Source organism: Glycine soja, chromosome 9, assembly GCF_004193775.1.
Source record: "Glycine soja cultivar W05 chromosome 9, ASM419377v2, whole genome shotgun sequence".
NCBI lineage: Eukaryota > Viridiplantae > Streptophyta > Magnoliopsida > Fabales > Fabaceae > Glycine > Glycine soja.
This window is the reverse complement of record NC_041010.1, coordinates 47,105,102-47,249,280: the sequence shown is the minus strand read 5'-3', so window position 1 is coordinate 47,249,280 and position 144,179 is coordinate 47,105,102. Positions and strand designations below refer to the sequence as shown.

Below are 144,179 nucleotides of genomic sequence, written 5' to 3'. Positions count from 1 at the left end.
TTCCTTTTCTTTTTGGTCTTTCTTGGCATGCAACGTCTTTCTATCTTCTTCAATTCATACTTATTTTGGGTATTCCCTTAATTTTATTTTGGCCTCTACACTGTTTAACAATTAGTATTTTTCTTTTCTCTTTTTGTTCTCTTAGTCAAAAGTTCCAAAACAAAGAGAAGAGAACACTCGGTTAACAAAGGAAAATGGAATGAAGTAGGGATGCCTCATACCTATGCATATCAAATTTTCTGCATGTATGAAAGACATGGCTTTTTGGGTTAAGTAAGTTTTTGCATTCCGTTGGTTCTCTTTTTAGGTTTAAAAGCTAACCACAATTCATTCTTTCTCTTATCACAATTTTCCTGTTTGTTGCAGAGAGAATAACCTACCATTCAGTCATGCTCAATTCAAGAAGAAAATTAAAATACTCTCATATTTTAGATTTTCTATTAGAAAACCTTTTTCTTTTCTTGCCTTTTATAATTTTAATTTTTTCATTGCTTCGTCTATTTTTTAAAATCAAATTTTAAAAATTAAAATCTTCTTCTCATTCTCTCCCCATTGGAAAAATTAGTGAGGGATGTGCAAATAGCATCAAAGGAATTTTACAAAGCCAAGTAAGAAAAGGTAAGCTTTATGTTGTTATGATTATATTTGAAATTCCTATGGCATATATCAAGGGTTTGGTCTGTAGGGATTGGCAGACCAAACTAATCTTCTTCAAGATATTTGTGAAAGTGGGACTGAAATTGAAAAACTAGATGATGATGATGCACTTTTGTAATTTATTTAAAATATATTTATATCAATGAGTCATGAATAAGGAATTTAACCTCACATTTATATTTGATGTAAAAAAAATTTTCACTTATATGATATTTAACTTTTTCATTGTTATTTGATATGAGACTTTACCTCATATTTATATTTTAATAGTGTGTGTTTTGCAATTAACAATCCACTTACAATGTACAATTTGAGGTCACATTCTTCACTTGAAAAAAAAAAATATTTTTGAAGGATTACTAATACGTAAAGGATCGAATACTTTGTTAATTGTTTAAAGGTGCTTGAACTAGATGTATGGTATTTGTGTTTGTAGTGTAGTGTAGTATAGTGTGATGGTACAATACAATAAGGTATGAGACATATGGTATACCATAGCTGGATTATTCTAAAATAAAAATACAATAGTTGAATTCAGGCATTTTTTATTTTTCGTCTGCCACTTTGTGACCGAGATAAATAATTGAAATGTTTTTAAACAAAATATATTGAGTTTTTTTGTGTTGAAACTTTTACTTTTATAGTTTATAGTTTTAAACTAAATTTTGTCAGGAATACTTTATTATTTTGAAAATATGGTTGATTAAATATATTTAATAAACTTCATACCCCATTGTCCAGAGGCTCTTCGCTATAATTTTCACTAAATAATATCTTTATCAAATAAAATTTTATAATTACACTATAAGGAGTAACAGGTTTTACTAAATGATAAATACAAATCAAATGTTTACAAAATACTTTATCCTGTAATATGAAACCTAAAATTTGATTACAAAATACAAATTCAAGGTTTAGTAGGTGATCAAAGGGTAGTTGAAGGGTGAAATGCTAAAAAAATGCACGTACTAAAAGACTTTATTTTGCCTTTATATATTGTTTTAAATTTTATAACTTAAAAAAATAAAGAAGAAAATTAAAGAGAGTATCAGTAGAAGCTTAAGAAGTAAAATAATTTGTAATTCAGAAAGCATGTTAAACTAAAACTAACATAAACATTAATGCACAATAAGAAAAATTGTCACAATATATTATTTTAGCGCATTAGAATTAACATGTTAGCGAAATAAAAATGTGTATATGGATATATATATATTGTTCTATCACATTTTTAATACATTAAATTTTATATATTTTATATATTGTAACTATTCTCTTATTAAAATTTACTTTTATAATAATTTTGAGTTTAATAATTTATTTTTTCAAATACATGTCATTTATATGCTTTTTTTATTTTTTTACTTTTTTGATAATATGATAAATTGTACAAATAAATTAATTTTAATAACATAAAACGTGATAGCGAAATAAAAAAGTGTTTCCACTAATTATTATTAATATTAATAATATTAAATGTATTCAATGTAGTAATAAACTTTTCCCTTTAGGCACGGGAATAAAATTAAATTCAAATCGAAATTCTGTTTTGTTTGGGATATATTGCAATATTTTTATTGCATAATAATAATGACTAATGTCGCTTAGGGATAATTTTTTTTAAAATGAAAAAATAGTAATAATTGTCAGTTTTATTGCGAATCAATCAGATATTATTATTATTATTAGATGATAATATACCACTCTTTCAACTATCATATAATTATAACTTGTTTATATTTTTACTTTCACTTTTTAAATTTCAAAAAAATAAGGAAGCATGCAAAGAAGAGATATTTTCTCATTAATAACATTCAAATTTCAAAGCGAGACCATGTTAAACATCTAATGGTTATTCAAGTAAGATATGCTTTATATGTGTGATTAACACGTTGTCACTTAAGTCAATTGAGTTGTACATGACGTTTGACACACATTTAGGCTTAGCACACTAGGTCATAGTATAACATTTTTTTAAGAGTTTTAAAAGGACATTGTTCCATTGGACAAAGAGAGACCATCTATGGCATTTGTTTGGAGCTTGAAATCACTTTGGGAGCTCTTCTTTTTCAATGTTCTCCATTTTCTTTGTTTCTTATTCTTGTTTTGTGTCTCTTATGATCATGAGAGGCTAATTTACCCATCATTAAGGGCTTGGATACCACAAACTTTGTGATGTAATGATCTCTACTATCCATTTAATGTTAAATCAATATTATCACTTCCTTTCTATGTTTATTGCTTTGTTTATGGTTTGATCACCTATATACATGTATGTTATAGTGTTTTAATCATTGAGAAATATTTTTAACTAAGAACTTGAAGGAACTTCTAAGTAACCCATATCTATGGATGTAATGTGTTTGTTAGTCTTATTTATGCATCTTTATTCTTAAAGCAATTACTTGGTTTGGCTTTCTAAGGAATTAAGAGTGAAAGTTAATGATAATAGTTAGAATAACTTTAAATGGTGAAAAATCTTTAACATCACATCAAGAGTACATTTGGTAAGCCAAACACTCAACACTTCTCCAAAATCTCCACAAGTTGTCATTTTTGCACCCGAAGTGTTTGTTCACCTCGTGTCTTTGAACCTTGCTCTGTTTTTTCATCTCTTTTATTACTCTTGAACTTTACACTTTTGCACTTTTATCTTAAAATATATTAGTTTCCCTTCATTCCATTGCTTAAAATTTGGTCTATACAAATTATGAGCCTAAACAAAGTTCATGTGGACATTCGATCTTACTGTTTATTACTACTTGTATGAATGAGTACGTTTGTGAAAGAGTTAGCACATAGTCAAATATTACACAAGTCCTTGTGGATACGCTACTTGAACTTTCATTTTATACTATTTGTGCGACTTGATATACTTGCCAAGAAATCAACATTAAGCGTACAACCAACTATTTAACTTTTCTTTCACATCACAACTATCCACTCTTTTTTTTTTTTGGAAAGTCAATCTTTAACGTTGGACTCAAGGAATAGATTGTTTTACTTGGATGATTTAGATGTATGATATTTCTCAAAAAAAGCAATTTAATTATTGGGATTTGGTTGATTTTCTTGCTGGTGAGAAAAAAAAGGGAAGAGTTGCTTTTAGTCTCAATCTAAGTTATTGTTTGAAATTACCATCATGAAATGCAATTACGAGTGGAGAACGTTACACTTCAACGCTCTTGTGAAACACACAAATAATCATGAAAAACATATCATCAATGCTATTTGAAATGACCTCACCAAGTTATAGCTTGAAATTATCGAATACAAGATCTCTTTTTTGCATCATCATCTTCCTTTGTCATTTCCTTGACAATTATTATTACTCATTTAATTTGCTTATTTGTTTATTTTATTTTTATACGTTTGATATGTGTTTTTTTACCTCAGTAATAATAATATTCTGAAAATTAATATTCCCATGTAGCTTTTGTGATTGAGATTGGTAAATTATGAATATAAAGATTTTATGTGGTTCATTTATTGTGAGGTCTAATTTTATAGGAAAAAAATAGAGTAAGTTATCCTATATTTTCCAATGCATTCTTAATGCGAATTCCAAAAAAAAACAACTTTTTATTTTAAATTTCTTAACTAGTGTTCTAAGAACACTAGTTAGCGAGAGCCTTAAAATAATTAGTGCAATTCAATAATTCTTACTTTTGTAAAGGGTGCATTTCTTTACACAAGTCATGTTAAATTTATTTATTGGAGGCAAGGTTGCTGAATTCTAAGCATTTGACTTATTGATGTTCCACACACACTAAGACTTTTATTCATTGAATATTAACTTGTTAGAAATGGGGTCACTTTTTTCATTCAAGTGAATTTATTAAGACAAATGTACATCCAAATATGATAGGTCAACCATGAAAAATTATACTTATTTCAGTATCTTATGTGACTATTTTGAAAATATTGCTAAAATATTTTGTTTATCATAATGTTGATAATCTACAAAACTCTTAAATTAATATACCTAGATACATATCGCTACACTTAAAAGATTAATGATGTTTTCTATAATATATCACTTCATCAAACTAAGATGATGCCTGTGTAAAATTAGGATTCAAGTTTAGGAAGACACTGTCTCAATGTTTTCTTTCGTAGGTGGTGGTGGTGGTAGAGTGTTAGATGATCCGGTACCTTCGGAATTTGTAGTTTGTGGAGCAATATATTTCCTATGCACTCTATCTTTATTTTTGCTCCACCACTCTTTTGCTTGATGTTCACGGAATCTTCGCTTACTACATAAAGAATATATAGAAACATCAAAAGAAGAATAAAACATTAAGATAGAATGAGAAAAAAAAAGAGTAAAATATGTACTTGGTCCTATATTTTTAGTCAAACTTGATTTTAGTTCTTATAGTTTCAAATTGATCAATTTCGTCCTTATACTTTAAAAAATAACAATACCTTATGACAATTTTTTTTTAATAATTAAATAAGGATTTATGAACAAAATATAGAGAATTTGTTTATGCAAATTTCTGCCACACTTAATTTATAAAATGGAAATCACAGAGTTAATGGTTTACTTGCAAATCTAAGACCAAGTTTATTGTTCATGCAATGCATTTATTATATATATATATTGGGTACAAGTGTAGTTACTATTTCAGTTTAGTCACAAATACACACATATAGTTGGATATACATATCCTCACATTGGGATACGAGTACTGCTAAATTAATAAACTATAGTAGTATAACAACCATTTCAAACATAATCATAATGCATGTTGACACATAGAAATTGAAAATGAAGAGTTTGTTGGATCAACAAATAACTGTAGCACCTGAATTTAACTTGTTTGAAAAATCTGACACCACCAGGCTTTACTATTAGTGTCACATGTACCCCAGGTTCAAATTCAATGACTTCTGTTTCTCCTTCTTTGCCTGGTCTTGAAGAGTCTTGGGATTTTGAATCATTTTGTGAAGGCATTGATGCCTCGTTGTTTGATAAAGATGAGTTATTGCTTTCTTGAATAACATTTCCTTCATCTACAGTTTCATTATTTTCTTCTATTCTATGTTCTTGCAATTTAGAAGAGCTAGTATTTAAGTTAGGTGTATTAAGTGCATGTTGTTGTTGAGACTTCGCACTTGATGGTGTTTCAAATTCTGAATTTTCTTTTAGAAAATTCTCAGCTCGAGTAAGCACGACTTTCCAATTTCCACTATCTAAAACGTCTGGAGGCAACTTCTCAATCATTTCCTTCATCTGGATAAAATAAAAAAAAAAGTCAACTAAGTTAAGATTATGTACTTGAAATCTTAATTAATTGGCTTATTGATCTTTTAAATTAAAAAATATTTCCTTCATCCGATACTTCTTATTAGGTGTCTAACATAACGACATTTTAAACAAGGTGTATGAACTTAAAAGATAGTTAGAACAATGAAAATATATTTTAACATTTTTACAAGTTCAAATATAACCTTGAAATATATAAAACAAAAATACCTGATCCACAGTAGACTCACAAATTTCTTTCATGGCTTTATGCTTAGAAGATTCCTCTGCAGCAAAGGAGGTAGCTTCCATGACATTTTTTTGGAGCTTCTGAATTTCCATGTCATTTTTTAGCCTTACACTTCGAATCTATATGAAAAGAACATCCATAAACTTATAAACGAATGACATATATAATATGATGTTTATTCAATAACATACAATTAATGAAACTATAGTAAATTTACTTGGTTTTGCATTTTTGAAACTTCTTGATTCAAAAGTTCATTTGTCTTCCTCAAACTATCAATAAGACTTCTAGAAAATCCCGGAGTTCTAGAACGTGGAGGGCTTGCCCTTCTTGAATAAGGAGATGTTGGTCTTGAATTGAGAGGTGGAGTTGGTGGTGGACTAAGAGCTATAGCAGACCTCAAAACATTTTGAGTTGAACTTATTGAGTTACCAAATGCAATATCATTCAATTGTAAAAGTGATGGAACTTGGGATGCTGGAGACATGGAAGAATAATCATGTTTGCTTCCCATCTTATTAGCCATCATTATCTGATGAAATTTCATTGGTTCTGTGATAGGAGGCAAAATTAGTCTTGAAGACTTTACATCTCCTTGACCAAATCTTTCCCTGGTATCTAAGGAATTACGAGGTGTTGTGGTCATTTTCCTATGAAGATTAGAACTAGCACATGCCTCAACAGCTTTAAGCTTGTTATAACAAGAGTCACACACGCGATGAGGTTTTCCTGGTGTTGGAGCCAATGATGCTTTCAATACCTTTCTTGAACTACAACCATGGCAATGCACTAATCCACAATTGTAGCAATTGTGCCTCTTTCTAGTGAATCCAAATGGTTGTCTACAACCCGTGCAAACAGATTGGTCAACTCCAGAGACCCATTTATGAATGCATATGCAAGATGTAAAGTTTGAGCCACAAGAAATATTCTTTACATGCCTATCTTTTAAGGATTCTACTATTGTTGGTGATTTTCTATCCTCTATGTCTCCATGTCCCAATCTTCCATTGGCACCTTTCCCCCAAGTATACAATTCACTTCTTGATGACAAGGCAGCAACATGATGAGATCCACATGATATTACCTCAACAAATTCACCCACCAACTTGTCTTGTACTAGGATAGGTACTTTTCCATCAGCCAAAGGGTTTCCTAGTTGACCATTTTCATTGCTTCCCATAGTAAAAATGTGACCAGATGTAGTGAGAGCAACAGTCATGGTGTGTCCACATGCTATCTGGTGGAAATTATACTCGATAAGTGCAGAGACACAAGTTGGTTGAAGGTACGTTTCCTTGTTTCCATGTCCCAACCGATATTTGTCGCCGTCTCCCCAAGTGAAAAGCTTCCTAGAAGAAACATATGAACCGGATTGAAAAGTAACCTCTACAATAGCTGCAGTGTGCCACACTCCACATGAAACCTGAATGGTTTTCAGTCCACTTAACAATTGCACCTCCTTTGGATATGGAATACTTTCTCTGTTTCCATGGCCTAAAACTCCAAATGTCCCATCACCAAAGGTGAAAAGTTTTCCATTAGAAGTTGTTAGTGCTGAATGCCATGTGCCACATGCAACGGATATAACTTGAAGCCCTTCTAAAGGGCCAGTACTAATTCTTTTTGGTATCCAATGGCTAACATCAGTTCCATGACCAAGAAGTCCAACATTGTATGTACCATCACCCCATGAGAAAAGATCATCAGATGTAGAAACAGCACATGTATGATTCTCTCCACATGCAACAAAATCAATGTTAGTAACTGCCAAAAATTCAACAAGTTGAGGGCGACCGAAATCTCTATCAATTCCATGACCAAGTCTTCCACCACATTCTTCTCCCCAAGTGAAAACCTCCCCTTGCCTTGTTACCAAAGCAATGTGCCTCACACCAGATGCAATCTGTTGAACATCAAGAACAACACTTGACTCCAATGGCTTAGGAATCAACACATCTGTTGTGGAAGGGGCCTGAGTGGAAAATCCATCAAGTGAAACACCATCTGCCCAAACCTCTCCCCATATATAAACATCTCCTAGTGATTCTATGTCATCTGGTCCCGATCCTGTGCTCGAAACACTTGGTGTACTCGACACGCTGACACGAAAACCATCTCCAATACTTGTTCTTGGTTGCATGTTATTAGCACTCTCTAACCCCACATCTGTGCTGGTTACCAAATTCAATGAAGGCTCATGAGAAGCAAAATCAAAAGCGACCTTGTTATTACGAGTGATGCATATGCCAAACTCTAGTGCTGCACCAAAAGGACGACCTTTTGGAGTAAAATCAACACCATCCTGCAATTTGAAAAAAATAACTAAGTAATTAACGTGCTCATGAAATGCAGGCTTGAATGGAATGGTTACTGCATGAACCAACAAATATCATGTGATTCATGTATTTTGAGAATTAGAAAAAAAAAAAATAATCTCTAGTTGCAAAAAGGTAAATGTTAATCCTTTGGAATTTTGAAAAAACAAGCATAAACTATATGTCTTCACATACACAGTAAGTAATTAAGGATAAAATTAATGATCATTCGATTGATTCATGCTAAAAAACTCACATCAAATAATTCACTTCCAATGCGCCTAAGCTTTCCAGTAGAAATTAATGTCTTAAGGCCTGTAAACCATACCTCTACCTCATCTTTGTCCTTGCATATCTATAAATAAGAACAATAGAATAACTTTTTTCAAAATTTGTATCAAATTGAGAAATTGGAATGAAATGCTTATTAATTAGTATATTTTCTAACCAAATCAAGTGTTCGCTCCTCGTTATTATAAACAAGTGAAAACGATAGGTAATCTTTTTCTGGCTGTAAATATCTTCTAAAGACTACCTACAAAGAAAATGTCATATAAAATATAAATTAGCTTTAAAAGATTGTTAATATATATGGACATAAATATCATCTATGGAATAAAATATAAGTAATCAACTAACAGTTCTTTGTCCAGGGATAATACGTGAAACTGAAGATAAATTCAATTTCCTTTCCTTCTTGTGAGAAATCCAAATTAGTGTTGTTTCATCCTGTTAATTCCACTAAATATGAACTTATTTAGAGATATCAAAATCATCATACACATGTCTACTCTACAAATTAGAATAAGCATGGTTAGTACTGGAACTACATTTAATTTAACAGTAAAATCTCACCAGAGAAAGTCTGAATGGGCAAACTTTTGGCTTGGTTTTTCGACTGTACTTTATTAATTGAGTCCCTTTTTTTATGGCAATGAGTGCCTTTAGAAAAAGTTGAAACATACATTAAATCCTAGTTAGATGCATTTAAGCAACATAATCCTTAATGAAATATAACAACAACAAATCATGTGGCTTATCTAAACATATTTTCAATAATGATATTTTTTCTTGCCACTTTTACAAATTAAGCATTTTGATTATTATTAAATAAAAAACAATCAAGAAATGTGCAATACAACTGCCATTTTGCTAAAGATAAACTTATTCTTCTTAAAACATTTACTAGTTATTGATATCATGTCAAATAATAATACTAAAAAATGTAGAAACAATAAATGATATTACTCAAATTCCATATCATGTTTACCTTGTCACTTTTTGTTCTCCATTCTTAATTACAACTAATAATTTTTTTACTTGTTATGACTGTCACTTTGTTCAATACATGTAATGGTTTAAAACATGACAATTCTATCTTTAGCCAAACTACCTTTAGGCAAGGAAAAACATATTTTTTACTACAGAAAACTACCAATAACATTTTTTAAATTCTAGCTTCAGTGGTTGCCACAACTGCAAAAGACCATGGTTACAGGTTACACTACTTGTAATTGGCCAATATCATCTCATAATAGCCATGAAGCATTAGCTATTGCAGCTATAACCGTAAATGCCAAGTATGTGATAACATCTCAATTGAGATCAACGTACTATATAATATAATAATCCTAAAATTTTAGTTTGTCTTTGTTATGGATTTGCCTTATTTTTACACAAACACAAAAGTGAATGAATAAAAGAAACATGTCTTAATTTAATTAAATGATCATCACCATTCACAAGAGGGGAAAGAACACATCTTAAGCAAAACAATTTTAGAAAACAACTTAAAGGAAAATAAAAAAGGAAACTTAGGGCGAAATTAGCTCACTTGCTCAACATCACGCTCAAGACTCCCATAACTAGCAGGATCTGTCATTCCATATGAGAAAATTTGTAAGGAAATTGACAAAGCTCAAGCGATAATATCTGCATTCAAATCTCCATGGATAGTTATGCTTTTTACTTCGACCTCTCATCCAAATTTCTAATAATGTCGGTGAAAATTTGAAAATGAAAAGAGAACAAAAAAAAAAGGATAATTTATTCCAAAGCTTGAAAGCTCAAATAAGAATTTCCATTAGCCTTGCATGTCCATCTATTGGATCCAAAGATGAGGATGACCAATGTAACAAAATTTCATACCATTACAAAAAAATGGGAATAAAAAGGTAAAAAGGGGTTGTGGAATTGGCATCAAGTATCTCAATTTCGGGGAAATTAGACTTAACCAAAGAAGCCATAACAAGAATTGCAGATCAATGAAAGAATAAAGAGAGAGGAGGCGAAATGCGTGGGAAGTAAATGGTCAAATTTTTAGGAAACCTTAAACTTAAGAAAGCGGGGTATTTACATTGTTTCCATGCCCACTAACAAACTAAACGCCTTTTGCCACTTGGCTTCATAACTACCCATATATATAATGCCACTCTCAACTTATTAGTTTTTCTTTGTTATGATTAAAATTATTTTTATGATTTTTTTATCTGCATCATTTAATTTTAGAATTATTTAGGAAGATATAACATTTCTTTATTCTGTTATTATATATATATATATATATATATATTAATTAGAAAAGTATTCTAGCATCCGGGTTCTTTTGATTTTTTTCCCATTTGGTACAGTAAAGCTAATTGGTTATATTAGTTTGTTTTGATATACGACAAATTAATATTATGCATATGCATGCAAGATTTTAGTTTTCTCTCAAAAGATACTTTACTTTCTTAATATTGAAAAAATGTATTTGTTTTTGGGAGATTAAAACGTGCTATATTTTAATATAACTAATTGAAGGTGAATAAGTCTTAGTACGTAGTATTTTCTCCCTTTGCAACTCACTGTGTTATGGATAATTAGTTTTCAAACCTTTAATATTGACTTTATAATAAACTAAATATTTTTTAGATAAAGTCTCAGCTAAAAATAAGGATGTTCAAAATTTTATATAATATTCTAAAGTCTCAAAATGCCCTTGAAAGTCGCACGTACGTATTTTTTTTTTTATTGTGACATGTATTGTTACTTATCACTGCAATAAAGATTGTTTATATATATTAAAATAGATTAACGCACACACCACATATTTTTACTTATCAAGAAATTTAAATGTAATTTAGTAAATATATCTCAAAAGAGATAAGTGCAATTTTTCCTTAATATATAACAATATTATCCATGCATATTATATATATATATATATATATATATATATATATATACATTTAAAAATAGAGAAAACAAAATGTGAAAGTCTAAAGAAGATATGAATGGGGAGCTATAAAAATATTGTTTGAATAACAATTTTATTTTTCATATTAAAAACGTTAATTGCTGCTACATACATTAAATATTATTATCCTGCTCAAGACTAGCGGGATCTGGCATTTGATATGGTAAATATTAAAGTAAATTACACTGATACTTTATGCGATTTTGTGGGATTTTACAAATATCTCGTGCTTTTTTAACGTTTCCAACAATTTCTTTTTTAGGGAGACACAGTATAATATTTTAAAAACAATTAAAAAAGGTTGATGTAATATATTAACGGTGTGCATGTGTTACAAAAAAAGAGAAGTGTTAGTTTAATATTTTTTAAACAATTTAAAAATTTAGTGTAAGAATAGAAAAAAATAGGAAGGATATTACTTTCAAGGTCATGCTTAAAAATTGTTTCAGTTATCGATTTTCAGGTACTAAAAGAAAGGAAAGCTCCTAGTTCTTTGTATAATATCAATACATGTTCTACCTAAAATTGGCGTGGCCATTAATAGTTAAGCGAAAATATGAACATGTGAAAAAAAAAATGATGTAATGATAAAATGTTAAGGTCAAAAGACAAATAGTTGAAAGTGAAAGGAAGATAAAAAGAAACCTATAACGTGCAAAAAATAACGGCTGAAAGTAAGAACTGAAAACATAAAGAGAGAAGAAAGAAATGAAGATTAATTGGGTTAACTGATGTAATGAAAATAAGCGCACCAATTACTATTTCCACATCTTTAAAATGTAATTAATAAAATATTATTATGACATATTAATTTGATAGTGCTAAGTGGCTAACATTCAAAGTTCTGATTATTTCAGCTTCGACTAATTTTACTCAATATTCAGAGTATCCCTAACCGAGTTACTAATTACTCCTATTTTTATTGAAATGACTATTACTTCGTTTTCTTCCAGCTTATATATTCATGATCTTTTTCTTCATCTTTGGGTCACCTTGGCTTTATAATAAAATGTTAGAAGTTGACTCAAGCAATGACCATATTTTAGGAAGGTATTCCCAACATCCATGATGGATTTATCATAATTGGCTTCTTTTTTTTCTTTTGTCAAATCATAAATAGCTTAGAGGGTGGGATTGGAGATGATGAGGAAAGTAGTTTTTGTTAAACATAGGAAGAATATTGGTAGCTTTTTCCCCCTCCTCAGAAATAGCCACTTGAACTAAACAAGTAGCAACCAAACAGTTTTAAGAGTCAGCTAACTAGCACCTCTGAATATAGGTTTTAGCTGAATACGTTTGAATATAGACTTTACTCAGATACATGTATTTTACGTGAGAAAAATTCTGTATCAAACACGATTATATTATGGGTGGAAAACCAATAACTGTTTCACGTCAGAGCTTGATTTAATAAATAAAACCGGTTCTGATTGACCAACAAAATCCAACATAGTTGAATCTTGAGCATAAAGAAAAATTAAATGAAAGTTTAATTTAATTTTGAGCATGATCAAAATTTTTAAGCATGACAGAGCGTGATGATATATTATTACTCTTGGTGAAGAAAAATTTTGGGCATAAAGAAAAACAATGAAAGTTTCATCCCCGTTGAATTTCAAAATCTCAGACATTATTTTAATAGGATTAAGACTAAGGTTTTAAATTACTGTTACCGTTTTCTAAAACCTTAGTCAAGAATTTTGAGGCACACGAAGCAGTCTTAAAATGGAAGGAGCGACTTAGTAAAAACGGTTTTTAAAGAAAAGTGCTTAACTAATGGCTAAAATTAAACTTCCAATGGCGGAAAATGATATTTGATAGGCTACAACATTCTACAGTGTACAACCAACAAATGTACTAGGATCAGTCTAGTGGTTGGGATTGAATAGAATTTATGCGGATTAAGTTGGATTCTCGGAGGGGAATTTGAGTAGTATACACGACCACTTAAGTTTGATTCTCATTGCAGTTATTGTATATACCCCAAAAACAAAAATAAAGGTTAGAGCCGACAGTAAGGTAAAACCAGATATGATATGATCAAAAGAAAAAAGAAAAAAAAAATCAAGAAAGGCATATAGGCCTAAAAGAAAATTAGCAGCCAACAAAATTAGGACGAGATAAGATAAACCATGACAGTGAGCTATTATGAGAGTAAGCTTCCATGTAAAAGTTAGAAATTTGGCTTGCTAGAGTCTCTACATAGATGTTCTACTGGTGTGTTTGGTTCCTGCGGTGTAGTGAAAGGGAAGCAATTATTTTTTCACATTCAAATATCTCACCTACAACTCTTTGTAGCCTCCAGATATCCACATAAAAAATGTGATTTTTGTGGCGCCAGCACAGAACCAAACATTAACCAAACACAGTTTACTTAACATGATAATATAAAATAGAGATTTATTTACACTTGGAAAATGTGTAGTCCATCGCATCCACAAGGAAGTCTGCACCCACAAAAAAAAGGAAGAAACACACAGAGGCTATAAGTATAGAGACTAGTATTATTAATCGAATGCCAACAAAAGAGAGGGTTTGAGACTAAAGAGCAACCTGCATCTTCTTTGGTGTAATTCTGAATACATTTCCATAATAGCCACCCTTTCCAATCAACACTCCTAATTCTGTGTTAACAGCAGAAGAGTTTATTGGTCAGTAACTTATAAAATATGGCTGGAACCAGAAGAGGGATATGAATGAGATTTTACCTTTCATTTGGTCCATCACATGCAGTGTTTCATTTTGTGCTGGTGTTTTAAGTTCGCGATCACTGACAAGTTCAACTCCAAGCATCATGCCTATTCCTCTCACATCCCCAATTACTGCAGAAGAAAATCAACAAGTTTGTTTAGAAGCATGAAGCAGAAGAATACTAGTAATATATTCTCTATCACACTTTTTTGACATAATCTCTATTATTGGTAGAAATTTATCAAAAACTACAAAATTATAAGGGGAGCTAGTTAAATGAAAAGTGGGGCCACAAATTTTCATGATTTCTAGTAAATTTCAGCCAATAATAAAGAATGTGTTGCTGGTGTTTCTCACATGGTAGAAGGAAAAATGGAAAAAATCCTGATTCTTTTGTGACACTAATGCTTTTAAATTAAGGTCCTTCGTTCTCCATCATGTAACTCAACCGAGAATCAATTCATGCATGCTTGTGCACTAATCTAGAATAGATAAGGAATTAGAAATGAAGTGACGAAGGATTACATTCATATTTGTCCTACAAAAGCATTTTCTTGAAGCTTCTCAAAACAGCCAATCCTGCAGCAGTGCAAACAGGATTTCCGCCGAAGTCAAGGCCTTGGCAATCTCAGGAGTTGTCACAACAGCACCAATTCCAATGCTCTGCCACAAGCCAACAATGAAGAGCATTGTTAAAATCTAAATTATTTAAGTGCAGCACCCCAAAAAATAATTAATAGCTAGGTGCCCATAAAATAGAATACCTAACGTTGGCTTTTCATAAACTTCTACTGTTTCCCCTTTTGACCAGGTAATACATTTTAGGATTAAACCTTTTGATCCCTATAAATACTTTGAGGTTCATTTTTAGTCCTTTTTTTTTAAAATGTCCATTTTAGTCCTAAATTGTGAAATCTATACCATTTTACATTAATATTTTTATAAGAACAAATAAACTAGAAATTCACAAATTCAATAAATTCAATACCTAAAAATAAAACCATCTTCAATAATAAATAATTGGATCCTAAATTATATAATTGATTCTTTGGCACCATAAATATGAAATTAGAGCATTGATTTAATTAGGTTTGAGGTTTACTTGTTGAAGATATGATTCCAAACCTTAAGCAAATGTTACACTTGATCTTATATCTTGCAAAGCTTAAACAACTATAAGTTCTATTACAACTCCCATTTCCTGTTCACATCTCTCAATGCGACAAGTTGTGAAGTGATCAAATATAACTAACATGAATGTAAAGAATATTTAGCAAAAACATACTTAATCATCGGTGTCTTCCTATCATGGGCTTATGACCAGGGCCCATATATATAATTATTACCTAGAATACTCAATGGACTATTGTATTCTGCACCCTCATTATTATATTCTGCATCTTTCATTATATTTCGAAAAATCCTGAAATGTAAATTTTCCTTGTAGATGTAATATGCAAAAAAAAAGTAATAGATGTAATATGTAAGATTATCAAACTCGAGAGTTTACGCAGACTCATGAGAATTTCATAGACTCGACTCGTAGATTTGTAAAAGTTTACTTCATATAAAAATAATAACAAAATATCTATAAATAACATATTAATTAAAAATTTCAACAATATAATAAAGCAAAACAGTAAATCGAAAAGTTCAAAATATTTAAATAATCAAGTCTAGTAATAATACATCAATAGTAGATAATAACTTGAAAATGTTATAATAGTGATACATCAGTCTTGCTGAATTTTTTTTTTTCTGTAGTTATGTTTCCTGATGCCGGTTTTTTTAAGTGATTCTGTAATGGGCTTCAGAACATAGTGCTTTTGATGTACTATTTGGGTTTTGGTTTAATCATGCCTTATGTTAGCCATTTCCTCTTTTTCTAATATTAGTAATATATATTTTGCCTTGTTCAAAAAGAAAAAAAAAGTTTTATTATGATCAATTTACAGGATATATAATATCATTATTTAAATTAAGTAATTGAAATTTAACATAATTTAATTTTGATATTTATATTAATTTGTCGTTTTAGTATATTACATAAATATTGGCGTCTTTTTAATTATTATTAATTCAATTATAATTTGATCATAATTAAACAAATAAACTAAAAAAATAACATTTTTACCGATTCAATACTATGATAATTTTTTGACGACATTCATCCCAGAAAAATCTCAGCCAGAGGCAATGAAAAGAATCAGTAAATTAGTTATAAAGAAAATTATATAATTTCAATATATAAGGGCACCTTTGCTTCAACTTATTTTTAAAATTAATAATCTATTTCCTTTTAACTCCCTGAAAAATAAACAAATATTTTTTTATTTAAAGAAAAAATAGGTTATCCAGTTATATTATAAAATATTTTTATATTATTATCTAATCACAAAATATAATGTATAATAATTATTTTAAAAATCATACCAATCATAATTTTAATAAATTAGTATTTAAAAATTATTAAAATCATATAACGATTAAACTCATATATAACATATTTAAATATCCTTTAAAATCATGATAACTATATCAAAACAACCGTATTATCATAATTTTTACAAAGCAATTATATATTACCTCTTCGCAATTTCATAATTAAATTTGGTTTACCATACTGTCATTCCAAACATATTATATATAGTGCGTTTGCATGAGTTTTACATATTGCATATTCCATTGCACAAACAGAAAAGCTATATAAACATATAAGGAATTAAGTTTAATGTGAATTCAGATAAAAAGAACTGTAATCCAAACACATCCTAGAACTGAGACAACCATTCCATAAATGTAGTAGAAACATTTTTCTGAGTAATTGTAGTACCAACTACCAAGTTCTTCCATCCAACAGAGGAACAGAAAAATAGGACACAGAACCTTCGATTCCAATCCGATGGTGGTTTGGATTTTGGAAGTTGGAAAACCCAACATGTCATCCAACCGTAAGAGCTGTGTCAGCAGCAGAAGTGGTACACGTGGCTTGAAGCATTCATATTTACGTGTCAATTATGCAAGACAAGACCAATTTCTCAAGACCAATCAAAACCTCACAGGACACACTTGCACGCCCACTTTAAGAATAACACTCAATCTAACCAACAGAATTAGATGGGTAGGGCCCCACATCGGTCACGCATGCTCAAAGTCAATTCAACCTTCAAACGTAACCCACTCACAATCACAGCACTTCAGTTACAAAACCCCTTATTTGATGCAAAAACTCAACCCCATATGAATGCCAACTAATCTTATTTGCATACCATATTTAATGAGCTTAAATTTATAAAGCATCTTCAAAAGAAAAAAAAAATGAAAAACTTCATAAAGATTTTCAACCCTCATTTATGATAGTATTAAACTTCTAAATGTTTTTTTTTTCACAAGTAAACCCTAATATTTACTACAGTATTTATTATTTTAATTAATTTATTAATTAGGTTTGACTAACTACTGACTAGTATAGACTCATAAATGCCCAATTCTTTTTATGTTAAGAAATACACATCTTTCAACGTAAAAAACTAGAAAATGTTTAAATGGGACACATCTTTTACTTACAATCCAACCAATATATGTGTACTATCAGATTTAATTTCTTTAACTGAAGTTTTAGATGCAATGAAAAAAAACTTAATTAAAAAAAGTCTACTAAAGATAATCAATCTTTTTTTTTTATAAATATTAATTATTAACAAAATTAATAAATATTATTATACATTAATAACATGTTTATTGAAAATTTACTCGCAACTCAACACACTTTAAAAACTCTCACATGGGAGAGTATGTGTCCAGCCATCTAAGTGGTGCGTTACTTTGTATTTTTTTTTAAACTCCATAAAGGTGGAAAACAATTTGTGGAAGAGAATAGAATAGAAAACCAACAATTTTTTGTAATCAGCAACCCACACCACATGGTGGATTCATTTGTACTAATTCTTTAAGGCAAGGAGCAGTATGAAAGCTCAAATCCTTTTTGGGAGTGGGAGGTGTGAGGTGGGTCTTGCAGAGTTTCTGTGATCATGCTTACCTTATTTTCCTTCACTTGTTCTCATCAATTCTGGCCTCAACACACCACTACACTCCGAACCCACCTCCCAAAACAATCAAAAACTATTTTCAAAAGTGAAAAACCAAAACTTGATGTTGTTGTTGTTGCTGCCACTCATGAGGCTTTTCCCTTTCCTTTTCCTCCTCCTTGTTCTCTTGTTCAATTATGGCTTTTCTGAGTCTGGTGTTGGTGCTGGCTACCAACTCATGGTGGCAGTTCCTGTGGAGTATGAAGTGAATTTTAAAGGGAGGGCTTTTCTTGTGGAGACCAATCAGACTGCACCAAATTTCAGAGTGGCATTGAGCATTGAGGCCATCAATGGGAAATACTCATGCTCATTGGAAGTTTTCCTTGGGGATGTGAAGGTGTGGGATTCTGGCCATTACTCCAGGTTTTACATAACTGAGAAATGCTTGCTAGAACTTACCATGGATGGAGATTTAAGGCTGAAAGGTCCAAAAGAAAGAGTGGGATGGAAGACTGGGACTTCTGGACAAGGTGTGAAGGTAAAAACTGACACTTTACATACCAATAGTGTTAGTTGAGTGTTACCTTTGCTATGCATAGATGTAGTAATTGGAAAATGGTATTTGCATAATTATCAATTCACATAATTCTGACAAATAAATAAATAAATAAACGAGTGACTTAATATTCTCTGAGTTCAATTTCTATGTATTACCGATCAGGAATGTCGTTAATATAAAAGTCAACAAATTTATTATACATGGTGTTTTGTGATTGAATAATAATGTAAAAATCTTTTCTACTGTCAATGCATATACTATTTACTTTTTTTAAAACTCTGGAAAATGATCAGTGAAAAATTTCCATCGATTGGTTTGAAATTTTTGGGACTTAATGTAAACAAAGAAAAAACTGTATCCCTATTGTTCATAGTCAACTAAGCTGAATTGCTTAGATTCTAATAGATGATTTGCTTTGCTGCATTGAATCAATTTGAATCAGAGATTGGAGATACAGAGGACAGGCAATCTGGTGCTTGTAGATGCACTGAACAATATAAAGTGGCAGAGTTTCAATTTCGCGACGAATGTGATGCTTAGGGGTCAGCAACTTGATGTGGCAACTCGCTTGACATCTTCCCAAAGCAACTCAAGTTTGTTCTACTTCTCTTTTGAAATCGAGGACAAGAAGGTTGCATTGTACTTGAACTATGGTAAGTTGAGGTATTCTTACTGGGGGTTTCAGCCTACCATGAACAGAAGTATTACATATATTAAGCTGAGTTCAAGAGGGTTGTTGTTGTTTGATGTCAAATACAAGAAAATAGCACAAATTCCATCGGAGGGGATTCATCCACTAAGATTTCTAGCACTGAATAATGAAACAGGAAACCTTGGCCTTTATCACTATTCACCCGAGAAAGGAAAGTTTGAGGCCTCTTTTCAAGCTCTTAACAGCACATGTGATCTTCCAATTTCTTGTAGGCCTTATGGGATATGCACATTCTCCAATTCTTGTTCATGTATTCAGCTTTTGGCAAATGAAAACAAAGGTGGTGCTGATTGCAGTGGAGGAATCACAGGAGGGTTTTGCAATGGTAAAGAGGCGGAAATGCTAGAAATAGATAATATAAGTAGTGTGCTTAAAAATGTTACTAGGGTGGTAAATATTAGCAAAAAAACATGTGAGAGTTTGTGCTTACAGGACTGTAAATGTGCTGCTGCTTTGTATTTTGGGAATGCAAGCACAGATGAGGCAGAATGTTATATTTACAGACTAGTGCTGGGTCTCAAACAGGTAAAAAAAGGCACAGGATTTAGTTACATGGTTAAGGTCCCAAAGGGAACTATTAAAAACCATGAGAGGCATAATGTTAAAAGATGGGTGTTGATTGTGGCTGGAGGGGTTGATGGACTCATTATTCTACTTCTTGTTGGAGGGTTTGGATATTGGTTGGTTAAAAGGAGAAGTCATAGCTTACATTCTCGAGCCGGCAATACATGAGCAGTTTAGGAAAAAGCCTGGACCAGGTTTAACTTCTGAGTTCATATGTGAAAAAAAATAATAATATAGAAATCATTCATTGAAACATGTAAACACAATTTTTGTTGATTTCAGGAGAATCATCATAGATCATTCAAGTAGATTGATTTTTTTTATGAGGAGGACAAAATGCTGCATATTTGCAGCATATAGAAAATTTGTTTTTCAATGATGCTAATAAAAATGTGAACTTTTGAAACCTCAATTTCCAAAGTCCAACGTATACATGTTTGGTTTCTTCTTGAATCATGACAGTGGATTTTCTGACTGCGCATCATTTAATTATCTTGTGGTTATTAAACTTAGTAATTAATTTCATCTACAAAAGATAATAATAGTACTACGCAATCAAAGATCATAGAGAATAGTATTAAGCGCAGGCATCTGCTAGGTTGAGAATTGAGATATGAGAAAATCTCCCTTGTTTGTTTTTCATCTCAAATTGGAAGTTGATGATTTGGACCCATTCTGTTCTTTCATATGTTGCAAAGGACAGAAAGCTGATTTTTTATTTTTTATTTACTGAAAAGGTAATTCTCTCAGTGTTGCTTCATAGGAAAGCAAAACATGTATTATTATAGCCACTAATCTTTTAAACAGGAATGTACTCGTCTTGCTCATTAATGTCTCATTGATATGGTACTAACAATTGTAGTAAACGTTTGATATTTTTGGATTTCAATTAATTACCTGTCCCATGGGATTTATTAAATAGTTACTTCTAAAGGTGCCCCATGCAAGGTTTTTCTAAATTTCCATAGGGGTATCTCATAAAAGTCATGAGGTTGTTCAAATGTCTTGCAAGAACTGGTGTTGTTAGTCATAATTCAAAGAGAACATAATCATATGAGATTAAGCTTTTCAGGGAACTGCTATGGTCATTGGATCAAGGAAATTTAATACTTCCACCATTGCATAACCCATGATGGTTACAATTAGAATTACCATTTCAGAAATTTAAGAATCAGGCTACATTGAAGGACTGAAGCTACAATGAAAAGCACATAAATCCTCACCTAACATAATTTCAATGATTTTTACTCACCTATTTATAACGTTGAAGAGATAATGTGAGTAGTATGGTTCAAATAAAAATGTCGGACACAATTCATGCATGAAGTTGTACAGTGGCATATGTTTTGTAGAATCACTTAGCATGTGACACATTTTATTATTATTAGCTTCGCAAAATCTGCCTGTTATGGTAAAAAACTGATTGGTTGATGCATAATAAGAGCAGGTCTTATATTAATATCTCTTACTAATGGTTTAAGTCTTATGTTATGTGATAATTAAACGCTAGTTCATTTAGTTTACTCATTTTTGCATACCTCTAAGGTGTGTATTGACAGTATAGTAAACTCTATCTACTAAGATCACTTCAGTGCTTACTCTATGGTTCTGTACATTCAACTAGACAAGGGGCCATTAGAGATGTCTAGAATGGAAGAATCATACGTGTCAGAAGAATCATAACTAAAACGGGACAAGAAGGCTAAGTGTTCTGTTTTTCTGTATATTGTACTTAATGTATTAGACACCCGACATTAATTTTTCTTATATTTGTTATTAGAAAACCAACTGTCACGTTGAGATATTGTAATTGTATCTTGATAGATCATGTATAAGAAAATTGAATCAAATTGAAGAATGGGAAGCCTTTCTTTGTATATTATTAACTCGTTGTACTTTATTTTTACTTTATAGTCCAAAGACAGATGGATTCAATAATGGATTAATGGTAATATATGATAAAGTTAAAAATTTATGAACATATCCTCAAAACACTGGCAATCCAATACTTAATCTTTAAAAGTATTCCTGACTGGGCTTAAGACCGAATCTGTATGGGCCTCCTTGACCCAAATGCGGTGTCAACTAGGGTTAACACCAAGGACTAAGACTTCTAAGATAAGTTCACGAATAGAGGATCACACTTCAGCTCAAATCATTGTTGCTACACCAAAATAGGGGAATCTTATGCTTTAGAAGCCTTGGCCCCTTATAAAGGAAACCAACCTATTTTAGGCTCGTATATAAATACAACTTACATCATTTTATGAGGTTGTCATTTATTACATATTATTACTTTGGTTGAATATTTATTAGTTTCAATGTTGAAGTATCTTTTATATGTATCCATCCATTCTCCACAGAGTTTTAGCCCTGCTAGGGAGTTCACCGTCACCAAAATAAATACAAGAGGTCCAATATATTTAGGAACCTAATTTAAAAATTATCAAATAGTTCAGGAATCTTACACATTAATTTAACCTTATTGATTTAAAAGAGAGTATACATATGAGTGTACCCGTGCCAATTTCTAAATGCAAATAAGCATAAAACAGAACCACGCGCTACGAGTTGATTAAACAAGGAAAATGCGAATCAAATCCTTCTGATCAATGATTTACATTTTCTAAATTTCATATAAATGTCTCCCTCAGCTTCTTTGGAATTGTAAAAGGGAAATGACATCCTCGTTAGGCTTGAGTTCATAACTTCAATAAATACGATTACTAGAATAACACAAGCTTGGGATGTTCTCCATAACCCGTTATAATAATGTGCAGCAGATGATGTGGCAAATGCCTAGAAGGTAGCTTTCAAAATCATCTTCACAAATAAAGGCCAACAGTAATTTCTGTGACAGTATAATTAATATAGACATTAATTCATAAACAACTGCAAATTAGTCTAAATCCTCCTACAGAATCTTCCTGCAAATCCCCCAAAAAATTGAATACAATTTATTTGATGAAGATATTAAATTCATTCACGTTTTCAATTAATACTGTAGAGTACTAAGACCATTAGAAGTAGGAAGATATACCATTACTCTCAACAATTACTCATCCATTGACTCTAGTCTCCTACAAAATCATATAATTTCAAATGATTAGTTCCTAAATCTATTGAACAAGATTTTAAAAAATGGCATTTGACCGTTATTTTGGCTTCAACGTGTTTTTGAACTTTAAATGACTGCAATTGCAGTTGCATTGGCCATATTTATCTGCAATTTTCCTCAATATCAACGATTGCTACAAAATCGTGACAGTGACCACAACAATAATTTAAAACCTTGCTACTGAACAAGACAACAATGTTCATATAACAAACAAGTTGCATTGCTGTTATCTCATTGCCTAACGAAACAAGCTTATAAACCACAAAAACACTATAAAGACATAAAATCATAATTATATTGTAAATTTGTAAGGAAAGATGTTTGCTGAATATAAGGTAAGGGTTCTTAGTAACCAAGTGTCCCAAGGTGGCCTTAAGAAGGGAAAGCATAATAAATTTGAAGATAGTTGAAAGCAATAGAACCACATGAATAGCAGCTAGCTGGAGTGCTGCAGTGGCTATTCAAAGTTTTATATATTAGGTGAGTCAAGGGCAAAGAAAAGCTCTCAGTTCTACTCTGCTTTGGTAGACTATATTACTATACGAAGTAGTTAAGAAAATCTTAAGAATCAAGTCATCAACCAAAGCGAGAAATAATGAACATTTATTTACGTTTTCCAGCTAACACAAAAACTACTTCACCAATCTTATTTATGCCCTCAAGTAAATGATTATAGCTTCCCCATAATGATGATTCAATCATAAGCTATCCGGTTGGTGGTGCAAAGTTAAAGGTGCAGTTGCAACCTAAAGGTACTAGTGTAGTGTCCTAGTCCTGATGCTAAATGAGTATTAGGTGCGCAAAATAATCTATTAGTGAGACCAATTTACATAACATATGTCTCACTACACCGAATTTGACTACAGGGAAGCCAAATTCAATGTGATGATGTACATATAACTAACTACCAGTGTGGTATACTCTTTAAACGTGTGATCAGAGATTTAATTTTCAGGTCTATGCATAAAATGTTGGTCTGTGTACGTTGAGAGATTTTTACTCTCGACCAAGAAAAATCTTAGACACAGAAATAACAAGGTATATATATAAAGTAACTGCGTGGTCAATAGATCGTTTGTTGCACCAAATACTGCGTACTCTAATAGGATAGGATCCGAACCCTGTCTACAATGAGAAGAGTGAATACATCAAAATTGTTGGCACAAGTGATTTGACATAACTAAAATATCACTTTGGTTCAAAATGAAGCGATCCCATGGAAGGAGTAAGGATCAAATAATTAACAAGTCCATGTACCTCCCAGTTACGGCAAAAAAGTGAGGAGAGTGATATAAACAAACTCAAATACTTATATTCATGAGACTAAGAGAGTTTGATACAGTTACATAAACAGTAATGTATATCAATTATGATCATACTCATTCTCACACAGTACCTAAAACAGAAGGGAAGAAAATAGAAAGAGAAAAATAAAATAAAATAAATGAAATAGAACAAAACAAATTAAAGAAGCACTCACAGTGGAGTTAGATGAAGATTTCCTATAGCAGGCACATCTGGTGCTCCAGTTTCCACACGGGTCTAGTACAGTACAAATTAGCAATGTTAGCAACGTCACTGCACAATGACAACACTGCCATGATGGAGGTCGAGTATTGTGGGCCATATTTTTGGATCATCAATCCTAGATGATAATTTTTATTTATTTTTTACTGGAAGATGATAATTTTGTTGTCAATCATAATTACTAGAATTTAATTTAAATTAGTATTTCATTTGTGAGATAAAGATGTATTTTATATAATTAATATTACAATAAAAAATATTTTTAAATATATAAATTAATCATAATTAAAACTTATAATAATTAAATATTTAAACATATAAATTATATTTTAGATTTATAATAAGTAGTTTAAATTATGATATAAAGTTATTTTTAATTGAAATAGATAAAGGATTAAGAAAATTGAAAACACAAATAAAAATACAAAATATAATAGTTTAAGTTAAAAAAGATATTTTTTATTAATTACAGGATTAGTGTGTCAAATGTATATTTGAATTAAAGAAAAGAGAAATTATGTTTGAAAAACCTAACTGAAAAACGCATGAAAATAAGACCTTTTACACTCCAAGTCAACTTTGATATATCATATATATGTACACTTTAATATTATATTGTGAACACTTATTTGACATTTTTTTTTATCTATTTCTCCATTTTATCATATTATATCAAATATCACATTTTGTTTTTTTTACTATTTCTATATCTCTCTATGAAATATCTTATATGAATAATTTATCTCATATTATACAATATACGCACCTTGACTTAATTTTTAAATGCCCAAACATACTTTTTTTTTTCTTTCTTGCATCGCTTCTAACATCGATCATCTAAATATAAATTGTGAATGCTTACGGTGAACAAAGACACTACCTCCGTTCCAAAATATAATATTATTTTAATTAATTCATATCATTTAATAAAATTTATTAATTTAGTTAATAATATTAAATTTGTTAGTTATTTATATTATTGTTTAAAAAATTATCTTTAAAATTATTGAGACTCAGCTCATTATCTTTTTATTTCCACCGAATTACTTTTATTTAATTAATTAATTAGTGTGTTAGTCTTTTTTTCTGATACTTATAAGCGAGAATGCATGTCAAAGGAGTTTAAGTCAATTAATTAAACAATGTGTATAAGTATTATAAACCTTGTTATATCATATTCAATTCTTATGAATACAAAAATTATAAAAAATGTATTTATCTTTTTAATTCATAATATTTAATATTGTAAATTAATTAAAAATATTTTAGTAAAAAATATTTTAGAAAGTGTCTTATAAAAAAAATAATTTATTTTAGGAAAAAAAAATTCAAAAAAATCTTATATATAAAGACAGAAGTAGTAATCAACTATCCTGTGTAAGAGTGATGCATGTGATGTAAGAAAATTGGTGTTAGCGGATTGGCTTGATTACCAAGTAAAAGCTAAATAATACAGTAGCTTAAATCCATCCTACAACATATGATACCTACTAAACAGTAAAACATTAGATCCTAATGAAACTTGTTTGTATGATTTGTACCCAAATTAAATAAACATGATTCCAATTGAATGTCAATGCCAATCTCAAACACATGTTCCAGAGTAAACGGTGCAGTAATATAGCATGATACGAATAACTGATTGTTCACTTGAAATGCTATCCACGTCATTGAGCAATAAATTCCAACAAAAACATGCTTTTTCTTCTATTTTATTTGACATACTCTCTCCTTTAAAAAAATTAATTAATATAATTAGTAACATTAAATTTTAAAAAAATGTTCTTATTTTTTTTCTTGTATTAAAATTTTAAGATAATATTAATCATTAATTATTTTAATTATATTTATATATTTAATCAATTATTCTTAATTGTTTTTTACACTTATCGTAAAAATAAATAAAAATATTTAAAATATATTGGTAAAATGCCTTGTATAAACGATTTTTTTTATGAATTCTCAAGCATCTACCATTATACAGGCTTTGAATGTTTCAGTGCACCGATAATAATTATATAAGTAACATAAGTGAAACGAAATATCAAAATAATTTTTTTAATTAAAAAAATTCATATAAATAAAAATGTTAATTATATTTCTTCAGAATAATTAATCCTTACGATCATAATTCTCCCATCCCCTTAATTCTTTCTTGTAATAGCATTTTGCCAAACCTGGCCTTTTATAATTAATTAACTAAAGTTAGTAGCTCATAGATCACTGAGTTAAACTACGGTTAAAGAATCGTTGATCTCCAACTTTCATGGGGAAATGCACTTAGATAGGGGTTCATTTTTCAAAGACATCATAATCTGCTTACTCATCCTTCTTGTTTGTATCATGAGAACGAAATTTTTTGCAAAAGGGTTTTCAAGATATAAGAGACTAGAAATTCCGCCAATTTTTTAGGAGGTTGCACTAATTTGTCTATAGTAGAAGCATAGAGCATTGAAGGGTTGCTTTCTCCTAGCTTTTTAATTTGCATATAAGAGGAATGCTAGCATTTCTCTTCTTTGATTCCAAAAATAAAAAGATAGATTCAACTTTCAAGGCTCCTATTATGGGGGGTGTTTACCACTCATATTATAGCTGTAGCTGTCCTGTGCAATCCAATCCAAAACATAAAAATACTTGATGTCTTTGTACAAATGATCCTATTGTCTTCCTTTTGATGCACTTTGGTTGTTTCTATGTGTAGGTGTTGCTGGCTGGATTTAGCATGTGAGGAAAAGAGACAAAGTAGCTTTTGTAGGATGTGGTCATGGAATTTTCCGCGAAGGATTTTGATTGCAATTCCACCCCAAATGAGTTTAGAAAGAACTTGTTCTGTTACGTAATTAGAACTTAGCCCGTGAACCTCAACGTCACTTACAACTCTCACATCAAGCAAGATGCAACACATTTTGATCAAGGGCTCTGCCATTTCCTTTTTTTGGACTCTTGCTAGCCACTTCAATGTCAACGCCCATCGGCTCAAAAGGACCCCACGCTATACACTAATTCTTATGCACATTCAATTCATTTTAAATATTACTACCTAATTGGATACTTAATCCATCAAAACCAATAAAAATACTCCTATATTTTAAGACTATCCATAAATATTTGAGATACAATTATTTTTCAATCAATTAGTGTGTCTTATTTTGTTAATAGCTTCAATAAATACACATACTTTCATAGGACAAAGAGAGTAATCATTAGGGATAAAAAAGAAATTTAATAATAAAATAATCCTATGTTTCTTATCTATGTTTCTTATAAATAAGATAAAAAATATTGTATTTATAGATTAATTGACATGGGATTGTTCTTATTTAATGAATAATATCAAATTTAAATATTAAATATTATACATGTTAAGAAAAATTTTATTGTCCACTATAATTTTATCTTACTCAAAAAATATTTGTCTCTAACAATAAAAAAAAATATATGTAATCTATAAAAAAAACTCCATCAAATCTAGCTGATAGAGTTTTATCAAGCACTCAAGAGTTTTTCACATAGTGGCAACAGGAAGCCATTTTTTTTTACATATACATTTTCAATGCAAAATAATCATCATAATAATAATGATTTTATTAACATCAAACATGTACACCAACTTGATCGACCTTGAACCATGAGTTTGATTTACTTTGGACACACTAGATTGTCCATATTTCAAAAAATAATTAAATAAATTTAAGAATAATGTAAAATAAATAGTGTGTAAATATATTATTAATCATGAAGGTTAACATAATTCAGAGCACACTTTTGTAGGGTTGACTTTAATTTTACAGAGAAAGAAAGGGGAAGTTTAGATGCTAGTTAGATATATAGTATGCTGAGACTGCATATATAGTGTTCTAATTTTCTTTAAGAGAAACGCTTGATCACACGATTATCTCTCTCTCTCTCTCTCTCTCTCTCTCTCTCTCTCTCTCTATATATATATATATATATATATATATATATATATGAGCAAATGAAGGACATAGCTAGTCGAAATATAAATATGAAAAAATTAAGATAGAAACAATTTTAATAAAATAATGAAAACTATATAGACACCAAGGTATGCATAAAATATGTATAGGTAGTTGTATTCATTTTTTATTGCTTTCTTTTCTCCTGAATTTGCTGGTACTATCGTTTGCAAAAACATATATATAAACAATGAAAATACATCCAAGAGAATTTGTGGTGTAAAAGTTATATTTTATTTCACTTCTGGTCCAAGGGTTGGTCTTACGTGCACAGGAGGCCCACCATTTGTGGAGTCATACGCAGGAGACCATTCTCTATGCAAGGAAAACGACATATATATATATAATAAAAGATGATGAACTATGCATTATGATGTAACTATAGTTTTCCAAATATTATTGCTATGTACATATATATGTATTGTAGACCCTGTGATTGCCAATTAAACACTTAAGACTTGTTTGTATCTGAGCTAGATGTTTCGCAAAGTCTCTTTCATCGGCATGTACACATGCACAATGATATTGTCTCTTCAGGCTTCTCAATCTTCTCTCCGCTGGCTCTTCATACACTATGATACTTGTGTCACAATTGTCATAACGAAAAAAAATAATACTGATACACTTTATAAATCATTTTATGATTAACACCTTTTTTAAATCGACAACTTACAGATCGTTGTCGGGTATTTTTCAGTCACCAAAATGATTGTGTATTTGTATCCAAAAAAAGAAAAAAATGGATAGTGTTTAAAAGATTTAAAGAAATTTAAGTAGTTAATTCAACCATAAAATAGTTCTAGTTACCAATGAATATTAAAACTTTTCTATTTAATGTAATAATTAAATAAACAAATTAATGAAAGGAATAGTATTTATGTACTCTTATTCCTTGTGGCTAGATTTTACTCGTCTTTGTATTAGGTCTTAGATATGATACAATTATCTTAATATTTTTTTGGCTATAAAAAGAAAAAAAAAAAGAATAAAAGGAATAGAAGGGAGAAAAGGGTAGTCACGAGATAAAGTTCCAAATTGTACACTATTTAATTATTTATATGTTAAATACTAATGCATTTTGTCTGGTTTCAGATTTATTTTATCATTCTGTTCTACTGTAAATAAAAATTTATGATAAATTAACATGTGCATGGTGGTAGCTAAATTATCATTACTAATAACAGATAAAACTTTCAAAATTAAGAAAAAATATAATAAAAAAAAATGTGTATTGAGTCATAAGACTAAACATAACTTTTAATAATTTTGATTAAATGTAAATAATTATTAAGTCTTAAGGTTGCATATCTTATATGCCATCAAATGATAATATTGTGTATGCCTTTGATAAAACAAATGACAACATTAAGATATTAAATAAGTTTCTAAGAAGCATTTAAAACAAAGTTAATGCTGATGTGCTGTGATCTTTATTGCAGAGTATGATCGAATATTTTTTCTAGGATCTATCTAAGCGAAGAAAGTTAGAACAATCAAGATTAATCTCTTTTGTCTCATTATCTCATTAAATTGAATTGTAGAAAAGTTTGAAAATTTCACTTTGTGAGCATGATGTGTGTTTGTGAGCACGATGCAATCATGGAAAGGGATTTAGCAACTTGTGGTTGACAGAGGGAATTAGCAATTTGTGACGGTTTTAACTTTTAAACCATTAGAAATTGTTAGGTTTTTTTATTATGACTTACCCAAATAACTTATTATAGCGGTTTTTAAGCTGTTATAAAATGAATCATAATTAAATAATAATAAAATTCTTGTTATGTCATTTAATGAGAGACTAAAGATAAAATGGAATAAAAGATTAAGACCAATTTTTTTTTTTCAAAAACTAAAAATGAAAACTAAAGAAATTCAATAACTAAAAACATATTTGACTCAAAATTTATTAACTCATGATATATCAATCGAAACTGACCCAAATTAACAACCCTATTCACCAATCATCTACCTCATTTCTTTTAATCCCATCTACTTTATTGACCATATACCTCTATACAGCACAAGGATATCTTTTCTCTCATGCTCTCTTCTTTGAGTTATTTTACTTTTCTATTGGATTCATAACTCATTTGAACATCAGAGTATTTATAGGTGTTTACTTCTTTGCGTACTTAATAACAAAGAGTCCATCGCCACTAATCGACACCTGTAAACTCTTTTGCCTCCACATTAAGATTCAATAAATTATATATACATCAGTTTTCTCAACCATCGTCGCATTGATGTTGGAGTTTTATAGTGATAGTATAACGATCCTTTTTTATATATAAAATTAAAATTTAAAATCGTATTACGATCGATCTTCTGATCAATTCATAATCATTGTATCAGATAAAAAGTATTCACCAAAAATATATCAGATAAAAAGGTGAAGGAGACGACGACGAGCATGCACGTGCCACCGATATATATGCTCCAAATAATAGCCCTTAATTCATTTTACGCCTCACGAAACCGAATATAATTTGTGTTTCTAGTGGGGGCCTCTTCATCGTTATCTTACAAATTATTTTGAAAAAGAAAGAAAAATTCCTCTTATCATCTTCATCAAGGGAATTATTGTGGGGTATTGCGACAAGGACATAATATTATGATCTCAATTAAATTATGTGGAGCTAATGAACAAGCGAATGTTATGGAATATTCTCATAAAACTAGTGAATATTTTATTGAAGCTAAAGGGAAAAAGCCTTACTATCGGGTTAACTCAATTGAAAGACTCTAGAAATAGAGATGTATGTATTATGTGTGTTCATGGAGAACCCTAAGCGTAATGCATGAATTCTTAGTGAGTGCACATAAGAAATTAGGGTATTTGTCTTGACAGTTAGGGCATATTTTGCTAAGGAATTAGAACGAGCTGGTCCTAAGGAGTCAAAAAGTTTTTTCTCTCGACAAAAACAAGATATATTATACGGTACCAGTTGTACCACAGTTTTACAACCAAATATCAAAGTAACAGACAAGCAAAGGAATTAGAACGAGGTCCTAAAAAGTCAAACATAGTTTGATTGCGTGTGTGCTAGGTTTAGAGAGGGAACTATATATGATTAGTTGATCACGAGTTACTTGTGTTCGTGCTGAGTCCTTGTATCTTGAGTCTTTTGCTATTTTGTCAACTAGCTCACACTATAGGTGGATTTCAAAGTTCAATTAATTAGGTCCATACTAACTCACCCTAACCCCCAATAACCCTGACAACCAAACTTTATTTTTTCTTAACTAATGTCAAACATTAGTGCATTATGTTTGTTCTAGTCTCTAGGGAGAATAATATCATACTTATTCTTGTAAAATAAGATTGTAATATTGTATGAATTTGTAAACACCTCATCAGGGACAGACCCAGGATTCAATGATAGGGTCAAAATCAATAAAATATATAAGCATTAAAATTCATACAAAATATTTATATATTTTCTAAAATGATTTAAAAACATATATGATATAACAAAGAATATATTTACATAGAATATATTAAACATATTTTTAAAGACCCTAAATTAAAAATGACGATAAACAATTTTATATTTCACCAAAAAAATCAATGAATTAAATTTATAATAAAAATTGATATTTTTGTTAATTATATATTTCTTAAGAAAATTCTTATTAATCATATTCTAAAAATTTACTCAATTTGAATAAATTATATATCTCACTAAAATATCTTTTAGAACAAAAGTAGTCAACAACCATTAGAGAATAATTTACTTTCAAAAAGTTGAAAAATTGAAGAAAAAAATATTTGTTATAACAAAGGCTACAACTTTAAAAATAAATTATGACAAACATTTAGTGTAACTTGATATCTAATTTGTTTTCATAAGTTTTACATAGCACGTAGATCTGTATTTTTCCATTAGAATGAAAAATATAGTGTAATCTCATAATGGTAGAAATTATGGATAAAGACGAAACAAGAAAAATAACAAAGTTATAAGAAATTGTAGATAGAAAGATAGAATATTTCTTGATATGTTACAAATTTTAAGTTGTGAATCTTATATATAGTATTTGTAAAATTTGACTCATCGAATGTTAATAAAATTATTTGATTATAAACTATACTTATTCATAACTTTTAAAGTAGTAGTAATAATAATAATAACATATTATAAAAAGAAAACTATTTAAAAGAAAAATAATTAATAATAAAATATTTTATCTAGAAAAAACAAAAATATAATTATCTCTATTCTTTACAATAAATATTACAAAAGAATAGAATATTTTATTAAAATATAAAATGATAAATAATACTTAAATATTATTATTTACATACTTTAATTTCAAAAATTAAAATAATACTTAATATTATCTGTTTTTAGAATTAACTAATATAAAAAAATTAATTTAAAAAAATCGGAGGGCCAAGGCCCCACCTCATTCAGACGTAGGTCCGCCCCTACCTCATCGTCCATTACAACCCTCTCCATAATGTTTGTATGTATGTATTATGAGTGAAGAATATGTTTTTACACTCTAATTTTTTTATAATTTTTTAAAATATAAATAAATTATTAAAAAAATAATTTTAATAATAATTAAATAATACAATTAAAATTTCACAATTTATTAAAATATGGTTTAATTCTTACATTTTTTATTTTATGATTCATATTTTTTTTTGTTAATTTTTATGTATTATATGAATTAAAATATAATTAATAATTTAAAATATGTTTTATTTAAAATTAAACATAAACACTAATAAATTTTATTGTTCATCCAAGTTGGTCTACAACGGGTTGATAATAAAGTGAGTCAGTCTAACACAGTTCACTTTTCTGCAAGCCAAAAAATGGTCAATCCGGTTGAGCCCACCAATTTGAATATACGAGTTGTCTCACCTAAAATTGATATTATATATATGTAAAAAGAATTAAAAAATATACAAAAGTAAAATTGAGATCATACAAATTTTGAGATATTATTAAATGAAAATTAGAGCATTAATATTTTTATTACACTGTGTCCCTTGGAAAGTTATAGTCACATTCCAATTCTATGTATATATGAAAGGATATGAGCTAGTGTACTAATCCTTTTCCATAATTAGAATAAAATTAAATAATTGAATTACATGCAGTTTTAATTATTTAGTGAATTAACGTAGTGCAATTTAAAAAAAAAAAAAACAATTTCATGAGTTAACCTGGCTCATGGTTTAATCAGGTGAGTCACGAACTAAATAAGTTGGGTTAAATTTTGATAAATTCAACCTGACTCGAACTCATGGGGAGCTGATTTAATTCAAGGTCATGCCTCATAATGCAGAGATCTATCATATATATCCTTAACACAGGTGCAAATAAGAATAGCTAAATATTTGTCTCTGATCCATCATATTCTCATCCCTAGACATGCTGGAGAACCCTTTTAAGAGAAGTACAAATTTCATGAGATGAGAGACAGAAAAGTAGAGAAAGAGACTGAGAAGGGTCATGAGAGGAAGGAGGCACACATGTACATGTACACGTGCGACGTGGTGCAAGAAGAGAATGAATGTTTTTGTTGTGGCCATGGGCTTAACGCGTGATAAGATTAGAGACACGCATGTGGTGGGAGTGGGTGTGATTGATGAATATCCTTTGTTGAAAGCTGAAGGCTGATTCCATTCCAATCTATGTATATATGTTAGCATCCAAAACTCCAAGGATGTGTAGTCAATCTAGTTTAGCTGTCAATTCTTTCAAACACTTGGATCGCTTCACGGGGCTCCATTATTCCTCTCTCCATCTCTCAACATGTATGCTTCCATATATTTGTCATGTTTTCACTCAAATACCCTTTCACATCTTCCCCTTACATGTCTACTCAAAGCGATATTTGTACTGGGGCTAATTATTACACCCAATATATTTGATGATCCAACACTCAATATATGTTATCAAACATTTAGAACGAATAAAAAAATAGGTATAAATGTGATTGGAATATAGAAACAAATAAATGAGAAACATTAATATAATTCATGTATTACTGCTCTTATATATTACACGTACGTTTAACAATTAACTACTGTCAATACACTTAAAAAATTACAAAATCATACTAGTAACTAAAACTCATTAATTAGAGTTATGGTATCTGACATTTTAATAAAACAAACACCTTGTTCAGACTTCATTTCTTTCTATTTTTTATTACATCATATATATATCATCAATCATTATTAATTAATTAATTATTTCTTCTCTCTTTTAATTTTTTTCTCTAAATATACACACCTCTTCAGTATCTAAGTATCTTTCTCCAACACTCATTAAGAAGTAATATGTCATGAGAACTTCTAAATTCTAAAAATATATTGAAAAGAATACTTAATAATATTTTTGTAATCACTGTCAAGTAAAAAAAGTGAACTATTATTTTTATTTGTCACATGACATAATTATTTTTATTTTTCAGAGTATTTTCTCATTTTAAAAGTAATCCTTGAAGTATATTCATATGTTAAACTCTAAAAAGAATATTCATATGTTAAAGTGATATCATTTTAATAATATTTTTCTACTTAAATCACATTTAAGGTATTCTTTCTACTCAAACTAACACATTAGTTTTTATGTGACATTTAAATGATTTTTAATGTTAATTATTATTTACTTATATAATTAATGTTTACTTATCTCCTTGATTGGATGTATGTTCACGATTGATGTTTTATCTATCATTAGTTTATGTGCATCTGCAAAGTTATAACACACTTTAAGCATGCCTTGGCGAAGTTAAATGAACGTAGAAAGGGATACTATATACAGTAAAATTAAGTACATGAAGATGTTTTCACACGTGAGTGCTAGCTTTGTAAGGAAGATAGAAAAATATAAAGAATCTGAAAAGTAATATCATTTCGCATTTGCTAGATTGGAAGGGTGAGTGAAATATAACAATCATTCACATTTTTCTTGGGATCAGACACATTATATTTTATCATAGATCACTATATCCAAGATCTAGAATTGTAACAATTAAAGAAAATAGAAATAATGAGAAGTTTAGTCGTGAAAAAAAAATGATAATATTATAACATGTCACTAGGAAAAAATTATATATATAAGTGAAAGCGATTATTAAGAGAAATAATAATTATAAATCTAAACTAATTATACAATTATATAAGATAATCAAAATTAAAAGTTAAATAATGATATACTTAAAATAATTATTTGTATTTATCTTATAATCTTGATTATTTATATATAAATATATATGGTTGTATATATGATTAAGATTTATAATTGTTATTTCTTATCATATATATTCATTGCTTCTCCAGAAATTTTGTTTGCAGATATCTGAAAATGATGAGGTCAATTTCGTAAAAGCATAATTTGTGTGGGGAATATTTAGGTAGTCGTCATGCAAACAAACATATCACATATATTTTTTATTTGCTCAGCCAATTCTATAAAAAGGGTAAACCGCCACTCTAAGCGACAGATGGAAAAGGAAGGGCACAGAGAGAAAATCAAAATCAAATCAAGTAGACAAAAGTGATAAGAACCAGAAGAAGCATTCATGGCTGCTTCTAGGGAGAAAAGAAGAGCATCTCTGGAAGAAACGTTGCAACAACTTCGCGATGTCACAAACTCCACTGCTGTAATTGGTTTTATATTATTATATATGTATCTATCTTTCTATATATTGATGTTTATTATTACAGATATGAAGCTTGTGCTTCTGGTTCATCTTGAATCAAAGCTTTTAAATATATATGTGACTTAGTTAATAATTTTTTTTTTTAATTTGGGTTTGGCAGTTGAACAAAGCCTCAATTATTGTAGACGCCTCAAAATACATAGAGGAGTTGAAACAAAAAGTGGAGGGACTGAACTCAGAGCTGGAAATCGCGGAATCATCAACAACCACTCAAATTGATGAACTACCTATGGTGCTTTATTATTAATCTTGTTGCTGTATTTTGTTCCAAGATTGTTAAATTTTTTTGGTTCTAAGATCATATAGAAAAACATTTAATTATTCCACTTAATTAAGTTGGATAAAATCATCATTATCATGTGTGATAAAACTTTCACTCTGAGTTAGCACAATTCATCACTGATATATCTTATGGAAAATTTTCTGCAGGTAATTGTGAAAACCCTAAAAAAGGGTTTCCTGATTAATGTGCTTTTAGAAAAGAATTGCCCTGGAATGCTCGTCTCTATACTCGAAGCCTTCGAAGAACTTGGCCTTGATGTGCTTGATGCTAGGGTTTCTTGTGAAGACAGTTTCCAGCTAGAAGCTGTGGGAAGAGAAGTAAGACAATATATATAAATTATTTCTATCATTAATTACTCTTTATATCGTCAAACTTTTTCCCTTTAATTATTGTTCTTCGATTTTCCTTTTAAAATAATTTTAAACGTCTAAATTAACCAGTTCACAACTCTTTCCTTATAGTTGGTTAACATGAGTTCCGAAACTTATATAAGAGTTTCTCACTTTATATCCTTTCATATCAACCATTCCAAATATATACATACATAGAAACTAGAACAACGAGTAACTTTAACATTTTGGTGAGAAATTCTTTTATTGATCTCGGGTTCCAATTAGTAACACAAGTTGGATATTCGAGTGTATGCACACCTTTTGAAGAAAAAAAATGTATCTAATGGAGTGCTACATGCTCCTACTCCTAGAGGCTAGGAAGAATTTTCAGAAGGAAGGAGCATACAAGAAATTTTCACAAAATTAAACCATTCTTCCCAACAGCAACAATAATTTCAGTTTTGTTCTAAAAAAAGAGAGGTTAAAACATCACTTTATTTGGGTTCCTTTAACTATTTTTAGTTGCATGGGCTATATAATGTGGCAACAAAACTATGGGGATAATATTCCTAGTAATTAATAAAATATGATACAACCAACAGCACTCTCAAATTATTATAACTTTCATTCTAAACTTTAATTTGACAAAAGCCTTATTTTGCAGAGTCACAAGAACGACAGTGTTGACGCGCAAGTGGTAAAGCAAGCAGTGTTGCAAGCAATCAAGAACGCGGACTAATCAAAGGAAGCACACGGATTAGAAAAAAGATTGGAAAAAAAAAAAAACAAGTACCGTTTTTTGTCTTGTTTAAGCTTAAAATTTGCACATGAACTGAAAGAAATTTGTGATTGCATGTTCTGCCAAAACCTCATGAGTTACCTCTTCAATGACCCTTACATATTGATATGGCTTATCATCATCTTCTTGGACAGTGCGAAATGAATGAATGGACATGCATCGTCCAACTTGATATGTATATATAGTGCCATTTTGGCATTCAGTGGGTGGGGAAGACAATAGACAAAACATACCCTATTGGCAGAAGAAATGCATGTTTATTATCCCTTTAATTATTAGCAGCAAGCATAAGTTGACATTTTTAGTGGACTTTTATACATAGTGTAGTGAAAATTAAACATCCATGGAGTAGAAACCTAGTATATTTCCTCCCATGTAATTAATTTATAACGGTTTTCTCTTAATTTATAAATATAATTCTTGATAAATTAAATAATGAAAAACATACTTTAGTAAGAATTTAATTAGAATACAATGTAAAAGTATTTTGCCTTATCATTTAATTATATCATCATTTAGGATAAGTTTGTTAACCTTTGTTTTATATATTTTGAATAACGTACTAAAGATATTTTTCTAATATTGATTCACAATGTAAAAATATTTACAATAATTATGTATAAAATTAAACTCAATTAGTAAAACAAAATAATTACTGTGTATAAAATTAAGTAACATACTACTTTGGTCTTATATATAAAATAAATAAATACTTAATTTGTCAAAATTTAAAAAAAAGAGTTAAATTGTTTAATTTTAACTAATATTATCATAAATTTAATTTTTTTTAAATACCCATAGAATTAGTTGGTACTTTGGTCTTATATATAAAAAAGTAAATACTTAATTCGTCAAAATTTTAAAAAAAATTTAAATTGTTTAATTTTAACTAATATTATCATAAATTTAAATTTTATTTTCAAAAATACCCATAGAATTAGTTGGTTTAAGTGATGGTTAGATATAATAACACTACTAATTATAATTCAAAAATTACTAAATGTGTTCTATATATAGCTAATAGTTCAATAAATGTATCAAGTTTCATGGACAATGGGCTATGAGCAGTTTCATGGACAATGGGCTATGAGCAATTTCATTTCAAAAAATATGTTTCAAAAACAAAAATCTTTAGATATAATGTAATACTTTCAGTAGAGTATAAAAAATCTTTTGTATGCACTTCTTGCAATAACTATTTTTAAAAATTAATAAAGAGTAATATAATATTTTCAATTTTTCCTCCTCTAAAGTTTCAATTTTTAGAAATTAAATTATAAAACATGGTTTCATATTTTAAAAATTATTCAAATTGGCTTTAAATTAAAGTTCTAAATTAATCTAATATACATACAAAATGGGTGATATTAATAGAACCTGTAGTTAAAAGCATGATCTTATCATCATTGGCACCAAAATAGCTGTTGTATATATTAATAATTATTCATACATTAAATTTAAAGTCTATACTTATTCCAATAGCATTTTTTTAGGGAGGTGAAAGGTAGGGTTCAAAATAGATGTAATTATTTTAATATATAATAAAATTACACTTAAACAATTTAGAGTAACACTTATATCTATATGTTGATATTATGTAGTCTTATTAATAAAAATAATAGTAAATAATATAGTATATCATAACATAATTTATCACCTAATGGTTGAAATTAATAATAAAGAATTTATTAAAATATTAATTACAAAATTGAGGCCCTAAATAATTGGAACCTAAGGTCAATGCCTCAAAGTGGTTTAGATTTTAGAAAGCCCTAAGGGCTAATCCCTCATAAAGAAGTGAATAAATTAAGGTTTGAATAACTGTTAGCAAAGGTGTACTATATATCATTAGTATATTCCAAATTTGAACAAAATTACCTCTAAAAAAGGATACCAATGTGTAGGGTATAAGTGACTTGAGCTAAATCAAATACTTAAATTTGTGGTTTGTGAATAAAATTGTTTGCCTATATTTAGCTCTTTTATTTAAACGAGTTTAACTAAAAGCTTAAAGTTTTACATGTTTAACTCATTTATAATCTAACTTTACTTACATATATTGATATTAAAAATGCATGGATTTTATATACTTTTTTATATCTAAATGTGAAAAAGACTTACTTTCTTTTAATATTATCTCCCCTCTTTAAATTTTAATTCTAAAAGAAATCTATAAATATTAAACAAATATTTTTTTAATAAAATTTTGTGATTAGAAAGATTGTACAAAAGCATTTTCATACCACGGTTCAATTCCCATTTCTCAAAGAAATTTGTTCCATGGGATTGTAATTCGGTGAAAAATTCATTAGCCAAGTTTGTATAATCAAGTGGCCATTCTATTCGGTTACACAATCCACTTATGACACGTTTGATTTGCTAAAAAAATAGGATAAATAAAATAGCACTTGACAAACAATTGAGTCGCAGGATAAGTTTTTGTATTATACGCTATTTGGTGATCAATGCACAATACAAATAATTTTGTGTTGAATCTTATTTGATGTGTTTATGTATCGGACAAAATAATGTACATTTTACTATAAAATTCTAGGTGCATTATCAACACCTTGACGACATAACAAAGAAGAGGCATCTCCACGAAGGAGGCGCGACCCTCGACACCACTGGGCATAGGGCCTAGCAGCACAAGGTCATGACGATGGCGACAGTAGCATGGCGGCACGACACGGCCTTGCCAGAGTTGGCCAAAAGAAAAAAAAAACATAGAAAGATGATGATGGAAACATTTGAATAAATTAACAATAAAGAGAAATAAAATAATGAGCAAAAAGGAAATAACAATAGTTCATATGACTCTCGTCGGCGGCTAAGGCCCCCTCGCCAGTAGAAAGGTACAATGTTTGGAGAGAGAAGTTTAGAGAAAGAAGCACATATGGAAAAACACAAAAGGTGTAGGATAATGAAGAGTCAACAAATAAGGATAATATTATATTTTTACTTTTATTACACACTGGACAAAAAGTTTTACGAATTTAGTGAGTTACAAGTTTTTGGATCTTTGTATAGTCCATCATTATTTATTTTGTATTATCCCTCAGTCATTTTTTAAATCAAACATTGAACAAATATTTTTGTGTTATCTAATCCTTTGTTTTTTAGCGAATCAAACACACCCTTAACTAATTATTTATTTTTGGTCTAACAAACAAACCACTTTGAATTGTACTATTGTCTTCATTATTCTCCTATTCTATACAAATTTATTTTCGCTATTAAAAACAGGTAATTGGTAATGTCATATGTATCAGTACAGGCCCAATTAATAATATGGGCTCCCTCAGCCAGCCCAAAAAATTGTAACGTATCCACTGACGACCATTTCATTGCATATATACACACACACACTTTTTCATGTGAACGAATTTAACCAATTTTGAGGGCAGAAGAACCCAAGAGCGAAAGTGAAAAACTGAAAGTAGAATTGATTTTTTTTTTCTTATAAGCTAAATATATTGGAAAATAAAATAACACGATTTGAGAACAAGGTATGCAACAATCAAAGTAGCTTGGAATTATTATATCAAATACGTGATTAATTGTTGCGAGCAACAATCAACTAAGATACATTTAATCACACCGAAACAACAAAGACTAGAGAGTATCTGAAACAGAAACTAATACAATAACAGGCTCACATGAGTGGAACCCGAGTCACACTCGCTTTCTTTTATTTTAATGATAACGATAACAAGTGTTACAGCATACGTTGCCTCATTATCCCGCGGAAGAAATTGGCAAAGCTACCCGCTCCTTTAGAACTTGATGCTGCAACATTACAAAAAACAAGCACGTGAAGTTCAACATATAATCACCATTTTCGATCTGTCACTATTGTTTTTCTCTCTTAACACAGCTAATAAACGTTTATATACAGATAATAATTCTATCACAAGAGCGAAAAATATAAATAATTTGAATTATACGAAGATTATATATGGTTATTTTAGCCTCTTCTCTTTGTGTACTTATACCCGATTGCTTAGATTGTGTTTGGATAGGCACTGAAAATACATTAAAATGTAATATTACAAATTTCAATCTGACAAACCGAAAACTCATGAGAATGGTAAATTGATTTTAACGTGGATTAAGTTAGATGTAATTGTAATCCAAAGACATCTCAATTAAAAGTTAAAATCATTCATACGTAACACTTTTGGTAAAAGGTAGTTATAGGTACCAATATAGCTTTGCTGGTTACTACATGCATTATGAAGTGAAAAATTCAAGAATGTTGATTTGGTGAGAAAAAAATTGTTTTTCTTTCACTAATTCTGGTGTCACTGAATTTTAGTGATATGTTTTTTAAAATTACATATAAATTATTTCGTCAGTAATTTTAATGTTTTATAAGAAAAAAATAACGTACGAGTCGCAGTTGGTGGATCGGCTGATCTTGTAAGGGACGCTGACATTGCAGCGGGCGGGGAGTGCCTGAGCGTATTCGTCGTTGATGCCATAGTTATTAGCAGCTTGCTGAAGACATTTGCACACGGTTTGTTTGTCAAAGGTGGTGCTGGCAGAACCCAGAATGTTCCTCACTCCGCTACAGCACGATTCTGGAACATCTCCACCCTGCATCAGGTAAGATAGGCACGGTGCTAGGTTCACAGAAACATCATTGCATGACACGGCTTGCACCATCATTGGTGCACTCATCACAGCCATGCACATCAAAACCACACATGCAACCTTTAAGCTTGCCATAACTCAAAAGAACAAATTCCGAGACAAAAGTGATACTACAATGTATGTGTTTGTGTTTTGGAATGTGGTGAGAACAAGTGATGTAGTGTGGTGTTTATATAGATGAGTGGATAGATTGGAAATGAGTGGCGACGTTAGATGAATTTATGAAAATTGATGGGGGTTTATTATATTGGTGGGTGAGCTATAGGCCGGTGTTACTTACATTACATGCAACCACTTGCGACTTCGTTACCTCTTCTTCTGCTTTCTTGTTGTAGTGTAGGCCACTTTATTGCACGGATTTCTTTAATTTGTATATCAAAATGGTTTCAATTTTGGATATTTTGTAATTGCCAATTCTTGGTTAGCACGGCTAGAGTTGTCAAATTGAGTTGCTTTATCTAGTCCATTTGGGCTAGATTGAATTAGACTGAATTTTATTTCGAGAGTAGTGATCTTTTAAACATCTCACTTATACATTATATTTGTCATTATCTCTCTTGTCACATTGAGTACTTATTATATTTTAAAAAATATTTCTTAAACAATCTTGAGTTTTATATAACTTAAAGAGAAAAAAAATAATTAATTTGATTGATGATCTCATGTGCTTAAAAGAGGAAAATAAAAAAAAATGTTAATTGACTGTTTAAAATTCCTTGTTGACAAAATATAATCACTCTTGTATTTATTTAGTTTTTATTATTTTTTCTCTCTAAGTATATATTAACATAAGGGATGTCCAACAAACATTTTTCTTTCTTCAATTGGATTTGATAGTCTAACTTAGTCTTGTGTCAAACAAAGTTAGCGGGCCAAAGTTATTGAAAATATATATATATATATATATATATATATATATATATATATATATATATATATAATAAATTAAGTTAAGCATTATGAATATCAAACCACCAACATAGTGTTAGTCCGTGTGAAATTGTATTTAGTCCCTTTAAGCAAAAGAGTCTTCTAAATGAAAAAAATAATATAATTGAATTTTAATATTGTTTAGGTAAAAATTTAAGAGGAATTTGATATTTTTAAATGAATTTAAAATGCCAAATGATTTGTTTGGATGTTGAATAATCCAAATTTTTTAAAATGATGGAAATTTTATAGATGTTTTTAAGTAAACTGAAGAATTTTCAAACAATATCTAATATGTTTTTAAGTTACTTTTTTATGATTTTCATAGTACTTGTTGTGGTTTCCATATTGTATGTTATTATAAGAAATTCATACATAATTTTACTCTAATAATAAAATCCTAAAAAACTTTAAAAAATTGACACTTTTATATTTTTTGTTTTCACTTAATTATGATGCTATTAGGTGACAAATAAATATTATTTTTTATTACTAAAAAACAGTTTGTTATAGAAGATACAAATTTTATCTTTAATAAACTTTTTTTTACCATATAGATTTATTCCAATAAAAAGTGGTAACTTAAGAAGCCTTTTAAGAATTTTCATTGGAAATGTTGTATCTAAATTCTGAAATTATGTTATAACATACTATTTCCGAAATTCAAATTCTCAAAACATACATATTTCCAAAAAATTAAAATGTATTTTGCATAGTTTAGAATATAAACTTTGGAAGTCAATTATTTTTACACAGTTCAAAAATTGAAATACTGGAAGTCAATTTTTTTTATAGTTCTAGTATTATGAAATAAATATTTTAAAAAAAAGAAGGTGTGCATAGAAAAAAAAAGAGAGGAGTAAATCATTGGTTAGACTTTAGAGAGGAGTAATACTACTATTTTACTAGCACTAGTACACACCTATTTTTCCATTGAAAAAAAGTACATTCCTATTTAAAGAAATGAGCACGTCGGTATCCAGATCACATTTAATTGCTTTTTTTTTTTTTTAAGTTTAATTGGTAGTTTCCTAAAGTTGAGGCGCATAAAAGATTTAATGAACAACTTTTATATTTTTTTTGCTGAACTGGACAACTTTTATATACACGCATCAGTATAAACCAATATTTTATGATGGATACCTAATTCAAATTTAACTCCCACCCTACTCCATGGGTATATCATTTTTTCTTCAAAAAAAAAGTTTGTTGTTTCTGTATATTTTATCTTTCATGTTAATTATATTATATATCTTTCATGCATCTATATTTAATTTTTTTCACTTTATAATATAATAAGAAAAAAATATTAACTACTTTATTGATATTGTAAAATATCAATTAAAAGGAAAAATATTTTTTCTAAAAAAATTAAATAAAATGAGAAAATGAGAGTATAGTTTAATGACAATCAGATTGGTTTAAAAAGTTGTAGCTTGTGATAATAACTTATCATTATTATCAATTTTAATTAAACAAACATATTATTTCTCTGGTTTTGTATTTATTACAATAATGCAACCTCTCTATCCAATTAAATTAGTCTACTGGTACCCTCTGTCATCATAAAGAGCGAAAAGTGGACTTTGTTAGAATAGTTTACAACCATTGTATCAAAGCTATCAACATTATACGTACCATTTTATTTGCTATATGTCATTTTTATTTATTAGGACATATTGTAATATATATTTCTAAGGATGCCATACTTTATACAAAGTTAGAATATTAAGGGCGCCTTTAATATACATTCAGATATAACACATAACAAGAATATAATTGGACAAATGCACAAGTTATATAGTTCAGTCTAATACAATTTGTATGGTAAACAATGGATAGCACAAGACAAATAATGTGAAATTTGTATGATAAACAATGGATAGTACAAGATAAATAATGTGAAATTTGTTGTAATGTCCTTTTTAGTATTATCTCAATATATTTTATCTTAATTATTTTAAGATGACAAAAATAGGGCATGATATCCATTGTGGTGATTGAATGACAACAATGATAATTATAATAATGATATTGAGAATTATAACCTTATATTATGTTAACTTACAAAGCTTTTTTTCTTTTAAAAAAAATAGAAAGGTTTTCTATTATTTCCTAATTTTGGACTAATACTAACATCCCAGTTCAATTCAAGTCATATCATCTTATTTAACAATTTAATAAACTCACATAATTTAATTCTATAAAATAAAATTCATTAAATCTGATTTTGGGCCAAAAATAACATTATAATTTTCTGAGGAGAAATTTTTTTACAATGACAATTCAAATTTTGCGATTTTACAAGAAGAAAAACATACTTTAGCAATGTTGCATTTGATTTTTGAATCACTGTATGTATATGTAGCTTTCTTGGAAATTTTTCATGGAGATTAATACTAGAGTTTAGGATGCTGTGATCCTAAACATCATTTTTAGGAAATTAAAACGACACTTCTTAAAGAAAAGCGTTGAATGGTGTTTCGGAAATATTTTGCTCTTTCTGTGGATCACAGCAAGAGATTGCTGTAGCTAGTCACCTCTTTTTTTCTTGTCATTCACAGGTTTGGTAAAGTATGTACCCTTGGACAGGTTTTGAAGTGGTCCTTCCTATTTCAAATAACTGACTCCACTTTTTCTTTGATGGAGGTTTACTTAGAGGGGAAAAAAAAAGAGAAAAAAAAGCTAAGGTTTGGTATATCCTTTGGCATGCAGTTGTACGTGTAGCCTTCATGGATGCTGCGCAACAAAATCATTTTCCAACATGGTTCCTATGACTTGATTTATCCTCTATAGACTACATAAAGGTGCAGTCCCTGGTCTTGGTTTCAAGCACAATTAGTTAAACAGTATCTGATTTTTTCAAAGTGGTGCTCTAACCCAATATCACGCTCTCGCATATATCTGGCTACGTCCTCATAATCCATGTTGAAGTTTTCACCTCTCTTGCATAAGGGTAAGGTGATTAACTTTGGCTGCTAGAGACTTTTGGGGCTTAGCTTATTTTATTGTTCATGATGGGGTCACTCATCGGCAAGTGCAAATGACATGATATGGCTTTGCTTCTTGGCTTACGATGGTACATTTGTACACATGGTCATGTTTCCTTGCGCAGGTTGAAGTTAATGCTATCTTCGAGGTTTTCTCTAATGGCTTATCATCTGAAGGTGTTGGTTCTGCATAACTTATAGGGGTTAAATTTTAATTGCAAATTGTACTGTTGGTCTTTCTTTCTATAGGCAAAAACAAATTATACTGTGTTGGTTCTAGCATTTTTGGGCTTTTAAAGGTGGCTCATTTTTGCTATGTTCTTTTTTATAGGTGTTACTGTTCTTTTTAATAAAACATGGTATGCAACAATCAGAGTAGCATGGAACTATTATATCAAATACGTGATTGATACATGCAACAATCAACTAATCACACCCAACAACAAAGACTATAAAGTGTCTGAAACAGAAACTAATACAGTACTAAATAAAAGGCTAGCATAAGTGGCCCTACAGTCACACTCGATTTCTCTTATTCTGATAAGAATTGTTTCGCTCATGCGCCTCAGTATCCTGCGGCTCCAGAAATTAGCAAAGCTATCCTCTCGTTCAGAACCTGATGCTGCAACATTACAAAAATAAACACATGAAGTTAAATATATTATCTACCATTTTCAAATCATGAGAACAATTAATAGCGTTTTTAAATTTGGATTAGGTTGAGTTTGAGTGAAATCCAACATATGCACGGACAGCACTGCAAATCCAAATCAGATTTAACATTAATTCAATCCGTTATGGCCTTTTGAATTAATCCCATCAGACTTTGTAACTCTATAAAGTTTGGTTGATCGGGTTAGTTGGATCAATTTGTTCCGTGCTTAACCCTATATATATTCTTCTTAACTATTTCGCCAATCATTTTCCTCATTAACCCAACTAATAAATCTGTGTGTGTACATCTAGATATAATAATTCTATTTACATATATATGAGAGAGAACGGTATATATAATTTGAATTGGGAAATTGGTACCAAAATTATATATTTTCTTTCAAATAACTCATATATAATATTATTTTGTAATTATCTTTCTATGACATCATTTATTAGATAATATTTCTTATTTTTTTTTCTTTCTCTCTCATACTAAATTACTAACAGCTAGATTTTGTTATATAATATGTGGTATAAATAACACATTAGTATTTAATTTCTCCTTGTAGAGTAACTTTTTTTCCTCTTCTCTTTAATACTTATTTTTGTTTCCGCAGAGGGCAGGGAATGGCTGAGCGTACTGGTTCATCGTCACATGGTTGCATGACACTCAAAACAGCCATGCACATCACAACCACACACCCATAATAGCAGTTCCAAATGTTTCTCTTCGGAGACAAGTGACAAGTGGTGTGGCCTGGATGGACAACGGGTGGTGTAGTGTAGTAGTATCTATCACACTTTTTCTAAAACTATATGTTTGAGAAAATTAGCTATGCATTAACTGTGTACATAATTATATCAGCAAAAAAAAAAAAATTGTGTGCATAATTTTATTTGTTGGTTTAATTTTAAATTATCTTAAAAGTTATATCAATATTTAATTTATAATTGAATTAAATTTATATTATTTTTTTATACGGTATAAGATTCTTTCAATTAATTCATAATTATTAAAAAATTAATTAATTTAGTTAAATAATTTATATTATTTTTTAAAATTGCTCTTAAAAACATTTATTGAAACTCATTATTTCATATTTTTCACTTAATTATTTTTAACTAATTAATGTGTAATAATCACTTTTTTTCAATTTTCAATCGTCACGATTGAGAGAAAATGAATTTATCTTACTATTCGATCTCTTTGTCCTAAAATAAATTATTGATGTTTAATATTTTTTATACAAATTGAAAAATAAGTATTCGAAGATAAATAGTATTTATTAGAAGATAATTTTACTAAAATATTCTTATTCTCTTGTTAATTTCAATAAATATATTATTAAATTTTTTAAATACAATAATATTTATTAGAGGGTAAATTTGGAATAAATATTTAAGTATCTTATTAAAAATATTGAGAATACCAAATAATTTAGAATTTTTTTTACAAAGATTAAAATTGTAATTATTTTGAAACGAAGGAAGTAATTCATAGCATTTACTGGAAATTAATTAAAATTATTTTGATAAAAAATAATTAATGTAGTAGATAAATTGAGGAGAGTTTATAAAAAAGAGACAAACAACTTTTTTTAAAAATCTTATATTTATCGTTGAAAATTGTATATTTTATTTTTTGATTAAATTTTTTTAGAAAACTATAAAATCAATGATAAAAAAATGTAGTATTTCAAAGAGTATTTGTTTTTTTAGAGAATTTGAAAGAGTAAGTTAAACAGCGTGATGTTGACATTTTTGGTGGATGGTTTGGTATTTGGTAATAAGTGGGAACGTTTGATGAATTTAAGAGGATTGATGGGGGTGTTATTTTGGTGGGTGAGCTCGTTTCAATGATCATGTGTCGGTGGACACGTGGCTAGATGTTTGACGTTTGATTTCCACTGTGTGGTTTCTTGATCGTTAATTAATGTGAAGACCCACTTGATGGGTAAGGCATAGCGACGCCGCTTCCATGTCAAGATCTCTTCCTTCTTCCATCCCCTACAGTTTCAAAGTTGAACTTTATGATTTATATTCAAAATCTCTTATAATACATGTAATATAAGACATTTTTATTAATGAAAAGGAATTGGTGAGGTTTTTTGTTAGTTATATAATCAGGATTATTTATACGCTGCTCTACATTATTGGATTGGGAGGAGTTTAATGGTGGTTTATGTTTGAAAGTTTTCCAAATATATTTAGACAGTGTGGTCTTCTTTCTGTGGAAAAAAACAATTATGTAGGCTTCGACTTAGGATGATTTGGTTTGCCTAATTTGTAGGAATGGGATGGATTAATGCGGAGCAACGATTGCAGCAAGGGAAGAGCTGACTCATGCTCTGTATCAGGTAAGAGCAACAAAGTTATTCATGTTAAAATATGTTGTCTTTTTATAGTTTCCTAATATGTGTAAGTGCTTGCATGCAAATAAACTTCTGTGGTATAATTATTTCTTTGGTGTTTCTAATTGTAAATTTGAATGTTTGCACTTGTTTGTACATATTTTTCTTCAATTATGCTGCCTTTTTTAATATTTTTAATTTATGATGTACTTCTCAGTAATTTAATTTAAATTTGGAAAAAAAATTGTGACAACTAACAAGTTTAATATGTTGATCACTGTACTATATGAAAATATGTATAATTTTTTTTAAAAAAAAAAAAGACTTTCTTCTTCAGTTCTCATCAAGTTGTTTTAGCACGATTTTTATCGTAGAAAGTGAATCTTTTACATTGGTTTCCGGAAAATTTGACGTTGCAAGTTTAGCAGATAAACACATTTGACGCACTTTCTGCATCGCCATATAAAATATTTGATGCAGCATCGATGATTTTAGAGCTTTTTATCTTGTACTTTTTATTCTCTTTTTCATTCATTTTTTATTTTCTTATGATTTTTCTAATTTTTCGAACTGCCTTAGTTGGACATTTTTTCTATGTAATTTTTTATATTAAATTTTAGATAAAAAAATTTAAGATATATTCAAAGTGATAACTGTAGAAAAGTAATTAGTCATTAAAGAATAAGAAATATTTTAACCTTAAATTAATATAAAATTAAATATTTAAATAAAAAGGACAATAGATGAAGACAAAAACTTGAAAAAATATATTACTTATAATAATTCAATAATTCGAACTAAAACAAGTCAATCGATTATTTGAAAAAAAATAAAAATCCGAGCTAACCAAATTTATTTAAATTTGACTGTTTCATATTTAATTTTATCCTAAACTTAAACCAATCCAACTTGTGAATACAAGTATACCGGGGGGAGGGGGAGCACATCCTGTTTTTGTATACATGATACTAATTAATAATAATTAAAAAGAAATTTATTAAAATATTTTGTATATTTATTTTCCACTCGTGTATAGTCAGAAATCAAAAGAAAACGCTGTTTACAAGCGATACTGAATTTTAGGAACTTAAAAAAACATATCTTTTACTACGTCCAAATGCTTAATTTCAATGGAAGAAATTTCTTTATTATATTCTGAGATGTTGCCAAACTCAACACCATATAAAGTAAGTTAATTAACGAATGAGCTCCACATTTTTTTTCTATTCTAAAGCAGATTGGCAAGTAAAGTAATTCCATGCATGGATAAAGCCTGAAGGCAGACGAATTAAACAAACAGCTTTACATCCCAAATCTACACTCGGATTGGCGAAGACAATTTTTAAAAAAAGATACCGTTTACTTCAAGTCATGTTAAATAGGATGTGAAATACAGATAAGCAAAATAATAAAATAAGAGATGGGATATATAATGAAAAAAAATTAATAGAAAAATGTAAACATATGAAAATCCTTTCACAGAATAGTACAATTTCTTTTTCAAAGAATATTTTAGTTTTAAGCTAGTTTGACCAAATTGTTAGTAACTCAAATTCTTTTTCTTTTACGATGATTGCTTGATGTGATAACATTTTTAAAATTTTCAACGAAGCTGATTGGTATAGTGTCTAAAGTATCCGCTCCATTTTTCTACACAAATTATGGGCCTAAACTTTCTAGATTAGTCAAAATTTGCAGCTGGAAGAAAATTAGTTTTATTTTGTACGAATAAGAATCTATTTTTTAAGAAAATGTCCAGTCGCATGGAAGTTGGAACCGCTACTAAAATAGTTCATGGAGAAAAACAAAACACCACTTGCACATGACAAATCATGCCTTGACGTCCTTCTCATTCTTTTAATGCAATGCATCAACGATAACGCATGATTTTCAAATTACGAGTATTTTCAACTTGGTAAGAAAAGTTTTATGCTTTTAATATCCGACTTTGATTGTGATCGAAGCTACTTTAATTTTGAAAATTGTAACCTTCTATCCAGATCCCTATCAGCCCCCTTCTATTTAAATTTATTGTATATTTGGTATATCTATTATTTTTAAAATAAATATTTTTTTGTTTTCAAAGTTCCTTAGAAAATTATCAATAAAATTTTCTGGAGCTGGATTCTAGTTAAAAAAATTGGCATCTTGTGTCACTCAGTGTGATTTTGTGCAGAACAGATTTTACTGAAGTAGCTAGCAGCAACTAGCAAGGGTCAAACACCCGTATAAATGGAGAACCATAAAGATTTAATTATTATTAGACAGGTTTATTTATTTAGTTACTTATTAATAATTACTTAAGACTCAAATTGAAATTATTAATTAAATTAAAATAATCTTAGATCAATTGATCTGCAAGTTGTTTGCAATTTATTAGACAGATTTAATTTGTAATACAGCATGTCCCCGATTAGCAACTCATGGCCAGCAGGATTACACTTTATTACCACATCATTTGAAAGAAGATGGAATCTTTGACTTGTGTTACAGTATAATATACACGATCTTTGAGATCTTTGTACCTGCTATGACTATGATTTTTTAATTTTATTCATGATTGATGCCATAATGAATGGAATATATGTTCTATATAATCAACCGCGTGGAATTGTGTGGAGATGTTTATATGAAGAAATTAGAATTTTGCTATGCAGTGCACAAATGATTTATTTTCTTTTGTTTACCATAGTTGCTTTTATTTACATTTCCTTAGATTTCTTGTCTCATTAGATGTTATAACCATTATTCAAACGTACTGTTAAGTCAAAAAGAACGACAGAAACATTAAAAAAAAAAGAAATCAAAATCGAGTTTGACAATTAAATTATCAAATTAATTTTGAACCGACTGTGCATGGTATCTTAATCATTGTGTAACATTTTTTGCTTAACATTTTGCTATCAGTACCTATCAGGATTCCAAAATTATCAAACCAAATTTGGAAAATGCATATATATTGACAGCAAGTTGTCATATGTATGTGATTGTGACTTAAATTGATTTGGAGTATTTCTTTCTGACAAAATTTTAGCTTATTGTCGCGTAAGAAAATAGACAAATATATTAACAGTAAATATTTTTAATTATAATGTTATTTAATTATAAATTATTATATAATTATTTTCTTAAAAATCATACTATTAATAATTTATCATTGATATATATATATATATATATATATATATATATATATATATATTAAATTATTTACTTAGTCCTTGTTGATAGTTGTCAAGTAACTCTATTAACTTTAGCTTCTCTAACAATGCCAAAAAATCTAAACTGAAGGTATAAAATCATAAAAAAAAAATTAATTGTTGCTAAATTGCCAAAAAAACAATTGAAAACAAAAATGATTGCAAGGAATGAGATGGAATAACAATTTTGTTTCAGATCATCATATTATACACCCAAATACTGGACACGTTATTTCACTATATGTTCTATTACACTCCATTCCATTTCATTTTTTTTATCAAATCAATAAAGCAAAATAAGATTTGCTTAAAGTACCTATGTGTGTTTTAAACATACATTTCTTCAATTCTAGAATTTTATATATAAAAAAAATTCTTACATATCAATATTATCATTTGTGTTAGACTTTTCTCTATCCAATCTCATGACACCTTTGGGTGTCTTTACTTTTTTTATAACTTTTATAATGATTATTTTAAAAGACATGTCAATGATCATACTAAAAAATTATTTTATATGATTAATAAATGATCATTAAACTTTATAAAAAAAAAACAAAAACACTATACACATAATGTAAAATAGCAAGGCATAGGAAAAGAAAGAAAAAGATCACAGAAACACAACTAGCATAGCCTATAACAAACTATCATTTGCATCAGCATGCAATAATCTAGTCTATAAAGAGTTTAATCATCATTTATTGTTGATGTAAAAAGTTTTATATTATTAATAAATCATAAATCATTCTTAAATTATTTTTAAGATAATTATCATAAAAATCAATAAACTTTAACATGCATAGACATTTTTAATTTTTAATTAAATGAGAGAATAAAAACTCTTCGGTGTTAATGCCTTCAACTAAATTCCTATATAAAAACACACTTTTCATAAATAAATAAAAAAAACCTTTCTTTATGAGAAAAGAATGTTGAATTGAAAGAAAAAAAATATTTTGCAATTTTTGTTTGAGTTTTAGTTTATTTTTTATGTCTATTTTCTCTTCATGTTCTCTTTAGTCAAATTAAAAAATTTAGAGAAAAATATATTTTTAATCATTATACTTTTTCTTTGAGTTTACATGTTTTTAAAAGTTTGTGGACTAAACTTATCGGTATAAAAATATAAGAACCTTGGCCATACTTGATCATAAGTATTTGGAGTAAAAATGCATTTTTTTCCTAATAATTAAAAAAAATGTCATTTTCTTTCTTTCCATTCAAATTTAGAGATAAAGAATATGTAATTGTGGGAAACAGCTGGCTGCAACTGCACTAGCACTAGCGTGTAGCATGCATATACAGTATATAGTATATACGCTACTTTATTGACTTAGGTTCCAAGTAATTAAAGGATTACCTATGTCATAATTCAAAAGTAAAAAGATGCGTTCAAATTAAAAAAAAAAAAAGAAGAAGAGTAAAGACATGATTTTTATTTTTAATTTAAATTAAAATATTTCATAAATTCAACTCGTTTCAAATCAAGTGTTTATTAATAAATATCATTTTATTTTCTAACTTTAAATGATTGGTTATTTTAGAGGACTTCTTCCTATGCATGGTCATGAAAAATATTATTTGCATGCTCAGGGAGGGTAGCTTTAATTAATGATTCTCAACATTAACGCGTCAATCTTCGTCAAGAAAGACGGGCAAGCAGGTGACATGTTTGATTAACGCAAAAAGGCCAGAGAACATGTTGGCTTGATCATTGACCTGCATTACTACATTCTAACAAAGCATAAACACTTTCGACGTTGTTAATTATATGTCACACGAGTCTAGCTAACTAGATAGCTTAATTTCATTACTTTGGAATGTTTTTAGTTGACAATTTTTTTATTCTTAGAGAGATAAACTAATGATTTTCTAAAGAAAGACAAGGAAAATTTTGATTTCTCCCACATACCATAAATTACGTTCACACAAACAGTCTTCAAACAGTTTAATTTCGTCAATGGATCAATTATTGGTACATCATATTTAGCTTTATTATATTTACTAAAAGAAAAATGCTTATCAATGTGTATAAGTGAAACACTTAAATGTGGACTCCACTTGACTACTTAACCTACTTGCGAGATTAAAACCGGCACCACATACATGAGACTGCAGGAGGGACGAAATGAGTTTGGGTCAATACTATAGGTTCCACTTTATAACATTTCACACTAAAATATACTATATGTAATTAAGTTGATTATAAACACCACTACAAGAAAAACGACTGACAAAATTTATCACTAAAAGTCAATAATTCGTAAATAAAAATATAGTTAATATTGACCTACACACTTTGTATCTCAATTTTAAAAAATGATAATTATTAGTTTGTTGGCATAAGTTTTACCTACAAATATACATTTACCTACAATTGTATATTTTTGTATGTCTCTATAAGTAATACCTACAATTTATTTATTTTGGGTGTCCCCATACATTACTTTGTTGTCAAATAAAATACACAAGCCAATCAATACTGTAAAATCAGTACTAGTAATAGCTCAGCAGATAGAAAAAAGAAAAATTCTGAACACAATGATATATGATTGTAAACCTCAATTCTAAATAACAAATCAGATGTGATTTTAACATGAAATAAAGCCAGCTTAATACTTATTGCCCACGCTGTCACATATTTGCAACATAGCTTCAGTTCCTGGAGATAACTGTAGGAAAATTAGAATGAATTTGGCAAGAATAAGGCTTAATTATATTAATTGTATTAAATATTTTATTAAACTCCCTTGGCCAAGGTAAAAACAGAAAGAACCCACAGCTCAGGAGATTGCAGAAACTACGGGTTGCACCAAATTAATATCCAAGTGACCCGCTACAACTCCATCCCCATTAAAATAGATGTGTTTGTCTGTGTTTTACAAAAAAGATAAGAAAAAATTAAATACGGTGGAAATAAGATGAAAAAGAAAGTGAATGTATATTTATAATTTTCTATTTTTCTTTATTTCTAAACCAGTAAGATTCGTTATATTTACATAAAGAAACACTTAAGATATTATATTGAAATTTTGTATAAACTAGTGAATTTCGTTACTCGATCATTATCAATGATGAAACTGGTAAATTTTGATAACAATATTAACTCGATTTGGATATTGAAACGAAAGAGAACGAATTCATTATAAGGATGCATTACTTCTAAAATATGTCTTGGCCACGGAAAAAAACATGCTCCTCATATGTTTTTCTTAATAAATTAAAAATTGTTTAAAAAAAATCATGTATAGTGGGTCGGTCTCAAAAGCCAAGAAAGAAAAAAAAAATACACACTTTTCAAATTTTTCGCTCAAAAGGGACACTCACTGTAGATTTTAGTAGAACAGTCGCCAAAGGCTTTTAACAAGTCAATATATTTTAGAAAATACAGCTAGCTTTTCAGCCTAAAATTAATATACAATGAAAATCAACGATTAACGCAGATAATACCTACCATTCCACTTTCTATAAACAAGTTAAAATTTAATTTCGTAATTAATCCATGACCATAGCTGCATATATTGAAAAGGAGAAAAATAAAAAGTAAACTGGGACAAATCTCATATAAATACGTGACAATTCCTTGGTATTCACCACATGCAAACACTAATCATAAGCCACGCACTTAACCCTATCTTCTTAGTTACATATTTCAATTTTAAAACTCCAATTACAATGATCCTTCCAAACATCAAAGTTCGTTTTTTCTTACTCTTTTGCCTTATTGGGATAGTGTCAGCTCAGTTATCCTCTACCTTTTATGCCAAAACGTGTCCTAATGCACTTTCAACCATTAAATCAGAAGTAGTGTCTGCTGTGAACAACGAGCGTCGCATGGGAGCCTCCTTGCTCCGTCTTCATTTCCATGATTGCTTTGTTCAAGCAAGTCAACTTTCACTATGCCCCTTTTGTTATTATTATTTATTTACTCTTTCGGCACCATAAGTTTATGCTTGAAGGCTTAACCTAATATATATGTATATGGGTTGCATTTACTATGCATGCACGTGTTCACACACACACACAAAATTAATCATTAGTTACGGAAAAATTATATATTTTATCGTAATTACTAAAGTCATCATATATTGAAGAAGAAAAAAAATCACACATGTTAACAACTTAAGAGATAATAATGTGATTAATTGACCATCTCTTGAATTTTGTTCCTTCTTCAGTTCATTTGTGCTTTAGTGCGATAAACTATTTATTTGTCTATGCAAGTCAATAATTACGATTTGGATTTGGTTTCATAAAGTATAATTTTAATGTTAGATTTTAGCATGGTAAGATATATAATTATTTAGTTATATGAGTCAATATGTTTATTATTCTAAATACTATTCGGTTTTACTAAAAAGAGACTTTAGTCGTTCGAATAGGGCAGGAGCCTTAAAGAAATCTACTCTTGAAGTCCCACGAGCTGGGGGAATTGGGGAAAGTAATTAGAAACGTAAGGAAAATAATGATATGAGATTTTAATTTTCTTTTTTCAGAAACAAAAACTTAGATATAATATAGCGAGTATTATTAGTTTGTTTTTTTTAATAAAAAAAATGAAATTTTTATTTTCTAGTCGTTAATTTTATCTCAATAATCAATCGATATATTATATTAAGAATTAAGAAATTTGTGAAATTATAAAAAGGTTGGATTTTCAAAATAAGAAAATCCACTTGCATAATAATATACAAATTTAATTTCACATCAAATTAAAAATAATGGCTAAAAGTGGACTTTTCTGGCAACAAGCATTTGTTTTCAAATTATCATATGCAACAAAGTGATGTTTAGGCCAAGTCCACATCAACAGAAAAACAAAACTTGACAATATATAGTTCATTCATAATATTTTTTGGCAAAATAAAAATGACAACTAATTAAATTGAATTCGAAATTAATAATTCTCATTTTGTTCGTACCTAATTAATGCTTTTGTTTTTATTTTCCTTGCCAGGGTTGTGATGCATCAGTACTATTGGATGATACATCGAGTTTCACAGGTGAGAAGACGGCAGGTCCCAACGCTGGTTCGATTAGAGGCTTTGATGTAATAGACACCATAAAATCTAAAGTGGAAAGCTTATGCCCTGGTGTTGTTTCTTGTGCTGATATCCTTGCTGTAGCAGCAAGAGACTCGGTCGTTGCTGTAAGTATATGTATTATTTCAAGCCAAATATATTATTAATAGAGCAATATAAAACATATATATATATATACCACCAAATATGTGAATCAATTAAGGTAAAATTATTTCAGCTTAATCTAATAATCATGCATGCGTTTAAGTCATAAATATATAATTATGTTAAATAGTGTCTGTCTGAATTTTCAGCTTGGTGGAACTACTTGGACTGTACAATTGGGTAGAAGAGACTCAACCACTGCAAGTTTAAGTTCTGCTAACTCAGACTTGCCTGGTCCCACTTCAAGTTTAAGTGCCCTTATCAGTTCTTTCTCCAACAAAGGTTTTTCATCTAAGGAACTGGTTGCTCTTTCAGGTAAGCTAGCTAGATATGCATAACTGCAGCATAGTTAGGAATGCTATTTTAAAACATTTTTTTTATTACTTGAAATTTATGCAAGACCTATTAAATTAAGAATGGAACTTGCCCCTATGAGTTTTACATCATTAACAATAAAAAAATATCTTGAAACAAGTTTATAGCTAGCTGGCAAATATTATTTTTTCTTTCGAACATTGTATATTTTCTTTGAAGAATATATACTAGCTAATCAAATACTAATATTTTCTTTCAATATAATTTTTTTATTAGTTAAAATTCATGTATGAGAGTCATATTATATGAAATCATTCAAACGAGGAATAAATCTCATGTATTAGTAAGACTCTTGTGAAATTCACACAGTAAGAAAATGTGTTCCAAAGAATTTGTGTGTTGGTAACATTTCTTACTTCTCCTTTTAAATAAGGATGGTCAATATAAATATACGATCACATACATGTCTCTGATCAAATGTTATATTTAGCTTTACCATGTACTTTGAACTTTTTTCTAAAACCTATTTCCTTCAGGATCGCACACAATTGGACAAGCTCAATGTTCATCTTTCAGAACAAGGATTTACAACGACACCAACATAGATTCCTCTTTTGCAAAATCATTGCAAGGAAATTGCCCTAGCACAGGTGGGGACAGCAATTTGGCCCCTCTTGACACCACAAGCCCAAACACCTTTGACAATGCTTACTTCAAGAACTTGCAGAGCAAAAAGGGTCTCTTGCACTCAGATCAAGAGCTCTTCAATGGAGGATCCACGGACTCTCAAGTAAATTCCTACAGCAGTAATCCTGCAAGTTTCCAAACTGACTTTGCCAATGCAATGATTAAAATGGGGAACCTTAGTCCTCTCACTGGGTCTAGTGGCCAGATTAGGACCAATTGTAGGAAGACCAACTAAGATTTTTGGCCTTCTTGTACTAAGTATGAAACAAAATCAAGGTTATGGGATATTTTAGATACTCAATGTTGTATCAGTCGCAGTTAATTAGGAGCAAAGTAAATGCTTCCTTAATTGTAGTAATAATATAATATAAGAATATCAATGTCAAAATGTTTGGACTTTGGTTAATTCTGGACCGGCAAGAGTTGCTAAATTTCCGATTGAATTCATTTGACTATTGATGTTATTAAGAAAGAGAATGGTCCGAACCCTGCTATCCTACCTCTTCATGAACTATATTTTCTATATTCACTCTTAAATAATATATCTCAATCCTCACTCTTAAGTCTTAAATAAAAGTTTTAGAAAATTTTCTCTATTTTATTAGGACAATATTTTTATTAGGATAACTTCAATGGGAGTTTCTCTCCTAATTTCAACAACAGATAGCAATTCAAATAAAAAAAATTATATGATGAGAGAACATGTAAGACCCACTTCTTTATTAGATTGTTATCTGAATGAACAGGTTCTCGCCAAAAAGTATGTGGAGCTAGGCATCTTTTATTCAATAATACTCAATATAACAATGCTACTTTTAATTGACCTTTCTATATGACCGTTGCTTTCCCCTCGCACACGGTACTATTGGAAATAATGATATCAAATGTATTTTATATAACATACTCTTTTTATTCTAAAACAAGTATCATATTTTTTACAAAAAAAAACTCAAAATAAATATTTTATTTTATTTTTTGATGTAATATTAATTTCTTATTTTTATTAATAACCTTAATAAATATTATTTTGATTTTATAATAATACCAAGATTAGTTTTTATAAAATAATTTACAACCCCACTCATTTTGAGACGAGATAACAACTATGTAAGATCCTCTTATATATTATATTGCTATTTTTATTACATTATTTATTAGATTGTTATTGTTATGTGAAGCAACGGGTTCTCATCCAAAAATATGTGACGCTAGTCATCTTTTATTTAAAAATACTCAATATTTTTTTATCAGTTCAATAATACTCAATATAATGCTACTTTTAATTGACCTTTCTATATTCCCGTTGCTTTTTCCACGTACACCGCAATACCATGTTGTCAAATGTACGTTTCCATCTCTCTCATTTAATCATGAGTTGCCATTTCCAATAAAGCAAAAATTTTATGCATTTTTGCATTATTTTTCATGTATTTTAAATTTGATAGCCAAATTTTATTTAATTAAAACATAATACTACCTACTTCCTATATTTTTTATGTTTAAAATTATTGCACGTAGATTAATAAATATTCAATGAAACTAAAAATTAACATATATTTATTTTATTTAAAAATTAGCATATAAATGTATTAAATTAAAATTAAGCTGAATAATTAAATATAAAAAATGAGATCTGTTGTAGAGTCTATTAAAAAAATTAATTAAATTTATTAAAGTAAAAAATGATAAAAATATGAAATATTATAAAATATATAATATAGCCACTCAAGTAAAGTAATTTATTGAAAATTCCCTTAAGTCGATCATATATATATATATATATTCTATTGAAAGTAATCTTATACTCGAACCAGGTAAGACAAGCAAAACTTTCCCTCCGTATGCTAAATAAATACTTGCTTGCATTTTAAAGACTATAGAATGATGATAAATTGATAATTCTAATGGCTAAAATTTAATTCTTCCACAACTATTTTATTAATGTTTATAAATACTTCGATTCCATTAACATTTTTTTCACACAATAATCCTACTAGCCGTCTCTCTTTTATTAAGTTAAAATTGAATTTTTCAATTTATGTAAATTTCAATTTAAATTCATTTTTAAAATTTTGACACATCATATCAAATTAATAGATATAAAATAAGGCGTTTTTATTATAATATATATATATATATATATATATATATATTTCTACATATACATATTTTATAATTTATTTGTTACTAATGGAAAAAAAAATATTCATTATTAATAATAAAGAAATTTCTTTAAAATATTCATGCAATGCAGGAACAACTTGCTAATTTTACATATATTCAATTATCCCTGCATTCATACAGAATAATATTGAGAGTGCTTGCTACTTAGCTTTTAATATTGTATGTAATGTTTCATTCTCGCCTTTCTTTTGTTGAAATTTTGTTTACAATTCTCAATCAATCTAATTAGATAATGAAAAGAAAAAGAAAAAGCACGTATAAAGAACTTAAAAACTACACCAATTTAATATAATATTTTTTAAGTTAATCCAGTGAAATATTATGTAATTATAAAATTGACAGGAATTAATCTAATAACATAAATATTTGTGAACTCATAATTACACGTCAATTTCTTATGCCAAAAAGTCTTAATTACATATATTGTCTTTTTGCCAATCATTCATAACATATGCACTTCTTCTATACGGAACTTCAAAAATCACAATTAACAAGGACCTCAGTAGTAGTGCTTGCTCTAACAAATTAACCTTTTACCACTGAAGAAATGGCTACTCAGACGCACTTTTCAAAGTACAAGAGAATTGACAAGTCAATTTGGAGGCTGAAAATAGTTTAGATGTAACATATATAGAAAACAAAGATGAGGAAAACGATGGATATATGTATCGTGGGCTACAAGCTACATAGAAAATTTAGCACTTATTAGTTGGCTGCGATTGACTTTGCCTCCAAATAAACGATAAACTGCGCCATTCATCATGCATGGTACGATACTCATCATGAACTGCATGATTTACGGCATCGACGCGTTTTTTTGTTAAACTGAAGACATGGAACGAACATGCATGTTTGATTAAGGCAGAAATGCCCAAAAAGCACCTCGGCATCTTTGACTCTCTTGCTATGTACAGATCTCACATTAAGAAAAGAAACTAAGGTTGTTTTAATCACTGTATTAGAGAGAGTGACAGCAGCATGTATATTGTAGAGTGATTTCTGACTAATAAAATCTAAAAAATTAATATTTATTGATGAAAAAAATAACATTTATAATGAGCAAGTAGGATTCTTTTAGATGAGAGAAATACATATAGACCATTATTTATATTTTTGATTGGATATAGATTATTAATTTATAGAAAGATGAAAAAATAGGATTTTAATTCAAATTTAATTGTAAGTATACAAGAGATATATAAAATATAAACAAATAACAAACTTTAAATTATCTATTAAATTATTTATAACTTAAATTTTATATATATATATATATATATATATATATATATATATATATATATATATATATATATATTGTTGGGATCCTTCCTTAATTGGAGAGGTTCTAGAAAATTCTAGAACTTTCTAGAAAAGTGTAGAATTTTTTAGAATGTCCTGGAGAATTCTAAAGTAGTACAAAATTCTCTAGAAGCTTGTAAAAGAATGTGAAAATCTCTGGAATATTTTGAAGATGTTTGGAACCTTGTGGAAGAATATGGAAGGGAGTAGAAAAGTGTAGAGACTCCTAGAATGTGTGGAGCATTCTAGGGAATTAATCTCCACCGTAGGATACAAGTAATCTCCACCATTCATTGTGGATATGAAGTAGTATAAATAAGGGTAGGAGTTTTCATTCATAACCATCCAAGACAAGAGTGAATCCACTTCTTAGAGTGACAAAGCTAAAAAGTTAAAGAGTCTCTTTGAGATAGTCATCGTAGAGTGAGTCAATTTTATAAACACATCTTTATAAACCTACTATTCATTTGTATAGTAGAAGAATTTTTATATTGGAAAATTATAATCGTGTGTTCTCATTACTGCCTTTAATTACTAAGTGTTTATCTTAACTTCATAAAGCGAGAAAGTCTAAATTTTTCATATATATATATATATAACTGAATTTAAATTATAGTAACTTGTAAGTAACTCTTCTATCATATCAATAATCTAACAAAAGTTTAATTATTTAGAAGATGTCATAACACAGGAATTAATAAAACGGAAAAAAAACATGTTTAACCAAGGTAAAAAAAAAAAATTTAACCACCTTAAAGATAAATGATAAGGATAAAAAATAGGGGGGAGATCTTATTTTTCATGAATTAAAAGTGATAAGATTTTTTTTTCTACGAACTATAATTGAAAAAGTATATATTGTGTACATTTAGAAGTTATTTAAGCCAAAATATTAATTGATAAAAAAATTCTCACTCGTTACATTGGTTTGATGAAATCAAGCTCAAATTCTATTAAAAAAAAGTATCACATCCAAGTCTTTAATAATGAGAAAAGTATGATTGAAATGAAAAACTCTATTAAAAATAAACAGTTGTGTCATTGAATCGATAAATAATCCTCAGTTCTCACCCCTAATATGATAAAAAAAATTAATAATATGTCGGTAAGTTGATTTAGATATTGCTTGAACACAATCAGGGGAGGAGGGAAGGGTGACCTCGCCGGCGCCATGGTCACTCTCTTTTTTTTTAAAAAAAAAAAAGTATTTGAATAGTTATATAAAACTTTGTTGTTGCCTCCTAAAATTTAAAATAAAATTACTTTATTCATGTAATATATTTCTTTCTCATGTGTTATTTTTTTACTCCATATAATTATGTATTTTGTTATAATAAAAATAGTTATATATTGAATTTATTATATATGTTATGCATATAAAATTATATTTTTTTATTAAATCATGTTATGTAACCTTTAAAATGATAACGAAATATAGTTACTCTCTTCATATGGTTTCAAAAGTTTCAGAGAAACAAAATAAAGAAAAGTTTTCAAATATTTCGCTCAAATTGCTCGATTTTGGAAAATTAGTCGAAGAATTGGTAGCAAAACTACTGCTTAGAATAGTAGTAGCGAAAAATGGAAGGATTTGAGAAGTCCACGTACTTTATTTGGAAAAAGACCACTTCCTTCCACTCTAACACTAACACACAAGAAAATTTAATGATTGATAGATTCATTATATGTATCTGCGATCGGTTCAATTGATTTGCTTCGTCATATCCTACTTAGGAAGGTTCCGTCTATTTATATTTCTTTCTTTTTTTTTAACAGCTTCCTTCTATTTGTATATACTTTTAAATTTAAGAATATATAATTTAAAAATTGAAGAGAAAATTATTCAAAAACTGTTCAAAAAATGAAAGAATATGCATGATTAATTAACTCAAATAAAATTTGAAATGGCATACATTTAAATATTATATTTAAGACTATGAAGAAAATATATAATTAATCATTTAAAATTAAAAAAAATTGAAAATCATATATATCTCAATTTAAAAATGAGTGTATTAAAACTAAATGACTTTTAGAGAATGCTTTTTACTTTACTATACAAGAGGTAGATAGTTCTAAATCTTCATAACCAATCCTTTTAACGACTCTCTAGACTTCTAATCGTAGATAATATTAAATGTTCTTTTTACATTTTTAATAAATTATAAATATTTAGTTTTTATTGAATATAAATAAAATTATTACAAAAATAGAGAAAAATCTTTAATATGTTTAAATTTTAATAGATAACCTATTTCTGATTGGCTGCATGCGCATGCATATATTGACTAATAGAGAAAAGTACAAAGTAGACCCCTATATAATGTTATATAATTGACTAATAAAGAAAAGTTCAAATTAGACCTCCTATATATATATAAGTGAGGCATGTAAAGATATAACCACAAGCACTAATCATAAGCCTCTCCATCTATACCATCATATATGGCTAGTAGTTGTTTCTCCATGACAACACCAATCTTCAAAATTCGCTTCTTCTTATTCTTATGCTTTATTGGGATAAGTTCATCTCAATTGTCCTCTGACTTTTACTCCACAACTTGTCCTAATGCGCTTTCAACCATTAAGAGTGCAGTGGATTCTGCTGTGAGCAATGAGGCTCGCATGGGGGCTTCCCTCCTACGTCTTCATTTCCATGATTGTTTTGTTCAAGCAAGTCAACTTACCCAGCTTCATCAATCTTCTTTCATTACTTCAAATTTCATGTTCATCGTGCATCTGCACACACACATGCATACATGTTTATCACGAATAATACACAAGAAAATTTTCTTCAATTACGTGGCAGTGCTATATAGTTTACTTTTTTATTTGACAAATACTATATCAATTCAAACAAATTAAACTCAATTCCTAACTGTTAATACATGACATTTTTTAGTGACAATATGAACATCTAATTTTCCGTTAGCATTTGTTTAATTCCCTAGTGGCCAGCAAAAGAGACCAAGTCAATATCCTTTTTTAAATCATTATTCAGAAAAAGAAAACTTGACATTGACAATCATATTCACGTGTGTTGCTAATAACTAACTAATGTTAAATGAGGCTAGTTAAACGACTCATTCTATTAATCACCAAATAATTTGTACGTGTTTAATTTAATTTCAGGGATGTGATGCATCAGTGCTATTGAATGATACATCAAGTTTCACAGGTGAACAGACGGCAGCTGGCAACGTTAATTCCATAAGGGGTTTTGGTGTAATAGACAACATCAAGTCTCAAGTTGAGAGCTTATGTCCTGGTGTTGTTTCTTGTGCTGATATTCTCACTGTAGCTGCAAGGGACTCTGTTGTTGCTGTAAGTATTATATATATATATATATATATATATCAAAACGCTACACAATAATTAACATAAAACCCATATATAATGAGTTACTCCTAGCTAGGTACTAATAATTTATTGAAATATGATCTATCTCTTAGCTTGGTGGACCTAGTTGGACAGTGCAATTGGGCAGAAGAGACTCAACCACTGCAAGTTTAAGTTCTGCAAACTCAGACTTGCCCCGTTTTGATTTAAGTCTGCAACAACTCAGCGATAATTTCCAAAACAAAGGTCTCACCACCGCAGAAATGGTTGCTCTCTCAGGTAATTAATAATTGACTACCCGCTAAATGCATGTTGAATTATTAAGGATTTACTACCCTCTGGACCTAAATATAAACAACAACTGAATATATTTTTTAAACTCAAATATAAGAAAATTTTAACTATTTTAACCCCATGTAATAATATCATTGCAAGAATATCCTTCCATTGTGATTATAATTTCAATTACTCCTTTTTATTCTTAATATCAAGTTCTAATAAATGACACTTTAGAAAATAATTTTTTTAAATCATTAAAAGAATTAAATAAAATTAACCAACTTTATTAATCCATGGATAAGTTACTTAAAACATAACATTTATTTCATGTTAATTCGATTAACTACCTAATGCATGAATCAACTGGTAAGTTTGTGTGTGTGATTGTCTTAGACCATGGTGGTCCTAATCAATATCTGTGTGATTCAAATTTATTTTTCTCACCCTAATATTTATCTATGTAACACAATCAAGTCTTATTAACTCTTTTTTATAAACTAAAAAATTTAATTATGTATCATATGAAGATTGATTAAGACAATAACACGTGGTGATATTGATTTTTCCATTAATAAGAGGAGATAGGAGAGATATGATGCCATTAGACCAGGTCACCCAAATGATGAAATGAAAAATTGTATATTTATAATTACTTTTACAATGTACTATATGTTCTTCTAATATTTGTAATATATATTTCAGGAGGGCACACAATTGGGCAAGCTAAATGTTCAACTTTCAGAACAAGGATTTACAACGAGACCAACATAGATTCCTCTTTTGCAACATCATTGCAGGCAAATTGTCCAAGCGTGGGTGGTGACAGCAATTTGGCCCCTCTTGACAGCAGCCAAAACACCTTTGACAATGCTTACTTCAAGGATTTGCAGAGCCAAAAGGGTCTCTTGCACACAGATCAAGTGCTTTTCAATGGAGGATCCACAGACTCTCAAGTAAATGGTTATGCCAGCGACCCTTCAAGCTTCAACACTGACTTTGCCAATGCAATGGTTAAAATGGGAAACATTAGCCCACTTACTGGCTCTAGTGGCGAAATCAGGACCAATTGTTGGAAGACCAATTAAGATCTTGGTCCTTTTCGTACTAGTACTATAGTACAATAGCAGTTAAGGGACAAACTGTTACTTTTAGGATGGCCCAAGTAGATCTAAACATGTCTTTAAACTAAAGCGGTTAAAAGACTATATTGAATGGGATTAGATTTTTATATTATAAATTATAGTTTTTGTTTTATTTCTCTTAAATGAATGAGAAGTTGACCGATGGATAACTATTATCCATTGATTTTAAGTGTATTTGTATTTAAAAGATCAAGCAATCAATGAAAAATCTCGCGAGTATTAATTAATTTTAGTATTTACTTACCCTTTTCTTTTACCATACATTTAGCAGTAGCTCAAGCATGGAGGCGGCCTAACACAAACCAATTAATGTTTCCTCAGTTGTAAACTTGTAATATGAATTTTTATAATATGGAGCAAAAATGTTTGGATTTGTTTGATTTTGGCTTGGTTAGATCGGTGAAATAGTGGCTCATATAAATCAGGAAAAATATAAAATAATAAATCAAAATACGATATAATACATTTTAAAAAATAAAGAGTAAACAAATGCAATTAATTTTCAATTATTTAGGCTTCTCCTCATTCAATGTTAGTTAATTAATTTTCATATAGAATTTATACAACTTACATCATTTGATATTTGGAGCTTAGAGTTGGTTAGGGACATCTTTATTCTTTAGAGCAAATGAAGGTTGTGCCTTGTTATTGTCAATATTTTTCTCAGTACATTTTTTATAACTTTTGGTGCAATATGGAAAAGGAATTGTTTATTAGATTGATAATTATGTTGTACTTGTTCCTAAATAAGCTTATAACATTCGAAATAAATAAATAATTGTTTCTTTTTGGTTTATGAAAACATAATAGATTATTCAATATTTACTTTTATTTAAGGTGTAAAATTATAATAAAAAAACATATATAGTTGAGTATTAGAAACTTGTGGTAAAGTTTAACAACATAGATCAAGAGGGTGTAAAAAAAAACATCGTAGATTTATAAGTAATCCATTGGTGGTAATGTAAAGCGTATATTTTGTACGGATATAATTCCGACCTTGGGTCAGTTGGTAGAGCGGAGGACTGTAGTTGGTATCATACCAAATAGGTCGGAGCTTCGAATCCGGCAGGTCAGAATATTGTTTTTGGTCATTATTTGTTAGTTATGCCACTTTGAATATGCAACCTGTTCGACCTATTTGCATTTTGCAGGAGTTTTTTTATTTGGATCAAAGGAAAATCACTCTTATCTAAAGTATAAAATATTAATCACTAAATTTCTATGCAAATGGTTAATTTTAACATTAACCATAAAATAAATTAGAGAAAATATTTAATTCAGTCCCTTAAAATAACTGTTTAACCCAATTTAATTATAAAAAAAAGTTAAACCAATCCTTTAAAATAATAAATGTGAGACCGTTTAATCATTCCATTAATAGGAAGAAAAAGTTAAAATGTCTATTATTTATATTGTTGAATAAATAAATAATTATTTATTTTTTTAGTGATTAAAATGCTCTCTCTTCTTTTAAGAATAATATTTATTATTTTAGTTCAAACTGCTAAGTACAAAGGATTCTTAAAAAAGAACACAGGATTCTATTATTCTGAAAAATGGGACAGATCACACCCAAGTTTGTGCACATCGCTATCAAAGATGATGCTCGAATCTTAAATAATGAGATACAAAGAAACCCGACTATATTTCTTCATTAGCAGCGGATCACGTTAGTATAAGTTTTATTTTTCATTAAGATATTTGAAGATCATGACACAGGGTGAGTATGAACCTCCATTCTCCAAAGGACAAATTAACATCAAAGGAGTGACACCTCTTGTTATCTGCCTCAAGAAAAGCACGCATTAACGCGTACTCCTATCGACACTAACATTAAGTTAACATCAATCTTCCTTCACAAAAGAAGAAAGGAAGAAGATACAATGGGTTCAGTATTCTAAACTCTTCCCCCATAGGAGACTATTTCTGCCTCAAGAGAACAATGGTGTTTATCTATCAACTTTATCTAATGCCCTCTTTTTAATCAAATGACCAAAATGACTGTACATCTGAGGTTGGATGTTGACTGCCATTATGGGGCCTTGCAACAGATGACTTCCCTAAGCCTTCCACAGTAGTTTTTACAGGCCATTCATTTCTGCAAATTAGCAGATTTCAAGCTGTTAAACTACCAATAAAAATATAATTTTATATTCAGAAAAAAAAATATTATAAACAAAAGAGCAAGGTCAAAGCAGCAGTTTAAACCGTTAATATTACCACTAATTATGTATATTACAGAAGGAAGGACCACGAGTTACAGCATCAAGGAAAGAACACACCCAAGACAATGTCAGCACAGACATCAAGCCAGAAGACTTCACAACACACATTGACTTCACCATTACATTGCATTCGGTAAAAAACAACAAAAGATATCTGGAACTGAATGTTAAAATACATACTGATTCATTTCATTACATGAATATCGACATATGATCATACAGATCCATCCACAAAATCATTTGATTTATAACTTACAACTAAATCCATTCTTACTAAATAAAATAGTATAAAAATTATATTTAAAGTTGGATTCAATAACTTCTTTTATGCATCCATAGATATCCTATATTACAGGTTTCTATTTCAATCAAACAGGTAAACTTACCCTTCATATGTATCAACATATGTGGTCCATGGATAACACAACATCCAAAATTAGGGCAATCTTTAATATAAGCTGCAATCATATAAGCCCCCCACACAGAAAGCATATATTTCATGTTACTTCAACTGTGATCCCTGTTAAATTTGCTATTTATGATTTTTTTTCCCCTGAAGAAACACAGGTTGGTGTCTTGGGGATGACACACAGTTTTGTAGTGTATGTACCTAGCCAATCAGCTTCATTCATCGCATCCTAGTTATGTTATGCCTCTTAGCCTATATCTTATTTCCCTCACAGTATCTTTTGTTCCCCCACTTTATCAGAGTATATACTGTATACTGTAAAAAGTCAACATGTGTGGGTGAGTGTTTCATACTTTTCCTGATTGTATTTGAGTATTGATTGATAACAAACTTGTCCTTCTTTCTGTAAGAAAAGATTAAACCAGTCTGTTTAGAAATGCCCAAGGACAATATGCACTTCTCTAAATTAGTGAGACTTCAGACTCCTAAAATTATATTTTGAACCACTAAGTTTGGCATTTCAGCCTCTTACTAACCTATACTTCAGAAAAAGCCTACAGACCACAACGACATTAAAAAAAATAGCACATAAATACAAAACAAATACATGTAAAATGGGATGTATTTTAAGCATGTCATATATAATAATTACATATAAAATGGTCAAATACTACGAGTCACTACTTGGAGAGTGAACCAAGTGCATTCATATCATAGTTCCATCATGTGCTATAAATACACGTTTTTATCAGAGACAATTATTTCCAAAATAAGACGCACATGATCGATCAATCAATCAATATTTCAAGCAGTAAAATTCATTCAGGAAGAACAAAATGAGGAGGTTTCCTTCATCTTTTGGTTATAGAAGTTCATCAATTTATAATGTTCTTACAAAAACACAGATCCATAATAGAAAGGAAATTCGCCATGCAATAATAGGCAAAATTTAAGCCAAACAGTAATTTACTCACTTGGTCCAACTGTTAGCCTTAGAACACTCGTGCACATGGTTGCTAGCAGACCCACTCTGACTCGCATATATCATTTCATTCTGAGTAGCACTCTCCTGAGCTTTAAGTCCACCTGACAACGATGGAAATAAAGCACCCTGTGACCAAGGATCATAACCATTTGAACCAGTAACTGGGCTGAAGGTCCCACCACTCTGACCATTAGGAAGAAAAAAATGTTGTGAAGAATGGTTACTGGAAATAATGTTATCATCTTTGTTGAAAAGAGAATCCATAGTCTTAGATGATGGAAGCACAAAATCATCCTTGTTTGGCACGTCCCTTTGAGGGGATAAAAACCAGTTTGCTGGGTCACTAACCAAACCTAAACCTTCCTGACCAAGTGGCAAAGTATTCCACATCTGCCATGTTCCCTTCTCATTTGCAGCTGCATTATCCAAAGGAAATGGATGCATATCCTGGGCCTGGGAGATACTTGGAAACCGATTAGAACAGCTATTCTTTTCTCGGGACAATGGGGACTCAATTGGAGATGGTTTGCTGATGTCAGAACCGGCAGATGTGCTTTTTAAAGAGTGAGGCATTGCCATCTTTGTGTCTGTCACAAAGCCACTTCCCAAGTCCAATTGAAAATTATCAAGTGACTCAGAAACAGGACCAAGCAAGGATACCGGATCAGGGATATAACAGGGGTCTTCAAAAAGCTCTTGTTCTTCATGTCTAAAGTCCTGTGAAATATTTTCAACTGTAGAGTATAAGGGTTCAATTGCAGGAGAAAAACCTTGACTGCTACCGGTTGATCCAATTGGATAGCTGGAAATATTAAAAGGTGATGGAAGACCAAATTGAATTGGATTGTTAAATGGCTGTGTAATTGGTGACTGGCCAGATAACTGTGGGCTTTTGGCTTCAGCTTGAATTTTGGAATTTGGTCTACATATTACATTTGAGTTTGAGGATTGAGCAACAGTTGAGGAACGAGTAAATAATTGCTGCCATGACTTTTTAGGTGCAGTCCATGGACTCCATGGCTGTGGTTCTGGGGGAACCTGCAGAGAACAATCATCATGATATTGTTCACTTCACCAAAAAATGTTAAATGCTGCCTAAGATTCTCATAGATCACAACCGACTGATACCAACTTGAGCTGTAGAGCATCATATACTTTTCATAAATCACAAAAGACTGAAAAAGTCTAGAATGTGCATTAAAACCAGGATGTAGTGAAAAGAGAGACACGGATATAATGCAAGCTTGTAAAATCCACTTGAGTTTTAAAATTATTCTTAACAGTCATAGTATTCCTATATGCTATATCAATCACACATCAACTAAGCCAGCTAAAACAGTAATAATAATATGGCAACGATAAAGGGATATAGAGCACAATAACTTACAGAGTGATTTATATTCTTATCGTCTCCATTCAAATTGGATTTAGCAGTTGAACAATCAGGAGGATATATATCTTTCCTGGTAGCAGTTGAATGAATATGATCGACAGAGCCATTAAATTTGTTTTCTTTCACCACAGATCCAGGAGCATTAGCACCCTTTCCGAAACCAAGAGCTTTAGAAGAAGACAAAATTGTACCACGCATACGATCAAGGTACCTTGTTCCAGTACTTCCACGGTTGTAACTGTTTGCAGCAACATTTTTACTATGTGTATTGTCTGTATTATGTCCCTTGCCACTTTCAAACCCAGATTTCTGGTGCTCTCTACGGTCAGTTTCACTCTTTTTGTCAAAGTCACACTTCCGTTCACTTTCCTTGCTGGCTCTTCTATCCAGTTCTTCTACATCAGAGTTGCTCTTACTAGAACCCTTATCTTTCTCTTTTCTTTTTTCCTGGCGCTTCCTTTCAGCTTCCTTCTTACTGTCTTTCTCCTTACTAGGATATGATGATTTGCTGCGTTCTTTTTCAGCTTCCATTTTCTCATCTCTCAGCCTCCTACGCTCCTCCACTAGCCTTGAAACCTCCTCCCTCTGTTTTCTCTCTTCCTCCTCCAAAAGTTCTTTTTCTAGCCTAGCCTGTCTTTTCTCCTCAGCTTTCCTGCGTGCTCTTTCCCCTCTACTTTCATTGAGGTTTGGCCCACTCTCACCCCGTTTTGCTAAGAGTGCCCTATGTTCAGCATCAGACGAACAGTCTTCCCTTGAACTAAGCCTAAAAGTCTTTCTCCAGAGCCATCTAATGCTCAAGAAAAAAGTTGTCCAAAGCCTGCAAACAAAAACTAATATACCAGAATACGACCTCTCTGTCAAACAATGCTCATCACCTCCATAAAGGCCAGCACTCCCATTTGTCCTCCAGTTGCTAGGATTACCTAGAATAGACCCACCAACCCAACTGCCATTCTCCAACCATTCCTGACTGCACATCCACCCATTTTCAGACCAAACCTTGCTATTCACTATCTTGCCATTTTTCCCAACCAAGTCCTTAACTATACCAGAATTTGAAATCCCAAACCCTGGCAGCACAGGCAAGTCTAAAACGGGCCTCTTCGAAACGTGGCCACAGTACGAACACATAAACCTACCCCCACCAGGGTTCTGATCCCTATACGGGTTCAAACAGTTCCGACACCGCCTCGTAGCCGTCTTCCTCAACTTCTGCATTTCTATGGCCTCAAACCTCTTCCTCTCCCTAATCCTAGCATTCCTCCTCACCCGCCAAGCCGACAGCCAAGGCATCAAAATCTCATACCAAAAGAGAGTAATCAGCAACACAAAGACACAAGCAAGACGAGGCGAAGTAATCTCGAAGCGAAAAGCTGGCGGCAGAAGCTGAGAGAGAGCCCAGAGACCAATGAACGGAATAACCAACCAAGGCAGCATTGTAGCAACCCGGCGAGACCACTTCTGAATCACACACAGTATACACATTATCCTCTAACCCACGCCAATCGTCGCCGTCTCGAATAACCAAACCCTAGCCACAATCCACCAATGCTTTCAAGAAAACCCTAACCCAATACATACTATCCCCCGCCTCCAAAATCAATACCCGACAACAGAGCCACCCGCAGAAACTTCAAAACCCTAAAAATTCAAATCCATAAACACAAAAAAGAAAGGAAAAAAAATCAAAATCGAAGGGGAGAAAAAAAAACCCAATCGTCGATCAGATCTAGGGAGAACTTCAAGTACAGCGATTGTGAGATGAATCGAAAGGGAATGGAGCACTTACAGATTGAATGTCCATTCGGGGTTCGGAGCTGGACTCTACTCGGGTGGGTGCCTTTAAGAAAATACTAGGGGAAACGAAATGAGATGTGAAGAGAATGAAATAATGTAAGTGAACCAGGTGCGGAAAAGATTGGACCGGTGACGGTGAACCGAACCGGGTCGTAATCTAGCGCTGGTGTTTAACATCTTGATGTGTTGAAGTGATTACGATGGGCCTCATGAGTATTATTAGTTCATTTTAGTATTTACTTACAAATTAAATTTAACAGTAGCTCAAGCCAATTAATGTTTCCTCAGTTGTAATACTGTCTCAATTAAATATATGATATAGTAAATTTTAAAACAAAGAGTGAACAAATGCAATTATTTATGCCTCTCCTCTTTTAGTTTATTATTTTCCCATTTAAACCGTGGTTAGATGTATATCTATTATATTCAATGGTTAAAATAATTGCGGGACTATCCAAGAGAGACCACACTGGAATAAGAATTTTTCTCTCTCTTCTGTTCCAGCTATGAATCCCATATCGATAAGAACATGCAACAGATTTGATATTTGGAGATTGCTTAGGGACATCTTTATTCTTTAGAGCAATATGGAAAAGGAATTGTTTTTTAGCTTGATAATTATGTTGTTCTTTTTCCTATAATAAGATTTTTTGCTCAGACAATGCATGATAGAACCTCATTTCCAGAACAATAAGCTTTGAGAAGGGATTGAAACACAGCCTCAATTATCAAATATCTTTCTCCTTGAACATGCAATATCTCAATAACCAAATGCAACATCCACGCGCTCCAATGGATTGCAAAAATGTGCTAGACTCTATGCACTCAAATGAATTTAATTTTCTTATTTCCAGATGCAACACTCTTGTGAATTTTATCCCAAACTCAAAGGTGAATTTTGTAAAAAGGCAAGCAAATCGAGCGGTTCACTCTTTAGAAAAGACTTCTAGGTCGTATGCTAGAATCCATGAATTTGAGCCAATTCCTAATTGTATCGTGCTTCCCCTTATGAATGAAATGAAACAAGTTTGCTTTGTTAAAAAAAAAAAAAAAAAGATTATAACATTTGAAATAAACAAATAATTGTTTCTTAATTTTTTCCAACGTTTGGTTATTATTTGTTAGTTATACAACTTTGAAAATGCAACCTGTTCGACCTATTTGCATTTTGCAGGAGTTATTTGATTTGGATGAAAGCAAATTCTAAAAGGAAAATCACTTTTCTTATTTAAAGTATAAGATGCAGTTTAAAGAATAAAATATTAATCACTAAATTTCTATGCCAACGGTTAATTTTAACATTAACCATAAAATAAATTAGAGAAAATATTTAATTCAGTTCCTTAAAATAATTGTTTAATCCAATTTAATTACAAAAAAAAGTCCTAACAATCCTTTAAAATAATAAAAGTGAGACCGTTTAATCTTTCCATTAATGGAAAGAAAAAGTTTAAATGCCTATTATTTACATTGTTGAATAAATAAATAATTAATTAGCATTTTAGAAATTAAAATCCTCTCTATTTATTTAGGGCTAATATTTGTTATTATTGTTGAGGACGAGCCCTGATACAATGGTAAAGTTGTACCTTGGTGACTTGTTAGTCATGGATTCGAATCTGGAAACATAAATTTTGTTATTATTGTTCAAATATTCACTAACATAAATTTTGAAAGAAGTTATTAAGGTTCGTCGCACAAGAAGTGTTCTGCTCTTGCGAAAACGTTATATCACTTCTCCAGCGCTGGTAATTCATGACCAATTCAACCAACATTTGCATCTGCGCCATTCCAAGTTTGGTTATAGAATGTATAAACTGTAAAGTGCAAAGGATTCTAAAACTCATTTCCCATTGACTCGTTAACGCATTGTTAACAAAAAGAACACGGGATCCTATTATTCTAAAATCTGGGTCAGATCACACCCAAGTTTCTGCACACCGATATCAAAGATGATGCTCGAATCTTAAATGAGACAAAGAAACCCGACTATATTTCTTCATTAACAGCAGATCACGTTAGTATAAGTTTTATTTTTCATTAACATATTTGAAGATCATGACAAAGGGTGAATATGAACCTCCATTCTCCAAAGGACAAATTGACACCAAAGGGGTGACACCTTTTGTTATCTGCCTCAAGAAAAGCACGCATTAACGCGTACTCCTATCAACACTAACATTAAGTTAACATCAATCTTCCTTCACAAAAGAAGAAAGGAAGAAGATACAATGGGTTCAGTATTCTAAACTCTTCCCCCATAGGAGACTATTTCTGCCTCAAGAGAACAATGGTGTTTATCTACCAACTTTGTCTCATACCCTCTTTTTAATATGGGGCCTTGCGACAGATGACTTCCCTAAGCCTTCTACAGCACCTTTTACAGGCCATTCATTTCTGCAAAGTAACAAGATTTCAAGCTGTTAAACTACCAGTAAAAATATAAATTTTTATTTAGAAAAAAATATTATAAACAAAAGAGCAAGGTCAAATCAGCAGTTTAAACCGTTAATATTACCACTAAATATGTATATTACAGAAGGAAGACCACAAGTTACAGAATTAAGGAAAGATCACACCCAAGACAATGTCAGCACAGACATCATCAAGCCAGAAGACTTCACAATACACATTGACTTCACCATTACATTGCATTAGGTAAAAAACAACAAAAGATATCTGGAACTGAATGTTGGAATACATACTGATTTGTTTCATTACATGACTATAAGCATATGATCATACAGATACATCCACAAAATCATTTGACTTATAACTTCCAACTAAATAAAAAGTATATTTAAAGTTGGATCCAATAACTTCTTTCATGCATCCATAGCTATCCTATATTACAGGTTTCAATTTCAATCAAACAGGTAAACGTACCCTTCATATGTATCAACATATGTGGTCCATGGATAACACAAAATCCAAAATTAGGGCAATCTTAATATAAGCTGCAATCATGTAAGCCCACATAGAAAGCATCTATTTCATGTTACTTCAACTCTGATCCCTGTTCAATTTGCTATTCATAAATTTTTTTTTCCCTGAAGAAACACAGGTTGGTGTCTTGGTGATGACACACAGTTTTGTAGTCTATGTAGCTAGCCAATCAGCTTCATTCATCACATCCTAGTTATGTTATGCCTATTAGCCTATATCTTATTTCTCTCTCAGTATATTTTGTTCCCCCACTTTATCAGAGCATATACTACATACTGTAATAAGTCAGCTGTAGCTATTATCAACATGTGTGTGTGTGTTTCATACTCTTCCTGGTTGTATTTGAGTATTGATTGATAACTAACTTTGTCTTCTTTCTCTAAGGAAAGATTAAAATATGGCTGTTTGGTTTAGGGAGGGAGGAGAGAAATTTTGTGGATCCCACACACCTTTTACACTCTACTTTAATTCAAAAATCCATCTTCTATTTCCATCCTCTAAACCAAACACAGCCTCAACCAGTCTGTTCAGAAATGCCCTAGGACAATATATGCTGCTCTATATTGGTGAGACGTCAGACTCCTAAAATTATATTTTGAACCACTAAGTTCAGCATTTCAGCCTCTTACTAACCTATCCTTCAGAAACAGCCTACAGACCATAATGAAATTTAAAAAATAGCACATAAATACAAAACATATACATGTACAATGGGATGTATTTTAAACATGTCATGTATAATATACAAATATTACATATTAAATAATCAAATATTACAAGTCATTGCTTGGAGAGAGAACCAAGTGCATTCATATCATAGTTCCATCATGTGCTATAAATACATCATTAATGATTTTTTATCACTTAAACAATTATTTCCCCAATAAGAACACATGATCAATCAATCAATCAATATTTCAAGCCGTAAAATTCATTCATCAGGAAAAACAAAAATGAGGAGGTTTCCTTCATCTTTTGGTTACAGAAGTTCATCAATTTAAAATGTTCTGACAACAATGCAGATCCATAATAGAAAGGAAATTCGCCATGCAATAATGGGCAAAATTTAATCCAAACATAAATTTACTCACCTGGACCAACTGTTAGCCGGAGAACACTCGAGCATGTGGTTGCTAGCAGACCCACTTCGACTCCCATATATTATTTCATTCTGAGTAGCACTCTCCTGAGCTTTAAGTCCACCTGACAACGGTGGAAATAAAGCACCCTGTGACCAAGGATCATAACCATTTGAACCAGTAACCGGGCTGAAGGTCCCACCACTCTGAACATTAGGAAGAAAAACATGTTGTGAAGAATGGTTACTGGAAATTATGTTATCATCTGTCTTAAAAAGAGAATCCATAGTCTTAGATGATGGAAGCACAAAATCATCCTTGTTTAGCACATCCCTTTGAGGGGATAAAAACCAGTTTGCTGGGTCACCAACCAAACCTAAACCTTCCTGACCAAGTGGCAAAGTATTCCACATCTGCCATGTTCCCTTCTCATTTGCAGCTGGAAATGACTGCATATCCTGGGCCTGGGAGATACTTGGAAACCGATTAGAACAGCTATTCTTTTCTCGGGACATTGGGGACTCAATTGGAGATGGTTTATTGACGTCAGAACCCGCAGATGTGTTTTTTAAAGAGTGAGGCATTGCCATCTTTGTGTCTGTCACAAAGCCACTTCCCAAGTCCAATTGAAAATTATCAAGTGACTCAGAAACAGGACCAAGCAAGGATACCGGATCAGGGATATAACAGGGGTCTTCAAAAAGCTCTTGTTCTTCATGTATAAAGTCATGCGAAATATTTTCAACTGGAGAGTATAAGGGTTCAATTGCAGGAGAAAAACCTTGACTGCTACCGGTTGATCCAATTGGATAGCTGGAAATATTAAAAGGTGATGGAAGACCAAATTGAATTGGATTGTTAAATGGCTGTGTAATTGGTGACTGGCCAGATAACTGTGGGCTTTTGGCTTCAGCTTGAATTTTGGAATTTGGTCTACATATTACATTTGAGTTTGAGGATTGAGCAACAGTTGAGGAACGAGTAAATAATTGCTGCCATGACTTTTTAGGTGCAATCCATGGACTCCATGGCTGTGGTTCTGGGGGAACCTGCAGAGAACAATCATCATGATATTGTTTACTTTACCAAAAAAGTGTTAAATGCTGCCTAAGATTCTCATAGATCACAAGCGACTGATACCAACTTGGGCTAATAACAACTTGAGCTAAAACAGTAATAATAATATGGCAACGATAAAGGGATACAGAGCACAATAACTTACAGAGTGATTTATATTCGTATCGTTTCCATTCAAATTGGATTTAGCAGTGGAACGATCAGGAGGACATATATCTTTCCTGGAAGCAGTTGAATGAATATGATTGACAGAGCCATTAAATTTGTTTTCTTTCACCACAGTTCCAGGAGCATTAGCACCCTTTCCAAAACCAAGAGCTTTAGAAGAAGACAAAATTGTACCACGCATACGATCAAGGTACCTTGTTCCAGTACTTCCACGGTTGTAACTGTTTGCAGCAACATTTTTACTATGTGTATTGTCTGTATTATGTCCCTTGCCACTTTCAAACCCAGACTTCTGGAGCTCTCTACGGTCAGTTTCACTCTTTTTGTCAAAGTCACACTTCCGTTCACTTTCCTTGCTGGCTCTTCTATCCACTTCTTCTACATCAGAGTTGCTCTTACTAGAACCCTTATCTTTCTCTTTTCTTTTTTCCTGGTGCTTCCTTTCAGCTTCCTTCCTACTGTCTTTCTCCTTACTAGGATATGATGATTTGCTGCGTTCTTTTTCAGCTTCCATTTTCTCATCTCTCAGCCTCCTACGCTCCTCCACTAGCCTTGAAACCTCCTCCCTCTGTTTTCTCTCTTCCTCCTCCAAAAGTTCTTTTTCTAGCCTAGCCTGTCTTTTCTCCTCAGCTTTCCTGCGTGCTCTTTCCCCTCTACTTTCATTGAGGTTTGGCCCACTCTCACCCCGTTTTGCTAAGAGTGCCCTATGTTCAGCATCAGACGAACAGTCTTCCCTTGAACTAAGCCTAAAAGTCTTTCTCCAGAGCCATCTAATGCTCACGAAAAAAGTTGTCAAAAGCCTGCAAACAAAAACTGATATACCAGAATACGATGGCTCTGTCAAACAATGCTCATCACCTCCATAAAGGCCAGCACTCCCATTTGTCCTCCAGTTGCTAGGATTACCTAGAATAGACCCACCAACCCAACTGCCATTCTCCAACCATTCCTGACTGCACATCCACCCATTTTCAGACCAAACCTTGCTATTCACTATCTTGCCATTTTTCCCAACCAAGTCCTTAACTATACCAGAATTTGAAATCCCAAACCCTGGCAGCACAGGCAAGTCTAAAACGGGCCTCTTCGAAACGTGGCCACAGTACGAACACATAAACCTACCCCCACCAGGGTTCTGATCCCTATACGGGTTCAAACAGTTGCGACACCGCCTCGTAGCCGTCTTCCTCAACTTCTGCATTTCTATGGCCTCAAACCTCTTCCTCTCCCTAATCCTAGCATTCCTCCTCACCCGCCAAGCCGACAGCCAAGGCATCAAAATCTCATACCAAAAGAGAGTAATCAGCAACACAAAGACACAAGCAAGACGAGGCGAAGTAATCTCGAAGCGAAAAGCTGGCGGCAGAAGCTGAGAGAGCGCCCAGAGACCAATGAACGGAATAACCAACCAAGGCAGCATTGTAGCAACCCGGCGAGACCACTTCTGAATCACACACAGTATACACATTATCCTCTAACCCACGCCAATCGTCGCCGTCTCGAATAACCAAACCCTAACCACAATCCACCAACGCTTTCAAGAAAACCCTAACCCTATTTATACTATCCCCCGCCTCCAAAATCAATACCCAACAACAGAGAAACGCGCAGAAACTTCAAAACCCTAAAAATTCAAACCTATAAACACAAAAAAGAAAGGAAAAAAAGTCAAAATCGAAGGGGAGAAAAAAAAACCCAATCGTGGCTCAGAGCTATGGAGAGCTTCAAGTACAGCGATTGTGAGATGAATCGAAAGGGAATGGAGCACTTACAGATTGAATGTCCATTCAGGGTAGGAAGACGTGAACGGGTTCGGAGCTGGACTCTACTCGGGTGGGTGCCTGTAAGAAAATGAGAGAAACCAAGGTTGCAGCTAATATGCAAGTTTAATACTATTAAATGATTACTTGATGGCTATGTATTTGCTTTTTTCAGTAAGTCTTGTTGGCTTTACTTTTTGTCTTGCATTTTTTCACTCACCCAAGGATATATAAAAATCCAATTTATCTAATTTCACTTTCTGGCAAATTTAGGAAAAAGAAAAAAAAAATTGCCCGGAAGAATTGGATGGGAATGCGAACAAAAAGAGGAAAGAATTTTGCAGGAAGAAAATGATGATGATGAAACTTCCGTAGAAGGAATTTTACAGCAAGAAAACATTTACTTTATTTTGTTGAGTATAAATACATGTTTTTTTTTTGCATTTTTTTTTGTATGGTTGGGTTAACCATGGTAGGTAATTGATGTCAATATCTCATTGTCTTTCTTCTTCCTATATATTATCTTGTTGATATGCACTTTTTAGGCGAATTTAAAATTTAAAATGTATAAAGTAGTTGTTTATCTATAATAGCTTTTTTGATTTAATATAAACAAGTATATAGAGTTTGTTTCTTCTTATTATCCCAATAATATATAAAAGCAATATAATGGTTATAACCCATTTAAACGTGGAGGTGGAGAGTGGAGAGTGGAGAGTGGAGTGTGATGGCATCCATGTTATCCACTCATTCCTTTATTTTGAAAAATTAAAATTTATAAAACAACTTATTATAACCAATCATGTCATCTTATTCCTTAATCTACTCTCAATAACTGTATAATACCATGATATACGTTTTATTTTTTATTTTCACTGGCAAGTGAATTCTAGTTATTAGTTCAGGTTAACACAAAAACAAGCTTTCTCTATTTCACTTAAATTATGTGTGAGCATCTTTGTTTTTTTTTTTTTTTCTGTGTCTTCTTGATTTTCAATCACTAGATTTTTAGAACATTAATTAAAAAGAATTTACAGTGTTTAGAACAAAAGTCTGAATGTTTAGAAAGTCAAGGAACAGTGAGCTTTATCTTTTCTTATTTCAATTTTATATTCCATCCATTATAATTGTTTTTTCTTAGAATAAACAATATGCTATGTGTTCCCGATGTCTGCAGGTGGATTTTATGCATGTGCTCCCAAAGTAGCATAATTTGATTGGTGAGTTTGCTTTCATTCATCATGGTTATAGATTAGTTTTATTTATTTTTTTTCAATTAGTTATTTTCACTACCTATTTTCTGTTAGTTTGTTTTGACGATTGTACTACTTTGTGTTGTAATATATTTTATACTAATCTTATTCCACATTCATTTGCTATAGGGTATGGCTTGCCCTTATGAGTGAAGAAGATATCAAAGCATCTTACTGGCAAAGAAATTGGGACTACTGATCTTCACTTCTTGAGCTACAAGATTTCTATTTTATTTGCCATGGAATTTAATTACATAACCAAAATTTGAATGGAAATGGCACATCTTTTATTATTATCTAAAATACTTATATTTCACATCTTTTATTAACCATTTTTTGTGAGTTATATATGTTTTATTTGTAATTTACATACTTCTATAAGCAATGTCCATAGAAAAAATCTATCAACATCTAGATGTAATTTTATCAACATGTATAAAATCCTTCTCTTCTTTAACCTCTAATTAATTGTCCATTACCCTTAGAACAAAGGCCAAAGAAGGTAGCTTCACAAGATTTATTCCATGTTTATAAATTACCATATTATTCTCGTGACAATGTATATTTGTAATGGAAAAATAATTATGTACTTCACATTATTAATACAGTGTTTTGAATCAAATACTGATGACAGCTCTTAATATTTCTCTATTCAAGCAAAAAGAGAGTAGAGGTGTAGTTTAGAATTTTAAAATTATAAAAACAAATTAGCATATTTTAAATATAATTTGAAACTTTAAAATTCAAAAACTTTGTCAGGTTTAAGATAATGGTAGTTTGTTATAATATCCCATAAGAGAGTAATGTGGTAGTTTGAAATTTTAAAATTAAAAAGTTGACAGTTTTTAAATAAAATAGTTATTTGAAATTTTATGAGTAAAAAGTAGAAGTTTTTAAATAATAGTAGTTTACGTTATTCAAACTTAAAGATGTGAACTGAGTAAGAATGTTAGTCATATTACCTAAGACAAAAAAAAACTTAAAAATGTAAGGAAAAATAACTATTTCTTTTTCCCTCAAGCAATCAAATATGAAATATCAAGCAATTTAATAGAATAAATATTTAAACTCATTCTCAAATATTGTTGTGCATATAATTGTAAGGAAGAAATCAATAAAATATCTCTTATATTTAGATAAATAAAGAACGTGTTTGAGTGAGTGTAAATTTTTTAAAAAATGACCATTTTTAAATAATAGTGATTTAATTACAAAAGTGAAGAAAAGAGTAGTGGTGTAGTTTGGAACTTTGAAATTAAAACAAAAAATTTCACAGGTTTTAAATTATAGAGGTTTATCAAATCAGCCAATTAAAAAAATATCAATCAACTTAACATAAATATAGATAAAAAATAATTAGATTACCAAAAATATCAAAGACACAAAAATAAAAATGATAAAAAAAATGCAAAAAAAAATGTACTCAGGAAAAAAAAATTACAAACTAAAACTAACATATATCATAATATTAATATAAATTTATCTCCCATGAAAGTTGTCACAACTCTTAGTTAAAAATGATGAACACAGTGAATATTTCTCTTTCAACCTGATATTTTCTTTCCTATTCAAAGATACAAATCTTGAATTATTTGATGAATGATAAAGAGATACAAACAAAAAAAATGTGCAAAAATAGAAAAGTATTGAGAGAAAAAAAAAACTAAAAATAAGGCATAGGAAAAAAACTTACATTTAAAAATTCATCAAACACAAAATAAATTATTCAATAAATGAATTACACATCAATATATGATAAAATAATAATAATAATATATTGAAGTAAAATAAAATATAAATCTTTAAAATTATTTTATATAGTTAGTGTTAAAAATTTATGGTAGTTTGATTTAACTAAATTTTAACAGAAAAACACGTGATAGCGCGGAACAAAAAATGTGGACAACTTGAGGAGTTGAAGTGGCTACGATGTGGACAACTTGTTGGTGGCTATTTTATTTTTATACATGTATTAAAATGATTAACAATGAGAAATGAAATTTTGATGTCAGTCAAGTGTTTGAGATGAGCAATGAGATTTTGATATGTACCTATAGGTATGAAATGTCTTCTATAGTAGGAAAATGGTGAGAAAGACACTTAAAGTAATTACTGATTTACTGTAGGCTGTGCATAAGATGATCAAGCCCTAAAATAGTTTTAGAACAAATAGAATATATTGATATTAAATAAAAATATGTTGGCATGCAATTTATATTTAGAAACTCAAATGAAAAGTTGCATTTATATGAAATGGTAAACATATAACAATGTAAATTGCAAATTAAAGAAATTTGGATTGGCATATATATATGGAAAATGATTAATAAATTTTTAGAATTATTTTTTATCTTTATTATTTATTTTTTAAAATCTAACGAATATGATTAATAATTTATTAAAATCATTAAATTTTAAGAAAATGAAATATATATATTACACACCTCTTTCATTTTATTTATTATCTCATTGATAGGAGTATGATTGGATTAAATTAAATTGGGTTGGTTTGATTAAGTTAACTCAATAAAATTTAATTAAGTTGGATTAGATTTAGTTCATTATTTTTTACTATTGCTATTCCCTTCCTTTTATTCTAATTATATTTCCTTTTCTTTTTTTCTAAAATCAAATTACTTAAATAACCTTTTCTCTTCAAAAAATCTAACTTTAATCCAATCTAGTTGCATGTATATATCAACTAAACAATACTCTTAAAAAATATTGAGTAAACAGTAAATTAAATATAAACTGCATGATAAAAATATTAAGTAAACAGTAAATTAAATATAAACTGCATGATTAAAAAGAAGCAATTATATTTCTTTTAACCTTTTGAATTGAAACTAATTTACTTAAATTTAATATCATGCTTTCCTCTTTAGCTAAGCCTAAAATGTCAAAAGTAATGCAAATTCTTTTACTCTTGTTCATGGAAATTAAAGATCACTTCTTTTATCATTTCTTGTTGGCATTTTTACAGGGATGCGATGCATCTGTATTGTTAAACGACATATATACTTTCACAGGCGAGAAAACTGCTTTTCCAAAGGTTAATTCATTGAGGGGCTTTGATGTTATAGACACTATAAAATCTCAACCAGAGAGCTCATGCGCTGACATCCTAGTAATTTCACTTGTTAACCATTTAATGAGATTCACTTCATTTTATAGTTTTCAATATTTTTTAATCAATTATAATAAAAAGTTTGTTATAAAGTATATTGTTAGACTTCTCAAGCTTTTATTACAATAAATTATAAAATAAAATAATCTAAACATAAGTGAATAAACTAAAGCTATGATTTATATTCTTCATGACTGATATGATGATGAACAATTCTCAGCCAGACCAAGATGCACAGTTGGTTTAGGTAGAAGAGATTCAATCATTGCAAAATATTGTTAATTATGACATGTTAGTTTTTTAACAATAAAATAAAATAGTCTCATAAATTTAACAACATCAATTTATTGTAAATTTTTATATTCAAAAATTAAATTTAAAATTTTCTTCTTTTAAAAAATAATCTGCTTTTTACCTTGGGGGATCAAAATAATTTTTACCCTTTAACTAATGTAACTCTCTCAAGCAACTAGCAGATTGATTGTACGTCCATCAAGTTCACAGAAACCATTCAAATCAATACTTTTTTTGTGGCTTTTTCGTAGGACTAACAAATGATTTGGCCACAACTTAGGCAGGGACCTAGCTAAAACAATAGGGCGGGAATCAAAATTGAGAAGTTCCTTTCTAGTTTTAGGAGAAACGAAACTTCTTTCTCCGATACTTAAATATGCCTACCTACTTTCTAGTTTTCAGATTTGTACTCATGACCAACTATTTATAAGACACAACTTTATCATTGTGTCAGTATAATTTAAATGAAACAAAAAAGGTTTTAAAATCAACATTTTCTATTGAAATGTCAATTTTTTTTTTAGATCTAACTTTGAAACCATATCACAATTGCAACTATAATTGTTATATCAACCTCATTTGTTCATAATTTTCCATGATATGATCAAAGAGTTATGACGAAATTTCAATTTAACTATATGTTTGATTACATGTTAGAAATACAAGTAAAGTTGGTAATTCGAGTCAACTTAAGCTAGCAACACAAAAACTACTGTGTAATTGGGCATATAATCAAAGAAGCTATAAAATCTTGATAAAAATTACTTTAATTTTAAAGAGCATCATATTGCTAGAAGTGAATGAATAATTTAACCACAATGTAAAAGGTGGTTAAGACCTTCCATTTACACCCTTCTTTTTTTGGTAACATGACAACATAAGCTATTAACCCTGCCCTGATTAAATTATCTAAAGAAAGTACCTAGACACAAAAAGGTTGTTACTGTTTTCCTATCTGACATAACAGGATCAAACAAATTCCCTTAACGAAAGTTCACCCTCTAGTAACTAATTGCAGAAAGCCAGAAACTGAAGATGTGTTCTGTTCCTAGCTATGTGACTAAGGATATTTTGTACGTGTGAATCCGTGACACACGAGAAATGTTGAAGCAAAAGGAACGCCTAACACACAGAAGAAGCGTCCTTTACCAACACGACACTAAAACATAGCTACTTGACATGGAATGTCATTTCAAATGGAGCAGCAAATTTGCCAGCCATTTGGGCCAAATTAATAGTATGATGGCAACTTTTACCTGAATTTTCTTTTTGCAATGAATAATCACGTTGAGAAAAACAAAAAGGAAGTAGTCCATAGAATACTAATATTGACCTTATCTGGGAAAAGAAAAATAAAACAAAAGTGTGTCTGAAATGAGATTGTTGAGACTTTCATTGAAATTTTTTTATCCGTACGCAGTAATAAAAAAAATGCATCGAAGAGTTTAAATAAAATAACTTAGGTATCCTGTTCAACAAACTTATTTAGAATCCATGATTGAGACTTTAATTGAATCATCAAATACAAAGTAGTTATATTTACAAATTACAACTAAAATGAGCTCTTATTTATTCTCCCTTGTTATCTCTTTGATTGTTTGTTTATTATCACGATAACACAACAAAGAAAACCAAAATAACAAGAAGCCACGCAAAAGATACAACAGTTCTTACTTCCATGAATGCTTTGCCACATTCTAGAGGCTAAGAGGACCAATATATGATGTTTTCAACTTTTTTAAATGCAAAATATGTTTAACACAGTACACCTTGGAAGCAGAACTTTTATTTGAGAGAAAAACAAGCTCAAGAGCAATTCTATCCTAAAAAATTGGTAGCCATTTAAAACATGCATGAAGAGAGGCAGAACAAAAAAACATTTACACATAAAACTCTAAGCAGCAACACAAAACAAGATGTGAGTCTCCAAGATGCTATGAAAAGGGCTTAATTACAATGAAACTCATGACCTCCTGCTTGAGCCTCGGAAGCCAATACTAGCCAAAGTGCTTGTAGAACGAGAAATGCCAAAGCAAAGTTTTGAAGTAGTTGAAGTAGTAGTAGCACTAGCACTAGCACTCTCTTCTTCATCATCTCCTCTAAAGTCAAAAGATGAACCAAAGCTTAGAAAGCGCCTTCTTCCATGCTTCCCCATTGGAACTACTTTGGAAGAATGATCTGAGGTTGACCATAGAGAAGATGGAGAGGAAGGTGAAGAGGGTGAGAGAATGTTTTTCTTCTTGAGATTTAGTTTTGGAAAGAGTGCTAAGAAGAGATTTGATCTTGAGCGTTTCTTCAGTGGTTTGTTTTTTTTGGTGATGAAGTTAACAAAATAGGAAGGTGGAGGAGTGAGGGGTGGGAGAGTGTCCTCAGAGAAAGTGTACTTGGGGGTGCCAGGTTGAGACTCCCAAACAAAAGGGACTGCAACAGCCATTCTGAAAGAGGGTTTGGACATGGAACTTTCCTTGGAAAGAAGCCTGCTGAAGAACTTGTCATCTTGCTTGATTTGGAGCACTGTCTTTGGGGGATGAAGCTCAGCTTTTTTGGCACTGAACATCTTTGATGAGAATTTGTGTGTGTGTGTGTGCTTGTTGGTTTGCAAAAGGGTATGCTGATTAGGGAGAGAAAAAAATATGGAGGTAGAGGTTTTGGACTTTAGTTTTGATTTAAATAATAGTGTCACATATACATGGAGAGATGAAATCAGCACTTGGACATCTTTTAATATGCAACACATGCAACTCCATTATTGACAGAAATTGATATTGTATCATATTGTTTGTTAATTTACTTTTAAATGACAAAGGTTCGTAGTTTCTGCATCCAATGATTTCGACCATTCCCTCTTTTATTTTATTGTGTGTGAGCAGATTCTAAGTGTACAAGTACGTCCTTCTTAATCAAAAATAGTTTAATTGAATTCATGCAAGTTTTAATTTGAACTCAGTATTGCTAAATGTATTTTAAGAAAAACAAAGTTGACTACAAAAGTTACATTATTTAAGAAGGTTAATTCTTTTAAATAATTAAAACAAATTGGTTAACAATATAAAAATATTCACTAACAATATAAAAGTATCCTCTAACTCCAATTTGGTTCATTATTAGAGCCTTCTTAAAGTTACATATATACATTATAGAATATAGAGTATAGACTTTCTTACTTTCCTACATGAATTGCTTGATCAGGCACGATATATCCACAAAACATGCTAAATTTACGGCTGCAGATCTTCTACCCTTGAGAGTCAAACTTTGAAGTGATGCTAAAAAATAGTCCCTTAATAGGCCTAACATGGGGCACACTACACTACATTAAGGGACACCCTTTCCTCTTGTATTGTTGTAATTTAATAAATTTTCTTGTACTACGAGCTATATCACATGCAACTTCCAGGAATTTACGCAATTTATTGCAAACTGAAGAAACCTGTGGCCTTTAACAGTAGTTTCTTCAAATTTAAGGAAGAATAATAATAAGATACTAGACAAATATGTTTAATAGGTTGTGACTATGAATAGGCCTGGACTAAATGAATAGGGGAGAATCACCTACCCCATGGTCCATCTTTCTTCATATTTATGACAGAAACTTGAGTGGATCGCTGTGTCCTGTATCAGTGAGTATTATATAGGGTAAGGGCATGACACTACTCTTGGTGTTTGAACATGACACGATTATATCTGTAGGAGTAGATGTGTCTGAAAGTCATTAGCTAGATGAAGTTCATGATTAAATAATTATTGGGTAGGGATATTTTCTAAGAGTCCATCACCACAAATCTCATTCCTTTTCAAACAAGACACAATCACTCACATATATGTGTGTGTGTGTTAATGTGTGAAATTGCATTCTATTCGTGTATTGATTGGTTGAGCTGGTAAAATGTTGCAATGGATGGATATAGTTATTTGAGAGATGAAGCAGGTTACTTTAGAAAATTAAAGTAGTAATAGTTAAAAAAAAAATAAGCATATTCATATATAAATATATATGTTATTCGTGGGAATTGGGATAATCTGTCGGTCCAAGAGTAACAATACTAAAACTCAAATTACAAGTCTAAATAAATAATTATTTTTTATTAATTTTTTATTATGTTTGACAATACGTTTGAATTAATTTTTAACTTTTTTTATTAATTAAAAAACTTATTTGATTCTCTAATAAATAAATGTTTTTATTAATTTATCAGTATTTTTAGTATTTTTTGAATTGTTACTTGAAGTAATATTTTTTAAAATCTTAGCTTCTAATTTTTAATTTTTTATATTTTCTTTCTTTAATCGTTAATGTATTTCTCATATTTCCTACTTATCATTTCAAATAAATCAAGATTTTATTGTTATTTAATATAGAATAATAGGTCATAGGTTTACTTTAATTTATTTTATTTTTTATATTATTTTTTGAATATTTTTATATTGCATTTTTAATTTAATGATTATATTATTTATTTTATTAATTTAGCATTATAAATCAAGACATTGATAAAGGTTTTTTTTGTTATTATAGTTTATATTTTTTTATGTTATATTATTTATTTTAACTATTGTATCACTTATAATATTTTATTTATTATTTAAACACTATATTTTGTCTATTATTTTTTGAATAATTATATATTAGATGATTTATTCTAACTATTACATTAATTAATATAATGAAAGTATAATGTCTACTTAAGTGTATTTTCTTATATTATTTTAAGCTTGATTAAAAATATTTTAAGAAATAATATAAGATTAATAATAGAATAATTAACATGAAAAATGTAACATAAAATAGTAGAATATAAATATGTTTATTTCTATCATTTTACACTTTTAGTTATTTTAACGACGGGTAATTTTATCGAATATTTCTAATTTAATAAATTAATTGTTAGCTTACATCGTTCAAATTCTAGTTATCTATTAACTTTAGTTTTCAATTGATTTTTTAGTTTTTAATTAATTTTTCCTAACATAATCTTTGTTGAATATAAATGTGAGTTGAAGTCCCGTATAAGAATTAAAATGTTAAACATTAAAAAAATTGATAAACCTAAACATTAAAATTTTAAATTAAAGTGTTATATATTCATTTATATATGATTGCTCTAATTGATCCATTCGTGAACATGTTTCCAATATTGGACTAACTCGAATTTTTAACCATTAAAGTTAAATCCATTATTATATAGAGAGAGCGGCATAAAATCTTATATTCGGAGGGTGAATATTTCTGTAAATTTATGAAGCGTTTCATTTTGAAAATACTCCTTTTTAACAAGTGTATGTTGATTATTTTGGTATTAGATAAATAATAGAAAGTTTTCATTCTTTTATAGATATGGTGTTAATCTAATATTAGTATTTCAATTAGGATCTCACTAATGAATATTTTAACTGAACTATTTAAAGAATTAAAAAAATTAAAATATAATATTTAATTTGTTGAGAGCTTAAAATATTTAGTCTCTGTAAAATATCTGAGTTTTCATTTTGTTTCCCGTAACAGTCTTTTTAGTTTTTATCTCTTAAAATGAAATAATTATTTTTGGTCTTTTATAAAATAAGCAAAAACGGTAAATTCGTATTTTAGAAAGATGAAACTAACTTTTTTTTATAGGGACAAATTTATTTGTAGGGCTTATATATGCATGAATGTTGCCAAGTCCATCTACCTAAACACAAATTAATGCATGCAAAATAATAATTATGGGACAACCCCTCTGTCATATAATGCAAGAGCCAAAAGTGGCCCATAGTGTGTGCCTAGGCTAGAACAAGTCCTGAACTACATTAAATTTAATTTGTAATATCACTCTCCTATAACCCCATATGTTTTAAAGGAGTGGTGGATTTCCAAAAAATTTTCATTCAGATTTTTTTTTTCAGTGGAAGTAAAAAATAGTTTAATATTTTTTCAAATAAAAAATTATATAAACTTCATTAAAAATTGTAATAAAAAATTAAAAATAATAAAATTTAAAAAGATAAACTCTTCAAGATCTATTTTATAATTATTTATATTCATCTTATTAAAAAATTATCTTGCGGGTGAAAGATCTATTTTTTATGAAAAAAATATTTATTCAATATATTCAAGTAAAAAAAATGACGTATGAACAATTACCACATTAGCCTCTGTATAGATCCGCTGGTGTTTGAAAGACTTATCAATATTACAATTTATTTATTTTTTTATCTAAAGGGTTTACAATAATACTCATACGCATTAATTATCTAAAGGGTTTTTTAGCTTTTTCGGTAAACTCTTCAAGATAGTATACAAAACAACGTATAACTTCTATTAAAACATTTTAATCTCATTTTTATCTGATTACGGACACAATTTATGCATAAGTGCTTATACGATAAATAAATTATTCGATAAGTGTTTATATGATAAGCACTTATTCAATATATAAGTACTTAATTAAGTTATTTATTCAAACGCATGTTTTAAAAACACAATCCCTTAATCAATATGATAGAAAACCTACGGAGATTGACCATGAAGCAAGAATTAATTTATTTAAACTATCTCATTTATAATTTACTTATAAGTTGTTTTTAACATATTTCTATCGATAAACTTTCCAAGATAACTTATAAAAACAATTTACAACTTACATCAGTTTAACCCCATTTTCTCCTTGAAATACACATTGGGTTAGAGTCTTTAATTATTGAATTTCCACTATCTATTTGTTTTATTCATTGTTAATTCCTGTTTTCTTTCGATTTGATTTTCGTCTACTCAAACCCAAATCCCTCCCCCCTCCAAATTGTTTGCTCTTATTTTTATAAAAAGAGGTCAGTTTTAAGAGTCCCTATTACCTCATTATTTTCTGGGACTCTTTTTTTTATATACACACTCATTATTTTTATATATAGTACTATAAGCTTAATTTTAAAGGTTTATATATCCAACTCAACAAGTCAATATAAAAAAAATATTATTATTTAATCAAAATTTATTATAAAAAATAATTTGTTTACATTTATAACACTTTTAAATACTGGCTTCTTAATTAATTTTTCAATCTGTAAGTAAAACTTTTTAGTTTTAATGAATCTTCAGTATTATTATTACTTTTGTTTTTGAAGTCCAGTATTATTATTAGTTATAGTATCCGAAAATAAGAATTTAATCTACCACATGAGATCATAAGTAATCATTGATATATGCTATAGAGGAATGCTACGTCACTCTCCCAGAAAAATTATTGTATTTGATTATTAATTATTACAAGTTTTAATCTGCATGTAAAAACATCTATAAGATTCTTTATTAAAGAGGAAAGTTTTAGATGGAAAATGTTGAGCTCAATTTTGATGATCTGATCTTCAATTGAAATTTAACGAATTATTTAATAATTAAGGTTTCCACACTATATTTAGGAGAATAAAATGTGCTGGTATGCAGCGGAACGGAAACTTTTTAAAGATGTGTACATTCCATCAAGCCATTTTCATGCACTTTGAAACTTAATAGTATCTCGACAAGTATCATGCCACAATTAATTATATCTTATCTCTAACTAAGCTCGCAATCGCATAATTATTTCTTCAAGGAAAATGATTGGTATGAATCCGATGAGGCGTATAAACTTAATTAGGGTTTTCTTGATTAATGGAAGGAAAATAAGTGAATAAAAAATTTAATTTGAATTAGGGGAACGAAAATTTTGAATTTATGTGTTTCTTGTAGTTGACTTTTTTCTCATTTTTCTTTCCACTTATTAATCAAATAAAATAAAATATATTATTATCATATTTTTTATTTAATTTTGTTTGCTCAATATTAATCAAACATACTATAAAAAAATATGATGAGAAAGATAAAAAAAAATGTAATATGATAGGATAGGGGGTAAAAGGTGAAATAAAAAGTGGATTGTATAATTGTGTATGAGAGTATCACCATTGTTCTTTTTAAATGTCAAGTCATAATATGTATGTTACTTTGTCATAATCAATTAGTTACTACTCTATGAAGTTGGGATGAAAGATAAAAAGAAGAAAGAGATAAAAATGATAGTAAGAGATATAGTAACTGATAAAAAAAAATAAAAAGATTAAAAAAATGTAAGAAAGAACAGTGTATAATTATGTTTTATTTTTTTAGATAAATGTTAGTAATTAGTTTATTAATTTTTATTAGCGAATAAATTCAAACCCACAATATTTCTCTTCTTCTTTCCTTTATTATCACTAGATCAACCTTGTTTGTATCTCTCATAAATAATGTATGATAATTATTATCATTTTATCATGCTAAAAAAATAACAATCAATTGTATTAAACATAAGTTATTATTTGAAAATACATAATCTTCATCGTCATAAATGACACTATTAATAATACTGATCTAAATCATTAGAGAAGTGAATTTGTGGCCGTTAATTGTTGTGGATCAGTGTGACTTCCTTACAAAATCTACAAATAACAATTAAATTTTCGCTATACCTTCATTAAATTGTTAATTCGTTTTTGTTAAAAAAAAATTTAATTTTTTTTTAACGGAGGATAGAGACATATTAACACCATACATCAATAAGGGCATAATTAAGGCTATAATCTTAAGGGGGGACTTTGATGAGCTAAAACTTCCGCTAGAACATTGCAGCAGCTAAAAGTTGCAATAGCAATTCACGTTGTTCGATAAAATTAATATACTTTAAGAAAAGTTAAAACTTAATCTTTTTTTTTTAATAAGAATTGATTTTGAAATATTAATTTTGGACCACGAGAAGTGTTTGTATATGTTGTCAAATTGCCTAGTTAGTTTTTATTTTGTTATCTCCTAATATCAATTGGACTCTTTCATTGAACGTGGTTGAGATCCAAGTTGTGATGCATCTCAACCATTTATCATGATTGAAAATGTGTGCAGTGTGAGAGGATGCTGTCTAAAATGAAACAGTGGGTAAAATGGTGTTTGGACAAGTTATTAATTTGATATCAACATAGTGTAATAAAATTGATAAATAACGTTCTCTACTTCTCTTGTTCACAAGTTCAAGACTATCCCCTTTGATGAAAGTGCTCCCTTGAAGCTCCAAGGATTCTCATACAAAGATTTAACGCAAGCCACCAATGACTTTAAATTGACACAGTCAATGTCATTAGCAAAAGTGATTCTTGGAGATGTCTTTGTAGTCAGAGAGGAAGTTTCAAAATGAGCTAAGGTCACCATTTTTGGTGGCCTTTTCGGGTTACTTGTGAAAAAGAACATAAGAGTGTTGGTGTATGAGTATATGTCCAACACAAGCCTGTAGGAGTCCCTATTTGGAGATGGGGTGGTTTGAGTTGGAGTTTGAGTTTGGATAGCAGGTTCTGCATAATATTGGATGCTCTGCTTGAAGCTGAGTGGCGTGGGAAGATCTCTGACTTTAGCTTGTCAAGGATTTATGTTTGGATTTCCGGTGGGAGTGTCCAAAATCATGTTTGAGAGTAGAATCCGTTTGGGGTCATGTTTGGTTACCCCTCAATAGTGATGTTTGAGAGTAAAATTGTGTCTGCAAACTCAATTTTGGAGAAGTGAGACTTGGGATACTTTTGCAAACTTTAGTCCAAACATATGGTGGAAGGGTGAGTTTGGGGTGGACTTGGTTAGCCAGGACCGGGGACTCATTACTCATCCACTTGGCTCATGCTAGTTACATGATAGAACTAGTGGATGAGAGATTGAAAGAAGATTACAACAAGGACCAAGCAAGCATGTGTTACTTGACACTCGCTTACAGAAAATTCACTAGTTGCAGCCAGATATTGAGGATATTGTTAAGATTTTGAAGGGGGAGATGGACCTTCCACCACTTCCATTTGAGTCCTCCCCCTCTCCACCTTCCAAATTGTACAACAAATCAAGGAGAAAACATAAGGACACTGCAGAATAGATTTTGTAATGTTGAAGGTTTGTTCATAGGTCCTCAGCTCATCATGTTAGATCACTCAAATATGATTTGGAGCCTGAATTCACTAGTATTGTTAGATTCATGTTGAATACACATCATGTTTCCCCCAATGGCGCATGGTTGCAGCTGAACCGTGTATAGGATGGTTACTGGCTAGCTTAACTCTTCATTGTAACAGATAAGGGCAAAAGGGTATTTGTTAGTTGCAGTTGTTTTTAAGAGATTAAAGTTGTTTTGTAGGCTTGCCTTGACTTCTTGAAAGAGATGCATTCTTACACTCTAGTCTTTCTAAAGGACTGGCCTTGTTTATTTGTTTTCCATATTCAGAAAGGATTTCCCTTTTGTTGTGATATTTTACTCTTTGTCAACACAGGTATCCTATTTTGTACATATTAGAAGCAGTAGTTCACCAATTCATCCTATTAAAGAACTAGAAGATCATTGAGGCTTGAGGTCAAGCATACCTTCTGTTATCTTTTTGGTTAACAAACAATTTCTAACACCTAAATGGATTGAAATTGGCTGTCGTTAATTATACAGCATTTTCATAATTGATTCGTCGTGTAATAATGGACCACACTCCACAGAAGTCATAATCAGGAAAGTGAGTCACTTGCAAAACAGCATCAGCAACCCCCCAAGTTCTTCTTGTTCTATTCCTCAGTAAAAGTACGTGTCATAATGTCGTTAACATAATTTTCTTTTCCATGATTTTGCCGACATACAATCAAAAAATTTAAATCCCGATGCTTCCCATTACAATTTATTAGATCCAAAAACAAATAACTAAATTAAAGGGGGTGGCTTGGTGTTGACAAGTTTGTTTAAAGTACAAGCAAGCAAACACTTGGCATGCTGCATTTTTAATTACAAGTACCATTGAGAAACATAAATAGTAAGCCTCGTTTCAAATAAATCTGAATGACAAATACATGCCTCAAAAAGAAAAAAAAAATGGTACTTGAGAAAGGAAGCCCAAGGAGAATGTAAATTGAAGACAAAATAACTTGAAGACAAAAAGAAAGGGAAATGTTTAGGGAGTGCTGGATGTTAATGATATCTATCCGTTTGCAAATTCCCCAAACCCCATTTTCTACAATTGTGTAAGAATGTGGGGTATTTGGACAGCTGCACTTGCAACTGATTCTTCTCTATTTGCAATTCTGCCGTGAAAGAAAAGCATTCAGCCCCAACGAAGAATTGCTGAACCCCAAGTAAGACCAGCACCGAAGCCAGCCGTTGCAATAGTCTGGCCTGCCTTAACCTTACCGCTTCGAACCGCTTCATCTAAAGCCAAGGGAATGGAAGCTGCACTTGTGTTACCATAATTGGCCAAATTTGATATCACACGTTCTGAGGGGAGTTCTAACCGAGTGGCAACTGCGTCAATAATCCTCTGGTTTGCCTGCACTTATTATGAAGGCCCCCTAAGTGTATGTAACATCACCTTTCTACAAGATATTATGAAGTATGCCATGCAATTCCCAAGTTAACTAAAATGATATTCTGTTTTCAATACAACATGCATGTAACATCACCTTTCTACAAGCTAATGAATTGTTTTCAATATAAATGATATTTTACATTCTTTTTACTAGAAAACAAACATATAAATGAACTTGATACCAACAAGTTGAGCAAGTAAATGATAACACAACAGCCACCATCTGTCCATCTAGGGTGCCAACATAAAAATGCAAAATGTATAGCAAATCCACTTTGTCCACCTATTTGAAGAAATCATAGCAAGTTGCAATAGTGATTCAACCAATAGATATTACCTATACCCTAAGTTATCATCACATTTGCTATAAGCAACAACAATGCTGTGAAGAGTTAGTATGGGCAACAGATGAAGGAATTGGTTCATTCATCAGTATTACTCCCAGCATAAATTTTCAACAAGTATATTGGTAAAAAGCTTGAATTTTATTTTATAGATCATTTCAGCTTACCTGATGGAGAAGTAGCCAATCAATGCTAGATGCAGGGAGACCAGCCTTTTGAAGAGCAGATTCAATTGACTGTGGCACACATCGTACAGCAAAGCGAAAGACTTCTTTGCCATTCATTTGAATGCATGAATATGAGGACTGCTTGGGAGGAAAGCCAACCACAGAACCATTTGAATCCAATGCATTATTTGACTCGTTTTCTTTAATGGAAGCATTCAAGTGCCTACATGAAGTAAGAGTTGGTTCTTAATTACATAGCTTACAGGAAGAAGAGAAAAACTCTTTTGAATGATATGAGAAGCACAAACCTTTGACCACTGCCATCACTATGCAAATCAAAACCAAATAAACCATCTTCTTCACTGTTGCAGGCCTGCAATGTAATCATGGTACCAGAGCAATGGCATCAATTTATATCCCTTACCTATAAATGACTTCTCCTTGTCGAATAAAAAATCATCAGTTCATTGTCATTCTTAAGCAACAATAAAATCTAGAGAAAACCTAGGGACAGCAGACTTCCTCTCAGAATATATTTAATATTATATTTGCAACTTTGAACTGTAATTTCAAGGATGAGGACAACAGTTTGAAAATCTTTATCATCTTAAATTTTAAAAAGATTCTCAAAACCTTGCTTTCATCTTAAACAAAGATAAGACAAACATAACCAACAAAACTAATTGTAATAGCCAAGAAACAAGATCCAAATTGCTAACTGACATTTGCTACCAATGTTGAACAATGCCTGGAAGATATACAATTACCTGTACTAGTACAGCACCAGCAGCATCCCCAAAAAGAATACAGGTCCCTCTGTCTGTCCAATCAACATATCGTGAAAGAGCATCCGCCCCAATAACTAGAACATTATTAAACCCACCTCCTGAACTCACACAATAAAGGGCAATGATTTTCAACATATTTAGGAATTATCAAGACAACAAAAATAACCAATTCATACCCCTAATGTGGCAAGCAGCTGATATTAAACCCAACACAAATCCACTACATGCAGCTGTAATGTCATAAGACAATGGATTTGTTTTGCAGCCAAGCTGTTTTTGAATCTGCATGTTGTAATGACAATAATATTATACAAGAGGTTCCATAAATGAAAAGAAGACACCCAATCTTGGAGAGCTATGGATACAATAATAAGCTATAATCATTTGCAAGAGGAAGTTTGCAACATCGTAATTGCTCAAATACACCACTAATCCCTTAAAGTGTGCTAATAATTAAAAAAAAAAGGATTACTAGGCAAAGGTTAAAGACAACAGCAGAATGTAAAGAATTAATCTCAACATGATACATCCTGAACCCATACCTGAGGAGCACTACCAAAAAGATCCTCTGGCGTAGATGTGCACATCAATATTAGGTCAAGATCATCAGGGTCTACCTTTGCCATCTCAAGAGCTTTCCTAGCTGCCTCTACTGCTAAACTTGTCAAGTTATCTTTGCCTGCAAGCACAACAGCAAGCAATTTTTTTTTTGGTAAGCAAGCACCACAGCAAGCAATAGAAGGCAGACACGTTACTATACCACAAAACTTCCAAAACAATACTAAGCACTTTTAGACAGGATTATCACATGAAAACAAGAACGGGGTTTATACAGCAGGCAATGCAACATAAATGAAAGTTCACCCTCTTGAGATGCTCAATTTTGCCTTGCCAATTTATCATAAAGAGGCTAAGCTGAGAAAGGAAGTGTACTATGATGGAAACTGAGAGTTAGGGGTAGTTATGACAGTTAAGCATAGAAAATAGCTGTTTTAGAAATCAGTTTTGTATTAGAAACTCAGATAACTGTTTTAGAATACAGTTCTGTATTAGAATTGCAGAGTGGTAGTGTAGAAAATTACTGGCGGTGGTTATGTATTAGGAGTATATCTCTGATAGTATGCTGAGTTATTAGGAGTGTAAAGTTATTTGCAATTTGTGGAGAGAGAAGAACTCTCTGTAAGAGACATTAGTCTCTGGGACAACAAGTGTATTATTATTGTATTTGCATAATAGGAGACTTTCGTCTCTGGGACAGCAAGTGTATTGCTGTATTATGTGTGATTTCAGTGTTCAACATTTATACTTTATAACTTTTATCAATCATTGTTCGATCATACTAACTAACTAAGTAACACACTCTGATGCCAGAGGCTCCTCGCTTCGTGAAGTTTTGGAGGAGGGTAATTGTGCATAGCCTTCCTCTTGCAAATGCAAAGAGGCTGTTTCCGGATTCAGGCCCATGGCTAACCAGTCGCCAAGGCACAACTTAACCATTGCACCAGGGCTTGCCCTCTAAGAGCAGGCAGTGTAATCTAATCAAATTCTAACCACTGTACCTATCTGTTTATAGCACACTAGTACTAGCATGCAAGATGGGACTAATCACTAATGCCACTGCCAATGACTAACCTGAAAGAACTCGTCGTCTACGAATTCCGGTGCGAACAGATATCCATTCATCATTAGTATCAACCATTTTCGAAAGGTCGTCATTGGAAATCTGAAGAGCTGGCACAGCAGAGCCACATCCAACTAACTTGCACCCTTTGCTGACAAGCCTGCACACTTCAATTAAACGAATGATAATAGGAAACACAAACCAGATTATTCTGATCCAAAATAACACTAATTAACAAAAGCTAAGCTAGGCCATGCGATGTATCTACATAACTTCATAACCTAGAAATAATGCTTGAGATGGCAAACAAAAACTGAGTAGGGTGTGATTCAAAATCAAAACTTTAACGGAAATAGATCAAGCAGAGGAGAAAAAGCGACCTGGGTATTGGAGACTGGGAAGAAGGGGAAACGGTGGAAGCATGTTTTTCAGCTCCTTCGATGTTTCCAAAGCAAACCACTTTGGCGGAGAATCCAATGGCAGTGTTGAGAGGCTTAACCCTCACTTTGAAGTGGGGAACCGAAGGGGTGAAGAACCCAGATGCATTCGCCATTTTACAAGAAGAAGAGGAAGAAGAAGAAGGTGAAGAAGAAGAAGAACAACAACAAAGTGTATATGTAACACCAACAAGGGAATATTTATATATATATAAATAAATGTGTTATGCTTTTGTAGTATAACTATATGTATTAAATGGTGGAGAAGAACAAAGAAATGAATGCATCGCAGAGAGAGAGAGAAGCAAAGCCAACAATGATCTTCGGCAGCGAGCGATTATGGATTGGATTTGAGGAAACTCCAATGTTGTTTCTGCTTTTTATGACGGAAAATCCAAGGTTCTTATTCTCGTGTTGTCTGCCAATTTTATTACAACAATTTCTATAAATTGTATCTCTTTATCTATACTAATTTTAATTAATACGATGTAAAGTTATAAGTGTACTATAGGATTATATCCTCATCAAATCATAACCCGTTATTTATGAAAATTTTGATTTTCATAAAATTATCTTAATAAAAATCATGCATACTTTATAATTAAATGATAGGATTAAATTATTTTACTCTCATGTAAGAAACTAAGAAAATTTTAATAAATTGTGGTTGATCCATCTGACTATTTAAATCTCTTATTAGTTTGAATCTCTTAAACAACTGAAATCAATTATATATATATATATATATATATATAAGAAAGAAGCATGATTGAAAGAAAATAAAAAAACTAACTAATTCGATAAATATTTTACAATAATAAAATAATGATTTTTTTCTTAAAAAAGCATAATGATCGGAAAAATTATGGAAGATGTTTAAATGAAAAAAAAGGAAAAAAATGTTTATTAAACATTAATTTTGGGTATGAACTAAGAAGAGTCTGTTTTTGCTAATTTCAACGAATTTTTTTAAATAAATATATATAAAGATTAAATAAATAAGTGACGAAGAAAACACTTTTTTTTTAATTGATGAAAAGAGCACTCATAGTCACAAATCCTAAAGAAGTTGACCGGTGAGACAGTTGAGGTTTGACAATGGAGTGAGCCAACAAAAATCACAACTAATTAATTATGAAGAAAATTAAACATACCGAATTATTGGAGAGTGACACGTTTAATTAATTAGGAAAATGAAACAGAACAAAAATAGTTGGAGACTGTTAGGACCTAGGGAGGAGCCAGGATCTATGGAAAAGGCAAAAGCCTTTTAGGTTATTTAAGTGCAGAAACAGGGTGTTAGTGAAGTTGAATTCTTTGAATTATAATGTCAATATTGCCAGCGGAAGTGAAACAAGGAGTGTATAATAGTGCAGCTTTGGATAGGGATGGTTGGAATGGTAAGTTTTTTCCATATGACGATGAGCTTTCTAGCATTCATTATAGCAGTTTTTTGTTGCTTTTACATCGGAATAAAAAAATGATTTTTATGTACAATGATTAAAATATAATTCTTATAAATTTAGTATTGGTAGTATAATTACTCATAAGCTTATTTTATTCAAAATAGAACCAAGGTTACTTCGAAAACCTTATTAAGAAAAATGGAGGAAAGACTAAGTTTTACTAAGCAATCCACTTCAAAAACCTTATTAGAAAGAATGGAGGAAATACCAAGTTTAGCTAAGCAATTTGTCACTTGATTGGGTTTCATTTTGATATAATTGTACCAAATCAGGCATGACAAAAATATTTATTTTTTTTATATCCATAAATGAAATTTGTGACAAATATAATATGGATGACCAAATGGATATCCATTATAATAAAATTATTTAAATGTCCTTGTTTAAGTATATGAAATTCAAGTATTTTAGTTATTGATTTTTCTTTGGACTTATGAAATTGAAGTATTATACCTTATGAACTTTCGTTTGATCTTATAGGATTGGGTTACTTTAGTTTATAGGGTTTTGTTTAGACTAATGAGATTGAAATATTTTAATACTTAAATTTCAAACTTTTGTATGTTTTTTTTTCCATTGTTCTATTGTCACTATTGGAAAAACTCCTTTGCTCATAATGAAAGTCCGATTGTTATTTACACCTCTCAATTTTATGAATATAAAAGTACTTTTCAAAATGTTAACATTATGAAATAATTTCTATAAGCCAATTTTTAGGGGGAAATAGGACACCAAATTTAAGGGAGAACCTTTGCACGATTTGGGATAGTTTATTATGGTGACATCATAGTCACAAAGAATCTAGGCATTTGATTGTGTTTCCGGTTGTCATTAAGTTTTTAATTCTTAATTGAAGGAGTGACTTTATCAGCAAATAAGATATGATTTTAGTGATTATTTTATTTAGAAATTTGTTATCAACATGATTGGTGTGTCAACACATCTATGAGATTCATATTCCTATGACTCCTTCTAGAATCTCATAATTATTTTTTTTCCAGGGCTTATTTTAAACAAATCAAGAAAGTGAGTATATCAATGCATAACAAACATAGAGCAACTTAAAAGATGATTGGTGCCCCTTTTTTCTTCAGGATTTAGAGTTTAGTTTTTTTTTCTCTCTTGGAAATTGGCTTTTCGAAGTGTTAAAATTTTAGTATTTTGAAAGTTTTTCTTTTTCAAAAAATATAATTAGAAGGTTTACTAAAAACGTTTGAAGGTGTAAATAACAATTGTCCAACATGACCAAAAGGACTTAGATGGAATCATGGAGCATACTTTGCCTTTTTAAGGATTTTTCTAAAAGCACCTCTCATTTTTACTTGTATACCCCCTTTTACTAGTTATGTAATTCTTTTTCCAAATGTGCCATTTCTGTTTTCTCCGAAAATTAGTACGACGACTCTGTTCATCTGCACATCGCATTTCATAAGGTAACCCACGAAGGAAGCGTACCAGATGAGGAGAAGGGACAAAGAAGGAGGTACACTGATTTTCTGGAAAAGGATGAAAGGATATATTCGGAAAAATAATTATAAAATAAATAAAGGGGAGGTGTATAAGTAATACAGGAGATGTGTTTGACACAAACCATTTTTTTATTTCTTATCTCTATATATAAAGTTAAATTGTAATACAAAATTTAAGTACTATCAGCATAATAATCTTAAAAAAAGAAACAAATATATAAAATAAATTAAAACAAATAGATAAAATCTTTAAATATAAATAATATTTTCAAGATTTGGACATAATAAATTCTAAAAAACTCAATTTGTACTTAAAAAAATCTATTTGAATTTCCACTTGCTCAATTCATTTTGAAATTTGAATGGTTGATCCAACACCGATCCCATCAATAATAAGAAATCAAACACACATCAAAACAAATTCTTGTAAATTAATTAACTCCTAATATATTGTTAACGGTTTGGCAAGTGCACCAAATATCTAAGTAGTAAAACTTGGAAGTTCGAGTGTTAAATTCCACAGAGATTTTGTTTTGTATTTTTATTATATAATTTTTAATTCGTAAGGGAAGAAATAAAGAGTGGTGTAAAATAAGTAAAAGAATAGTAATAGATAACAACTAATGGTAGAGAAAATCATAGAAAACAAAATAATTAATTAGAGAAATCAATAGAATGCAGATGTTAGGACTTAACATGTCTTGTTTGTCTAGGATGTATGATTTTTGGATTTTTCTTTATCAATTAGACCCTATCACATCTATTTAATTATTTGTTCCTGATGCCTCACAATAACAAGTCTATTTTACCTACCCATCTCCCAAATGTCTTTGCAAAGATTCAATAGATAAAATGCATGAAACCTTGATTCTAGATGTGTGCTTTAATGCATGGGCATAATGTTATCATCCTACGTCCAGGAATGATTTCGTTATGATGTCTTTTTCTTTTAATTCTATTAGAAGTTATTCTTTATCGAGCGCCTAACTCCTAAAACCGATCCATACATATCTTTTTTATATTTTTATTAAAAGTTATCCTCTGTCGAGCATCTAACCCTAACATAATGTAAAGATGAGTAATGCATGAAATATAAATAGAAAAAGACAATAGGATAGAAAATACATGTTGCATTAATAAATATGGAGTACATCATACATGTCTTTGGCTTTTTAGGCTTGTCAAGTCCTAACTAAGGGTTTAACTTTTCATGATCATTGAGAGCCTTACACTGAAATGAGGGTATAAGAATTGGTGGATGAGAAAAGATGGAAGAAGGAAAAAAATGATGAGAGAAAGAAGAAAATTCCCTAAGGAAGAGTTATCAAGCTTTAGGTAAGTATGAGAGTGCTCCAAGACTCGGTGTGTCTTTTTTCTTTGACTTTACTCTCTTTTTATAATTGCTGAAGTGAACTTGGGTCTGCCTACTCTCTTTTTATAATTGCTTGTCTTTGCACTTAGCACGTGCTGTGCGCGCTAAGCGCGTTTGGGCTGAGCCTGATGCTAAAATCTTCATTTTTTTGTATTTTTTGCATCTTTTTGCTTTTAATCCCTTTATTTTTTATATCTGTAGCCATAAATAAAAAATATCAATTCTTAACCATTAAACATGAATAACTACTAAATAATTATTTTTAAAGATATTTTAACTCTTTTTTCATAAAAAAAAACAACTTTTATTTAACAGTTATCACCTCGGTAACCTATGTTAATCTTTAAAGCAGCATACCTTTATTTCGCTAATTTCTGAAGGGAAAACTTCACTTTTGACTAGAAAACAACAAAAGCACCTAATGAACTGTATCTACATTTTTTCCTTGGCATAATACCTTATATTGTGTTTGAATATTCGTTTTGAATTAAACTTCTTTTTTCAAGTATTTGGTTGAGCTAAATTGTGAACTTTGTCCCCATCCCCTTGTTTTGTTAGCAGCACCATGCAGAATAGCTTGGCGCTGAAAAACTGGAAGAGCAGGCTGTGCTATTGGAGAAATAACTTATCTTGAAAGAAAGGGAAACTCTTGATGTATTGAAAGAATTGGAAAGTACCAAAAGACTTGTTGAAGATTTGAAATCAAAGATACAGAAGGAAGAGTCTGAAGCAAATTTGAATCTTCAGATGGGAAAATGTGATAAAAAATCAGTTGTTGATGAGAATGAAGAAAAGGAAAACCAAGTGAATCAATTGAATGTTCTTCAACCTTCCAGGGAAGGTTTTATCCCCTACCCTTCATCTACTCCTGGGTTGATACTAATGAAATTGAAGCAGGCCAAATTGAATTTAACTAAAACTACTAATGACCTTGCTGACGTCCGAACTTCTGTTGAATCGCTTAATAAGAGGTTAGAGAAGGAAAGAATCTCACTTGAGAAAACACGTGAGAGGTTAGCTCAAAATACTTCAAAGATATCTTCTCTTGAGGAAGAGCTAAACCAAACCAGATTAAGGCTGCAAATAGCAAAAGATGCTGAAATTAAAGAATGGGAGAATTTTAAAAGAATGGGAGAATCTGCGAAATCAAAAGTTTTGAGGACAATGTCTGAGATTGAACAGACAAATGCTGGATACACCAATGAATTTCCGAGCTGCAGTTTCGGAAGCATAAAAGGTCATCAAATTAATGTGCACTTTCATTCCTCTTACACTTTATTTTTGAGTTGAAACTCTAATGTGTGGAATCCCAACATTTTTGGATAACTTTCACTAATGCTTTCAGTCCATCTAAACAGAACAGTAGACACTTTCATTTTCCGCTCACAACTTCAAAAAAAAAAAAAGAGGATTTTTTTATACTGAATTAAAAACTAAGAAAAAGAAAATATTAAATTATCGTACGTAAAACTTAACTTTTATTTATTTATTTTCTCTAATAAAATAAAATAAAAATTTCCCTCTCCCTCAATTTTTTCCTCTAATCCAAACATGGATGAGCAAGTGGAACCATTATCCAAATGTTAAATTTTATAAAAGCATGAAAATCTTTCACCAATTTGCCATGCGTTAAAAGGACCGGCTTTGGTAGATTTCTCACGTTTAATATTTCTGTCGGATTTCGCGATGCTTCCTTTCATTGGAGAATAATTATAATTTTTCTTACCATGTTTTTTTTATTAATTACTACTATTTATTCACTAATTTAGAATTTAATTAAAATATATTAATAGCGTAAATTTTTAGCACCGTTATTTAATTATATATTTTAAAAGTCATATATCTAGAGTAATTACAAATGTATTGATAGTATACTAATTTATAATAACAATGTATAAACTATTTTTTTTTATATTTTGACCATTAGTATTAAAATAATTATAAAAATTTTTTTTTAATTTTAGTAAATATATGATTAACTTATTTTCATATTTTTTTTGCTTTCCGTACTAAAATATGTTTAAACTTATGTCGTAAAAGTACATAAATTTGTTCTTTCTTCTCTGTATAGTATAAAACAAATTACTGCCTTTTAAGCTTTAATAATATATGTTATATTAATTCCATCCAGCGTTTTTTCATGCGTTTCCTATGGATTTTTTCATCGACATTGCCGATCTTTTTAGCGAAATTAATTAAAACACTAGTTGAAAACTCATAATTTAGTTGATAGCTAAAAAATGAAATTATTAAATTAAAAATATTCGATAAAACTTAATGTTAAAGTAACTAAAAAATATAAAATAAAAAAATAGTAATACATGATTTTTTTTATAAAAAATAATAAAGAAAATAAATAAATATGTAAGGATAAAAGTGAAAAAAATATCAAAAACTAAAAGTATGCATTTTAAAAAATATTAAACAAGAAATGTTAGAAACTATTAAAAAAAAGTTTACTTATCAAATAATCACTAAAATTTTCAGTTATTAAAAAAAATAAAAAACTTACTAAAATAACTTATAGTCATTATATTGAATGGTTCTTTATTTGTTTCGAATTAGTGAATTACCCTAGTTTGCAATAGTCACTAATCGAAAATATTAACATATCAGGTAAATGTACAACTGTGACCGTATGAATTTTTTATTTTCCAAAAAGATAGAGTATGCATTTTTAAAATTATAGAAAAGATCAAAGTAGAACGGAACACCAGAGATTGCGTAAGAGTTAAGACTAATGAATTTCCTTTTCACTTTTTCGGTTCTGTAGTTAAAGTATTTGAACCAATAAAGATAAAGATGATAATCTTCATAAGGAATCAAATGAAATTTTAAAAAAATGTAAGTTTGATTCTTATGATTGATGTAAATATTTGATTGATAGATAATCTATAAATACTCGTGGTTAAAGTCTTTGAGATATTTTTCATTTTTCTCTTGGAATGTCAACATCACATAATAAGGGTCGTTGGTTTTGTTCACCAAAGCTAGACCCCTTCCCTGATTCTGCCACGTAATGATAAAGTGTGAGGCACACAATCCTCTCCATGAGGCTTCCCACACTGAAGCCTTTCTCAAGTTCCAAGAAACTCACTTTGCAATAAAAGTACCAACCAATGCAAGTGACGATAGCAAACCAACCATATTTCAGTTTTTCACCAACTAACACGACACTATAAGTTCCTACGAGGATTCACTTCACTACCACCTTGTTTCCATTATCTTCAATTCTTCTTCTCATCACTTCTTTTTCCACAAAAAAGGTATTCTATCTTCTCTTCATTCCTTGCTTGCTTTGCTTCCAAGGAAAACCACTCAGAAAAGTAGTGTTCTTTTTTCTCTTTGCTTGCCACCTATCAATCCTCAAAATTTATCATTTCCAACAACTTTTTTTTTCATCTGATCATGTGATCTATTCAACTATTGTTTGTTGTTAACTAGTTATGTTAATTGGTCTTGCTAATTTCTATTATCCGTGTTGGATGACATCATGGTTCAGCCAGATTCTGTTTTTTCTGGTTCTTTTTCAGTTTTGATCGTTGGTTATTGCTGACAAAGTTATTCTCAACTGGGATTTTCTTTTCTGGGGGAGCATGAACTGAATTACATGTTTTTTTTTTGCTTGATTATATCAAATCAATTAAAGTTCTGTGTTGGATGACATCATGGTTCAGCCAGATTTTTTTTTTCTGGTTCTTTTTTAGTTTGCATCGTTGGTTTATGATTATCATTGCTGACAAAATCATTCTCAACTGGGATTTTCATTTCTGGGGGAAGCATAAACTGAATTGCATGTTTTTTTGGCTTTGATCATATCAACTCAGTTGCGCCATGTTACTTTTGAAGTACATAAGGTGATCTAAGAGTTTGAGATCATAAAAATAAATGGTCTTAACTCTTAACTCTTAATATGCCTTTTTTTGTCTTGTGTCCAACTTTGTGCTAAAAACCAATATGGTATATATTTTTACAAGTGTGATAAGAGAGTGTCTGAGTAAATTATATTTAATTGATGATGTTGTTCTATCAAAATGGCATCATATTTTGATATGCCCTTCAATCAATTCTTATTTCATTTAGCAAATGTTTGGAATGTCAGATCTTTATCTTTGAGGTTTCTAATAGCCCTGAAATTTTGATTAATTTCTATCTTTTTTTCGTGATGGAAGTTGTCATTAAAAATAATTATTTTGGTATAGAAACCATGGAAGGGAGAACGGGACTCTTGTTTCTTGTTGTATTAGGTGCTGCTTGGGCATGTGATTCAAGGGAACTGACTAACTCTGGTACTTCCGGTAACATTGCTCACTAATTTCATTCTTGCCTTTCTTTGCTTTTTATTATCCTGCTTAGGAAGACAGTAGAGTAGAGGCATGTATTGTACTTGATATTTTAAAATTTCAGACCCCCATTTATTAATATGTTTTGGTGAATGTGAAAAATTTAAGGAGTAGCAGGTTATTTATGCATAGATTTTACCTATGAACAATTAAAAAAATGAAGGTATTGACAACTAGTCAATTGTCAAAAGATCAGACTAAAATAAAGGGTGGTTTGAAAAGTTTATAGTTTGGATTTTGGAATTATTGAGGTTTACAAATTTTGTGTAATCTCAAATCAGACACTGTTGATTGAATTGCTCTGATCATTTTCCAGAGGCTCTTCCCTTGATGGGATTGAAGCACCTGGTCTAACATTAATATGTCATTTCTTCTTCTAAGCATGACTAATAATTTTCAATTTTATCAAAAGCTTTTTTTTTTTTTTTTATCAAAGATGACATTTTGTTCAAATCTTTGGAACTTTGCTTTGAATGATTTTCTGTTAAATATAGTTTAAAATACAAATGTGACATAAGTAATTTTGTTGACCTATCTTCAAATTGTAGAACTAAGCATAAAGCCGGATGTGTGTGCACTTTGTGAGGAATATATTACCAAGGCACTTGATTATCTACATGAAAACAAGACCGAGACAGAGATCATTAATATCCTGCACAACACTTGCCACCAGCTTCCCTCTTTCAAGCAGAAGGTTGGTCATCCTTTTGGATCTCTTGTGTTGTGGTTTAGATACTCTAGTTGTTATAAGTTGTTGTGAAAATAAAGTTTTAATTTCCCACTATGGTCTCTAATGTTTAAACAACATACAGAATTCTCTTCATTCTCAATCATCTGTTTCTTCTGTATTAAACAGTGCGTTGCTTTGGTGGACTTTTATGCTCCTCTTTTCTTCTCTGAAGTAGCTACAATTCAGCCTGGAGAATTCTGCCACAAGGTCAATCTCTGTCAGAAAATTGCATATATTGCCTTGAAAGTTCAAGATGATAGCTGTGAGTTTTGCCAAGATACTGTTTCAACTCTATTGGAAAAGTTGAAGGAGAGTGATACTAAGGTAAATGTTGTAACAATAATCATCTCATGTTTCTGCTACTCCAATGAAGTGTTGCACTGTGAGGTGAAATTTTACTTCATCTGTCCGGATGTGAGGAAACTTTTTCTTTAGTTTTTACTTTTATACGGCTTTCATCTACCACAAAACTTTGATGGTTGTTGCATACTTGAATTACTTCCACAGTTTTAAAATGATTGTATGGATATTTTGATTGCAAATTAGACTTTCTTTTATGGTTTCAATCAAATAAAAAAGGAATCTTGTTATAATGTTCAGGGGTAGGAGCATATGGATGTATATACACAATATTTCATTATAATGTTCAGGGGTAGGAGCATATGGATGTATATTATAATATGAGTGGAAAAAAAGGAAAAATATATGTAATATGTAGATTTCTACCATCTTTGTTCTCTTAAAACACAATCTTTACTTTGACCACTCCAATGTCGTAATCCTAGTACTACCCCTGCTTGGTTTAGATTATCTTTTGTTGAATAAAATGCTAACCATTTATTTTAAAATGTCAGCTAGAGATAATTGAGACGTTACTAAAGGTGTGCAATTCAGTGGAGAAGTATGCAAATAAGGTAAGAAAAATCTAATAAATTCCTCCATTTTCCTCAATTCGTACTCAATCATATGAAGTTTCATTTTTTTAACTTTTATCCTATCGACCAAATTATAAATTATCATCCTTGGAACCCCAGAAATTTCCTTGCAATGATAATTTCATGGACTTGGCCGGCTACTTACCATCAATAATATACTGTAGTGGATTTTTTTTTTTTCTGTATGCTCATACCTCCTTGAGAAACAAACAAACTCCAACAATTATTTTCAGATACTCCGAGGAAAGATTTTCTGAATCAAGGATGGTCATTATAGAATCTGGATAGCCTATTTTGTTGTACAAGGTGAACTGGCCAATAAATATATATATTTATTGTGATGATTGGAATCCCAATATATATATATATATATATATCTACCGATTTGGAGGACCTGACTAATCACTTTTAGTGGGATTCTTTCCTCCCAATAATCACAATTTTTTTCCATCAATAGCTCAAATTTGCTTGAGGGTATCAAATCCAATACCATTCAGATGATTCTATTTTGTTCCTATTTTTTAGGCCTGATCTGTTAATGGTTTATTTATCTGTTAACAGTTCTGTTTTGCATATGAATAAGATAAGCCTTCTGTATTTACAATTTCCTCTTTGTTTTTCTTTACCCACTACACTTTATATTTGCTGTTATACATAAAAACAACACAGTATTGTGTAGAAAGTTCGAACATAATTTTGACTTTGATTTTCCATTTATGTTCCAAATTGTTTGTTGCAGTGCAAGAGAATGGTTTTCGAGTATGGACACTTGATTTTTGACCATGCAGAGAAAATCCTAGAGACGACAGATATATGCACTATAATACATGCCTGCAGATCTTCAGATGTAGCTGGACAGCAAGCATTTCTTTCAGTCTCTTAATTATAGAAACAAAGCTCTACCAGATTTATGCTTCACTTGTTGGCTGAAAAAGATTGCCATATATTCAATGTAATAAGGGGGAGGGAGAGTACAAATTCAATATATTATCAGTGTAAAATTCTTAATACTATCTAAGTTTCTAATTATGTGTCAGCACACCATTAAAAAGGTTGAAACTTTCTACGTAGTGGCTGTGATACTCATGCTTGTTTAATTATTTGACAATACATAATTGGATGTTAACATTCTGAATACTTTTATCATGGGGCTGCCAAATATAAATTGTGAAGATCTGTAAAGTGAGAAAATAAGGACATGATCACCTTTGATTTAATTTTTTTATCTGATGGTCAGGGAATCAAAACTATAATAATTTTTTTCTTTCTTTCTCTTTTTACGATCAAGTTAATCTTATAACTTCTTCTTCAATTTAAAGTACACCATAAGTTTAATTCATTTTAAATAAAAGATAAATGTATATCTTTACTTTTTTTAATTCACGCACTTTATCATTTTAGAGAAACTAAATTCCTTTGATAGTTGTGAAATTGAACAAGAAAAGAAAACAATTTTTTTACTTTGGCAAAATCGACGAAGGATAAACTACTGTATTCTCATTGATAACATTACACGCCTGTTCAAACTAAGCAAATAATTGTAAATCCTAATGACCACCCACTAAAATCTTGACCTAAAAAATAATCCACAATCATAAACTGAAGAGCAAATGAAAAATAACCTATCACCAAACAACAGTAGATATTTAGAACATTTGACTTAGCAACAGTTTGACTTCACATCAAATGTCCTAAACACACCAAGTTTTGATCTCAGAAATTCGAACATTTTGATTGACAGTGGGTCAGTGAAGACATCAACAACCTGATCATGATCTTATGTTAAGAAGTAGACAAGAGAAATTACTCCATCTTTCTTAAAATCATGTATTTCACGGGAAAATTAAACTAAGCATTTCAACATTAAGTTATTATTAATTTGTCTGATTTCAATTTTTTGTTTTCTTTTTGTATGTTCATTGCACCTTTTCCAGAGAAACAAACTCTACAACAGTTATCTTCAGATACTCGGGAGGATTTTCTGCATCAAGGATAGTCATTATAGTATTCATTTTATTGTACATCATGAACTAGGCAATAGCAAATATGCATGAACAACAAAGAAATTTTGCATTGTATAGAAAGTGCACAACAACATATAACTTTCCTAATCCAGTATTTTTTTCCCATCAATTCACTTGGAATTTTCATTAATCTTCCAAATTTTCTGCAGTGCAAGAGGATGGTTTTCGAGTATGGACCCTTGGTTGTTGACCATGCAGAGAGATTCCTGGAGAATACAGATATATGAACTGAAATACATGCATGCAAAGCTCTACCTGATTTATGGTTCACATGTTGCTAAAAGATTGTAATATATACAATATAACAAGGGAAATGGGAGCACCAATTCGATATTTTTAATTAACACTATCTATGTGCATGTCGGCACATCATTAAAAAAGTTGAAACTTCCTATGTACTGGTTGTGATAGTCTAGCTTGTTTATTTGACAATACATATTTGGATGTTTACATGCAGTTCTTCAAAAGAAAATTCGTATATATTTTTATGGTTTCTATGCCGAAATTCTGAATGCTTTTGTTTGGGCTTGTCAAATTTAAAGTGTGAAAATGTATTTAGTGAGAAAATAAGGATCTACCACCTTTGATTTGAATTAAAGTAAATCATAAATTTAACTATTTTTAAATTAAGAATAAACATATGTCTTCAATTTTTAATTTACACACTTTATCATTTTAGAGGAATTAAATTCCTTTGATTGTTGTTAATCGAACAAGAAAAGAAAACAATTTCTTTTTACTTTCTCTCAAAAGCAAAGAAAAAACAAAAGAACTGCTGCACTCTCATTGCTAAAAAAAAAACTATTATACATTGTTAATAAATTTAAAAATATTTTTAATAAATGATTTTTAGAATAATTTTCATGAAAAGTAAAGTAAATGATTAAATCAATATCGAGGCATATATTGTTTATTCAAATTGAAATAGAAAGTGGGAAAAAATGTTCTTTTATTGCTTAAGGGTTAAGACCAATATTGATGGTGTTTCTTTTCACTTTTTCGGTTATCTCGGTAAAGTCTTTATCAGATTTTACTTTTGGGAGAGACAACCTCACAGATTAAGCATCTTGATTTGTTCATCAAACAAAGCTAGACCCACCCTCCTTGATTCTGAACCATTCATTGCACCAAACAACACGACACTCCCAAGTTCCAGCAAGGAATCACTGCCACCTCGTTTCCATTCTTCTCATCATTTCTTTTCAAGAAAAATAAAATAAAGTAATAGTCTTTCTTCTCTTCATTCCTTGTTTATGTTGCTTCCAATGAAAACCACTCAGAAAAATAGTATTTTTTTTTCTCTTTACTTGCCACCCACTAATCCTCAAAATTAAATTTTATCCCACTGGTCTTTTTTATTCCCATATCATGTGATGCATTCAACTATTGCATGTTGTTATCTTAATTGGCCTTGCTAGTTGCTACTACTTCACTTTCTATAATCTGTGTTGGAAGACATCATGGTTCAGCACTTCGGTCAGATTCTGTTTTTTCTGGTTCTTTTTCACTTTTGATCATTGGTTTAATGGTTTATCATCGCTGACATAATTTTCTCAACCAGATTTTCTTTTCTAGGGGGAGCATGAACTGAGTTGCAAGCTTTTTGGTTTGATTATATCAACTCAATTAAGAATTGTGCCATGTAACTTTTGAAGTCCATTAGGTGATTTAAGAGTTTGACATCATAAAAATATACGGTGTCTGAGTATATATCTCTGCTTCTGTGTGTTCATCTTTGTGTCTGAGTAAATCATATTTCATTAATGCCCTTCTGTCAATTCTTATTTCCTTTAATAAATGTTTGGAAATTGGAATATCATAGCCCTGAAATTTTAATTAAATTCTATCTTTTCCCTGATGGAAGTTGTCATGCTAAAAAAAAATGTTTTGTTATAGGAACCATGGAGGGGAGAATGGGACTCTTGTTTCTTGTTGTATTGGGTGCTGCATGGGCTTGTGATGCTAGAGAACTGGCTAAACCTGATCTATTAAGCAGTAATACAGCAAACTCTGACACTTCTCATAACATCATTCCCTAATTTCATTTTTTTCTTTCTTTGATTTTTACTATCCTGCTTAGGAAGTCAATAGAGTGGAAGAAGCATGTATTGTACATGACATTTTCAGTCCCCCATTTTTAGTCTGTTTGGTGAACGTGAAAAATTTGAGGAGTGGCAGGTTGGTTATGCATACATTATACCCACCAACTCTTAGAAAAATGTTGGCATTGGCAACTAGTCAATTGTCAAAAGTAAGATCAGATTAAAATTAAGGGTGGTTCGAAAAGTTTATAGTTAGAAATTATTGAGGTGAGATAAGTGACGCGAGAATGGGAAGGAGTATTGAAGTAATGGTATTATAGTTCAACCATGTAAACTTAATGAGTTTCAATTTTATCAGAAACCTTTTTTCTTTAGATGACATGCTATAGTGTAGGTGAAGAATGAAGTGAAGAATTTTAACTTAAACACTCTTAAGTTTAATACTAATGGTGCCAATTTTGTCAAAACTACTAGTCAATTTGATAGGCTTTCTACTTTTCATTAGTCCACTGATGCAAATGTGGGTTGATTGAACATCATGTGCATATCTTTGAAACTGAATAATTTTCTGTTAAATATAGTTTGAAATGCAAATGCGGTGTAAATATCTTGTTGACCTATCTTCAAATTTCAGAACTAAGCAGAAAACCAGATGCGTGTGCACTTTGTGAAGAATATTCTACTAAGGTACTTGATTATCTGAATGAAAACAAGACCCAGCAAGAGATCATTGACATCCTGCACAACATTTGCCACCAAACTTCCTCTTTTAAGCAGAAGGTTGGTCATTTTCTGGATCTCTTATTGTTCTGGTTTAGATGCTGCAATTGTTCTCAGATGTTGTAAAAATCAACTTTAATTTCCTACTATGCTCTCTAATGTTTAAACAGAATTCTTGGCACCCTCTTCAATCTCAATGCATGATGGTCTATATGAAACTTATAATAACTTGTCGTATAAAGATTAACCGAGCAAAGTTTTGATGTCCAATGAACTAACTTGGTGAAACTTGTGAAAGTTCACCTGGTCAAACAACCATCAACACATTTTAGATTTCTAAGGAAGCATAACTGAATGAATCACAATTTATGAGATCCTGTATGAATTCATCTGTTTCTTCTGTATTGCACAGTGCATTACTTTGGTGGACTATTATGCTCCTCTTTTCTTCTTAGAAATAGTTACAATCCAGCCTGGAGAATTCTGCCACAAGGTCAATCTCTGTCAGCTCATTACATATATTTCCTTGCTAGTTCAAGAAGATACCAGTGGGTTTTGCAAAGATACTGTTTCAACTCTATCGGCTAAGTTGAAAGACAGTGACACTAAGGTAAGTAATTTCATCTTTCTGTTACTCCAATGAAGTGTGGCACTGTGGCGTGATATTGTACTGCATCTTTCCTGATATGGGCAAACTTTCTCTATAGTTTCTGGTTCTACACTGTTACTACAAAACTTTGAAATTAAAAGTCCTCTACTATTTTTTCTTTGACCCCTCCAATATTTTAAACCTACTACTGCCCCTGCTTGGTTTAGATTATCTTTTGTTGAATATATCTTTAACCATTTATTTTGAAATGTCAGCTAGAGATAATTGAGACATCACTGAAGGTGTGCAATTCAGTGGAGAAGTATGCAAATAAGGTGAGAAAAATCTGGCAAATTCGTCCATTCTCCTCAGTTCATATTCAGTCATATGAAGCTTCAATTTTCAAATTCTATCCTAGTGACCAAATTGGAAACTATCATGCTTGGAACCACGGTAATTTCCTTGCAATGATAATTTCATGGACTTGGGTCACTTGGCAGCCTCCTTAACATCAATAACTGACTCTAGTGTGAAATTTTTTTGGATGGTCGTTGCACCTCCTACAGAAACAAACTCACAACAATTATCTTCTGATACTTGGAGGAAGGATTTTCTGAATCAAGGATAGTTATTGCAGGATCTGGATTGCCTATATGTTATTGTACATTATGAAGGGCAATATGTAGTGTTGTGTAGAAACTGCACAATAGCATAATCTTCCTAATCCCATTTTGATTTTGATTATTTTATTTATCTTCCAAATTGTTTGCAGTGCAAGAGAATGGTTTTGGAGTATGGACCCTTGGTTTTTGACAATGCAGAGAAATTCCTGGAGAGCACAGATATTTGCACTGCCATATATGCCATGCAAATCTTCAACAGTGGCTGGCCAGCAAACCTTTCTTTCAGATTCTTATGGAAACAACGTTCTAACAGATTTGTGATGTACTTGCTGCAGAAGATTGCCATATATATAACAACACAATGAGGGAGAGGGAGAGCACAAATTCTATACATTATCAGTGTCAAGTTTTTAATACTATCTAATTATGTGTCTATAGGTCATTAGAAAAGTCAAGTCTTCCTATGTAGTGATTGTGATACTCAAGTTTGTTTAATAATTTGTCAATACATATTTGAATGTTTACATGCAGATCCTTAAAAAGAAAATCTGGATTTTATGGTATCTATGTTAAAATTCTGAATGCTTTTATTTGGGGTTGGTAAATTAAGAGTAAGATGTGTAAAGTTAGAGATTAACAATGCGTCTACCTTTTTGGATTTGAATTAAAGTGCTGCATAAATTTAATTCACTTTAAATTAAGGGTAACTAAATATATCTCTACTTTCTTAATTTGCACACTTTCTCTAAGAGGAACTAAATTCCTTTTATCCATGTGCGCTTTTGCTTTGAAATATCTACTCATGAATTGTAAAATTCCTAAATGATAAATTGTTGTGTTATTTGTATTTCTTCATTCTGGAAGCATGTTGTTCTACCTGTTTCAGTATGAATTTCCCATTACTGCAGTAAAAGCTCAACTCTTTTTTCCCTTCATTTCACACTGTATTGCAATTCCAACACCTTTACCCTTTCTATGTCCATCATAGCTAGTTTCTTAATTCATTCGTTTGTTTGTTTCCAATTTATTTGCTCGATCGTCACTGCCATTAAAAAAAATTGATATTGTAACAAAAAGAAGTATTAACAACACTCTTTGTAACATGAAATTATTAGATGGCCTGATACCATCATAGTCTTGATTAATTTCTGCATGACACATAATTATGTTTTTAAAAATTTTTTTGGTAAATTATAAAACTTGAATATGTTTTCATATAAAGATTAGTCAAGATCATGGATACTGATAATCTTACTATCAAATAATTTTGTTTATAACACACTCTTTATTATTAATTGAAATTTATTGTAAATAACCAAATTTTGTGAGTCTTGCTTCTTACTTAATAAATTATATTCATAATTTTAAAGTTTTCAATAAATTTTAGTCATGAATATATATTGTTAAAAAGAACGTAGCACTCCTCTTGTAACAAATCTTTTTGATAGCTACATGGTGTGTCTTTAGTGCTAGAATCATTCTGGCCACTGAAAATCGATGGTTCATGTATAAGTTATAACACAACAATCAAGTTAAAAAACTGTTTGTGGTGACAACTTCAAACAGAATGGACAGAGATGACATTTAAGTAGCATTGCTATATTTCCAAGCCGTTGGATAATATACAGGAAACCGGATAGATCTTGAGGGTGATATGATATAATTTTCCTTTCCTATATACAGGACCACTAGTTTTTCTTAACCTGTTTGGATTGGACACAACACTGTGTATTCTGGTCCCTGCGTATAGTCATAGAGGGTCCACCCAGGTGTGATTTTCACATGCTATAGAGAAAGATGATAACAATATGGTATGGTTCATGATGTGTTGATACTTGATGTATACGTATATAGTGTTTGTGTGGATTTGAATTCTCTCTTGTTAACAAATAATATGACAATGACATGTCACAGAAAAGAAAGATAAAAAAATAAAAGAAAAAATAGTATATATATGCATTGAATCACAAACTGTTATGTATAATAAGTTTACTTACATTGTAATAATTATACTGTTATGTATAATAAGTTTACTTACATTGTAAAAATTATTTTAAAACTTACATCAAAGCTGATTTTTAATTGATTTAACAGTATAAGAATTTAGTAGGAACCTTAGTACCCAATGCCTATTAAACCCGAAGTAAAATTTATTGTAATTGTTTTGTCTCGATCTGTCTCTCCTAACATAATCCAAACCAAATGAGAAAATCTTAATCTGTCCTTTGCCAGCATTGTTGAGTTGAGGAAAATATCCCTCCATAATTTATGTTTGAATTTGGGTTTTGTGGAGTGAAGTCATCCACTTCATCAATGGAAAGCTTCATGTGGGACTATGCGTAATAACATGAGGCTGTGGCATTATTTCAGTTGTTTGGTCTAAACTCATCAATTAATTATTATATGGCCTTTTGGCTTGTGAATGAAAAACTTCAGCTCCTTCGAGGTACTTCTTTTGAACCATACGTTATTGTCATTTGTCAATAACTCATCCAAGTATGCATTGAAGTCATAAAATGTTTCGTATATAGCATATAATATATGCCAGACATTTAAAGTCTCGTTTTAAATTTTGTTGTCATTATTTGTGCGAGCTCATTGCATGCGTGCGTGTATGATTTTCATTAATTGTCACTGTGTGTCTGTGGGTATATATGATTCTCTATTATTATTATTATTATTATTATTGGAATAGTTGGCTCAGAAATGATAGCATTAAGCATTTGTCACCATATAATTTTATAATTAAAGTTTAAATTTTCAGTGTTTTAGACTTTTAAAGTTTATTTTGTCAACAAACGTTTAGTTTATTTGTCAAGTTAATCCACACATAACTCGCATTTATTATAGGAAATACCAAACTGGGTTGAACAATCCAACCAACTTGATTTTGAAACAAACGCTTAGTCATTTTGGTTTACTATTAAAATCAAATTCATGTTAGACTACAGTGCAAATCAATCAAAATTGATGTAAAACATTTGAATAGACCAGTTGAACTTTCAACTATCCAATTACAAAATTTGAAGTAATGATATATGTGCACCTGAATAAAATATACACTTAATGCATGGCAACATACTTATGGTATTTTTTCCACATCTAGATATTAAATCTATTTTTTTGTTTTTTTAGAGATTAAATCATCATCGTTTTTATATTTTTAAGAATAAAAGTAACCATTCATCCTTTAGATTATACTTTTATTAGATTTGGATCTTCTTAGTATCAGCAAGTAACATATGACAATGTTACATTAAAAGAAATAAAAAAACATAAAAATAAAATTAATGAAATCAACATTAGTATTATTGTGACTTATTATAATTATTTTATGTTTTTTCATGGTCAGGAATGGTTTAGAGAGTAAGGATAATAAGTCTCAGCTCTTTCCAAAAGAATCCTTTGAAAAAATTATAAATATATAATTTTACGGCTAAGTTGTTCAACCCTATTGTTTTTTTTTTGGGCAAGTTGTTCAATCATACTAGTACTTTTTATGGCTGATAATTTATAACGCCCACCGAAATGCTTCTGGCCTATAGTATTAGTACTGATTGGCCACAACAAATTAAAATAAAGTCTATTGAAGGAAAAACTGAATGTCCAATAAAAAAAAATGGAAAAGTTATGGTCACTTGAGAACAAGGCTTACTAATTTTAAAAAATGGCTTAGCCAAAGGTAGTTATAGTATTTTTTTTAATCATATTAATTTGAAGTTGTTTCAACTACAAATAAATTATAAATTTTCATTAAAAACCTTGAGTCAACATAAGAAAAATACTTTTTTTTCAATATGATTTTTTTTCATATTTAAGAATCAAATATGATTTGAATTATGAACCACTTAATTAAGATAATTATAATATATTAGTGTAGTATTTATTTTCTAAGGACACCATACACAAAGTAATACTGAAATTCATGCCTATTTATTTATTTTGAGAAGAAAAAAATATTTATACAATTAAAAGAGAATAATAAAATATAACAAATAATATAATATTTTTTTAAGAAATAAATAATATAATAGTTAGTAGAGAGAGATTGACACAAATTAGAGGTCTCTTATCCAACCAAAATAATGTAGTGCGGGCCAATGCCATTACAAGAACTATATATGTACATTATTTTTAAAAAATGACATGATTGTACAAATATGTCGTGTTTTTTTTAGTACAACTTTACTAAGCCTCCTTATAACTATTTTTTTTTGGGTCTAATTTTTGGCATTATGAGAAATCCAAAGAAGGATTTGGTAGAAAATTATTACATGATAAATTTTTTTAAGATTTTTCTTTTCTTCTTTTTAAAGATAAAAATAAGTCAATGAATTTAGATGGAATTGTGAAATTATAGCAAGTAATTTACTTTCTATAAAGAGCTCATATCAAATGGCAAATGAATCGTTCATTTGCTATTTAAAATACTCAGAACTCAATCAACACGTATTGCCAAAAAAAATTTCAAAGTCATAAATTTGTAAAGCGATAAACCCAACGGTACGATCGCAATATTTATAATTCATATTGTTTTTTTTAAAACCAAAAAAATAGAGTAAGCGCAGAGACCTTCATTTTATTTTATTTTTAAGAAAAAAGGTAACCCATCAATCTTATGAAGGGTCACAATAAAATAATGAATATTTTACTAACAAAAATCTTGGATTTAATCCACTCCTAATAATTATAAGCAGGAAAAAAGCCGACGAGATTAATTACCTACCAACAGTCTTTGGGGTGAAATTGAATAAATAATTTAACTAAATATTTATTTAATAAAATTTATTGAATAATATAAATCTGTCAAAAAAATTATCAAACAATAATATTCATAAGTTAAATTATAAGTTTTTTTATAGAAAATTTTATCAAAATAAATTCAAAACAAGACATATATAAATATCATAAATCACTTTCATAAGTTTAAACCAATTCTTCTAAACACATCATTACCTCGTTTCAAGTTTGACACTTATTTGTCCCATTTTACGGATAAAGATCACTACGGAGCCTTTTGTTGCCGTCACCAAAGAGATATTTTCGGAAATTAACCATTTTCTTATTCATTCGTTTATACAACATGTGATTAAATTTCACTTAAATAATTTATCAAAGAATAAATATATTTCCTAATGATTAATGATGGTGAAGTCAACGAGTGTTTCTTTACAGAACATGCCAATATTTGGTGTTCATTATGTAATAGTCTCAAACTCAGCTCAAGAGGACGATAAGATTGAATGCTATATATATCGTCTTTAATTAATTATTATTTTTTTGAGAGGATAATCGTCTTTAATTTATTAAGATAACAAATATTCTTCAATTCTTGGTGTAAAGGGATAAGCACTGCATTGTCGTTCTTGTTAAGGAAAATATACTTTCCATCTTTTGATCATGGCCAATGAAGTGTTAGTGGGGTATTCTACAGAATAGAGATAAACACAATATATAAAACCAATTTACACGTAAAGAAAATTACAATATATCTTATATATTCGTGACACAACAACATTCAAAATTTGATCCTAGCTAGTGACCGATCATCCATTATCCACACCTTGTCTGATTTGTTTCCTAGCATTAATTATCTATTCATCGTTTACCATTTATACTAACACAATAATATATTTGAAATGTCTATATATAGTTATATAAAGTTCAATTCGTATTAAATAAATATTATAGCAATGGTGATTAATCTAGCACCGAACCATTAATATATATATATATATATATATATATATAAAACTTTCTTTTCATGAACACCTTCATACCTTAAAACATCAATCATTTCACTTTATCAATTTAATATCCAATTCAATTTTAAAATTATCATGTAATCTTGGTTTACCAAATAAAATATATATTCTGTCCTTTTATGCTAGTAGAACTATTTTCATTTTATTTAAAAAAATGAGAGATTTTTTTTTAAAATAAATTTAAATGTTACTTTTGAAAATAAGATAAATAACTTTCTTTCTAGTAGTAAGAAAAAAGATATCTTTCTCATATAACCTGTATCTTTCTCATATATAGCTTGTGTCTTACTCATTTTGCGATACGTGATTTTTGAGTTTTTTATATCAACTTAGATAAATATTTTTTCTTGAACTATTCTTCTTTTAAAAGAAATATTTACTTTTCTTAATTTATTTAATTAATGTAAAAAAAATTCAATCAATAGGGAAAAATAAGATATTTGCAAATTACTAGTGTAAAATTATTTTGTCAATTAAATCAAATTTTGACATTTTACAAAACTTAAAGTTACTTTTTAAGACGACTATTATAATTTACCTCTCATTTATTGATAGAATAATCTTCTACAAAAAATCTCTTATATATATTGCCTCCAAAATTGACTATTAAATATTATTAAACAAAATTAATTCAATAATATTAATTGAAGTAATTAAGACAAACTCCTTAGAGCAGTCCCACTACTTGTGCTTACATGAGTTGCAAAAACATGAGTTGCAAAAACAGTATAAAAAAGAAAAACACTTGGAAGCTCTTTTTGTTTTTTTTTTTCAATTGTTTTAGAAACAATTTTTAAAACTTAATAAATTTTTTATGAGAAATTAGCCTTTTAATAGTATGGAATTATTCTAGAAAACAATTTTTAAAACTAAAAATGGAGAATATAATCAAATATGCCCTTAGTCTCTTTTCCTTCCTTCCACAATCTTTACTTCTATTTTTCACAAACCCCAATAAAACATTAGTGTTGGGGTGATGAGATGAATTTGGTACAAAAATGATGATGAGAAAAAAAATAAATAAACATATTTTTTAAATCTTGAAAATTTTAAAATAAATATTTTTAATTAATACTCTAATTTATTAAGGAAGTTTAGCTTAATTGGTTGAGTAGGTTGTGTGAGTGTTATAAATTATTTAACAGTGTATTCAATTATCACAGATAAAAAAAATAGACTCTATTTTTTTATTACTTATTTAGCAAGAGGGAAAATGAAAAGAAAAATTCATTATATATAATGTCCCATATGTATACTTTGTATAACCTATATACATTGTTTTTCATTTTTCTAAGCAAAATATGTTAGGCGAATTTCACTTGTTTGGGAAATATAAATCATTATATTTGTGTCACTCTTCTATTTTCTTAACTCGTGAGACCAAAAAAAATAAATTGTGCACGAAATTCAATGCATTTTTGTTATCAACTATTGTTCATATTAAATAAATAAGATTAAAAAACTCATTTTTTTTTGTATTTTTCTATTCTATTTTGTTCTTGCTAATTAACTTCTTGAGTTTCACACAAAACTTTGTATTCTATATTTCTATTCTCTGAGAAGCTTCCGGGTACCACTTTTGTTGCTTTGTGCGACATCGAATTTGAATGGATTGTTGATCGGGACACTATAAACGTAATCAGGCAAATACTCCACTAAGCAAGCATCATAGGTACATAGAAATATGCTGTTTTGCAGAATTCTATTTAGCTTCAACACCTTTGTGTTCTTAATTTGCATAAATAAATAAATTTATATGCTATTTTATTAATTAATCAAATAACATCATTTTATAATTTTAAGTATGTTTGTCTTTTGAATACTTGAGACAAAAAGTTGTAAAAATTGTTCCATGATTTTCTGAATAACAAGAAATTGAGGAGTTTGTTTTTGTCATGTTCTCGTCTCATTAATTTTATATTATCCCATGATTTTTTTTAAATTAACGTAGAATAAAAATATTTATCATGTTAAATATGATAAAGTTTAGCAAATCAAACGAACCCACATTATCACAAATTCATCAAATATTGGCCTATAAGGCTACCAATGTTGCCCTTGCATCTTATTCACTTCAACCTGACTGATGTGTTATTGTTATTTCCAAATATAGGAGTGTCAAAGACATATATAAACTCCAATCAATTATAATAACATGAGTCTTATTACTATTTCTTAATACTTTTCTAACATTTTTTTATTGATTAATTTATAGGAGTACACTCATGTTTGTTACATTGCTAAGCTCCCCCTTGAAAGAAAGAATTCTCCCTCTTCCTAACCCCGTAACTAGAGCCACGTGGAGCTTATTGAAAGTATTTTGTTTAAAATAGAACTTGGAGACAAAGATAGGATAAAGCTTCAATGGTATATGATGATAACATATTGTTAGAACTTTTCCTCATTATGAAGGATTGACGGAAAGCAATTCAGACACCATTGAGAGCCATTGATGTGGTTGATATGGGGAATAATTTTTATGTGGGTCAAATTTGATTTAGCCAAAAGATAAAAATAAGGTCATCAATGGGGGAATTTTTTATTATTGTTGTTATCTTGTAGTTTATCCATGGATTTTTGATTTTGTTCCATTAAATGTCTAAATTGATAGAACCTTAGTCTAAATACAATTAATTTCCTAGCCTTGGTTTGGAATATTATGACAAAAGTGTTGTCTTGACCCTCTAGCACCAGTAGTGGGAAATTCAATATTTAGAGATTATGTTAGAACAATTGATGTATCAAGAGACAAGTTTGTTGGAATTTTTGTGGATATTGACCTAAAACATCTTGTAGTGTGGACGATTTGGTTTAATTATTATTTTTGTTTAATGTATACCTTGAAAACTTGTATATGGCTATTATGGTCACATAACAAATTGTTTGAAAGTTGGAGTTACTCCACCATCGGTTTGTTGACCCTCTCCACCCAAGAGGGTGATGGGTAAATGTATGTACAAGATAACAATCACATGCAAACCCTAATTCACAATATGCTACAAATGTTAATTATGATAACCAAGATCTTTACTATGATTGGCTTGTTGTTATGTGGGGGAAATGCCAAGTAGGCAATGTGATAATGGCAAAAATAAAGTTCATAATGATAGTTGTGTCAATCATGGAAGACAAAAATGGAAAATAATCTATTTAATTTATTAAATTTCAATGATGAGCTCATTAATGATGGAGGGACAATTACTATCTTAAAACAAATGATAGTGGGTTTATTGATCCCCACGAGATCATGGGAAGGTCTCAAAGAAAAAGAAAAAATCACATAAAGGGCCTAAAACAAGAAAGAATATGGACATGAATATTCAACATGTGAAAAAGGTTAATATTATAGGTTAAGTTCCTACAGTTTCTAGTAATATCCCACAACCTTTGCATGGTGAAATTATCGATGCAACCCCCTATAAGCACCATTGTAGCACCAAAGAACTCCATGCCCTCTAATCTTATTCAAGCTCCACCTTTTACTTTCCATACCCATGACATCTTGTTGGATATGCATGTCCAAGTTATGACTATGCATAAACTAATTAAACTTGCTAGATGATCCAAAACCTCATAATATTTCTCAAGGGATGAATGATGCACTCAAACCTGGTGCAATAATTAATTATATAGATGATTTAGAGAGCGAAGAGATGGTTGACACATTGGCATTGCAACTTCTACTCATGTTTTGTTCTTTCACCACCATGGTTTATCATGATTGACATGCAAGATTTTGTTATGATTTCTTAAAAGGTTCATGGCTTTGCCAATAGGCGAGGCCATAAATACATGTATAAGTTACATCAAATGTACAAGCTAGATTTGTTATTCTTGTACAAAAGTAACACTTAGCTTTTTACATTTAAAAAGTCTCAAGTAGGAAAGAAGATAAAGTTATCGTTTTAAAGGAGACAATTGATTAGGGTTTGCATTAATTTAGTTAGCAACTTCTTCTTTAAGTAAGTTAAATTTATGTAGTAGGTCACGACTATTTCAATTTTTAAGGAGATCAGACCTGGCTGCATTGGGACATATGCTAGCCCAATATATTCCCTTCATTGTAGGTTATGGGACTATCTATACAATTTAAAATAACATACTCTAAGGTTTTTTTGTCACCTCCTCAATCATTGTTTCCCTCATCATGCATAGTATTTCTTCTTAATTTTACACCATTAAGAGGTCTCATGCACGGAGTTCCTCTTTCTTCCTAACTCTTTTGTTGTGTATAGAATGTTTAGGTGGAAGGATAACACAAGAAGTTAAACAAAGATAATGGTGAGTCATTTTCCATTTTTTTCAAAAAATTTCCCACCCATTTAGCATCTCATGTTTAGGATTTTCCCATTCGTCAAGGCAAAGCTTTCTAAGGCCATCTTACTAATATGCCAAAACGAATATTAAAAGAGAAATATAAAGTCTAAAATATTTTTCTTCTTCTTAAAACACAAGTATAAAAAATAAGTACTATAGTACTTTAGTTAAATCTTACTGTATGCTATTTTTAATAAACATGTTATAGCAACATTTAACATGTAAATTTCACTATAATAATTAGTTTAAAATAAATTTAACAATTGATAAGTTAGATGGGCTTACATAATTTAGCTTATTTTATGATTTTATTCGACCTGCACACCTTGCTCTCGTGTACTTAAACTCTAATTTGAATCGAATTGTACTTGAATTTAAAAATTTACTTGATGAAAAAAAAAATCAAGCTGAGTGAAGGATAAGTACTGCTCGTTCAAATGCGTTCCCTCAGATGCTCCAATAATACTAGTTTGGAGCTGCTAATCCACTTTCAATTAGAAGTAGTCCATTCTAATGATATATACTTTTAAATTATAAAAATTTTAAATATATTTTATAAAAGTAATATCATATTTATATGATATGATATGATGAGTGCTATGTCACACTATTTTATTATACTTTTAATTTAAAAATAAATAAATTTGTTACTTCTTAATGTATTGATTAGCATATTAAAATAAAAATATAATAATAAAATAAAATAAAACGAACAAGTAACGTAGCAATCAGGTCAAGGGGGGAGGGGCCAGTGGGAAGAGACAAGAATTCAAGTTTATAAGAATCTGCTAAGAAGGAATTCGAGTCTCCCCAAATTTTCTCATCTAACGTTAAAGCGACAACACATGTTTCTCTCATTCGGTGCTCAATTCTCCTTCGTCTTCTGCACTGCAATTTGCAGCCACTAACAGTTTAACAATCATTCTCAAACCCCCTCACAGGTAAACACCCTTCTGCATTTTTTTTTTATGAGTTTAAACAATCATTTTTTTCTGCATCATTCTCAACATCCTCACTCTTTTTTCTGCATGAAAGTTTGAAGCTTTACTTTGTTGGCTTCAGGTCTGAGATCATTGTTTAACATCATTTTGATGATTATTTCTCTCTATTTTGTTCAACATCTCGCAAAGTCACAAGCTTTTCCACTCTCTTTCCATACCCCTTTATGTTCTTATTTGTGTGGTGGTGTTGAAGGTGTGCTATTTTCCTTCTTTTTTTATTGTGGGGGTGATGTGTGTGTGGATCGTTTATTTGTTATTACTGGTTTTGTTCTTAGTATATCTCTTGTGTTGAGGATGTGCTATTTTTTTTTTTTTGGTGTTGATTGTTTACTTGTTATTACTGATTGACAATTTCTTAGTTTCTTAATCCTTTCTTGTAAAAGTTTTTTCTTTTTGTTTTTACTTCTACTTTGCCTCTTTTCTTCGATTGAATTGTTGTATGTGGTGACAGTTTTGCCAATCTTAAAGCGTGGATACAATTTTTCTCTACTTGATTGCTACCCTTCAAAACAGGACCATTGACATGTGAAACAAACATGAAATTAGGTAGACAGAAAGGAATATTATTAAAGTTGGGCCATGATATGATGGAAGGTGGAAACACATGCTTGTAGTGTTTATTTTCAACCTAGTGGAATTTCCTTTCTCTCTGAGGTTCCACCAAATTCTCCTAATTTAAGAAAATCCACATGGATATGTGAGCACTGTTTTATTTGTTTGTCTAGCTTGTTTTGGTATGAAATCACTGGTGATCTCATCAAAACCGTGTGATGGTATCACAGGTTACATGTGCCTTGTTTAAGTCTCAAGCCCATAATCAGTGTGTGTTGTATTGAAAAAATGTCAGTGTGCTTATCTAACCAGTTGAATGATTTTTTTTATTAAACTTGATTGCTTTGGTGAAGCATACTGTCACTGCTTGGGTGGATCTATTAAATTTTGACACCATATAGGCATGTACTTCTGTAGTTGTTCAAACCTGTTTTCTTCTTGCCTGTCTTGAACTACTTATTCCTAATAATTATGGAGGAATCTGTAATTAATCAATTGGCCAATTTGTTGTCGAGTTAAATCCTGTAAATTTATGATTAAAAGTCACCTGTTGCTGTTTTGTTTTGAGATTTGATTTCCTTGTTCCTTTTCTTAGTTTGTTTTGCATGCATCCAGATTGTTAAACGCTGAAATCTGAAAGAAGCTATAAATGTTGATAGAAAAAGATTAATTTTTTCCTCGCATTTTATAATTTTTTTAGTTGGATTGGATTGTTTAATGTTGCCTACTCAATTTCCTGCCTTTTTTTTTTCAGGTATGCCTTCATTGAATGTTTTGCTTTTGGGTAGTTGAAAGGTAACCAGGTGCTGCTTTATTCTTGACTGCTCGAGAAGGTTTCTCAGGAGTTCATCTTCAATATTCTCCAGTTTACTTTACCAAATCCAGGGAATGCTGAAAGATGTGGTTGAAAGTAAAGAGTTCCCTCTCTCAGGTTAATGAGGTTGTAGCTCCATCTGAGGTAGCCTTATTAATCCTTGATGAGATTGGATGTTTAGATCACTGCCAACATCAATTATATGCTCATTTGCCTGAGGTGGCTGGAAATCTTAGCAATTGTTTGATTTCAAAACGGGATGTTTGTGAAGATGGATGAGCTTTGAGCATCTTTGGAATAGTTTACTGCTTTCTGGTCACATAAGCACCTGTATTTAGTGTATACTTAGTATATTATCCTATTGGTAGTAGCATTGGTTGTATGCTAAAGGAGTAGTTACAGTAAATGGAGCAGAAGGGAAGTGTGCTTATGCAAAGATATGAACTTGGGAGATTATTAGGCCAAGGAACCTTTGCTAAGGTCTACCATGCTAGGAACCTTATAACTGGCATGAGTGTGGCCATTAAGGTAGTTGATAAAGAAAAGATTTTGAAGGTTGGAATGATTGATCAGATTAAGCGTGAAATTTCGGTGATGAGATTAATCAGACATCCACATGTGGTTGAGCTTTATGAGGTAATGGCCAGTAAAACCAAAATTTACTTTGTCATGGAACATGCAAAAGGTGGTGAGCTCTTCAACAAGGTAGTCAAAGGAAGGCTCAAGGTGGATGTTGCTCGGAAATATTTTCAGCAACTGATTAGTGCAGTTGACTACTGCCATAGCAGGGGTGTGTGTCATCGAGATTTAAAACCCGAAAATCTACTATTGGATGAAAATGAGAATTTGAAGGTTTCTGACTTTGGGTTGAGTGCACTTGCTGAATCTAAGTGCCAAGATGGATTGCTCCATACTACATGTGGTACCCCTGCCTATGTTGCTCCGGAAGTGATAAACAGAAAGGGCTATGATGGGATTAAAGCTGATATATGGTCATGTGGGGTAATCTTGTATGTTCTATTGGCTGGTCATCTTCCATTCCAGGATACAAATCTGATGGAGATGTACAGGAAGATTGGTAGAGGGGAATTCAAATTTCCTAAATGGTTTGCACCGGATGTTCGCCGGTTTTTGTCCAGAATATTGGATCCAAACCCAAAGGCCAGGATATCAATGGCCAAGATTATGGAAAGTTCTTGGTTTAAAAAGGGGTTGGAGAAGCCTGCTATTACTGTGACCGAAAACGAAGAGCTAGCTCCCCTTGATGCTGATGGAATATTTGAAGCATGCGAAAATGATGGTCCTATTGCCGAGCCTAAGCAAGAACAGGCCAAGCCTTGTAACTTAAATGCTTTTGATATTATCTCCTTCTCAACTGGTTTTGATTTATCTGGTTTGTTCGAGGACACTTTTCTCAAGAAAGAGACACGGTTTATGTCAAAAAAGCCTGCCTCAATCATAGTCTTGAAGTTGGAAGAAATTTGTAAGCGGCTTTGCTTGAAAGTAAAGAAGAAAGATGGAGGCTTGCTCAAATTGGAAGGTTCCAAGGAAGGCAGGAAAGGAACTTTGGGTGTTGATGCTGAGATTTTTGAGATTACCCCACACTTCCATATGGTGGAACTTAGAAAGTCCAATGGTGACACCATGGAGTACCAGAAGCTTTTTAAACAGGATATAAGACCAGCGCTTAAGGACATTGTTTGGACCTGGCAAGGAGAAAAACCACAGCAAGAGCAAGAGCAAGAGCAACATGAAGTAGTCCAGGAAGAGCACCAACCTTCTCATACTGCTTAGTTTCATGATCAATATTTCACCCCTTGGTTTTTGTATGCACTGTGCTTCTTTTGTCATTATCTTAGTCAAGTGCTTAATTTTAATAGGACTCATAGAATAATGTGGCTGGTTCAGCCTCCTCTTGTCTGATGGATACTTGAACAATTGTGTACCTAAATTGCAAATTTCACCAATTTGGGTGTTTTATTCCATCCTTCATGGTCATTCTTTATACTTAGTTGCTTTATATTGCTTCACATGTTTTGAACTGGCAATTTGCATTTTGAAGCTTGAGTTAGTAACTGTGTGATATGATATTGATATCATAGGTTACTAAGTACCCCACCACAATTTCCCTGTGTTCGGGTCTAATGAAACTGCTTGGTTTGTGTCATTTTCTTAATTTTTTTTTTCCCAATACCAATTTTCCTATGAATTGATTTGGACCTGCTCTGCTTTTTATTTTGCATTTTATTTTATTTAAAAGTGGATTCTGAAATGCAATTGGGCGAAAGTTTAAAAATGGCATCATATATTGCCTTTTGACTTTTATTCGCCAATGAGTTCACGAATGTTTTGTGTCCGGGTTTGATTAATAGACATGGAAGCTAAAACTTGTAGTTGTAGATAACCCATATATAGTGATCATATCTAACACGCTACATTAACTGCTTTATCGGGGTTATGCTGAATAACCAGTAATTTTTTATCCTTGTTTTTCTTTGGATGAGCCAACAGTCAACACAGGATACAAATCATATTTGGTGTGCACCAAGGATATATTATAGAAACCAGAGGGAAATCAGAGTATAATATTGGTCCACCAATGCAGTTTTTGGTCAACTTGTATAGATGCTCTCCCATGTAATTTTTTCAAGTTGAGATACATAATTTGATTTAACTTGTGAGAAAAGTGTAATTCATTTTACTTATTTTTTTTTTTCTTATGAGTGTTTATAAAGTACACTTTTTTCAACACTTTTAGTGAAATTTACGTTGATATAATAATGTTCCAATCTTTATTCAGTAGGTTCCATATAAAGTTGATCTAATAAAGAAAGGTTTATTTTAAAAAAATCTCGTCAAATGCGTTACTAAAATTTCTTTTCAAAATTAATTATTGAAAAACCAAAACCCCTCGTCAGTTCTTTGTGATCCAGGGTCAATAATTTTAGGCAATTGAATTTTGCACCTTCCTTATTGCATTCTACACCTCCTAGTTTTTTTTTAAAATCCCAATGTACCCCTTCTATCTTCTTCCGATCCTCTGCTTCCCTTCTTCCTCTCTTTCTCCCGCAGTCAGCACAAGTCCAGACCCTCCCTTTTCCTGTTCTTCTCTTTTTCTCCAACTCAACTCTTCTTCCTGGAATTGACATTCCTATTTTGAGTTTTGGACCTGTTTCCAGAACAAGCGTTTCGTAAAGGTATAAATGATCTTACGGAATGACCCTTCCAAAAGGAAAAAACTTATGAAACACCTTTTTCATAAGCAAAAATAGTAATAGTGCTTCTAGAATGACCATTCTAGAAGATACAAAATGCATTTCTAGAAAGACATTTTGGATTGCAGTTTTTGCTTCCAAAATGATTCTTTCATAAGCTAAAATAGTACTTTTTGAGATGCCTTTTTCGAAAGATACAAAATACACTTCTGAAAAGACTACTCCATATTGTAGTTGTTGCTTTCAGAATGGGCTTTTCGTAAGCACAATAATGATTTTCAGAACCCCTTTTCCAGAATATACAAAATACACTTCCAGAAATGGTGCTCTAGATTTTTAAAAAAAAAAAAAAACTCCTAGAATGGTCATTCCATAAGCAAAAATGTTTCTGGAATGACCTTTCATAAGCAATTTTTGCTTATGAAAAGATCATCCCGAAAGTATTTTTTGCTTATGAAAAGATTATTCTGGAAGTATTGGAAGTATTTTTGCTTACGAGAAGACCATTCCTAAAGCCTTTTTATAGTTAATTAAATTTAATATAGGGAGAAGAAGGAAGAAGAAAAGCAAAGAAAAGAGAAGAGAAGGGTGAAGGAGCCACTTACCTTCATGGAAGGAGGAATAAGTGCGAGAATGAGGGAGGGTGAAGGAGTCACCACAAGAGGGAGGGGTATTGTCATTGTGGGTGTGTTGGGATGCCGCTGCAAGGGTGTGTCGTTGAGGGAGTTGAGGGAGATGCTGTTGCGAAATGAGAGAAGGAAGAAGGGAGGTGAAAATTTCATTAAAAGTGTTATTGTATTTTTATTGAATAATGGGAGGTGGGAAAGTTCCGTTATTGTGTCCCAATTTTTTACTTGAAAGGAAGGCCCAGTATGGCCCAAAACAATGGTTCACAAGTCACAACATGTATTCATAGCATTATATTTTAACTTTACAACATGCAGTATATTTTAACTTTATAATTAAAAAATACATTCTTAATTCCCAAATTAATGCTTACAAAATAGGAATGAAGATTAATAATAAAAAATAGGATGGTGTGAAACAAACAAATATCAAAACAATTATATAAAAAATTTATTTATATTCACAAATATAAGAAGAATTTAATTTATATGAATAAGAATCTAAAATAATTTTATAAAATCACTCAATTATAAATTATTGTTTAAATTATTTTAAGATAAAAAGTCTTATCTTAAAGTAATTTAAATAATAATTTATAATTAGATAACACTATCAAATTATTTTATACCTCCATAATTTTTTTCTCACAAGAATTATTATTCAGTTTCTTATATATATATATATATGTATGTATAATTTAGATCAGCAATGAGGTATGACTACGAGTCAATGAGCGTGTGACAACAGCATTGGTACGTGACACATTTCTCACGTGTCCATGTCTCTCCAGGGGCAATATGGGCACCTACAAATAGATCATGCTCGCCTGAAGCTGACAAATCTATCTTACTATATGTTGATTCTTACCCTCTTCTGTTCTCTATATATCTCTATTTCTTTTCTCTCTCTATAAATAAGCAACCTTACAACTCTTCTTAATCCCATCAAATCGAACCCTTTTTAAACGCTCAAATACAAATTTCTGGCACCAAATCCTTCCCACTCTCCTCAATTCCATTCATTTCAACTCAACAATCTCTCAGATCCGTCAAACAAAATATAAAAGATAGAAAACCCTAGTTCTGTAAATATATAAAGGAAAAAAGGTCTGATAGATACCCATTGTCAATAAGATCTAATTCTTCACACACGGATTTCCCCACAATTTCTTAACGATTATAACCTGATTGCGGGAAAAAAAAATTGCCCTTTTGTTGATTTTTTTTTGTCAAAAACAATTTTGTGTGTGTATAAAACCATCCGTGATCTGGGTTCTTTTAAAAATTGGTTCTTTTGTGTATTTTGTTACTTTTGTAAGGAAAATTGAGGGTTTTGGTACTGATCACTGTGGAACATGGTGGTTTTCGTTGATGGGCAGCTTTTTGCTGGTTTTGAGGCATAGCATTAAATTGGATTTTGATTATTCATGGCTGAACAAGCATTGGAAGGTAGCCAACCTGTGGATTTAACAAAGCACCCTTCTGGGATTGTGCCTACCCTTCAGTGAGTATCACTTGTCTTTTAAGTGAATGCTTCTTTGGATTGTAATTAAGAGCATGAAATGGGTAACTGTGTTGTTTGCAACAATGTGTTGTAGTTTGAAGTTGTGGTCTGTGGGTTTTTGTTCATGAGTAATAAAGAAGTGTTATCCAAATCCAAGTGATCCCCCGTGTATGATATTGAGTTTGAGATTACTACTTCCAAATTAACCTCGTGGTTTTATGTCGAGTGGATCAGATGGGTTTACCAGTATTTGGGCTAAAGATGTTTTCTTGGTCAACGTACCATTTACTTGTATGCCAATAGAAACTATTGCTTCAAAACAGAAACTGTTTTGCTTAAGAATTACCTGTAAATGATCAGTCCTTTTTTCTGTATGTCAGCATTCAAATTCAAATTCAAATATGATACATATCTCGTTATGGGAATTCTTAGCTCAATTCAGAATTTCAGCCATCAGAACTAAGTGAATGAGGTTTGAGAGGCATGTCCATAATAGATGGGGGTTATACTCTAATGTGGAAATCCTTGTAGAGTTGTAGTGTATTCCACATCTCTTCTAAGATGAGCTCAAAATATATACAGATTATGCTGATTGCATTCATGTAAATTTTATGTTAATTACTTAGACTGGATAATGATTTCTTATATTTGCATTGGAATATCTAAAATTGTTTACTATTTATACTGCCAGAAATATTGTGTCAACGGTCAATTTGGACTGTAAGTTGGAGCTTAAATCAATTGCACTTCAAGCTCGAAATGCAGAATACAATCCCAAGGCAAGTTTTGCTTGTTGATTGTGAATTCCTCCCATCTGTGTGTGTGTGTGTGCATGTGTACATTGTGTTGCTTTTTGCATTGCAATTATTGTGAAGGTGGTTGACTTGGTTTCTGTTCTGTTCTAAATTTGTCTAAAAAGATGTAGTTTTAATATTTGGTCCAACGAGGATAGGTTGATCTATGATTTCTATTAATGTTACTGTTGATTTCAAACCACTTATCCACTACACTTTTTTTTATCTGAGATCAATAATTAATTTGCATGCTAGACATGTCTTTATGCTGATTGGTCATTTATCTGCAGTGCTTATGTCTATCTTTTGAATCTTTGCAGCGTTTTGCTGCTGTTATTATGAGGATCAGGGAACCAAAAACTACTGCACTCATTTTTGCATCTGGCAAGATGGTATTTTTTTTTTTTTTTTGGTTGAATCTGGTACTTCTGTCCAATTAAGTTGGAATTGCATGACATGCAATAAGTTAATGTGAGTTGATACAGATCAGTTGATGTTTTGCACACAAAAAGTATATAAAGAAACTATTCTCTTTTTTTTTTTTGTCAAGAATAAAGAAACTATTCTATTTATACACATTTTTGCAAGTCGCAGTGAAGTTGTAATTGTCTGATTCTGTCTTTAATTCTCTTGTCCTGTGTTTTAGTTAACTATGCTGGTAAGATTGATGGACAGGAATTTGGGCACTAGTGCCAAGTGAATGCTATATTTATATTTATATTATTTATACAATTCAGATTTGTCCATTTTTCACTAGTTTACCATTATAGGTGCTTGTAATGTGGCTGCAGAGTTAACATTAGGATACCCCCCAATGCCATTTTTTTTGAAGGGCTTCTATTCCTTCATTTGAAAAAACTAACTGATTCAGCATGTTGCTTCACTTGCTTGTGATGGGCTTCTATTTCTTATGCTCTTTTCCCCCCTAAATTTAAATCTCATGGTTAGGTCTGTACTGGAGCCAAGAGTGAGCAACAGTCTAAATTGGCGGCAAGGAAGGTATGCTAATGCTCCCCCCTCATCTTGTAAGCTCATTCATACTGTATATTATTGAAATTTCTCAAAGTTGAGGTTGATTGACTGGAGAATCTTGCCATTAATTTTAGCTTGGTTTGGAGCTTATTCATTCTGTAGTTTGTAGAAAAATAAACTCCTTAAACCAATGGAAGGGGTGGATGATTTTATTGTTCTCTTCACTTAGTATAAGCTTGATTCACACATTTTATTCGAAAATTTATAGCACTTTTTACTTGTTTTTCTCTCTTTTCAGTATGCTAGAATTATTCAAAAGCTTGGTTTCCCAGCTAAATTTAAGGTACAACATCTCCAAAAATTTTATCAGTTGTTTTCCACTCTACAGAAGCAGTTTGTGGTCATTGATTTATTCCTTTTTCTTTATTCTGCTTTAGGATTTTAAGATTCAGAACATTGTTGGCTCTTGTGATGTCAAGTTCCCCATTCGACTTGAGGGTCTTGCCAATTCCCATGGTGCTTTCTCAAGTGTAAGTGTGAAGTGCAATAATCATCTGTTTTTCCTGGTGAATTTCATGGAAAAATGGTCCTCACAAATTCCTGCCCTAGTAATCAGTCCTACATATGGTCCTCTTGACGTGGGCTATTCTATAGGATGTTGTACATGACTTGATGAATTTTTTTTCTTTAACTAATATTGCTTATTATTTGAAAAATGGTTATCATTGCTCAATTGTTATTTGTTGTTAGGAAATCACATCTTGGTGTTTGGTATCATATTACATAATTTTCTTTGTTTCCTTGAATTGTATACCTGATTTTAGTGGTGTCAAATATTCTATACTGAAAAACTAAATTCAATAACAGGTGTAAACTTTGGAAAAAAATGGATTTAACTAGTACAAATGGAAAACCATTCTTGATTTCCATGACAGCCAAACAACCACAAATCGGTTTTTATTAATTTTCATTAAGCAGAGGCTGTGTTAACCCATGATATCCATTGCCAACTGCACTTTTGCAGATACTTGTATGTTCTAAAAGTGTTGGAAGTTTTTATGATTATAACCGGAAGAACTGAGTGGGGAAGTATTTTTTACCATGGTGCTTGTGTTATAAAGAAAGTGTAGATGATGGAAAGAGCCATTTTCAGTTGTGTTTCTGCATGTGCAGTTGGTTTCCTGGCTTCTTTCTACATACTAAATGTTTAAGTAATGATTAACATATGTTAAACTTGTTTGTTCTTGTTGGTAGTATGAACCAGAGCTGTTTCCAGGACTAATCTATCGCATGAAGCAACCCAAGATAGTCTTGCTTATATTTGTCTCTGGAAAAATTGTTCTGACAGGAGCCAAGGTATAATAATGGTCTTGGGATCTTCCCATGTACATTTTAGCATTTTCCGGCTGATTCACTTACAGTGATGTTTTCATTTTCGTCTCTTTAGGTTAGAGATGAGACTTACACAGCTTTTGAGAACATATATCCAGTGCTTACTGAGTTCAGGAAAAACCAACAATGGTATGGAAGTGGCTCTTTTTCAATTGCTATAGGATATACATGTTGTAATCCCTGGGCTAGGAATATAATGAATCAATATCATTGTCTCTATTATTTTTGTTTTCTTTGTTCAGCTATCAGAATATAATTGTGTCAGATGTAGGGCTGAGGTTTTCCTAATTGAAATGACGAAATTCTTTACGCAGTTTCTTTTCTGGGTCATATATTTGTATAAGTTCTGAAATCTGAATAATGTAAAATGCGATTTAACTACAAAAGTAAACTGAAACTTTAGTTTGGAGGCACTCAGTGTGACTAGTAGTGTGTCATGAAGTTTATCTTGTTAGTTCTGATGTCTTTGGAATATTTGCTATTAATGGCACAGATTACTACTGTCAAGAGAGCAGGAGCAAGGCTTGATTGAACTGTAAATATGAAGACCAGAGATAGAAATATCTGTAATCTGGATTGAGTTTTAATAAGACACCTGTGTTTGTTCTGTCTTTTTCTCTCTTTTAAGAAAAGGGATCCTGCTTTAGTAAAGTGGAAGAAAAAAAAAACCGTGTATTGAATTTGACTGTAGAAAAAGAGATTTATAAGAGGCAGAATGAAAAGAAAAAGTGGAAGCCTGTGCAAATCATGAATAACTTTCACTGAAGTGGAAACTATTTGTGGTTCATTTCAACTATGAGTAACTTTGTTTTTTGGCTAATCAAACACTACATTTGATAACTATGCTTCATGATTACAATAACGTTGTAATTGAACAAAGGAATTGGTTTATCAACTTTTTATTTTAGTCTAGTTCCTATACTGGTCATCTTCATTGAAACAACTGATTCACTATATTAATGGCCAGTATAATATGGAAATGAAACTATCCCTTTTTTATTTATATTTATACACCAGAAAAGATAATAATAATAATAATAAATTAAAAAACGATTATCATTGTATGATCCGAATATTTCGAGGATTCTTATTACCCCAAAAACTGTTGAATGATGAGAAAAATGCTAAAATATTTTCATTTGTATAACGAACTATCATTTATGTGCATTGAGTTTACAAACCGACCTTAGCTCAGTTGGTAGAGCGGAGGACTGTAGTTGGTAATATGCCAAATAGATATCCTTAGGTCGCTGGTTCGAATCCGGCAGGTCGGATTTATGTTTTTGAAATTTTCTTTTTTTTTTTCTTTCAAAGTTTGGTCCATTTTGCCCTTTCTTTCTCTGTTAATTTTTTAGTTATACTTATTTTACAACTTTGAAATGCAACCTATTCAAAACCATTTTTGACATTGAACAGAGAATAAACTAGATGTATCATGTTTCCCGCTTTCGAATCCATTTTTTTTTTCTTAAATGTAAATTTTGTTACAAGTTTGCAATCAAATGATCTTTGACTATTATTAACATTAAAAGTTAAGGAGTAAAATCCTGATAAAATACGTTAGTGTGTAAATGGAATTATAAATTTTGAAATTTTAATCGTTAAACTATTATGTGAATGGTTAATTTTAACTACAATTTTAATCATAAAATAAATTAGAGTAAATATTAAATTCAGCTTCTTAAACAATTTATTCTCTAAAAAAGGTCACACAACAATCCTTCAGAATATTCATTGAAAGAAAAAAAGTTAAAATATCTCTTCTTTATAATCTTAAATAACTAAATGAATAGTTTTTGTTTTAGAGATAAAAGTGCTAACAGTATGATTGTGGGCGAACTTTACTTGTAATATTAAGAGTTTTAAATCTTAAAGTTGTCATTTTACAAAAGACTTTTCTTAACCTTCACTTCAGACATGATGATTGGTCTCACGACTATGGTTATGAAAATTCTCAATTGACAAGAAAAGGAAAAAAAGACCAAGCAAGTCGTAACTTTTTTTTTTTTAATTTTCTTTTTATTTATGATCAAATGATTAATTAAATGTATAAATATTACAAGCTACAGCGGCAGCTCTGCAGCTATATAAAGTATAAACTTCAAATCAAAATACGTAAAAGAATAATAACACCACCAAATAAATTGATGAGCGGATAGAATTAAATTTTTCTAAGGAACGCCAAGCCGGTCTTATTTTTACAATAACAAAACGATCAATTTTTCGGTAATATGCTTTTCAGGATACATTTAATTATTTCATTTTCATATGCTTTTTCATAAGGGTTTAAAAAATCGGCACCAAACATATATATGAAACAAAGAGGACCCCTCTAGGCCCCCAACTCCCCAATAAGAGTTTGGTAATTAAAGAAAAAGTATAGAATACTTCACCAATTAAGACAATAGTAAAATACTTTCCTTTCTACTTTGGTCAAGTAATATTATATATATATATCCGCACTATAGAAAGAATCGATAGGTAACATTTCCATTTATTTTTGCCCTTTTAAACGAATAAGAAGACCAGAGAAAAAACTTTAGTCACTTTTTTTTCTCCAAAATAATTATGATAATTTATAGCCTTTTACGAGTTTGAAATGATCCTCAACTTTTAGAACATTTCAGAGACAGCGTAAATCCCACTAAAAAGATGTCTGGCATATTCAGCGTAAGCAAGAGGCAACCAAACAACCATATGCAAGAGATTGAGCTTCGATATAAATTGCTCGGATCTGTAATTACAAGTCAAAGTTCATGCACCAAGCAATTTTCGCTGATCCTTCTGTACAGTAGTTGTGATAAGATAACTAGTTAATTGTCATGGTAGGTTTTGAATTTTAACCAGGCGAAATGATGATCATATCCAATGAATATTGGCAAACAAATCTGAGTTACTATTGCGTGAAGGAAATTTATAATCTTCTCATAAGGGTATAATCATATAGATATATCGTGGCATTATGTTTTATTGGTGTTAATTTATAATTTTCTAGTCAAATTTTGATTTCTTCAAAGATTATGATTTGGAGTAGATTTAAATTATGTTAAAAGAAATATACATGAATTGGAGAAAAACTAATTTGAATTCTAAATGAGAACAAGAAAGTCAAGTTGAGAGAGATAAAAATGACCAAAGTCTAAGAGAAGAAGAATTTGAGGCAAGAGTTTGAGTACACTAATTTAGAAGACAATTATAAGTAGTTATCAGATGTTAAACGAATCAGGAAATATATGAATATCTTATATAATCAATTTTAGACAATTCAGCATGTGTTTGTATCAAATTTAATATATTAGACTTAAAATCTATAAATAAAACTCTTCTTAAATCATTAGCAATTAATACACCTCTCACTTAGATAACATTATTTACTAGTCCAAACAAGGATCACATCATTCATTCACATCAACAAGAAAATGTAACGTCATTATCAACTATCAGTCAACAAATAAAAAAACTAAAATTATGTAATTTTAAAAAATGAGGAATTATAATTATAAATTTAAAAACAAAAGATTAAAACTAAATAAAATGATAAAAAGCATAAATTTTAGAAGCATAAATTTTATTTTATGCAAAAAGTTAAGCATAAAACTAAATTCTAATTTTAGAAGCTCAATCTGCGTAATAAATCTTCATCATTAATTTGAAGATTAATTAACTTATCAACTATCCTTTGATAATGTCATTTGTTATATTAGAAAAGGGAAAAATAATACACAAGTCATGTTTTATAAAGGAAAGTTATGTTAAGCATTACGCTTCATACAAAATATAAAATAATTAAGTTTTGGTTTTTAAGATAAGTTAAATTTTGAAAAATATCATAAACTTAATTATCATATGAATGAAAAATTCTACTTAATTTAACTTAAGTACATATCATAGTGAATTGTCTTGCCGGCTAAATCCATTACACATAAGTATTTATGTATCTTTTGGCCTCAACACTTGAGAGGATGTGGATCATTCGACTAGGTAAGTTAACTAAGCACAACCGTAACAAGTGTTTATGTTTTTCAGGAATTCGATCATTAAAATTAAAAGTATATAAATAAGATCTTTATCTATCAATTTTCAAAGGATTGAATCATATTAGTTAACTTCTCAAGTATTGATAACATCTCACATCAAAATTGATTACTGATTCATAAGGTTATTGTGTATGTATTCATGTCTCTTTATTGCATTTGTCTAAACCTTTTAATTTTTTCAATCTTCGTTTCTTTTCAAAAAAATTATTTTTTTAATCTCTATTTTTTGTTACTATTGAAATTACTATCAAAGTATAATAATTATTGAAATTAACTTTTTAATCAAAAACACTATCATAAAATCTACTTATTACAAGCCATTATATGATATTATCATAATTATCTATGAATATCTTTATCAAAACTACTATTATTATTATATATATATATATATATATATATATATATTAAATATTAGACAATTCTCTAATAAGTTAAAAATTAAGAATTTGTTTGTTTGATTAAAAAGAATTTACAATCGAGAATGAATTATATATTTTATCTTTAAATATTTATTTATTATTAGAATCATTTTAGTAAAAATTATTTAATTTATTATAAAAATATATTTCTTTCAAGAAATAAGTACAATTTTTATGATTAAAAGATAGATTTAAAAATAAGTGAGATCACGCCTTCTTTTTAGTTTCCTCAATAACTTTCTATATCTATGCATGCACGTAAATAAATGAATAAAAAACACGTCAAATAATATGGAGAAACAATAATAATCCATACCAAATACATTGACAAGGAGAGAAAAGTAAAAAATTCTTAGAAACTCTAAGCATTGTCTTATTGGAGAACACATTTAACAAAGTGTCGGCCATAACCTGTACAAGTTACTTTTCTATGGTTTTCCCATTCTTTTTCGTAAAGGTTTAAGTAAGTAGCAGTCTTGCACTAATATACATCAAACGCGGAGTATCATCTTGGGGCCGAAAGAAAGTTTACCCAAAAGATACATCAAACACTAACAACTACAGAAAAAGCGTAGCATGTTACCACAGAATACTATAATGCTGTCTTTTGTAATTTAATTTTAGTCATCAAGTAATATAAATCAACCATATTGCATATTCTAAATGCTAAAGTGCTTTCTGCCTACTCCACACTATAGAACAATGGCAATTTTATACTGCACGCCACCCTAATTTTGCTTTTTTAAAGATTAGCTATTTACCCTACCCGTATATTTCACGTGTTTTTTATTCAAATACTTAGAAGTTAGAACTCAGTTTTCTTCTTCTTTTTTTTTTGTTTATGAAAAAAAAGTATATTTTGAATTAATATATATTTTAAGAAAATATTATCGTCAAAATATTTGAAGATAATATTTAGATTAAAAAAATTCAACATATATACTTATATCATAATAGGCAGCAATCCAAAACTCATGTATTAATTTTCTTTGTGCGTGGATCAGCATTCTTTGTGCTTCATCTATTTATATATCTATTAATAAAATTGTTTGCTTAACAAAAAAAATGAAATGAAACTTATATTTCATAATGAAATATAATAAAGAGACGATTGTGTATAAAATTTATAAGTATATGTTATTCTTCAATTTTGTTGAATTTGTTTACAATAATATTACATACTGGCCAAAAACTCTATTTAATATGCTGTCGTGTCTCCCACACACACGTTTTAACGCCTCTTGTTTTTTTTAAAGCTTTTAAGTTTTAACGCCTCCTATGATAATATTAAATTAGCATAAAAAATATTATCAATGAAATAAGATTGTCATATTAATTGAATATTCGTTTTATTTGTTCAACGAATTGAGGACCGAACACACAACTACACAGGTGAATCTTGACCAAACTCATGGAGAGGTAGAAAGGAATGAAATGTAGTATTACAATATTAATCGCTGGAAAATCACATACTCATTAATTATATGTTTCGCTGTTTTATTAACAAAAAGTAGTCTCACGGAAGCTTATCCAAATATTTTTCCATTTTATAACATGTATGTAATATTAAAATATTCATTTTTAAAATTTTTCTGATTAAATCTCGAACCAAACGATAAGATTCACAATCAGCTCATCAAAGGCCAAAGTTTTATGAAAGATATTTTAGGGTTCCACCAGAGAATAAAAAATTCTAATTATGATAATTAAAAAATACAGATTAGATTGAATATCGGTAAACTAGTATAAATTCTTTATCTAATTATATCACTCAACTGACTTTGAGAATTTTTATAAAAAAAAACTAATAAAACTGGTAAAAAGCTAAAAAAATATTGATACAAAAATACTTCACGACATGTTAACGAAAAATACTTAATACGATATTTTAAAAAAATCAATATAAAGTATTTATTAATTTGTTATTGTTAATGAGCATTAATATGTATTATTAAAACTAAGACATATATTTATTTTTAAAACTAAGACATGTACACCAATAAGTGGTTAGTT

At 30.4% G+C, this 144,179-nt stretch overlaps 13 protein-coding genes, 1 non-coding gene and 1 pseudogene across 24 annotated transcripts; 9 read left to right on the top strand and 6 right to left on the bottom strand.

The window, feature by feature from the left end:
- Nucleotides 1-4,675: 4,675 nt before the first annotated feature.
- On the bottom strand, nt 4,676-10,358 carry LOC114368567 (PH, RCC1 and FYVE domains-containing protein 1-like). Its single transcript, XM_028325783.1, has 7 exons — nt 10,311-10,358; nt 8,925-9,011; nt 8,733-8,831; nt 6,376-8,463; nt 6,140-6,277; nt 5,469-5,896; nt 4,676-4,913 (listed from the first exon to the last, which is right to left on the bottom strand). Exons 1-7 carry the CDS (start codon nt 10,356-10,358, stop codon nt 4,742-4,744), a joined length of 3,060 nt encoding a protein of 1,019 aa, XP_028181584.1. The 3' UTR covers nt 4,676-4,741.
- Nucleotides 10,359-18,258: 7,900 nt separating this feature from the next.
- Nucleotides 18,259-20,680, top strand: LOC114367403 (PAN domain-containing protein At5g03700-like). Its single transcript, XM_028324581.1, has 2 exons — nt 18,259-18,971; nt 19,435-20,680. Exons 1-2 carry the CDS (start codon nt 18,558-18,560, stop codon nt 20,434-20,436), a joined length of 1,416 nt encoding a protein of 471 aa, XP_028180382.1. The 5' UTR covers nt 18,259-18,557; the 3' UTR covers nt 20,437-20,680.
- A 15,653-nt stretch (nt 20,681-36,333) lies between these two features.
- LOC114367306 lies at nt 36,334-38,297 on the top strand. The gene is made up of 4 exons (XM_028324462.1): nt 36,334-36,519; nt 36,680-36,811; nt 37,009-37,179; nt 37,859-38,297. The coding sequence occupies exons 1-4, from the start codon at nt 36,439-36,441 to the stop codon at nt 37,931-37,933; spliced, it is 459 nt and encodes a 152-aa protein (XP_028180263.1). The 5' UTR covers nt 36,334-36,438; the 3' UTR covers nt 37,934-38,297.
- A 3,206-nt stretch (nt 38,298-41,503) lies between these two features.
- LOC114367366 (non-specific lipid-transfer protein 1-like) lies at nt 41,504-42,793 on the bottom strand. The gene is made up of 2 exons (XM_028324531.1): nt 42,387-42,793; nt 41,504-41,782 (listed from the first exon to the last, which is right to left on the bottom strand). Exons 1-2 carry the CDS (start codon nt 42,722-42,724, stop codon nt 41,770-41,772), a joined length of 351 nt encoding a protein of 116 aa, XP_028180332.1. The 5' UTR covers nt 42,725-42,793; the 3' UTR covers nt 41,504-41,769.
- Nucleotides 42,794-56,383: 13,590 nt separating this feature from the next.
- On the top strand, nt 56,384-59,374 carry LOC114366956 (cationic peroxidase 1-like). Its single transcript, XM_028324014.1, has 4 exons — nt 56,384-56,662; nt 57,738-57,929; nt 58,116-58,281; nt 58,818-59,374. The coding sequence occupies exons 1-4, from the start codon at nt 56,456-56,458 to the stop codon at nt 59,201-59,203; spliced, it is 951 nt and encodes a 316-aa protein (XP_028179815.1). The 5' UTR covers nt 56,384-56,455; the 3' UTR covers nt 59,204-59,374.
- Nucleotides 59,375-64,846: 5,472 nt separating this feature from the next.
- On the top strand, nt 64,847-67,441 carry LOC114366877 (cationic peroxidase 1-like). The gene is made up of 4 exons (XM_028323902.1): nt 64,847-65,127; nt 65,587-65,778; nt 65,907-66,072; nt 66,775-67,441. The coding sequence occupies exons 1-4, from the start codon at nt 64,900-64,902 to the stop codon at nt 67,155-67,157; spliced, it is 969 nt and encodes a 322-aa protein (XP_028179703.1). The 5' UTR covers nt 64,847-64,899; the 3' UTR covers nt 67,158-67,441.
- Nucleotides 67,442-68,835: 1,394 nt separating this feature from the next.
- Nucleotides 68,836-74,165, bottom strand: LOC114425335. Its single transcript, XM_028392223.1, has 4 exons — nt 74,019-74,165; nt 72,224-73,870; nt 70,826-71,874; nt 68,836-69,315 (listed from the first exon to the last, which is right to left on the bottom strand). Exons 2-4 carry the CDS (start codon nt 73,712-73,714, stop codon nt 69,198-69,200), a joined length of 2,658 nt encoding a protein of 885 aa, XP_028248024.1. The 5' UTR covers nt 73,715-73,870; nt 74,019-74,165; the 3' UTR covers nt 68,836-69,197.
- Nucleotides 74,166-75,997: 1,832 nt separating this feature from the next.
- LOC114425336 lies at nt 75,998-81,223 on the bottom strand. 2 transcript variants are annotated; one of them, XM_028392224.1, is made up of 4 exons: nt 81,069-81,223; nt 79,274-80,934; nt 78,064-79,100; nt 75,998-76,423 (listed from the first exon to the last, which is right to left on the bottom strand). In XM_028392224.1, exons 2-4 carry the CDS (start codon nt 80,762-80,764, stop codon nt 76,342-76,344), a joined length of 2,610 nt encoding a protein of 869 aa, XP_028248025.1. In that variant the 5' UTR covers nt 80,765-80,934; nt 81,069-81,223; the 3' UTR covers nt 75,998-76,341. The 2 variants fall into 2 exon arrangements, with proteins under 2 accessions (XP_028248025.1, XP_028248026.1); XM_028392225.1 differs by having other exon boundaries at nt 79,274-80,920.
- Nucleotides 81,224-87,389: 6,166 nt separating this feature from the next.
- LOC114367184 lies at nt 87,390-88,522 on the bottom strand. Its single transcript, XM_028324314.1, has one exon. The coding sequence runs from the start codon at nt 88,465-88,467 to the stop codon at nt 87,694-87,696; it is 774 nt and encodes a 257-aa protein (XP_028180115.1). The 5' UTR covers nt 88,468-88,522; the 3' UTR covers nt 87,390-87,693.
- A 7,885-nt stretch (nt 88,523-96,407) lies between these two features.
- On the bottom strand, nt 96,408-100,827 carry LOC114425334 (3-oxoacyl-[acyl-carrier-protein] synthase 3 A, chloroplastic-like). The gene is made up of 8 exons (XM_028392222.1): nt 100,386-100,827; nt 100,017-100,165; nt 98,927-99,063; nt 98,561-98,666; nt 98,364-98,482; nt 97,905-97,969; nt 97,597-97,819; nt 96,408-97,046 (listed from the first exon to the last, which is right to left on the bottom strand). Exons 1-8 carry the CDS (start codon nt 100,556-100,558, stop codon nt 96,825-96,827), a joined length of 1,194 nt encoding a protein of 397 aa, XP_028248023.1. The 5' UTR covers nt 100,559-100,827; the 3' UTR covers nt 96,408-96,824.
- A 7,047-nt stretch (nt 100,828-107,874) lies between these two features.
- On the top strand, nt 107,875-111,900 carry LOC114425627 (prosaposin-like). Of its 6 annotated transcripts, none has more exons than XM_028392566.1 (6): nt 107,875-108,015; nt 108,952-109,038; nt 109,641-109,786; nt 109,949-110,146; nt 110,677-110,736; nt 111,497-111,900. In XM_028392566.1, the coding sequence occupies exons 2-6, from the start codon at nt 108,957-108,959 to the stop codon at nt 111,638-111,640; spliced, it is 630 nt and encodes a 209-aa protein (XP_028248367.1). In that variant the 5' UTR covers nt 107,875-108,015; nt 108,952-108,956; the 3' UTR covers nt 111,641-111,900. The 6 variants fall into 6 exon arrangements, with proteins under 6 accessions (XP_028248367.1, XP_028248364.1, XP_028248369.1 ...); XM_028392563.1 differs by having other exon boundaries at nt 108,952-109,047; XM_028392568.1 differs by having other exon boundaries at nt 107,895-108,015; nt 108,922-109,038.
- A 2,124-nt stretch (nt 111,901-114,024) lies between these two features.
- LOC114367083 lies at nt 114,025-117,343 on the top strand (annotated as a pseudogene).
- A 10,264-nt stretch (nt 117,344-127,607) lies between these two features.
- On the top strand, nt 127,608-131,209 carry LOC114425333 (CBL-interacting protein kinase 2-like). 2 transcript variants are annotated; one of them, XM_028392221.1, is made up of 3 exons: nt 127,608-127,778; nt 127,900-128,031; nt 129,145-131,209. In XM_028392221.1, exon 3 carries the CDS (start codon nt 129,610-129,612, stop codon nt 130,996-130,998), a length of 1,389 nt encoding a protein of 462 aa, XP_028248022.1. In that variant the 5' UTR covers nt 127,608-127,778; nt 127,900-128,031; nt 129,145-129,609; the 3' UTR covers nt 130,999-131,209. The 2 variants fall into 2 exon arrangements, with proteins under 2 accessions (XP_028248022.1, XP_028248021.1); XM_028392220.1 differs by lacking the exon at nt 127,900-128,031.
- Nucleotides 131,210-133,923: 2,714 nt separating this feature from the next.
- LOC114425890 (TATA-box-binding protein-like) lies at nt 133,924-138,563 on the top strand. 4 transcript variants are annotated; one of them, XM_028392867.1, is made up of 10 exons: nt 133,926-134,152; nt 134,425-134,549; nt 135,241-135,328; nt 135,664-135,735; nt 136,292-136,342; nt 136,614-136,658; nt 136,753-136,845; nt 137,570-137,671; nt 137,763-137,836; nt 138,201-138,563. In XM_028392867.1, coding segments are annotated over exons 2-10 (603 nt in total). In that variant the 5' UTR covers nt 133,926-134,152; nt 134,425-134,472; the 3' UTR covers nt 138,202-138,563. The 4 variants fall into 4 exon arrangements, with proteins under 4 accessions (XP_028248669.1, XP_028248672.1, XP_028248671.1 ...); XM_028392868.1 differs by lacking the exon at nt 136,614-136,658 and having other exon boundaries at nt 133,924-134,152; XM_028392870.1 differs by lacking the exon at nt 135,664-135,735 and having other exon boundaries at nt 133,925-134,152.
- Nucleotides 138,564-138,887: 324 nt separating this feature from the next.
- On the top strand, nt 138,888-138,981 carry TRNAY-GUA. The gene is made up of 2 exons: nt 138,888-138,924; nt 138,946-138,981. It is a non-coding gene; the product is annotated as a tRNA-Tyr (tRNA).
- The last annotated feature ends 5,198 nt before the right edge of the window (nt 138,982-144,179 follow it).

Excerpts from the sequence above, each read along its gene's own strand:
- LOC114368567 (XM_028325783.1), bottom strand. The coding sequence starts at position 10,358 with ATGACAGATCCTGCTAGTTATGGGAGTCTTGAGCGTGATGTTGAGCAA. Across the intron at positions 8,832-8,924 it reads AGGAGCGAACACTTGATTTG|ATATGCAAGGACAAAGATGA; the intron begins GTTAGAAAATAT and ends TCTTATTTATAG. Across the intron at positions 4,914-5,468 it reads TTCAAACAAGTTAAATTCAG|TAAGCGAAGATTCCGTGAAC; the intron begins GTGCTACAGTTA and ends TTCTTTATGTAG.
- LOC114367403 (XM_028324581.1), top strand. The coding sequence starts at position 18,558 with ATGTTGTTGTTGTTGCTGCCACTCATGAGGCTTTTCCCTTTCCTTTTC. Across the intron at positions 18,972-19,434 it reads CTTCTGGACAAGGTGTGAAG|AGATTGGAGATACAGAGGAC; the intron begins GTAAAAACTGAC and ends AATTTGAATCAG.
- LOC114367306 (XM_028324462.1), top strand. The coding sequence starts at position 36,439 with ATGGCTGCTTCTAGGGAGAAAAGAAGAGCATCTCTGGAAGAAACGTTG. Across the intron at positions 36,520-36,679 it reads ATGTCACAAACTCCACTGCT|TTGAACAAAGCCTCAATTAT; the intron begins GTAATTGGTTTT and ends TGGGTTTGGCAG. Across the intron at positions 36,812-37,008 it reads AAATTGATGAACTACCTATG|GTAATTGTGAAAACCCTAAA; the intron begins GTGCTTTATTAT and ends AATTTTCTGCAG.
- LOC114367366 (XM_028324531.1), bottom strand. The coding sequence starts at position 42,724 with ATGGCAAGCTTAAAGGTTGCATGTGTGGTTTTGATGTGCATGGCTGTG.
- LOC114366956 (XM_028324014.1), top strand. The coding sequence starts at position 56,456 with ATGATCCTTCCAAACATCAAAGTTCGTTTTTTCTTACTCTTTTGCCTT. Across the intron at positions 57,930-58,115 it reads CAAGAGACTCGGTCGTTGCT|CTTGGTGGAACTACTTGGAC; the intron begins GTAAGTATATGT and ends CTGAATTTTCAG. Across the intron at positions 58,282-58,817 it reads GGAACTGGTTGCTCTTTCAG|GATCGCACACAATTGGACAA; the intron begins GTAAGCTAGCTA and ends TATTTCCTTCAG.
- LOC114366877 (XM_028323902.1), top strand. The coding sequence starts at position 64,900 with ATGGCTAGTAGTTGTTTCTCCATGACAACACCAATCTTCAAAATTCGC. Across the intron at positions 65,128-65,586 it reads TCCATGATTGTTTTGTTCAA|GGATGTGATGCATCAGTGCT; the intron begins GCAAGTCAACTT and ends ATTTAATTTCAG. Across the intron at positions 65,779-65,906 it reads CAAGGGACTCTGTTGTTGCT|CTTGGTGGACCTAGTTGGAC; the intron begins GTAAGTATTATA and ends TCTATCTCTTAG.
- LOC114425335 (XM_028392223.1), bottom strand. The coding sequence starts at position 73,714 with ATGTGTATACTGTGTGTGATTCAGAAGTGGTCTCGCCGGGTTGCTACA. Across the intron at positions 71,875-72,223 it reads ATAAGAATATAAATCACTCT|GTTCCCCCAGAACCACAGCC; the intron begins GTAAGTTATTGT and ends TGTTCTCTGCAG. Across the intron at positions 69,316-70,825 it reads AAGGCTAACAGTTGGACCAA|AAATGAATGGCCTGTAAAAA; the intron begins GTGAGTAAATTA and ends GCTAATTTGCAG.
- LOC114425336 (XM_028392224.1), bottom strand. The coding sequence starts at position 80,764 with ATGTGTATACTGTGTGTGATTCAGAAGTGGTCTCGCCGGGTTGCTACA. Across the intron at positions 79,101-79,273 it reads ATACGAATATAAATCACTCT|GTTCCCCCAGAACCACAGCC; the intron begins GTAAGTTATTGT and ends TGTTCTCTGCAG. Across the intron at positions 76,424-78,063 it reads CCGGCTAACAGTTGGTCCAG|AAATGAATGGCCTGTAAAAG; the intron begins GTGAGTAAATTT and ends GTTACTTTGCAG.
- LOC114367184 (XM_028324314.1), bottom strand. The coding sequence starts at position 88,467 with ATGTGTTGCATATTAAAAGATGTCCAAGTGCTGATTTCATCTCTCCAT.
- LOC114425334 (XM_028392222.1), bottom strand. The coding sequence starts at position 100,558 with ATGGCGAATGCATCTGGGTTCTTCACCCCTTCGGTTCCCCACTTCAAA. Across the intron at positions 98,667-98,926 it reads TTTTTGGTAGTGCTCCTCAG|ATTCAAAAACAGCTTGGCTG; the intron begins GTATGGGTTCAG and ends TACAACATGCAG. Across the intron at positions 98,483-98,560 it reads AGCTGCTTGCCACATTAGGG|GAGGTGGGTTTAATAATGTT; the intron begins GTATGAATTGGT and ends GTGTGAGTTCAG.
- LOC114425627 (XM_028392563.1), top strand. The coding sequence starts at position 108,957 with ATGGAAGGGAGAACGGGACTCTTGTTTCTTGTTGTATTAGGTGCTGCT. Across the intron at positions 110,147-110,676 it reads TGAAGGAGAGTGATACTAAG|CTAGAGATAATTGAGACGTT; the intron begins GTAAATGTTGTA and ends TTAAAATGTCAG. Across the intron at positions 110,737-111,496 it reads TGGAGAAGTATGCAAATAAG|TGCAAGAGAATGGTTTTCGA; the intron begins GTAAGAAAAATC and ends TGTTTGTTGCAG.
- LOC114425333 (XM_028392220.1), top strand. The coding sequence starts at position 129,610 with ATGGAGCAGAAGGGAAGTGTGCTTATGCAAAGATATGAACTTGGGAGA.
- LOC114425890 (XM_028392867.1), top strand. The coding sequence starts at position 134,473 with ATGGCTGAACAAGCATTGGAAGGTAGCCAACCTGTGGATTTAACAAAG. Across the intron at positions 134,550-135,240 it reads GGGATTGTGCCTACCCTTCA|AAATATTGTGTCAACGGTCA; the intron begins GTGAGTATCACT and ends TTATACTGCCAG. Across the intron at positions 136,659-136,752 it reads GTTTCCCAGCTAAATTTAAG|GATTTTAAGATTCAGAACAT; the intron begins GTACAACATCTC and ends ATTCTGCTTTAG.